General features: G+C 36.8%; 1 protein-coding gene across 1 annotated transcript; it reads right to left on the bottom strand.

Moving 5' to 3' along the window:
* Positions 1–25467: 25467 nt before the first annotated feature.
* On the bottom strand, positions 25468–140959 carry LOC128860820 (putative transcription factor SOX-15). Its single transcript, XM_054098579.1, has 7 exons — positions 140029–140959; positions 94280–95304; positions 91826–91989; positions 49086–49152; positions 48768–48895; positions 45064–45152; positions 25468–26925 (listed from the first exon to the last, which is right to left on the bottom strand). Exons 2-7 carry the CDS (start codon positions 95161–95163, stop codon positions 26272–26274), a joined length of 1986 nt encoding a protein of 661 aa, XP_053954554.1. The 5' UTR covers positions 95164–95304; positions 140029–140959; the 3' UTR covers positions 25468–26271.
* Positions 140960–144179: the final 3220 nt, after the last annotated feature.

The raw sequence follows: 144179 nt of genomic DNA, 5'->3' as shown, positions 1-144179 counted from the left end.
GTCATCCTCTGAGTCGGCTACTAAAACACAGACGACCGCGTAGCCATTATGGGCATGCTTGAGTATAGTATTCGGTAACCTTCTAATTGCTTGAATCATTTATTATCTGGTCCATCACATCGAAAAGGACGGAGCTAAGTGAATTTCCCAGGCGAATTCAACTTACGATTGTTAAATGTCCCTTCCACATTCAGAAGCTGAAACTCTCCATCACCTTATAGGCAAATGATGCCAGGCTAGTCGGTCGAAAGTCTTTCGCAGTGTTGAGGAGCAGCAATTTTTATTTTAAATATAATATAAATTTTCGTTTACCCAATTTACTCTCCGTTGGGCAGATGAAGTGAGCACTCGGTGTTACAAACTGGCGCCAGCAACAGCGAACCGAGCTAGATGGCGCAATGTAAAAGTAAAAAAAAGTAGAAATATCACCAAAAGTTATATATCCGGAAAAATGTTTGCTTTCACATTTTGTAATGTCATATCGCCTTGATTATTTTTATAAGGAGCTCGACTTCTTACTTCAAAAAACGTAAACATTATTTTCATGCTGCTGTACCTCTTGTGAAACAAGAGCTGGGTAATGTCTGATTAAAAGAGCTTCAAGTACTTAATAAACCACTTGAATCAAGTAAAAGAATATATACATTTTTTATACATATTTCAGTAGTCCATTTCACTTAAAAAAAAATTATTTAATTGCCAGTTTTTACATGACACTGCCTATTGCAACAACTGATACCAAATTATTCTTATAAAGCTACGTGTGTATGTGTGTAAGACCTTTTCGGGACTTGCCATTTAAAATTCATACTTTCGTAGAAGAAGGTCATAAATCTACAGAAAACTGAATGGAAAGCACAAATTCCCATTATGAGCCACTGAATACAATAAAATGGTTCTTATCATCTGCGGCGTAAAAGTGCGGTATAGCCACTTCACACCATCCAACCGCCTGCCTATTACAATGACTATGTAAATGGTCCAGCGTTGGAAAGCCATTCCAGCTAATGCGAAAATTTATTGTTTGAAAAACAAGTTAATAATTCATGATTTAGTACCAGCGCAGCAAGCAGAGGCAAGTAAAAGGAACGTTATGGAATTTAACGGTAATTCAGGAAGGACAATGAGAGTGCGGACTGAAATTTTCTCATACAACAGGCTCTTACATACATACGTATTTATGTATGAAGGGATGTGTTTCATTAGGAATGCAGTGTGCAAGGGTGTCCTAAAAACCGTGCTAAAACCACATCTGCATATAGTTCGACGGGCTTTTAAGCTCTACAAACACTACTCTTGAACTCCGAATGTTCAAGTGGATTTCAGTTTTTTTCATAATCAAGTAAGAGCCCCGAAACGAGAATTTTGTATAAAGATCAAACAGCTCAGAATTTCCAGCTCCGGTTGTACGCTAGTTAGCAATCGAACAACCGATATGTGCGGCTTAAGGACTCAGACAGTTCTGCAGCACCTGCACCGGCTAGTCATATATACATACATATGTAAGTATTACTGTTAAAACTTTCAGAACAGAAAACGGAAGCCAAAACTTCAAATCATAACTTCTTCAAATATTGACAGCCTCTGAAAACGAAACAAAACCTACGATTTATGGATATGCACCTGGAATGGATCGGCTTTCCACAAGGAAGATGTTCTCAACTAATAGCTACGTACAGTATGTGATAGCAACAAAAGCTGGCAACAGACAGGGTACAAATTGGTGTGATTCATGGTTATTTTCTCCATGTTCAAATTTACATTCGACAATATCTGCCTGTACAGCCGCCATAACGAAGTAAAATGTTGATGATACCAAACAAAAGCTTTTTTAGTTAAAATCGAACTTTGCGCCTTCAACACGGCCTACATACGAGTATTTGCTCCAGCAGTCGGGAAACTCAGCCTACATGGAATTTTCTCCGATAACTCATAATATCCAAAGAGCTTCATACCAGAATTTATCATTTTCCAATGCAACAGCACCCAAGAAGTTTCTTGGAAGAGGTAATTGGATATTAACACCCTGATATATGCGATAGTGGTAATCGCTAACTAAATAGGCAAATGAGTAGTGAAGTCCTCTTTTCACGAACAAAACTTATATTTGATAAGGCTCTCATCATGGCCGTCCTAACCTATGGCGCAGAAGCTTGACGGTGACAACATTCAATGAGGTGTCCCTTGAAGTATTTGCAACGTCATAGACAAAGCGCAGCGAGTAATGATCTAGCGGCTTCGTTGGCTGGGTCGTCTCGTCCGAATGGATACAAGCGCTCTAGCTTTACGCTTCCAGCTGGTGGTAGCAGAGGAAGAGGAAGGGCTCTAAAAATTCATCCAATTACCTTCTGCTTCCTGATTGGCGCGATGACAGCTTAAGCGATTTTTGCTGAACGCGACTACTTATGGGAACGCAACTGTTTCTGCCAACTACGAGTAAGCCCTTATGTATATTGACGGATATGTTCGGTGGCCCGTAGTGAAATTTTCTAGCTAACTTTTGCGTAGAACATCTTTGTTCTCAAAAGTCTTTTTGGAAATTTCTTAAAAGTAGAGTCAAATTGATCCTCACAACGAGACCCTCATTGATCCGCCAAAACGATTCTCGTGAAATTGAATGCTTTATAGCCAATAATATTTCTATACTAACATATAGAACTTATACTTACATAATACTTATACACATACTTACATAAAATATAATAATTTTTACAATTTATATAGAAAGTTTAGCACTATGGAGGATGATCTGTTACAGATTTTTGATGGAGCGATACTCACCCTCCAAATGTCCGAGGGTATGACTTATACATGAGCAATTCCTTAAGGAACAGCGGGTAATAGGTAGAGGGGTGGTGATCAGCTGAACGACTTCCGTCGGAAAATTTGGTCGGTTAAATACAATTGCGACGGTATGGTTTTCAGCGGACATTTTGTGGTTACAATAAAATAATTTTTGTGGGGAAATCTTTTCGTTTGCTGTATTTGTGACGCTCATCGTTCCAAAAAAGCAACTTATAAATTATTGAAATTTTACGGGTTTTCTTGTGCAAATTAAATAAATATTATAGGGTTGTTCAATAGGTGCGCTTCAACTTTTTTCCGATAGGGAGGGCGAACGACGCAATATTTTTTATTTTTCGCTTGTCATTTGTAAACTTCATTAGTATACATTTCATCATGGAACGCTACACACTTGAGCAACGATTGCAAATCGTGCAAATTTTTTATGAAAATAATCGTTCTGTTGCTGCTACTTTAAGAGCATTACGGCCATTTTACGGTCCATTTAACAAGCCGTCCCGTTTTGGTTATGTGGGTTATGTGAAGTCATTGGTCTACAGTAACAAGCAGGCGACGATTTGTGAGCTCAGAGCCAATATTGAACGCGAAATTGTTGGAATTTCGGCCGATTTATGCAAAAGAGTGGTCGAAAATTGGGTTCAACGATTGGACTTCGTAAAACGTGCACGCGGTGGTCATGCAAAAGAAATCGAATTTCATACTTAAATGTACATGCTCTAACTCGATAATAAAAAAAAAAATTAGTTAAAAAAGTCAAACCGTTTGTGTTTTATTCAAAAAAGTTCAAAAGTTGAAGCGCTCTTACTGAAAAACCCTATATTTGCTTGCTATTTGTTTACTGTTGCTTTTAAACCAACAAGTTGTCATCAACTGATAAGAGTCTTCAACCCACCGGTTGGTTGGTTAAAATGGTAATTCATCCAGAATCCAACTAGCGCTTTCGCACCATTTTGTTGACACATCCTCGTTACCAACTTGTTTAACGATTATTTATAGCGTGATTATGTCCAGTCTGCGCGGTGTAAGACCCTTATTAGGTTGTTGACATATAAGCCAAATAGTTGTTCTAGACTCTCGAACAGCGGTTTGCCCAGGGTTGATATTCTGTTCTTCCACAGGGCAGGGCATTCGCAGAGGAAATGGAATATTGTTTCCTTCTTTTCCGGTTATTTACAACTGTGACAGTAAGTGTTGTGAGGGATGCCCAATTTGCCTGCTTCTCCAACAGATCAAAAGTCAGTTATGACTGCCGTTAGTCTGCAGGCGTCCCGTCGTTTAACGTTTATCAATGTAGACGACTGCTTCAGATTGTAGGTGGGCCATAGCGTTCTGCTAATTTTACATTTCGTCTGGTCTCTCCTTCTACAATCCGCGATTCTGAGGTATTTTAGGGAGATTGTATTCTTGGCTGCACCCAAGGGTGTGAATAACTCGCCGGAGAAAATATAAATAAATCTAATTGTTTAGCCAACGTAATAATAACCGATGGCAAGAAATCCGCCCCCGCCGCAATTCTTGGGAATTTCATGTTATTAAATGTGTTCTAATTTTGTAGCAGGTAGCCGTCAATCCATTACGAGCTGCCCGCTGCCATTCTGTTCAAGGGGTAAGTTATGTTCTTGACTCTCTTCAACCAACCCGAAAAATCTGCAACCATTTCTTCAGCGTGCTCCATCTACAACTTAGACTCTCAGAGCCTTGAGCCAAAGATCTCTTTGATTGCTCTATTCCTTTTGCCTTCTGGCAATGGGTGCCAAAGGCTCTGCACTGTAAAGGTGACGGCACGCTCCACGTTTCGCGATTTCGTTGCCTTCAAAGTATTCGTACTCCATATACGGCCAAAACGGTATTTTATTGTGAGTTTTGAACAGGTTTAGAAGAGATTTTCAGTCGTGCACAATGTCGTTTCATGCGAATCTAAGCCTTTAGCACCTGGCTAATTGATACAATCTGTAATCTGTCCTCATTGGCGTTTCTTTACTTCAATTGTGAAAACTTCTTCCTGTTATATGGTTGGGCAAGTGCTCACTGGTAGCCTTGCCCGGAACCTTTGCTGTCTCTGTCAATAATTATTACCTTGCAAACTTGTAGAACTATAACTTGGGTATCAGGATATCCGAGCATTTGATAACTGGAATATTAAGGAATGGCTTGAGCATCCTCACATTATCAGCAAGGTTGTCGTGATTACAACAACAGCGTGAGTTGAAGAATAAGCATTCCTTTTTTTGATGGCATCCTAAAAAATTCTATGGCTATAATTGGTCAGCCTTAACAAACTTTGGTGAGGGCATTTCAGATTACGATCAAGTGACTCCACTCGGTAGAAAACGCCGCTGAAGTGATTCCAAACCACCTAATTTTATGTAATCTGACGTGGTACTCGATGAAGGTAGCAAGTGGTAAAGCAATGAGGAAAGAGTGTCACATACCCAGAATAAGAGGCACTCAGTTTAAATTCGAATTAAAACAATTTCTTTTAGTAACACAAAATTATGCTACGAATTAAATTTAGAGGAGAATACTTTGTTGGGAGCATAAAGACAAACAGGACACATAGAAAATTTAATAGAATCCATCAGCAAACTGTGGGTTGATGAATTGCTTTTGTGTTGTTGGCTGGGTGCTTGGTTGCTCGGATAAACAATAACAGATGAAAGCATAGAAAAACAAAAAGTCAATTGATACTTGATTAAAACGACAATAGGCAATTGAGGGCAACGCTGCCAGAAAACAATAAACTCAAACAATGAAACCGGATAAACACTACTCTGGCACTCATGGGTATATGTGTGTGCACGTGTTGTTAAATATTAATACATACACATCCTGCAGAGAAAAAATAAAGGAGGAAACGAAATGTATAGTCACACTGGCCGATATTTTAACAAATCCAAACTAGTACGGTGGTGTAAAAAGATAAAACTACTGATTTATTTCAGTGAAGGGATACAAATTCGTAACAAGTCGACTTTCCTACAGCGTGCACACTCATACAAATATTCGAATAATTGAGGAAATGGTTACTTAAATAGTTGACAAAAGTCTCACATATTACTTATAAACGATACATGTATATAACTGCTATTATTCGTATACTTAGTCCTGCCAAAAGTTCAGTCCGTTATAGATTTGAAATTATTATATAATCCTTTTTTTAATGAAGTTAGTTTTATTTAATCATGTAATTATTAAACAAAAATTTTGAATTTTCATTCGAAGTTGTCACCATTTGCCTTTACAGTTAGCTGTTGCAGCACGACCGGTTTCTATGGATATTGTCGTCGCTGCGCTAACCAAATATTGTTTGAGACTCTCCAAATTTCTGTGAGGTCTTCAAAAGGCCATGCTCTCCAATTCTGACCACAAACTGTAGTACAATCGATTAGATTTGGACTTCCAGACGTCCAATCTTCTGCGACTATGAACCCAGGAAAATTGTTCTTTAGCCACTGCTGGATGATTTTTGTCTTATGGGCTGGAGCGTAATCTTTTTCGCAGAAATGAAGAGATGTAACTTTTTTACAAGACACGCCCTCCAAACCATTACTGAGGCTGGATGGTGGCCACGCTGAACATCTGGAACAACATGTTTTGCGTCTTTACGAGTTTAAGCATAGATTTTGTCATATTGCTTATTAAAAACTTGTTCAACTGTGGAAATTTTTTCATCTGTGAAAAGAATATTTTCTGTCGAGTTCAATTTTTTTCATGTGACCAGTTGAGCGACGGAAGGCTTTTATGTGGAGATGATTTCTAATTACTCTTGATCTGGTCGAAGTTTTCATTTCCCTGCTTTCTAAGGGTTTCTGAGTGGTGCACGGGCATCAGCTGTCTGTTAGAGATAACTGACAGTCCAGAGTATTGTTTACAAGCGCGCGGAAGCATTTTGCCGAGAGTAAACGCGAAAAAAGGAGATCAGTAATGGATTTCAAAAGTAATAATGTGATTGCATTATATTTGGCTGGAAAATCACAACCAGAGATTGTTCGTGAGCTCGAGCACCTTAAAGTAAATAAAGTTTTTGTTTATCGCACCATTACTCGTTACAATGATACTGGTAGCATCGCGAAACGTCATGGAGGTGGTCATCAAAAGACTACAACGTCACGAGACATGGTTCAATAAGTGAAGAAGCGAATTGAGCGAAACCCCCGATGCAGTGCCAATTAAATGGCGAAAGAACTGAAAATATCTGACCGTAGCATCCGCCGCATACTGAAAAATTATCTCAAAGTCAAGCCTTACAAGATCCAAAAGGCGCATGATATCACACCCAAGCAGCAACAAGCCAGACTTGAGAGAGTGAAGGAGTTGCTTCGCTTCACCGAAAGCGGTTCCAAGAAATTTTTTCCAATTGAGTGATTCGCTAATTCCCAAAACGATAGAGTTTTTTTGACCGACCGTTCATACGAGAATTTGAGGCATCGTTTGGCCACCAGGAGGCCACACCCGTCTCAGGTAATGGTTTGGGCCGCTATAACCGCAAGTGGGCGCTCTCCACGCGTTTTCTTCGAGCCTGGCGTCAAGGTAAATGCGAAATCGGGAAAGTATTCTGGAGCTTGTTTTGAAGTCGTGGGCAGACAAGAATTTCGGCAGACCATCGACGTTTTAACAAGACTCGGCACCGTCTCACAAAGCTCAAGTGAACCAAGGATGGCTAAAAAAAACGTTCCGAACTTCATAACTCCCACACAATGGTTCTAAAATTTACCAGATGTGATTCCGATGAATTATTCTCTTTGGGCCATTTTGGAGAGCAAGGTTCGAACTAAAAGATTAACCAGTCTCGAGGCGCTGAAAAAAGCCATTGTCCTGCATATCACATTCGGGCAGCTTGCGATTAGCTTCTGGACTTTCTCAATGCCATAGCCAAGGCAAAAAAGGTGGTCATATCGAGCAAAAGTAAATTGATTCTTAATTTTGTATTATTTTCAAATATTTTTTACTTTGAATTGAATAGAATTTTCCCAAACTATATTTATGGCCTTTTTAATTGGTTACACTTCGAGTGCCGGACCCTGTACTATAATATATTTTATTAATTAAATTTTTTATTAATATTAAATGTGTGCCTTACATCCATACATCCTTAGAACACTCGAGTGTAAACTGTCCGAAGTATAATATCACCAAATCGAAATTTACTATCTTCTCCAATTTTGATTATATTAAAGACATTTTATTAGTTAAGAATTCTGAACACTTTCAAATCGGATTAGACTTTGTAAATGCAAACATTTTAAATTATAATATTTAGAAAATATTTACTGCCTATCTTCACCAAGCTATAAAAATTGTGAACTCTGTTTCCTTCAACGTCTTACTTACTGAAGAAAGCTTGTAATGCCCTGTTTATCTGTAAGAGGACATTTACCAAAAATGGGTCCTGAAAACTACTGGGCGTACAATTCTCTCATCAGGCCCATTTGGCCTATCGAGCTTTCGTGTGGTGGGAGGAGGTGTAGACGCAACCTTCCCTATCTGGTGTAGGAATAACAGATGCGCTCCGATCTACGCCTCAGGCGGCGCTGGAAGTGATCCTACATATTCCACCCATTGGTATATGTATATGTGAAAGGGATAGCGGCCAAATCCGCTTCAGCTCTACTCTCTGTGCAACACTTGCAAGACACATCGAAAACAGACTATCTGGTTCCCAAGATAGATCTGAACAGAGACTATAAAACACGAATATTCGACAGGAAGGATTGGCAGGTTAGAGTCATATCAGACGATAGTGGTCACCATATTTATACTGACGGTTAAAAGATGAACAATTGCACTAGAGTCTGGAGTGTACTCAGAACAATTATCCTTAAATTGCTCGGGCTGGTGTAGCCTCTTCCAAGATCTATTTTATAGACGAAGCAGCAAAAACGATAAGACTAATGGACTTGCCTCCAGCAAACCTAACCATTTTTGTTGATAGATGTGTTAAATAATGCAGGAGGTCGCTCTCGCTTTTCCAACAACACAACACCACACTTTGTTGGGTCCCCGGCCTTTCTGGAGTGCAGGGCAATGAAAGATCGGGTTAGTGTACAAGGAAGGGTTCTAAGCTTAACCTTCCGCGAGTGGTAGAGGTTATAAGCATTCTTCTAAACGAATTATACACTGTGATTGACTTGAGGGTAATATCGGAAACCAATGGAAGGAGGTTTGTGACTACAAATTGCAAGGTCTCCAAAGCGCTATGGCCAAAATTGAAACTTAAAAGGACAAAAGGTCTGTTTGGATTCATCAGATCAACTACCAGCGTCCTCACAGGTGCTATAACGGGTCACTGCGCTGTTGACACCCTAGTCATAGAATGGATATACTTCACAATGACTTCTGCAGGAGCTGTGGAGATGAAGAAGAAATTGAGTTGGTACAACACCTCTTTTTGTATTTGTTTGGTGGGCGAGGTAGGGTTCAAAATACCTTCGCACTTACAGCGACCGTCGTCTACTGCGTCGTGTGGTGTGGCCACTAAAACGAACCCTCCTCTCCTTCTGGGGAGACACCTTTCTCGCAACTGCTTCAATTTCGGAAGGGCCCAGAACGGCATCTATAAAGCACCAATTCTATTCACCCTCGTCTGTGCCCACTATATTTGTAGCCAGCTTTCATGCTATAGGCTCGTCTTCTTGAGTCTCTATCGGCTTTGCTTTGTTGCACTGTGTCGCGGTCAATCTTTTTTTTCGTAGTACGTGCTCGATGTATTTCTTGACCGAGTTCCAGCTGTGCTCGCCTACAAGCATTTTTCTGATTATGTTGCTCGGTGTGATGTCGCCAATCTGCTCCCTCAGAGCATTACTCTCCGCGAGCCATCTGTTGCAACTAAAAAACGTATTTTCAGCGTCATCGCTCAGCGCTTCGCAGTATATGCACTTGGAATCGGTTTCGTTACCCATACGGTATAGGTATCTCCGGAAGTATCCGTGGCCAGAGAGGAACTGAGTTAAGAAGTAGTTCACTTCTCCGAAGTTCCTTTGGACCCATTTGTCAATTGATGGAATAAGTTTCGCCGTCCATCTGTCACTCGGTTCAATGTCGCATCGGCTTTGCCACCGCAGTATGGTTTGACATCTCCGTTCTGAGAAGCTAGTGATAACGTGTTTCTTCTTGGAGTCCCACGCATCCATTCATTCCCGGACCATGAGGTCGATGGGTATCTGCCCGCTGATCACGAAAATTGCTGCGCCTGAGACAGTGCGGTGGCTGAGGCACCTCTGAGTGCCGCTGTTCGCTGTGCAGCCTCCAGTGCTTTGCGCTTGCCTTTGCGGTTTAGCACAATTCCCCATACTTCACTGCCGTATAGAAGAATTGAGCTTGTGGCCGCCATATATAGCTTTATTTTTCTCTGTGTTGGCCCACCGATGTTTGCCATTAATCTACTTAGCATACCCGTTACCTTTGCTGCTTTGGTAGCTGCATGCCGTATTTGGGCCAAGAAAGGAAGCCTGCAGTCAAGTTGAATACCTAAGTATTTTACTACTTTTTGAGTCACTAAGGACGTGTCGCCTATTTGCATGCTGACTTTGAGTGGCATGTGACCTCGTGTCATAAAGATCACTTCGGTTTTATGTTTGGCGAGCTCCAGGCCGTGGTCGTCAAGCCATATTTGCGTCCTTATCATGACTTGGTTCAGCTTCCTTCTAGCGTCCTCAGTGTCCCGAGTTGGTATGACCGCCACGTCCGCGTTTCCCATTAAATATGTATCTTCTTGTGTTTCTATGCTCAATATCTCATCGCAGCTCAGATTCCAGAGATAGAGGTCAACAATAGATTCTTGAGCTGCGCCAGACGTTATTGCTTTTGTCTTCTGAACATCTGGTGTATCGTACAGCAGATCACGCTCACTCAGTTAGCTCTGGATAATCCTTGGTAGGTATGTGGGCTGTTAAAGGCGTTGCCAGGACGGTGGTGCGGTTCGGGTAGTGGCTTCTGCGTTGAGCGCTACTTACCACCTCCTCTATTGCACCAAGGGTTGATTTTCAGCGTCGAAAACCGTATTGCTTTGCTGACAATCCTTCTGCACTCTCAACAGACTCTGCAAGCCTGCGCTGTATGAGTTTCTCAAGCAAGCTGTGTGAGTTTGCGCTGGGTCACCCTTACCCTTACTGATCAGCATCAGTTTCTGTATTTTACACAGTTTAGGGAAGATGCTTTGAGCAGTGCATGCATTGTAAACGTCGAGCGTCTCATCTGGTCGGCTTTCAGCCACAAGCTTGAGAACTTCAGCTGGGACGCCATCTGGGCCTTCAGCTTTGTTTCTTTTGAGGTTTCTTGCCGCGGTTTTAAGATCTTCCTCGGTGAAGAGTGGGAGCATCTTGTCACCTTGGGGGTCTCGGTCCCCGCACAGCATAGAGTGCGTGGGGAACAGTCTGTCCACTATTTTGCTGATAGCATCACTGTCTAGATGTACGGCTGTTGAGTTGGCGTTTAGCTTCCCTATTACAATTTTATAGCTCAGACCACAAGGGTTCCAAGTTCCTCCCACTTTGCCTTCTTACTGGTTCTCCGTTTTCTCTGGCTCTGGTGTACCTTCTTTCATTACGGAAGCAGGTTCTTCTGAGCTATGCGATTTGTGACACAGGTCGTCTTCTTGAGCATAACCCCGCGTGGAGCGCCGATGCTTCGCAGCTTCACCACTTATGTACGGCATGGAATTTGCATCAAAGTAAGCTAGAAACACTTCAGTGTTCACTTTGGCTATGTTCCATTTGCGAGTGCCCTTTGCTTTAGGTGTTGGGGTAGGGTCAGTTCCCACACTGATCCAGAATCTGATATACTGATGGTCACTTCCAGTATATTCCTCCAGAACTTCCCACCCGTTTATTGCTCCAGCCACGCTATCGGCATGGTGTGTTCACATCCTGGTCTCCTAAAAATAGTGGCGCTTCCTGTGTTTGCCACTGCAAGCCCCAGTTGAAGTCTTCAGCTGCGATGATGGAGCCACCTATTTCGCGAACCTTGTTCTCAATAAGGTCCAGTTTCATTTTGAACTGTTCAATACTGTCGCTGGGGTAAGATAGCAGCTTATCATTGTGAAGCGTTTATTTTGAACGTATGTGTAGCAACGACCGGCTCCGTGCTGTGTGGCGGCGACTGCGCTACTGCTTGGTAACCAGAGTGTGGCCGTTCCTGTTTCGTCCTCGAACCAGGTTCCCTTGGCAATCCGTCCGTACTGCTCGCTGATGATGATCGCATCCAACTTCCTCTCGATAGCTATTTGTTCGAGCAGAGCGTCTGCTCTGCGACTTATATGCATATTTGCCTGGAGTACTCTCATTACTTCCTCCTCCACCTCAAAGAAGCCGTGCGAAAGACAAGCCAACTGACTAACCTAACCTAACCTAGTAACTAGAAATTAACCCTAATCAAATATTACATAACCTCGATGTAAAAATATTTACGCTCTTGGACTCTATGTAAATGTAGTACGGTATAATTTGAAAATTGTATATGAATTGTATAAATTGTAAATGTTCTAAATGCGCATTTAAGGCTGCACATAAAATTAAAAGAGTATCAAAGGGGCTTTAAATTATTTTTACTGGATGAGTGACACACAGCAAAACTTGCACTCCTCTCAATGCTTATTTAGTGCCAAAAATATTTACTTCATCATCCTTTTCCATTTTTGCAATGAATCAAACCCACGACAGTTTGTTGTGCTCTAGTGGCTCCCAAACTGTATATTATTCGAAAGAGCAAACACCGAGGGCACGCACCAAATGTATTAACAAAGAATGTTAATGTAATCACGGAATGTTAAAACAGAATGTTAATGGAATGAGAAGGCGCAAATTTTACTGTTAAGAATTTTTACTACAATTGAGATTTGAAAGGTTTGTAGCAGCAGAGAATAGTAATGGATCGTTTATTATTTCAAAAATACGAAAATAGTAAAAATTTAATTGGTTTAATGTCGAGGTGAGAAATGTGAGGTGTGTTGAGGTGAAAGATATGTGGTGTTTTTAATTTTTGTGTGGGCAAAACTTAGTGTGGTGTCTATAAAGTCAATGTTCTAAAATCCCTTACTACAAATCTTTCAAATCTCAATTGTTCTAAAAAAAGTTAACAGTAACATTTGCACCTTCTCAATCCATTAACATTCTCTGCTCTGACTACTCTAGTGTCTCAGAAACTGTTTATTATTCGAAAGAAGAAATATCAAAGACACACACCAAAAGTTTATGGCTTCATTATGCCATTTCTGGAGGAAAATTTTTGTTATTTGCACATGGCAGTAAATCGCCACCTTCGGTCAATAAAAGATGATAATATGAATTTGTTTTACAATTTTTATGAAAATGAGAGAATTGTATGAAAATAATTAAAATTCACTATGAAAATGGTGGATCTGATATTTCGATATTAAGCCATTATTCCTTTCTTCCAGTAGTATAGATTGTTTAATCACTTTGTAATAACAAAATATGCTTCTGAGAATTTTCAATTTCATATAGTAGAAATTTTGCATGATTAAAACAGCTACACTGATCGGAGGCGGCGTAAAACTGTAGGTCGCTCCCTTTGTGAAAAAACATCAAGACCCACACCTCAAATTGGAGGAAAAGCTCAGCCAAACCACAAAGATGTAAGCCCCAATTATAAAGTACAGTTTACTCTCTCTCAAGCGGACGCATAAGATACCGAAAATTTGTCCGCTTATGAGAAAAGTGTAGAAAAGTTAATAATATGTTATGGTATGTACTGGAAAGTGATGTCCGTTAGTACAGAGTACACCGTATATCTTGTCTTCCATATGTATAGCCATTCTACCACATGTAACAAAAGACGTGAATAGTTATCGGGAAACCGAACAGTCATGTTAACCATATAGCAAGTTTAAATATGAATTTGGATAAGTTATTCTGACTTTCCCAAGTCTTGAATTAGCATCGAAAATTCTGTAATCAAAATTAAAGCCACCCTCATCAAACTAGTAAACATATTCTAAAATATAGTATGGAAAAATAAACCCAAAAGTAACATTCAAAGCAGTATTTATTGAATTCAGTCTTCTTTACCAGTATTTTATATATTTTTCATTCTACCTTTGATGTCGACAGAAGAAATTGATTACCAATTACAACTGCACTCCTCAATAATGCAATTGCATTTACCCAGCTCTGTTTCTTAGTCCCCAAGCTCCAATAGTTCGTAAAAAAGTTACTAGTTTTTCAAAGTTCAGTTTTTGCGGCAGTTTCGCCAGTATTTCTTTAATTTTTCAATATCTTTAGTAAGAACTTCTTTGTGTCTGTTTCTGAAGTACTCCTTTCCCAAATTTTTATTTCGTCTATTAAGTTTTTTATTGATAACATTTTCGGGGTGGGAAATATGTATGTAGTATCACTTCATCGACATAGCGAGTATCTCAAATACTTCTATTGAATTTTTAGACGCGAGCCATGTTTATGTTGTTGTGACCGCAATGTCTAAAAAACGCGCTCATCTTCATGGAGGAATGATTTAAAGCTGATTGAACTATGTTTCTGAACTCTTTGTTCTTTGGATAAACTTCTGGAGAAGCAATGTTGAGTCTTCTATCAATGCTATAAGTAAATAGCATGAGTTCGTCTATAGCAGAAACCTCAAAAAAGAAAAACATAATAGCCACCGAAACAATAAATTACATATTTTACAAATACACTTGATTGGGTTGGTTGTTTCACATGGTGATCGTACGCGATTGAGAAATCTTATACGGTTGTTTACATCAGCCAGCTCTTCGAGGTTCTCAATAGCGGTTTGCCAAGGGTCACAGAGGAAGTGGAAAATAATTTCGTTTTTCTCCGGTTAATTACAACTCCGCCAGTATGAATTGTAATTGTAATTGTAAAATGGTTATCCAATTTTGGCTGCTTGCTCTCCCATGGACCACAAGCCAGTTTGCTGTGAGTCTGCAGGCATCCCTTCGTTTCATATTTAGCAATGCTGATGTTTGTTTGTGCCATAACGTTCTGCTAAATTTGCATGCCATCTGATCTCTTCATCTATAATCCGTAGATACAATTCGTAGGAATTTTGAGGATATTATATACCGATTCTTTTGGCAGATACTTCTCTTGCCAGTTCATCTGATTTTCCGTTCCCTTCAATGTTCCGATGCAGGCGCGTGCTCGATTGAAAGCTCACGGAAAAATTAGTAGAACAAATTTAAAATTTACATGTACATATTTGGTTTTTGTAATTATATGGTTTGAATGTCAAAATTAACGGTCTGATTGCTGGCGTATGTCAATGTTATTGACATCATCGGCCTTAACAACTGGTAGTTCTGCCTTTTCTAAGTTGGATAAAGAAACAAAGCGAATGGGAACGAGGGCAAAACGAAGAACCTCCTGTCATCAAAGAAATAGTCAACGCGCTCGCGTATCGATACTCCTGTTACTGTTGAAAGTTATGATATTGAAGTTGTAAAGGACTTCGTTTATTTAGAGATCAGCATTACTTGGTGTGCCTGTTGCGCCGGTTAGCACGAGAAAGAAGCGAGGGGCATGGTGAAAAGACTTCAAGGCTCTGAGCGAATTTGACAGAATCAGCTGATGGACTGACCTGATTTGACGTGTGTTTACAAAAATTACAAAAAAACTGAGATTGTGACAGCTATATACGAAAAAAAAAAACAACCAATGACACTTCGTTGCTGTCGGAACAACAACTAATTAGACGTGTGTGTGGATACATGTGAAATGATCATGCAGAATTCAGCTGCCGAATACCCAGGTATAATATTTCTCCGAATATACCATACAAAATATACTTTTCGGAAATTGTGTTTAACCTGCAATACGTTTGCTTCAAAACGTCGGCAACTAATCAAATTGCCTCGATATGAAGAAGCTGCTAAACATTGTTGTTGAGAAGAATACAATAACAAAAGGGGAAAATTCACGCAAACGAACACTATTGACATTATTTAATTAAAACCATGTAACCATGTTAACCCATCACAAGCACCCTGCGAAAGGAGGGTTTGAAATGGGTGTGATATTTGATGGGATTCGACAAGTGCTTTGGCTGGTGTTTGCGCTTAAACACTTAAGTGGCAGAAAACCAAAAGTAAGCTGCGCTGAAATCTTTGTATATGTGGCCTTGGCTAATAAAGCTCTATTAGACTTTGTCTCGTCTAAAAAAAAAAACAGAAAATTCGAAAAACTGTCTTAAGTAAAGAAGTACTAAGAAATTAACCTTGTTAATTTATTGGTTGTGAAAAAAATGATATTATTTTTATGTATAAAATAATTTTTCATTTCACATTGAATGTATTTTTAAGTTTTTTTTTACTTTTTTTGAAAAATGAAAATGCCGCAACTCAGTATTCGGGCTGCCAACCAGAAATTGTTTTAATCCATTCTACTTTAAATAATTATTGCATTCTTCCTTCTTTTTATATGCCCAGATAATAATTATGTGGAATTAATAATTACAATATGTAAGCACTGTGTACATATTACATATGTATGTGTATGTAGGTATACATATATGTTCATGTATTTTGATTAAATAGATTTCTGCATTCCCATCTCAGCAAACCAAGAGGCGTTAACGCTTTCAAGCGACCAATTGCAGCGAAGCGAAGTATGTAAAATGATTAGACTTAATTGCTCATTACTCAGTTTGCAACGAGTTAGTGCATCAGTGGTGGGAGTAGGTCGCTTAGGGTGGCAGTTTTCCGGTAAGAAGCACTCAAAACCAAAGTAGTTGAAGCGCGTTCAAATTGGCGCAAATTGCAATTAGTGCCATTTTCCAATTACTTTTACCTGCTCGATCCGTTGAGTGCTCGCTCCGTTTCGACTGTCGCCCTAAAAGAACGAAATTGCAATTAAATAAAAACAAATATTTTAGCCATTTAAGGGTAGATTTCTCTTACCTCGCCAAACATTTTTCTCACATTTTTCTCACATTTCTGTCACATTGCCAGCAAAGTTGGCGTCTGAAGGGACAAAAAATATGAGCGAATATAGAATAATAAAGGTAAAAAACGCTTTACTTTCGCCCACTTGAGTTGATTTGAGTGTTGTTGGAGTACGATTGCAGCTCTGCGGGTTAATAAGTTTGCTTTGCCTTTGTGGCAATCATTTTACATTGGCTTGATATTAATTTAAGTTAATTACATGCGCTCACATGCACATGCGTACTTACGTATTTACAAATGCAAGCACAACATATCACACCTATTTGGACACTGGGGTTGGCACTGTGGCTATGGCGAGCCTTTAAAAGAGCATCGCTACTTTTCAAAGCCCAAGCCCATAATTTCTTCTTTGAAATATACTGCGTTTGTGTGTTATTTTTTTATTGATAATAATAATTTTAATTACAATGTTCACATCACTTTTTTCAATGTGTGTGTTTAATTTTTCTTTTAATTATGCTATGCATTTCTATTTAATAACATTTACTATTACATATTTTTTATGTATCTTAATAACTCTGCTTTTAAATGCTATTATGCGCTTTTGCTGCTTTTTTCGTTATTTTCTAGTACTTTGTAAACAACTTAGTCCGTATTGATTTCTTATTATTAAAATACACATTAATTTCTAAAAATAGTAATTTAAATGTATTAATAATATTTTCGCCACATTTTACCTCATTACATACATACATACATATTATTACATAGCCAAATACGCCAAAAATCGGCTTTTATAGTCCATACTTATCATGAAAACGCTCGCTTAGAGTATTTCATATTTTTTGTAATATTTTTTTAATGTATTTAAAATCAATCCTCTTTCAGAAATGGACTTCTTTCCATCCTTTGTAGGACAAGACGAACACCACAAATTGGAGAAAAAGCTGCCAAACCTCATCAATTTAAATTCACACATATTATTTGTTTTCTAAAAAGTATTTTTAAAAATTTATTTAAAATTCGCAGGTTGTTTATACCGTTTTTTCAATTTTCTTTGTCCAATTTGAAGGCAAATATATCTCTGCAGTAGAAGCTTTTCTCGTCCCTATTGGTAAAAGGCAGTTGTTCTACGACCAATTTTATCATACGGATCGGTAGTTTGGTGGAAAGGTGTTGGAAGAGATTACAATATCAAACTACTTAGTAAAATTCTAACATCAGCCTGTGGACTTACGGTCGGTGTATCTAGCTCATGCTGGAGGGAAACAACTTTTGGTTACACCAGCCTATTATTGCGACAAACTCAGTTCACCTCGGGGAGGACTGATTACATCATCCCAACGGTGACATTCAATAGGAATTTTGACAGTCCTTTTCCATCTCGGGAGGAATGGAGAAAGGAACATTTACTAAACAACTGCGACACTACAGTTCACACAGATGGTTAAAGAATGGATTGTGCTGTTGGAGCTGGTATATATTCTCATAGCATCAAATAGAAAAAATGCTTACAGTATCTTCCAGGCGGAAGTACTGGCAATAGGGGAAGCTTGTGGGCTACTAATTGCAGACTTCTCTACTAAGTGCTATATCGGTGTTCTTTCGGATAGCCGAGCTGCAATTCAGGAACTGGATTCGGGTGCAACAACCTCTAATTTGGTGGAACAAAGCAGAAATAGCCTTACCACCTTGAGCGTAAACCATAGCCTTAATCAGTGGGTGCAATCAAGAATGTAATTCCCTTAAAATATCTACAAATCGCGGAATGCAGATGGAGAGATCAGACAGCATTCAAAGTTAGCAGAACGTTATAGCCCACCTACTACCACAAACAAACGTCAATACTGATAAATATCAAACGAAGGGATGCCTGCAGACTGCAGACTGCGGGCAGTGATAACTGGCTTGCGGCTTATTTCTAAACGCTTTTCTATTTCCTCTGTAAATGAGAGTTTCGATCAACTGCATAACTTAGCCGTGAACAACCTAATAAGGCTTTTAAACCGCACAAACTGGATATAGTCACGCTATAAATAATCGTTAAATAAGTTGGCGGCCGCCGTAGCCGAATGGGTTGGTGCGTGACTACCATTCGGAGTTCACAGAGAGAACGTCGGTTCGAATCTCGGTGAAACACCATAATTAAGAAAAACATTTTTCTAATAACGGTCGCCGCTCGGCAGGCAATGGCAAACCTCCGAGTGTATTTCTGCCATGAAAAAGTTGCTCATAAAAATATCTGCCGTTCGGAGTTGGCTTGAAACTGTAGGTCCCTCCATTTGTGGAACAACATCAAGACGCACACCACAAATTGGAGGAGGAGCTCGGCCAAACACCCAAAAAGGGTGTACGCGCCAATTATATATATATATATAAGCTGGTAACGAGGATGTGGCAACACAATAGTGCGGAAGCGTTAGTTGGATTCTGGATAAGTCACCACTTTAACCAACCAACCAACCATTGGTAAAAACTTGTCTAGCTCATTTTTAGAAGCGGATTTTAATACCAGTTTTGGAAATGCTTAAAAAGATTATGATCGTGTAATTCTCTATATGTGAACTATGCGATTGAAGCGGCAGACACTACTATTCAAGTAATCTGTGTAGCTGCTGCATCGCTAAATATTTGTGGGGCCTAGCTTTGTCTTGATGGCATCGTCACAACGTTCTTCCCATTCGCCAACTCTGAACGCTTCTGGTCCCTTGCCTGCTTCAGTCTAATCTGGCGTTGAAAGTAGAGATAAGAAGTGTTTGTTCATAGTGGATGATCTGTTTTTAATTTCAACGAACACGCAGCAAAATCGTCGTTTGTTCTGGCTGCATCAGCAGTTACCGTCTAAAATTAACCGATTTAATTATGTGGCTGCCATACATCGTTTTTTTCTTATTTGTTCATACAACGAGATTCCTCTTGAGATCAGACTTTTTGTTCAAAATTTAGTTCCCGGGAAATAGTACTCACAATGCAATAAGAACTCACATGCCGGTTCGATTCCACGATGGACATAGTTTCATTGATATTTTCGACGATTGGTCTACCAGAGCGCGCCCCAACTTCCATGCTCATGTTATTTGATTGGAATTCCAAGGTTTCCAATGGTTTCTGCTGTGTTGTTGCATTCGAGTCTATAAACAACATCATTTTTTATCTGCTCTGACTTTTCGTCTTGGCCGTAGTGCTACTAAAGAAAGTATCGAATTTTCTCTTTTTTACCTCGTCTTTGGAATGAAACTTTTTAGCGGGAAATAGTCAGATCTTATTGTAATATTAGACGACTTGAAAGACTTGCCATTAAAAAAAAAAATAAATTCATTACGATAATCAATAGTGATTAATAAAAAAATGATTTCATACGACAGATTTTACAGTAGACTATTAATAACGCCCGCCGTAGCCGAATGGTTGGGTGGGTGACTACCTCACGAGAGAGCGGTATGCAACAGGAAAATGATAAAACAGGTTTTTTTCAATGGAAAACCTACGAGTGTATTTCTGCCATGGAAAAGCTTCTCTAAAAAGTATCTGTCGTCCGGAGTTGGCTTAAAACTGAAGATCCCTTCATTTGTGGAACAACATCAAAACGGAATTATTAATATTTATTTATTTTAATCATAACAGAAATATTTAGCGTAGTGTATCAATTCAATCAGATATTGAAACGGGGATGTGCAGTTTTCAAATTTTAATTTATTTTTTCAATGATGTATATCTCAAAATTAAGTCGATTTCAACAAAACCTCTGAACTTGCTATTATCGAGACCACTTAAACAAATTTCGTAGCACAGAACGAATGTACGAACTTAAAGCTTTTTAGTTCCATCAAATCTAGAGTTTAATTTTATAAAAAACCGAATATATGTATGTATGTAGAGATGTTTATCATAACTAACTTATTTTAACCATTTTGTAGGTGCTATTTTTATACAAAGGTATCCTTCTAAGCTTTATATGTGGATGCACAATTACATTTTTTCATGCCTTTTCGTGAAATTACTTATATTTGAATATTTGTTCGAGGTGTCAAACCAAAATGGAAAATCTTATCCATTGGCATACATACCAATACTCTTAAATAGAAAAGGAATATCTTCAGAAAATCAAAGATAAGAACGAACTGCGAAGTGAATCAAATGATTTAAAATGAGACTTTGCCTTCCTACTGGAAGAGAAGAATAGTTTTTTTTGTTTTATAATAACTAGAAATTTTTGTTGAATTATTTATGCACATATGCGGGTTGATGTGACTTTGATGAGGGTGAATACAGTTTTTTTGCTTTGCATCGCCCGCCTTATAAGTAGGCATGCGGCAAAACTGATATTGCAACCAATGGCACCTATATATTCCATTATTACTTTTTGCGTTGCTTCATATGAATATTTTGACCAAATTACATACATCTTGGTGTGTTTCTTTCTATGTATAATGTGGAGTATAACATTTGAAACGGAACTTAAAGTTATAAAAGATGTGTTAATGTTTTGATGGTAACAAATATAAGCATCTTGCATTTCTTTTAATTCGATTCATATCCGTTTATTTTTCAAAACAAATACTATACATTTTTATTATTTACAACACTTCAGTTTAAACATTTATTTCATAATATGAGTAGTACTGAGACAAAACACTTGCAACCTATAAATTTGCCAAGTCCGAGTTGTTTTTTTAATATTTTGTGAAAAAACCTACCTATGACCTGAACTCAATTGAATTATCGATTGTAAACTCGAATTTCTCTGTGCCCGTGTGTGTCGTAATAAGATTGAATGAAATGAAATGAAAAAATCTTTCAAAGTTCAAAAAAATGAATGAAACAAGAATAATAGTAAAATATTTTTCAATGAAAGCAAATAAAATCGAAATCTGTATGGAATGCATTAAAACATTTAGTCGCAAGAAAATTTTGCTATTTGATGTCGAGCAAAATATCCTAAAATTCTTTCCACCGTGGGAATTTGATTCTCTATTAGAGCTTCAGATAGTCAATACTCGTTCATTGCTCAAACGGTCAAATATTTGTTCGAAATTTTTTTATTTGTCATCATTTCTTTAGTTTTCCAATGAAGTTAGCACTGTGTATAAGTAATTTGTAAAACCTAAAAGTGCAGACAAAAAAGTCGGAATATTCTAAGGTATTAAAAAACTTGGCTAGTTGATGAAGCTAAAGCTCTCCCCGAGCTGTAACGCTGCCTAATGCTGATGATGATTGAAAAAAATCGCAAGAACTCGTTAGCCATTGTCAGGCTGGTCGAAAATTTGCGCACAAAATCGAGAATTCTAGTCTCTATAGATATAAAAATGTGTAGCTCCATTCAATCGCTCCTTTGACATCATACTGCTTCAATAGGCTCCCTCTCAGTTGATTAATCCTGGATTACTAAACTCTCGTCTAATAGACTACGCACGCATGTAGTTTTGCGAATTTGACACCTGAATTTCCGCAAAACCACCTCACTAAGAGAACTTCCATGAATAGTTAAAATGAAATAATATAATACTTCTCTTAATTTACACTCATTTGTTGGAAATAAAAAAAGAATATATAAAAACATACTTGTTTTTAATTTGTAGTCTGTGAGACGAATGATTAGTGGCAGAGTAACACTGATTTAAGTTTAGTGACCTAGGGTTAAGGCCAAATATTTCCCAATGATTTTTGAGTCAAATTTCTTTCTTTAGTTTTTGCCAATAATTTAATTAAGTGATTGCTAAAACACTCCTCTTCTCACAAAGGCAGTTGCAAATTAAAATTTATTATACCTCGAAAATATTGTGATAAAAAGATGCTTTGTTATAAATTTTATGTGTATGGCCAACATTCTTTACAATTACTTAAAAAATTCGATTTGGAATAAGTCATAAGTCTTAAAGGCTTTTATGCAGAAATCGGGAACTAAACTGTTTTAATCGCACGAATTAAAACACATTTTTTTTATTGCTTCCTATTTTTATAAACTTTTTCTTTCATTCTCTCAGGATGTAGTGGGAAGAGGTGGTAGAATAGTTAATAAATTATATTCATTAGCAGTGAATATTTTCTGCACAGTTCATTGGCATTGAAATTTGTTTCTGGCCTTTCCTCGGAATTCATTGCATATTGTTTTATTATTATTATTTTTTGTCAAAGATTTAATTCCATTTGAACCTCCTCAAAGTAGCCTTCTAGCCATAGCTATTAAAAATATGAAATGTTCCTCATTTTTTTATTATAAACATAACATAAATACCGTCTCAAGAAAATGTGAAAAATCAACGCGACTTTTGAGCCATTTAAAACTAGCAAAAACTAGAGAATGAGAAAAATAACGAAGAACTTTTCTTTCTAGTATAATTATCCTTTTCTTTTTGTACTAGATTATAATTGAATTCTTTGAAATGTAAATATGTATTGTAGATACATCCAGTACACAACATCTCGTTAAATTTATTCCAGTCTTGTCAACAATCAATTGTTATGACGTAGCGAAATTATTGCCAATAATGTTTTGTTAATAGATAGAGAAGTAAAATTGTAGATCGTGGGGCTCTGAACATCTAATCAGGATCAGTCACTCCCATTCAAATGCATTTCAAGAAGGCATCGAGTGTGCAGTCCTGTAAGGCGCGAATAGTCCCAAACAACGGTGGCCCTAGCAATAGCAAAAGAATATTATATAGTATATTCGTTTTGTAAGCAGCACCGATCTAGCCTAATGCATTGAACTTAAATAGATACTTAACAAGTCTAATAACTCTCTATCGGCTAAGCACTTTGCTTCGTCATTACAATACTAATCCAGATAAACTTTTTGCCAAATAAAATGAAAAGAATTTATAAAAGGCTATCCGACATGACGGTAGAGCAATGCGTTAAGAGATTGCAGCTGAAGAAAGGCGTCGTTCGATCGCCCACTGGCAGGACCGGAGGAAAAGAGCACTTAAGGGTAGTTGGACGCATGAATTAATACTCATCCTAACGACGGAACCATGGGTGAACAAACTATCACCCAACTCAATTCCTTTCAGGGCAGGGTGTATTTAGAAAATACCTCCATAGATTTGGCCATGACAATTCACCGAAATGCCGAGTCTGTACGGATGTACGGATGAAGATTTTGATCATATCTTGTTTCAATGCAACGCTATGCTCCCGAAACCTTTAAAATATTAAAAAGAGAAAATATTGTAGATTATACTCTGAAATCAACTGATAACAGGAAGAGAATCTGCGCGCATGTAACACATATTCATTATTATTTAAGACGCGCGGAGTTTCGTAGGCGTCAACAATAGCTACGAGCCTTTGAACTAGCCAGCCTCATGAGATAATACCTTTTCGGCAGTTCCGCGGGGAGAGTGGTACATTGTGGAGGGGTGTTTAATTCACAGGTGTAGCGGTAAGGCTACAAGTTGTGCCTACTGCAATGCCGGTCACGCGCGTCTTCCTAGAAAAACAGATGCATTTCTTGATGCGGTATTATAGCCGGAAAAGTTATTTGCCCATATTTCTTTGAGTCAGAAACGATTTCTGTAGCTTCTTCTAAGATAATATAGTTTAAAAGTTTGATTTAAAAAAAAATCAGGATTGCCAAATTAATGCTAGGAACTTGCAACACGAAAGTAACCAACTTTATTTTATCACTCCCAAAGAAGGAATGAAAAATGTTGGTTGGAGTGCTGACGGGACATTGTCTCACTCCATATCACACAGTTAAAATGGCATTGGTTCAGAACAAGGTGTGTAACTTATGCGAAAAAGAAACGGTCACGTTAAAACACCTTCTCTGCTACTGCTCTGCTCTAAGCAGAAGTCGTTACAACTGCCTGTGATTGGTTTCGTCTCTGAAGGATATTGCTGACAAAAGTTCAAACTGTTCATAAGATCTGGCCAAGATATTTTTCATAAACTATATTTCATATGACGCCAACAACACTGGTAACTTTACGGACATTTGAGGTTTATGTAAGAGCTATGCAGTTCAGCCAGGTATACCTAACATAGGTAGTTTTTTAAAAGAAATCGATCTTAATGCTGTCAAATCCGTAGGCCAAGACTATGATGGTTGTTCTACCATTTGCATTTTTTTGCACTGCGCAAATCATTGAATAAACTTAGTTGTTAATAATATAAGTGTTTTATCGGAAATTAGGAATGCGATATCTACTGTTAAATATTGTATAAACTTTTTCCGTGAACCACCACCCATTTCTGCAATCTGAAGTACTCGCATTTACAAAACAAATTTTGTTGAAATCGTAAAGACGTTGAAAATTTTGGCGGTTGAAGGTAATGTAATGGTTTTAATATCTCAGTCTGAATATTCAGCATTGTTGGAACCAACTGTTAATGCTTTGACGTCGACACTAAATACAAAGCAATGCTCTGAGCACATAAGGAATGTGATTGATATTATTCCGTAAAATACAAGCTCGGTTGATGGCATCGTGAAGGAAATTTTACTTGAAGTTCTGCATCGAACTTGCAGTCGGCAAAATCAGACAGCAAATCCGCACGAGCAAATGAAATCGTCTTTGAAACAATTGATCGATTTGCAGAAGATCCTCGAAGACTGCTGTTTATATACGATTTTTTTTTTATTAACGATTTTTATTCATGTTGCTTAAATAAAACATTATGAAGAATGAAAGACAAAGTTCCGTTTTGAAATTTTGAAAGTTTGAAATTTAGGTAACAAATATTTTTTTATTTTAACACTTCAATCGGTTTATAATAAATTTCACACAATTTCTATTTTTTTGTATTTTTTGAGGTAAGAAGAAAAAAAAAAATGAACCAACTTTGAAGTTCTGACCTCAGATTCTGATTTAGAAACCCTAAATACTTCCGAACTGACTAGCCTGGTCCGCCCGATAAATAATTTTTTTTGGGGCTGTGTTATATGTTTCAATATTTCTAAATAGCCAATCTCAACCCCTCCCCACTTTATTCTCTTCGTATACCCATTACTTTAAATGAGTACTAAAAAAACTGAAATGCATTGTTACGTTAACTAAATGTAAAAAATAAGTGTTTCATCTCATTATAGAATTTAGAGGGCTACATATGTACTCGTACATATGTATGTATATCCCAGAAATATATTTCGTGCTTCAATAAGTATCCACTAGAAATAAAAATGACAATGATTTATTTGAAAATGTATATAATTTGTAAACTTAATTTGGACTGCTAGTCGCAAATGTTTTGTCCGGCACACACTCTGAACGAAATTTGTTTATTTTTACGATTATTTTATACTCTGAAAATTTTTATAAATTTTTTATTATTCGTTTTCTTTAACAGTGCAAGCTATTTTCCATGGTTTTCGTGGACTGAAAGTCCTAGGCTGGATACAAATTTCTTTCGCTGCATTGTTGTAGAATTTACACATCTCTTTCCATAAATTTTTCTATGATTATTGTATGTTTTTATGCTTGTATATCTATATCTATATCTATATCTATATGTATATGTATATTTATGTATGTATGTATGTATCTTTATGTACATCATTCAAGTGAAATATTTCGATTTATTTGCTTGTTTTCGTTAAAAACACCTCACTTTTTGCAAAACTAATTTGTCATGGACAGGTTGAGTTCCTCACTCTCGACGGATGGTGGTCAAAATATGACTGTGAGCGGTCGCCGAAAATCGCCGCCAGCACCAGCAGCACTGGGGCCGCCAGTTGATCCAATGCCACTCAAACCACCATTACTAACGACCCCACCACCCAAGCTAACGGCTCCCCCAACCTGGCCGTATTGTGCGTATTGCGAGTAGTCAAGTTGAGTGTCCGTTGGTGAGTGAAGATGCGGCTTCGAGTCACCTACAACACTCGCCAGTCCGCCACCACCAGCCGCGCTTCCGCCGCTATCCAAATGCGGTGTGTTGTCCCGTTCATCTAGATTGTTGTTCGCTGTTGCATGGTTGTTATTATTAATGTTGCCGTTATTCTGGTGCGAACTGGCTATTCCTAGACCGTTGAGTAAGTGCTGCTGCTGCTGTTGATGCGCCACTGCGGCAGCGGCCGCCGAAGAGCCATGTTGTTGGGCACCGTAGATTTTCGAGATGTCAAAGGCATAGTTGGCAGCGCGATCCTGATACATTTTCGAGTCGAAGTAGGCCTTTGTTAGGACGCTGGGATCCAAGTAGGCGCTATAGGCGGCACTCGCTTGGGCAGCCTTCGATGTCTCATAGAGGGAGCCAGCTGTAGCTGCGGAGCTCAGGTACGAGCTGCGGTCGAGCGCAAACTTCGGTACATCCATCTGTCCGGTCTGTGAAAGGCATAAACAAACAAATTTGAAACTTTAAGTAAATTGATACGATGGTTGTGAGATACAATTTTATTATTCTTTTAAATTGCTATAATGTCAAAGAAAGGTTGAGACTTATACAATTATGTCATGGGGAAACCAAGCCGCGATAACAGTCGATTTAAGTGTGAAACCACCCTCCTTCACCCGCAATTAACCACTGAAGTAATAAAGTAAACAAATTCCAAGCAGGTTATCCACCCTTTTGTACTAGCTCTTTATAGTAAGGATGTATTTTAATGCAGTTGTAATCGTATTTGTTTAAATGTTTGCTTTACAATTTAATTCTATTGATTTTTTTATTTAATTTCACGCTCGTTTTTGTTTTCCTTTCGGTTGATTGTGCTCTGATTCCGCCAATCTCAATTTACGGAACTAAATAAAAGGGGAGGATTCCGGCCGCTCTGTTTCGAAAATCGGTTATACTGCATTTTGTGGTGAATGCAACGGGGTGAATGAAGGCAGAGGGCGTTTAGAATTTTAAATTGCTCTGGGTTATAATTATATTGTTAACACATCTTTATTATTGTGTGTAAATAGATCGTGTAAAACTCTGGTGGATTTATTTATAGATTTGTATGGTGGGAGAAAGGAGATTCTTACAATTCTTTGTTGGCGGATATTTGTATAAATTTCAGTGGTTATTTTTAGTTTTATAATACTAAGCAATGTTTCCTTGTATTTCGATTATATTAATATGCATTCGCTGTTAGATAATTCATGATTTGCCACATCCTGGAAAAGAGTCACTCACTACGCTTAAAAGCAGTTCTGACTGAATTCGATATGTCCGTAAATTTTATATGACTGAGCAAAATGACGTTGGGTAAAAGTTCCAGTTCCTCGAGAATTGAGAATGACCCCCGATAGGTTTTATACGTCAAAAATGTGAAAATTTTGTGCTACAATTCTACGTCACTAGTTATGGTTCTAGGTAACTAGTTCTTAAGTTATGAGCTTCCAAAATCAAACTTTTTTCCGCAATAATCGAAATTTTTACAGCAGGCGCATCTGGGCTTGCGCGTCTTTCATTTCCTTAATTCCCCGAATATTACGAACCCAAACACTAATGCAAGCGCGCAATAATCGAATGGTCTAAATGTTAATTCAAACAAACCCTAGCGCAATTAATATTGATAATGCTAACCCTACTGTTGCGAAAGGTTACTTTGGCAACCCATTTCGCATTTTCTCACCTCTCCGTTTTTCTCATTCGCCAATCAACAGCTGTCAAAGGGAAGCAAGCTTTCTTTTCCGTTCTAGACGTTGACGAAAGCACACGGACGCGCATATAAACAATTGTAAGAAATATATAATATTTTCACATATCAATTGTAAACTTATTGATTGTTTAATGAAGTTTTCAGCCTTTCTAAACAGTAAACAAACGGAGTCGTATTTACTGCATCAGAGCTTGCTAAAAGGAAATTTAGCCGCGTCACACTGCCGTCGTCAACAACTACTATAACTCCCAAGAGTAGCATTGAATCTATTAGCGTGATGTCTTAGGTAAACCAGCCCAACCACCAGATCAGTCCGGATCATCATTATGGGTGTCGGGAACACTGATACAAAACTTCTGTTTTAGAAGTAATAGAAAAATAAAAATTATCTCACCTTGCTTTTATATGGATAATCGTCGGCATATTCTAAGCCTTTCTTTTACTTATAAGATCATCACTAGTGCAGTTAGTTTGCCATATTTGAGATGAGATTTAATGTTCCCCAACATCCTCTGGCGGCCGTCTTAGCCGAATGGGGTGGTGAGTGATTACCATTCGGAGGTGTACAGACTTGAATCAACGGCCACGAAACACCAATTGATAAAAGAAGAATTCTCTAATGGTGGTCGCTCCACGGCCAACAATGTCAAACCTCCGAGTCTATTTCTGCCAGGAAAAAATTATTACCCGGTTTTCCTTGGCTTTTCTGTTTCAAGGGAAGTGTTTTAATATTTTAAACTCCGCTTTATAATTTTTGAAGTTACTTTGTTTAATTAGTTTTAAGTTGCTTTGTGCTATTCGTAGTCTGTAAGATTGTACATTCTTAGGCTTAAAAAGAAATAAATAACTAAACATTTTCATTCATATAAATATTCGCTCTGTTCCCAACATTGTGAAACCACTTCCTTGGTACGACGTCAAAGGAATAGTTAGTTAAATAGATAAATAGTTTCGAAAATTTTAAATATACATAGTATATATGTATGTATATAACTATTGTGTTGTGCGTCTTGATGTTTTCCCATAACGGAATACGTTGTAGCAGCAGATGGTTTTTTGTGAGGAGCTTTTCCAAGTCATTGCTTGCCGAGAGGCGAACGCTATTAAAAAAATCTTTTTTTTTTTCAATTGCTATTTTATGCCTTCTGTTTCATCGCTGTGCACTACTGAATGACAATAACTCACCAACCTATTCGGCTATGGCAGCCGCGTACAATGCAACAAATCATATTACATAAATTTTAGCATTGATTTTAGCTGCCGCCCTACGCTCTTCGCCTGTAATTTATTTCAATCTTCAATAAACAAATGTGTATTCGTTAAAAGTACAAAGGTTCTGTTATTTTTGCACCGCGTATTTATGTTTTCAGCTCTTTCTTTTCATAATTGACTTCAGGTATTAAGCTGACAATAAGAATATGTAATTAAATTTTTTATATTTATTTGTTATGTGAACAACGGAAGTTAGAAGAAGAAAATCCTCAGAATATTTTTTACGCTACCAGTGTACACACATCCATACAAAATATGGACAAGAAAAACGTATGAAAGGCAATTCAATTTCGCATAGATACGAGGCACTACAACTGCAATACAATTCAAGACTGTTGGCCACCGCAAGATTGTCGGCAACTTGTTAAAGCCTTATAATTGCAACCTTCCGCAAATTGGTAGGAGTATATCGTGTATTAATTTCTATATGTTAGGCAGCGTGAGGAAGGTCGTTTCCGTTAATTAACGATTTGAAAAGTTAGCTTCGTAATAAAATGAATTGTTAACCAGATGCAAGTATTTGTCTATAGGTTAGAGTTCCGAAAGAAAAAAAAATCGAACATAATTTCTACTGCGTGATTTAAAGGTTTCATTGTGCTTAAGAAAAAAGGTCTTTGACAGGTTGTAGGAGTTGTTGAGGCCAAACGTGTGCTACAGGTAAAAAAAGAGAAAATTCGGAGCATTATTTATTACTGCTACGGCCGAGATGAGTAGTAAGACTAGGCGGACACTTATTCCATTGCCCAGTAGTTGAAGATAATCCAGGACACTGTTCGGAACCAACTAACTTAACTATAACTATGTTATTTTAATGTTAATTTAATATTGAAATAAAGCGAGAAACGTTTCTATTTCACCAATATAATTGCCTTCTGATTGATTGCATATGGATATGTTCAAAAAAATGTCAACTAGGACCACGAGATTAAAAATTTTCGTTAAACTGTTTTGATCATCAGTAAAAATGTTCACTTAATGAATTTATGAAATCGATTGCATAGCCTAATTTCCTTCAGAAGCATAATGGCCGAAGGAATATTAAAACTCAAAATGATAAAGAAAATAGTCTCCATTCGTTTTTGCGACTAGACAGGCAGTGACAAAAACCTCCGATTGCATTCCTTCTTAAATAGGCTCACTTAAGCTTCTATTTTCTTAAATTAATACCAGTAATTAATACCAGTGAAGAAATTAGTTAATAGATCCAAAATAATAAGAAGGCGATGAATTACCAAGTTTTAAAATTTTTTTATGCATTTCCAAAAAAAAACCTTATAACTAAAAGCTCCAAACTTCGTATAAAGTTCAAAATGGTTTAAAAATTTAAGAATGTTGTTATCAAAATTTTCAACTGTTCAATCAGAAGCTTTAGGAAACTTCAATTTAAGCAAAATAGGGATGCAGTTTTATAGCCCATTAAATTTTAGCACAATAAAGTGTAAGTTGCAAGAGGCTCAAAATTCATGTTGAATTTTGATAATTTTTTTGCATACTAGGTTAGATTATACCGGCTGGCTTAAGCCAGGAAGATACCATTTTGGACCATATCGGTACCAAATTAGAGTCATTTTCAGTTCCAGTTCAGGGAGAGACCCTAGTTCTTCAAAACTGAGAGCATTGGTATGTAGCATAGGTAGCATAGTCTAGTTTTCAAAAGAGCCGGACAGTAGCATAGAAAATGCTCCAGGCTATCTCTTGTGCCCGGTTCATTACATTTCCTACAAGCATCTTTAATAGTTAGATTTAGCTTGTAAGTGCGCGCTGCAACTAGGCAGTGCTCTTTTAGTACACCAACTAGAGCTCTACAGTTCCTTCTGTCGAACAATAATAACTGATTTAGTATACCTACATGCGTCATATGAGTGTTTACACAAGATCCCGACTACTTTGGAGTTGGTTAGACTAACTTAGACTTTTTTTGCCTTTCTTAATACAGTACTATCTCGATAATCCGGACACCCTTAATGTTAGGGGTCGTCCGGATTATGGGGGTGCCCGGATTATAGATGATTTTTGTTTTTCAACTAAACGTTGTTTTTTTGAAATGAACATAACGCAATTCAGATATATGTATGTACATAAATACATAAATAGTTTTATTAAATACAGTACAATCATACTTACATAATAATATGTACATCTGTACATAATCAAACATTTTTTTTATTTAGTATGTACTATTTCATTTCACATTTAGTCGCGAATTTTCTAATGGCATCACGTTTCTTTTTTATGTCAAAAACAGTAGATTTGTTGACACCAAATTCTGTTTCAAACCACCTAAATGATTTTCCTTTATCAAGGAGATCTAAAATTTCAAATTTTTTCTGAAGAGTAAGGGTTTTATGAGCCCCTTTATTAAATTTTCCACTGCTCATAATAATAATGTCCACTCAATTCAGTTTGTCACTAAAGAATAAACACAACGCGTGATTTATGCTGTTGCATTTCGTATACATATATTGTTGTTAAAGTACTGCTATTTTACGAAAAACTCACAAAGCAAACTAAAAATTAAAATACATATGTATGTACATATTGCGAAGCAAATTTGAAAAATGTCCGGATTATAGAGTAAAAAATGTTAAACTGTCCGAATTATGCAGTTGTCCGGATTATAGATGTGACCGGACTACCGCGTGTCCGGATTATCGAGATAGTACTGTATGTCGTCCGCTAGTTTTTTTAGAATTGTGCGTGTGGGTTTAAGTACCTGACTGATTTGATCCCCTGCAAGCCTCGCTCTTCCTTAGCTATTCCATCCACTATCTCTTTTCCTTCTATTCCTTTATGCCCCCGAGCAAAATACACTCAATATTGCATACTAAGTATGTTGAGAATTTTTTTCCAAATAAAACATTTGTTCGGTAGTATTTTATATGGAAAAAAACTCTTAGCACCTAGCGAAAAAAAATTGTCAAAAATCAACACCAAACAAAAACTTGTCAAAACTTGGTAATTTCACGTGGTGCCATAATTTTGATATTTAGTGTACACCTGGTAATTAATTTTTTATTGCCAAATTTGTTTTTCCAACGTTACATTAAATTTAACGCATTAAGGTAAAAGGTAAGCCAAAAAATATTTTATATTTATTCAGTTATTTATATTTTTTAATTTTGTTAAATATTTTATGTATCCCTAAAATAAAATGTCAAATATAATACAAAATTAAAACGTAAAGCAATTTCTTTGGAAACCAAAATTGAAATTTTAGATCGCCTTCGAAATGGATAAGGCTCACCATTTCTTGGCAAAATGTTCGGTTTAAATGAAGCCACAATAAGAACTATAAAAAAAATGAAATTTCAATTAGGCAATCGGTGATTTCTGGAATGAGACTATCTGTTAAGTCTTCAACATAAACTAAAGATGCTACTAAAGAAAAAATGCATTTTGCTTCACTTTCATAACCTTCTGTACATAGAATGATTGTAATATTTACTATATCAAGCATCCCACGCTTTTAACTCTAATTTGAATTATTCTATTTGTATCTTAATTTGTGTTATAATTCTATTCTGAGGTAGTTGACTATGACTGATCGTTCAAGTGCTATTACTTCATTATAGGTCTCTTTGTCATTAAAATTTATTTTATACTTTTTAGTTCGATTGGCAATAAAAGCGTGTTTTTTAGTTTTTTTAAACTATTTTTTATTTATCTTTAATAACTTTGCATGTAAAAACAAACATTGTGATTTAATTAAAGAAAAAAGAATACTTGTTCTTCTTGTTTTTCATTAATTTTAATAGGTTTTAGAGATTAGGAACCAATCGCCTATTTTTGCATACGATCAATCTTTTTTTGAAAACGGTTTTTTCTGTAACCAATCTATAGTATAAAAACATAATCAGGCGTAGTAGTTTATTACTTTATTGATATTAAAATTAAAAAAAAAAAAATAGTATTAATTTCATTGAGAGCTGGCTGTTGAGTTTTGGAAATTGAGTATGAGTAATTGGATTAGCCGTTGGTTATCTATTAATAAATAAATAAATGGTTTCGATGGCCTTGACGAATTCTTGTGTACATATGGCCTCTGTACCAGAAGAATAGCTCAACTTTAGGACCGATTCGACGACAACCACCAATGTAAGCTAACGTACGTAAAATAGGTTAGAAGCTTATCTATTTTAATTAAACATCATATATTTTAATTTAGTTTAGCGTAGTGCCAGTAAGTCATTATCCGGTAAGAACGGGTCTCGCACGGCCTGACGTTCTTTCAGGTCGAATTTGGCAGAATTACATACATATATACCCAATAGGCCGGGTCGATTTGTGGGGAGGCAAAAAAATCGCCCATTGCTCTGTGAAAATCATATTCTAGGGATCAAAATAAGAAACTTTACCGAAGGAACCATACCTCTACCATACCATACCTTTTTAGTTTCTTTTCTCATGTAAAGGCCAAAAATGGTGATATTTTTAAATGATTGTATGGGGCCCCCCCAGGGGAGTTCCAGGGTGTGTGCCACTGGCATGGGTGGGGTTAGTGGGGTCGGTCATACATTTGGACTCGATTGGAGCACTCTAAATGGGTCAAAGTGGGATTTTTCGTTCGACCCAAATTGGGGGACATCAGAATTCGCTTTAGAGGTATGGTTCCTTCGGCAAAGTTTCTTATTTTGATCCCTAGAATACGATTTTCACTGAGCAAAATCGACCCGCCCTAATACCCAACCAAGAGGAAGTTATGCCGTTAATAGTGGAAAATAACATCAGGCAATTGACCACCATGACCACGCTTACAGGACAATATCCTTTTCATGAAATTTTCCATAACCGAATTGGAAAGTGGCTGCCCTATGTCCTCGATAGCCTCACGAATTCCGTCTTTGAGATCTTGAATTGACCCTGGGCTGCTGGCGTAGACCTTCTCTTTCACGTGCCCCAAAGAAAAAGTCACAAGGTGTTAAATCACATTATCTCGGTGGCCAATTGTAATCACCTCTTCGAGAGATAACACGGTCCTGAAACTTTTCCAGTAAAAGACCAATAGTTTCGTTGTTTGTGTGATACGTGGCGCCGTCTTGCTGAAAATAAACGTTGTCCAGATCAATACCATCTAATTCCGGCCATAAAAATCGTTAATCATCTTTCGATAGCCTTTTATATATTTAAATAATATATGTTATTGGAAAACCTTTTATAAATATAATATTTTCCCAAAAAATTGGGCAAAAGAAGTAGTAATGAAATCCATTTTACCTAAGTATTTATAAAGTACAAACAATTCATTTTTATTAAAAAAAATTTAAATTATTGTACAGTGAAAATTCAATGCATGAGTCCAAAACATATAAAAATTGTAATTGAAATTAGGAAAAAAATCTATTTTTCAACTATTTATGGCTACTTGATAACAATCGCGCACGTTTATTACGGACTGTCCCAAAAATGCGATCATTAGTAAATATGTCAGGTACTATGTCAGATACATCCAGCCTATATGTCAGGTTCTATTCAAATTATTAACCGTTTCTGTTGGTTTTTTCTTTGTAAAAAAGTCTGTTATTAGCCATTGGTTTTTGCTTTCTCGAGCTCCGTATACAAGGTGGTGCAAAATTAATCACCCTATCAGGGTGGCATCGCACGTCAGTCATATTTGACACTTGTGAACTATACAGCTGCAGTATACAAACATGCAAGCACTGGAGTAAAGGTTAAGCGGGAACGCCAATGTGTGAGGTAAAAAAATAGTCAATTTTTGGGATTTTTGTTTTGTAAGTAGGAATGATTATTCGAGGACCGGACAGAAGGCAATTTATTACATATGTATTAAACTAATTATGTTGATGGAAATTTTTATTAAAAAATATTGAAAATTGACAAGTTTATGTAAATAAACGTGACGAGTTAAAAAAAAATGACATAATCTGGTGGCAGCGATACACCAATGAATAATCATCTGAAATCAAAAAACCAAAAATTGTATCAATCTACACAATAGTGGCTATCGTTGTACGTAGCGGTTTTTGTTTTGTATGTTTTTGACAAAATGGTGGTGATTTTAATTTTGATGTGTGTTTTTCACCATTTTTTTATTTTCAATAGTTATTTTCAAAATTTTGAAAATCGGCTAAGTACGATAGCCAATGCGATAACAAAAATTTTGAAAAAAAAAAGAAAATTAAAATCGGTTCATTAGTCTTCGAGAAATCGTTGCCACCGTCTCAAAAAACGTCGTTTTGAGAAAAACCATTTAAAGTTTTCATTGGCCGTTGTAACTCACTAGCTGCACTTATTTTATTGGCCGTATAATTTCGTAAATTTTCAAGATTTGAAGTTAATAATTTTTTTACATATTTTTGAATATTTATACTTTCAGAAAATGCAAAACAAAATCGTTTTTTTTGAATTTTCACAGTGGCGTTCGCCCTTAAAATAAAGACTTCCATTACTCAAAATCTCTTTTTTTACTCAGTAAAAAATTATTGAAAAGCAAATTGGATGATTAATTTTGTGCCACCTTGTACAGTACTTGTTATCCAGTTACACGCGGCCTAAAAATTACGATGAAATTTTAATGCATGTCGGACTTGGTTAAATCTAAAGTGTACTTTTTGCTTATACTTATATAATATCTATCACGAAACATTTTTACTTAATAAGGCATTCTTTTAGGAATTATGTTTTGTTTAGAAAAATATATATATTTTTTGAGTTTCGTGTAAAAAAGACCGTGTAAAGAGAGATTTGGGTGTATTTTAATGATCTGTTTTACTGGAAATGATAAAAATAGACCCTTCGATTTCTGGAAGTTTTCGATATCACGGGACTGAAATTAATTGTGGAATTCAGACAGCAGCCTCTAGTCATTACTAGCGGCCACTAATCACTAAAGTTATTGCTGGCTGTTTGAACATTGGTTTAGCTCAAGCAGGTAATATTCGTTCAAAACTATTCTTCCATACAATTTTTGATATATATATATAGATATATATACCTTTTTTTTAATTTTAATAAATGGTAATATAATATATGGTAATCGTTAAAAATGTTAACAAAGCAGTTTAAGCGGTAAATACAATGATATATACTAGCTACAAATAGTAATATACCTAGTGACTTTCGTTTGCAAACCGAAAGAAATCCACAGAAAGTTTAAGTTCCACTGTAACAGGCAAGCTTTCTACTGGTTTGTTAATCACCCGGCGAGTTAAAAATGGCATCAAAATTATCTCACATGGGGTAAAAGGTTAAAATGTCGTTAAATCCGCCAACTTGGAAATTATAAATTTATACATATAAGGTCGTTCAAAAACGACGCTTAATGTCAGTAGTAAATAAGTCGCAGACAATACCATTTTTTATGTCATCTTTGATATAATATTTGTGAAGTACACTGATGTGCCATATTAACGATAGATAATACGTTAAAATTTTTGAAACTTTCTATGAAAGAGGTGGATCTTTAGAAACAACATATCGCAAAATTCGTGATTTTTTGATAGAAATAATCTTCCGAATGAATCGACAATTCAAAAGATGATGGTTTCAAGAAACTGGTTCTGTCGAGGATAGAAAAAGGACGGAGAGACTAAAAACTGGGCATTGGTTCTGTACTGTTGAGAATATTTCTACTGTAGCAAAGTGTTGCTGAACACACTTCAACATCGATATCTCGATGTTCTCAACAATTAGACATTCATCAATCGACTGTTTGGCAGATTTTACCTGTAGCTGTGCTCGTGGTGGGCATTTACTATAAATGATACCATTTTTCACATATAATTGTTAAGAGCAGTATTTTAAATAAAAATAAAGAAACCTGAAAGAATCTAAATGTTTACATGTTTAAAATACAATAACATTTAGGCGCGTCTTTTGAAAGGTTTCTTACCTCTAAAAGTTCATAAGTCCTCTTCTCCGTGATTAAAAATAGCACTACAAGTTGAATTTAAGTGTTCGATCGGGGAAAGTGATAAGTGGGCATCTGAGAGAATTTGGATTTGCTACAGAGTTCCACAGCAATATCAGATAATGTATTATGATACAAGGAACAAACTGGTATAAAATATTTCTAAATTGAATAACCATGATGTTTTTTTCATAGTTCCTTCACAGAGAAAGTGTCACGCCTCGAATTTATGTTATCTTATTGTATTTAGTTATAATCCAATTAGCTTATTGACCATTGTAAATTCAATGGTACGCTTTGTCTGGAATTCCATATTCCTTCTCGCACTCTGCGATGTAATAATAGTCGCATGAATGGGCAAAATATTTACTATTTTGCTGAAGCTGTAAAAGGAAAAGGCAGACGCGTTGAAACTTTTGCAACAAGCACTTGAGCATAGGTTTTTTTTTATTATTTGAGTTTGCGTTATTTATATTGTACCCATTTATTGAAGCTGTTTCCTATGTTTGCTTTGTTAACAACCTATTAAATGCCATGATTTTTCTTCTTATTGTGTTGCATAGTTGAGTTGTTGTAGGTCGAATTGAAAAGTTAGGTGGCGGTGAAGCTATTCGATTGAAGTTTTAACAAATATGCGGGCGTTACGAGCTGGCTACATACCTATGGAAGTCTGTATGTATTTGAATGACGTGAAGCCTGCTATTATAAATTTGGTAATTATAGGGGTGTTGTAATGAAATAAAATTCCTAAAAATGGTAAAGCTGAGGAGAATTTAGAGGTAAATACTTGTGCTAAATAGCACTTTATCGAGAGAATTGCAAAATTATAGCAAAGAACTTACATATAAGCATATACATGTATGTATATAAATTAAACTTTGTAGTTTTGCATTTAAAAACAAAAAGGTTTTAGAGGTTGAGTGTTCGGCCGTGGTCTTCCTCCTATTTGTGGGGTACGTCTTGATGGTGTTCCTCAAATAGAGGGAAGGGCAGGTGGGAGGGACGACAAATTGTTTTTATGTGGAGTTTTTTTCATGGCAGAAATACACTCGGAGGTTTAGCATTGCGTGTCCAGTGGCGACCGCTATTAGAAAAAATGTTTTTATGATTTGGTGTTTCATGCCCGGGGACTCGAATCCGGCCATTACCGAATAGTAGTCACGCACCAACCCATTCGGCTGCGGCGGCCGCCCTTTAGAGACTTACACTTCTTCAAACCATTGGTAACTGATTTTTTTTTATCAAATAATGTGCATTGGCGGCCGCCGTAGCCGAGTGGGTTGGTGCGTCACTACCATTCGGAATTCACAGAGAGAACGTTGGTTCGAATCTCGGTGAAAACACCAAAATTAAGAAAAATATTTTTCTAATAGCGGTCGTCCCTCGGCAGGCAATGGCAAACCTCCGAGTGTATTTCTGCCATGAAAAAGCTCCTCATAAAAATATCTGCCATTCGGAGTCGACTTGAAACTGTAGATCCCTCTATTTGTGGAACAACATCGAGACGCACACGACAAATAGGAGGAGGAACTTGGCCAAACACACAAAAAGGTTGTACGCGCCAATTATACATATATATATATATGTGCAAACAAAAACACAAATCAATAAATTTTCAACAAAATTTCAAATTTTGTAATCAGTTTTATATTTTGTAATCAGTTTTATATTTTGGTATGCAGTTTTATATTCCAATGAATTTTGGTACAATAAAGTGCATAATTATCGACAATATTTTTGTGGCTGGTTTTGTGAATTTTCTGTTTAACTAATCTATGTTTAGTCATAGTATGTAAGAAATTCTATTTCGAATACTGAGATAAGTAAATCAGTATTTCGGCATAAATATACCGATAATTATAGGATATCTCAAAATCCAGACGTGATAGAGCAATTTAAACCCCGGATTCGGATTCTACGCAAAAAATTACTTCGGAAATGACCCTACACTTTTACAGGACAAAACATTGTCAACCTGTGTAATCAATGCTGAAACGAATTTCGGTCTTATTAAAATGTCACAAAAATGCGTTTGGAGTGTACGAGGAGTGGATGATAAGTACGCAGTTAGACTGCGGCTAGACTTATTAAACAAAGAGTACGGCTTTACATTTTATTTCATATTATATCGGGTGTTTTTTAAGAACTAAAATGATAATACAAAAGAAAAATATTGTTGAAATGATGTTTTTGTTTTTACAATAGGTAGATAATTTTATGGCATTTATTTTTTGAATGTGGTGTCCGGCGTATGTCTGCCGCGTGTCACATGCTGCACTCGGCTGTCTAATTTTTTTTCAAAAGATTTCCATGTAATCGCCGTATGGCGTAAATGGTGGCTTGAATATTGGCTTCCAATATTTCAAAGCTACCGGCTTGCCGGCCAATGACTTAATATAGCCCCCATAAAAAGTAGTTCAGAGGCGTTAAATCGCATGAACGAGAGGGCATCGAAGAATACCACTTCAGGGGAAAAAGTTGTCCCCAAATTAATTTTGCAATACATCGATTGTTAAGCGCGCTGTATAGCAGTACTCTATGAACGTCGCGAACAGAGTAAATCCAAAGTAAATTTCCACAATTTGGAAGTGTTGTTCTGGCGTTAAACGATTCACGTTGACTTGCCAAACCTTACTGAATAGAAATGTAAGCACAGTTTGTCGTTCTCAGCTCTCGAATTATAGTTATCGATATCGATATCGATAGATCTCATGCAACTAGAAAAACACCCTATACCATGTATTTTCATGTGACTGAAAATATATTCTTAGATTCGTGTTACCCAACGCGCACAAATTTTTGTTCTTCATTTGCAAATGTTCCCACAAATTCTCTTTATATTTTGTAGTTCTTCTGGCATCTTGCCCCAATTTAACTCTTCGATCGATCACTACTAATTTTGCGACTTTGTGGACATTTTTTCGGTCACTGCCGCTACTGGGCGAAAGTCTCTCTCACTCAAAAATTTGCTTTGGCGCATTACAGAATTGTTTCTTCCAACAAAGAATTTAATCACGGTGCTCTGAATTGCGGGAATTTCCAGTTTCCGTTGCCATGGCGCTGTTCCTTATTTAATGGATAACAGTTAATTAACCACTACTATACCGATTTTTATACTATAGGCCTCTGCTTTTCGCCAAGCGACTGGTATAAATGCGGGAATAAAATTGCCTTAAATCACATGTGTTTGTACGACAGTGAGTTATACCAATGTAATGAGCTTTAGACATACTCGCTGGCGGCGAATCTTGCTCGATAATTTTGTTGTTGTTTTCGCATGCAAATTTTTCGTTAAGTTAATCGAGGCTGGAAATGGCGAGTAGAAGAGGCCTTATGTTAAGTAAGCTAAGGGTTAATATGACTTCCGAAAAATAAATTATCCTGCCGTATTCTGCATAAAATTTTCAGCACATTTTATCCACCAGATGTATCTTGTGATTCCATGTACCGTTGGGGAAACTTTATAAAAGGTAATGACAGATGATATTTCCGTTACTCCTTTAGCGTACTGTGCTTGCGGAACCTTGTTATTTTAGAAGAAGTTGAGTTCATCAGAACAACTTTTTTATTTATTTATGCAGCATAACTGTGCGTACAAGGCAAATCTAATTTTTCAACCACTGAAAAGATAATCCATTCCAAATGTTCCAAACTTAAATTTCATTATTATAAGATACATACTTCGATTCAAAGATATTTAAAAAAACTGAAACATAGTACAAAAACCACAAAAAAACTAAAAATACATACTTCAATGATCTTGAAGGCAAAAGTCTGCTTACAAACCAAGGCAGGCACAAAACTAAGCACTTAGAGCTACAATTAGTAAGACGGTCGATAACCTTTCCTTCAGATAACCTCTAGTAAATGTCTTGGTATATATTCCACTAACTGCAAAGTTTCTTCGGATGTGATTTTGTTCCACTCATCTATCATTATATTCTTGAGCATTTCTTTGGATGTAATGGTATGCTGACAATCCTAAGCTTCAATAAATCTCATATATGCTCTATAGGATTTAAATCAGGTGACTGTGGAGGATTTAGCTATTTAACCAATTAGCTGTGGCGCTCCCATTTAAAAGTGCGCACAGTTTTGTGTCGCTAGAATTGAGCTATGGCGAGTATATTCGTCAATCACAGAGTAAGTTGCGCTGATAAGATATTGGATGAAAAAGATAGTTGGATAGTTGCTAATTTTGGGGACAAATGAACTAAAAATAAAAAATAGTAATTTACAGAACTTCTGGGCAACTTTATAATATTTACGCACTTGAAATTCTTACGTTGCACTGTACTTATTTGATAAGAACCGCCGACACTTGGTAAGATATGCACTGACACACACGAGTTAGCTTTCTATTTTATAAATCCACTTTTTGACTTTTGCCTTTGCCCCTTTTAGGTTAACATCTAAAAAACGTTATCATCGCACATAAATAAATTCATTATGCGAACTGGTGAACTTTTTCAACCAGTGCATACGGGGAAGCATGACATCATCTCAAACTGTTTATATTTTCTATTTGTTTGTTTTATTCCGGCATAGCCTCAAAATATTCTAAACATCTTGAAATTTGAGAATATGTGTTGTTTTTCTCAAAAATTGTAATTTAAATAGCCAATGGTCACTAATTTATACGCATGACGAGTATACTCGTCAATACACAAAATTTTGCAACTTCTCCATGACGAGTATACTCGTCAATCACAGTTAACTGGTTAAGGACGTAGTATAACAACCAAAGCTGCGTAACAAGAGCAGTGTGCTTGGGGTCATTTCTTGTTAAAACAATTAATTGGAGCCCAATAATAATTTATCCATACTTGGCTTTAAATTATCTTTCAAAATGCCCAAATACACTTTGTCCCCGTATAAATTCTAAGTTCCACTCTCCTTTTGCACACATGTAACGGCAAACCATTACCCCGGTTCCACCATATTTCACAGTGGCTTTAAAATTTTGAACATCAAGGGCGGTTCCTGGTGTTCTCCAAACAAGTTAATGCCAAAAATGAAGAACTTTGCTTCTATAAGGAAATTAGTTTGTACGCACAGCTTTGCTGCTGATCGTTTTTACTTATTTGCTATACAAACCTGTGAGCGAAGTTAAACCAACCTTTTGTCATTAAGCCCTGAAGTCTTGGCAGCTCGATTTTTAAATTGCCTCTTAGTAGAGATTAGAAAAAGAAAACACTCGTAGTCAGTTGTATGTTGATTAAAGTCACTTATTGTCAACTTAACGTCAGTGGAATGCGGCATAGATGATCATTTACGTTAGAAATGAATAGATTAGGGCTGTGCGATTAATGGATTACTCAAATGTTGTTTGATCATAGTTCCTGTTTTTTGATTAATCAAAATTTTTATTAATCAAATTAACTCGTTAAGAAAAATTTATTTGAATACTCTATTTTTTGATTAATTTTATCTTAATAGCGGTATTTAATGCATCATACACTCGTATACCAAGCGACCACTGTACCAGAATTGCTTGGAGCGTGACCGGCTTGGAGAGTGTCCGGCTTTGAAACCCCGGGTGTGAAACACCAAATCATAGACAATTTTTTAATAGCGGTCACCTCTCGGCAGGCTATGGCAAATCTCTGCGTGTATTTCATTGTATTAAGAACTGAACATGCCATTCACTTTAGCGGCTCATTCTACATACAAGGACCTAAACATTTCGGAAAACATTATTTAAGTCGCGGTTTTCGAAGCCTCTGTGCATGCCTCCTTTTTTTAAGTAGTGTCCTTTGACTAATTTGATGGTAATGAACATGTCTTCTAATTTCAGAGAACACAAAACTCGTTTCCATAACAAGTCCAGTTTCGACCACGACTGCCTAGAAGTTCGGCAAGCTGCGCTTTGTTCTCTGTCACCATGTCGCCTCCTAAACCATTTCCTAAGTTACACGGGGAATACTAATGCGGGCCTTTTCAGGTTGAGTCTGTTTGGTCGTGCCCTGCCTTGCAAGCTCATTTGGCATACAGTTTCCTTCAAACGACTTTCGGGTGTTTTTTAGCTACATGAGAACTGTCGATGCCGTTAACTAAGGTTTGACAGCTGATAATGAATCACTTAACACCGGAACAATACTTCGAAATGTGGAAATTTATTAAAAAAAAAAAAATAATAAATCTGTTCGCGAAGTTCATAGAACAGTGGGTACATCGTTCCTTATAACTTTTGAAATGTGGAAGGAGCAGTCGTTACTGTGAATGGCGAGCGCTATCGAGCCCTGCTGATGGAGTTTTTATTTCCAACATTGACGACATTTGGTTCCAACAAGACGCGTTTTCTTTCTTTCACTTTCCAAAAATATTTCTGTTTTGCATTACCTTTTTAATTTCCAAGCTCATAAAAATAGAAAAGATCTAAAAAAAACTCCAGGAAAAACATTTGTTTTGCTTAAATTTTTAGTTATAAATGAAAAACGGGAGTTAGTTATATTGGCCGGAAAATGGAGTTAACAGCTTTTATCGCGGCGGTGACGTTATGCTAAATTTGCACGCGTCAAGTTCTCTTAATTATTAAGTGCTTCAAAAATATAAGTTTGTAAATAAGCCAACGGCGTATTCAGGGTAGGGTAGAGGGTTTCTGCAGTGACGTTCTTCCCGGTAAATAAAAATTCCTATTTGTTTGTTTCGCGTTTATGACAGGTGTAATTTTACTCTTCCTCACTCAACTGGCAAACAAGGTCTTGCACAGTGTGTCAAGACCAGAACGCCCACATGTCGCTTTTATTCATTGGATAAGTGTAACGAATTTTATATGTATCATACTTATGTGTGCGCGCGTACAAACAATTAAAAGTACTTGTCACGCCTAAACTACAGTTGTCCTCCCCTAATTCTCAGCATGTTGCCTTGCACGGGACACTTTTATTTATTTACACACTTACTAAATTATATCCTTGTAAAACTGTTTGCTTACCAACTCCTGCAACCTCAAACCAATAATTGAATAATTGCAAGTTGGCTCAGGTCGACTGGCAGCTCACAACACCTCCCTATGCCCACGTTGCTTCATTGCCTCGCCGCTCATCGTCCACTGTCCACCTTGCCTTTTAGCGTGTGCTGTAGCTACATATGTATGTAGGTGTATGTATGCATGTTTTTATGTGAAACTCGTCATTACAAAGCTAACGATGACTTGACATAAATGCTCGTCCGCAGTAAATTGGTGTGAAAAAGTTCAAAGGATTATAAGAATGCTTTGAGTTGCAGCTGAAGAGGCCTAGTTCAAATGGGGCAGCAACGCTGTACATAGTAAAATGATTGACGCCTTCCTTATGATAAGGTTCACATTTGGAATCGTTCCTCGGCTTTGTTTGTATAAATACATAATAGACAACAGTGAAAAGTAGGCGTCAGTTTGTGGAAGTTCAGTAATTATGTGATTAAATTATACAAATACACAAACCGCAGGTGCCTCTTCCACTTGATGCAGCACAAGTGAGATGTGGACGCTGAGTGCTGCATAGAAGCATTGCATTCAATGCCGTTGCCTCAAGTGATGGTTAATGTTGGCCTTAAATGCCATTGAGTTGAATAGTTGGCGCCTTATTCATTAGTTTCCTCTTCCACACGAAATATATTTCTATTTCCACATTTTAAATTATAACGTTTACTTTTGAATGCGTTTTGGCAATTAAGCCTTGTTAGTATTTAAGTATTTGTTTTTGTATACAAGCGTACATATTGACGACAGACAGGTTTTCTTAATTGACTCACCTGTGATGCTGGCGGATTCGTCTGTGTCAGGTGGCTGCCCAAGTGATATGCGGCTGCTGGCCCTGGCGCAAAGTACCCTGGCGTTATACCTGAAATTCGGAGAGTCGCAAAGTGAATGAATAAAGTATGAAATTCTGGTAGCGCTACTGCATTGTCTAAAATAATTGCCATCCTCTTCAAAATACAAAGATAAAAATTGAAATTTTTATTCATTGTTAATTCTTCCCTATCAAAATTATCATGTCAAATGTAAAAGAGTTAAACTGCTGACTTCATGTAATTGTTTTATGATTCAGCTTTTTATAATTTTTTAAGTTAGTGTTATTATTAAAAAAATGGTGGTAAACTTCAAAGAAATAGTTTTCAGAAAAGATAATAGTAAAAAATCGTATATTTTCTTTTTAATTTTTATCTATAATTGCAAGCGCCACATCATTAATTTCTTTGAGTTATCAGGCACTTTTCGATGGAGATAATATAAATACATACATGCAACATTTAATGGGTTGGATTCCCTTTCACAAAAACAATGGCTACGATTGCTACTTTTTAGCTACTGTAGCAAGAATTCATTTTGTATGTCCATGCATTCATTTAAATGTACGAAGGTATGTCAAATATACAACAGGCGACCGCAATGTTAACAGGATGTTCCACAATCAGATTTTTATATAAATATTTTTGACACCTTCTTAAGATCTTGAGCGTAGTACTCAGTTTGCGTTTCACGTGAAATAGCTGTCAAAATCCATACAAATTGCTTTGCTGCGAAATATACGTGAAATTTCGTATGTATCTCACGTCAAAGTAGTACTCGGTGTACGCCGTTAGAACGTGAGAGACTGGCTTCAACCTACACTGGAAGCCTGTCCTCTAACATTATGAAGCCTTACATCCGTCTAAAACTTGGTCACACAATATTCACTCACTCTCAATTCTATTTTCGCAGGAGTTCATTTTGTTGTCCGTTGTGCGGCGGAACAAACACAGTTGACCACTTCTTATCTCTATCTACGAACACAACGGAAATTATGCGAAGATAGCATTAATTTATTCACAATCTTATGCTTCGGGGACGCGCTCATGTCGGGTGACACACGTACTTGCTTCGTGTCACACATACTTGTTGTCGGCTTTTGCATGATGAAAATCAAAAATTTTAGATATTAGTGTCATGCAGCCGACATGCACACATATAAGCTGCTGGACAGCAAATGCATGAGCGTGTCGCGGGCATTAAGCTCGAAGTAGAAGTGTCATCAATTATTGGTAACATAGCCATAAGCAGCTGATATTTACATATATTATCACATTTGTGCAGTTCGAAGTGCAGAAACTAACAACAAGTATACCACAGTTCAACAAATCACAGTGCAACACAACGCAACACTATGCAAGTGGTTATGATTACGGCGAAAACCCAAAATTCATTTGGTCTCTATGGTTATCGTTATGAGGAATTATGGCATGCACCTCTAATCGATTACAGTGTTGCCCATATGTTGGTTCGATCAGCAAATGTATGGCGTTATGGTTATGGCACCTCTACTTTGGCTTTATCCATTCCTAACTATAGCAAAATCAAATTAGTTTATAATTACCGAAAAGACAAGAATATTCTTAATTCAATGTAGAGTACATTAAATACACCCTGTTTTAATAATAACTGGCTACAAAAATAAATAAAAAAACAATTTACAAAATTTATATATCCACTTTTATGAAAGTTACAAATTTAAGATAAGAAGTATTGTATCACAAAGAATACCGAAAGCCCCGTAGCTAGTGCCGCTTTCTTCTTAATTTAAGCTAAGTAATTAATTGCTGCATAATTTGTATAATTTTTTTTCTGACTCAATGACTCGCTGGAGGACTTCCGTCGGTATCTCATGAATAACTTAAATAATGTAAGCCTCCAATGCTTCAATTGAAGCTTGTTTATCCACAAAGCCTTTAGATTTTACATAGCCCCACAAATAAAAGTCCAAAGATGTGATATCACACGATCTTGGTGGGCAATCCACCGGTGCGAGTCCAGAGATAAATTGCTGACCGAAACGACCACACAGTAAATCCATTGTTTCCCGGGGTATGGCTTCTTGGAAACAAATGTTGTGGAGATCATGAGCTTCAATTTTTGGGCGTCAGAAAGTTTTTTATCATGGCGCAATAGAGTTCGCCATTCAATGTTACATTGGCGTCAGCCTCGTCTTTGAAGAAGTATGAGCCGATGATTCCTCCAGCCAATAGGCGCGCAAGGCCGGTTTTTACCAATGGATGTAATGGCTGCTCTTGAATGGCTTCGGGTTGCTCTTCAGCCCAACTACGGCAAATTTGCTTATTGACGTAGCCATTAAGCAAAAAATAGGCCTCATCGCTAAACACCATAAGCTGGCTTGATCGCTCGTTGAACACTTTTCACAGAGCGTCTATTTTTATTATACAAATGTACGATTTTCCATAATAAAATGCCAATGGATACTGAAAAAGTTATGTATTTAGTTTGACAGTAGTCACGGGTGATCTATTAAAATAACCCCATTGGAAAAGTACAACCAATCTGATAACTCTTTATAAATACTCAGGAAACTGGAAACCAAGGATTATACGAGTTTAATTTTTATGCGAGTCTATGCAGATATTTATTGCACGCGAGCATTTAACATTTCAGCATAAAGATGTTATAATATTTATCTAATTTCAGGGAAATCAATTCGTGACATAGCTGGTTTTTCGTTTTTTCGAAATTCATGAATGTTTGTTGTCAACTGATACAAAAAGTTTCCTAAATTGAATTATGCTAATTTAAAACCTCGCACTGCCAACATTGAAAAGTAAGGAAATCTTGTAGTTCCTTAAGCGAGCAGCTTTTATGTTTATGCAGAGGGTGAAGTTATCGTAGTTATATGTTTTTATTGCTGATTCATCAAGGGGGGACTTCATAGTTAAAGTTGATGACTTTACAAGTTTCAGCATATGTCTTTGCAGCAAGTATGTTTTATTACATCACCATATAAATAGTTATGAGGGTTGTTCAAATAATGCGCATACATCTTTCTTTATGTACGTAGGCATGTACACATATTTTTGCCACATTAGCGGGATAGGCGATGCTCGTCATTGTTGTTATTCGTGCGTGCCATTCAGAAATTTGTCTTTTCGCAAATAATGTACTTCCTCCAAACTATTTATCTCTAGGAGGGGTGGGGGGTGTAGATTTGTTTTATGCTATGTGGTATATTTATATACAGGTAATGTATGTATGCACATATGTATGCATAAACAGCCTGTATAATATTATATAATACAGTAGAATGTCTAAATGTAAATTTCATATATGTAAATACGTCTCTATTTGTTTTAAAAGAGATCTGAGTTCCTAGCAGTTTTAGGTATGCATGGCTTGTATGCAGTAGTACTTGCAAACTATGGATGGTCTAATATCTACACATGAACATACATACCACGCATACATAAGTACATGGGTATTTGTGTATTTTATAGTGCTTATAAAATCTCCCTGCATTTTAATTACACATTAAAAATGGTTTTACTATGTTCCACGCCCATACGAATATAAATCTCATGCACTCATTTATGTAGTAGAAACATATGCACGTATGCGTGTTCACATGTACTCACATACATACATATATGGTTATGTAGACATACATATTTTCTACTGTGAAGCAACGCTTACTCACCTGCACGTAACGCCTCCACGGGCACTGATGGGTATGGCATCGGATAGGGATAACCATCACGTCGCAACGCTTTTGGTTTTCTTCTGGGACGATATTTGTAGTCGGGATGTTCTTTCATGTGCATTGCTCTGGAAATAATCAGAGAGAATTTCTTTTCAAAATTATTCTCAAATATGTATGTATGCACATATTATGGAAGTCATTGGAACGTTTTATGCCCATATATTTTCCATTAGCATAATTGCCTTTGCCTAAGCCCGTAAACAAAACGTAATACAAGCAAAGTTTTAGTCAATATCCCTGAAACTGTGCACTTACCGAAGCCGTTTTGCTTCATCGATAAATGGACGTTTTTCTTCTTCGGTTAAAAGTTTCCATTCGGCTCCTGAAACGAAAAATAAACGACCAATGTTTTAGCTAAAAGGCCAAAGTTCGGGTAGCAAGAGAGTTTTTGATATTAAGAGAAGTAAAACAATAATAACAATAATAAGATAATCATACATATCTTGAAGAAGTGGTTACATCATAGTTAATACGCTTGTCGAATTGCTACGCGCATAATAGCCTAAACAGACGGTGACGTTAATCAGGATTAATTACTTAATTCGGAATTATCTCAGGAATTAACTGCAACTAATGCGGATTGACCACTAGAATTAATTCTCTTAATTTAAGCGGATTAGAGGAATTTTCGATGACAAAATGGCCGAAAAACGACACGATTGTGATTTGAAATATATAATATTAACATTCTAACCTTAGTACTGTTTTTGTTTTTTTGTTTTCATTGCGTAATTCAGTACGCTATTTTCATGAAGTTACTTTTTGCATATTGCATTCTTTTGCAAACAACCTTAAAAACAAACACGCGAAATTGGCTATATTTTACATTTACTTAAAGTTTGTGTATTTTGTTTACTTATAGTTTTATATGCGTATCCAGCAGTTTAACGCTTATCTGAAAATTTAAAAGTACTTTACCACACTACTAACACTAGTTTACGAATTTTCACTTTCAAAAATGGTCCTCGACCAAAAAGCGTTTTTTAGACTAATTTGAGGTCGCTGAAACCAAAAATGAATTTTATTTCTTTTCTAAGAACGGTTTCCGAGATATTCCCAAAAAACCTAATATTTTATGGGCAATAGTGCAATTATTACCTGCAATCTCGAAAACAGTGCGCGCTATTTCTTTGAAGTGCATAAATTTCGAAAGGCACACATATAACCTACATGGCAATATATAATTAGTGTTAATGGAAGTCGTAGTTTTCGCAAAACAGCTGTTGAAAGTTAAAAAAAGGCATTTTTGACGTTTTTTACTAAATTATCAAAGTTTATTAACTTTTTTATGGAACAAAAAATTTTTTTATATCGACATAAGATAGGTTTTCTGAAAGGCAATTTTGTCACCTACATTTTAAGTTTAAGTTAGTCTGAATCGACGAAAAATTTTAGAAGTTATAACGTATTATGTAAATGAAGACAATTTCATCGTCTGTCGTATATCCTTTTGATGTATACAAATATTGAGTCACGCAAAATAACTGTTCTTAGGCTCACTATAATTAAAAACAATATTTATTTCATACAAATAAATATATATAATATATAGTATATATATATATATATATATATATGTCGCAGAATAGGCTTATTTACCCATTGTACCAACTCCAGCTAAATAAGAGCTAGGTATGAACATTGTACGTCTGTGTATATCTTCCGGTGGCACCATATTTCTGCAAGAATAAATTTGTGCACGACGACAGAGGGCTAATGAAGAATTTTGTGAAAGCTTTGGCAAAAAAACCGGGAAACACAGCCCTTAAATACTTGAAAACCAAGTTCCCAAGATTGTTAACAGAGAAAATCAAAGCGGGTATATTCGTCGGCCCACAGATAAAGAAATTGTTTACGGACACAGAATTTCAACAATGCCTTGACAGTTCCGAAGCTAAAGCTTTTCAAAAAGTTGTTCATGGATTCTTGGGAAACAACAGGAGCAACAACGACCGTCAATTGATTCATACAATGATGAAATACTTTAAAACTATTGGCTGGTATAGTAAAACGTACATACTCCAAAATATATTTATCATATAAATTTATTGGAAAATTATTGGAAAATTTCCAATTAACTTTGTTTTTGTTAACAGGTGCTCGCATGTCGTTAAAAATGCACCTACTTCACAGTCATTTTGATTTTTTTCCTCCGAATTTGGGGGATGAAAGTGATGAACAAGGCGAACGATTTCATCAAGATTTTGCTACGAAAGAAATGGCGCGCACTGTTTTCGAGATTGCAGGTAATAACTGCACTATTGCCCAAAAAACAGGTTTTTTGGGAATATCTCGGAAACCGTTCTTTGAAAAAAAAAAAAAATTAAATACATTTTTGGTTTCAGCGACCTCAAATTAGTTTAAAAAACGCCGTTTGGTCGAGGACCATTTTTGGTGTAAACTAGTGTAATCAGGACGCAAGTAGTTGTGTTATTATTAGAAATTAATTATGTTATATCAACTTAAGGATATTGTTCTTTTATAAGATGGATACAATAAGAACGTAACTACCGTATAGAAATGTTCCATCTCAAGAAGATTGTTCTACTATCTTAAACAATTTTTCGGTAGCAGTGCAACCTAGTCATAGATGGAGTTATTCGTTTAATAGAAGAGCTGAAGTTTTTCTTTCTGGGTGTGATTAGTTATTCTGATTAGTTAGTCTGCACTTTAATGATAATAAATTTGCCACTTATCTTACTTATCTTATTATATTTTGTGTTTTATTGAAGTACAGTTAGGGACTTAAGTCTACAGCAACATATTTTTTTGTTTCCTAGAAGGACTGTTGATGCAGTTTTTTCGGAATCCATATTTATTCATAAATTTAAAAGAATTTAATTATTTCACTTGCTTTATGTGAAAAAAATTAACAAAAAATCAGTATGATAAAATTCAAAATTTCAAGGGTCGCACTGGCAACTGATACGATTAATTTCGAGTCGAAGCATTTACTTCTACGCTTAGTTCTTCCAATGCCACAACTACTTCAGCAAATTCTGTTTGTTTTCTTCAGTTTTTAAATCGTTTAGGCTCACATATTTTCCTAACCGTCGTGTTCCATAAAACAAATGAATATTTGGCAGACACTGCCTACAATTGGCAGATTTGTTAAAATATTAATTACAGGTATGCCTTTTATTGCTTGAATTGTGTTTCTGATTTCGGCGAGGTTATTCAAGTGGTTGACAACCAAATTAAGCACATGACTGGCGCAATGGAAATTGACTATTTTTGGAAAGGACTTTTTGCAGATTTTCTGCACAGCATACGAGTATATGTATGTACGTACATACATACATACATAGATAAATATTAAAGTGCTCAGAATCATGAGAGGAGTCCATTTGGCCATGCATGTCTGTCTATTATATCGCGATGAAACTTAGTTCAAAGTAATTTGTTATTGAAAATGTGCAAAACTGGCTAATAACCACGAGTGCCACTAGCTATGAGTTGGTTTGATTCAAAAAATTAAAATTCGGCCTGACCTAAATTTCAGGAGTAAGATTAAGTACAAAGTTTTTTACATTAGCAACTATAACTTCTGCGGCCATGAACTGGATGAATTGTTTGCGTACAAGCGTTCAACACTGAAAATATTTTTAAAAGTTCTTCATAGATAATTATTAAAAAAAATGCCAAGGATCGAAAGGAAACTGCCAATTCGGTTTTAGAGACGAACTGGAAAACCGCGAGGCCTTGCTAATATATAAGTTCAGGTTTTAGTTCAGAGTTGCAAGGACGTTCAAAAAGATGTATTTCATGATAAGTTTATAGAATTTCTTCATTCTATGGGAATAGATGAAGAAGAGATCCGTTGCATTAGAAATTTATATTGGCAACAAACTGCTTACGTAAATATCGATGGTGATACTACCGAAGGAATATCCATTTGAAGAGGAATGAGGCAGGGTTGTATACTTTCACCCTGCTAATCAACATATACTCTGATAGAATTTGCCAAGAGCAAAACTGCCGCTGCATGTACTGCAATCAGGCTGAGATGTTCGGGCTTCAGGCTCGACCTCACTTACGGACACTCAAGTATCCTTAGAAACTTAGGGTTCATCTCCTCGACAACGGATCAGTGTGTGGATCGGAGGCGTTCGAGGGTTATTCTGAGAATGACAAAATCTCAGCTTTAAACTTTCGTGGGCGTCCTCAAGAGGGCACTATCCGTGAGGTATACATGCCGTGTGACTTCGAATTATATTACTTCGCGTCCTTTTTGGGTCAGCTGTATGAAGGATGAGGTGGAGTCATCTCAGCACCTTTTCCTTAGCTGCCCCGGTTTCGCGGGACTAAGATTTAAACATCTTGGCTCCCATTTCTTTCTTACGCCTGCTGATATAGCAGACCTTGATATTAAAAGTCTGATGAACTTCATCAGCAGCAGAAAGCGGCTTACACAACCGAAACGCCGTCAATTGAGTTCAGAATTCAAGATCTTTTCTTCGTTTGATTCTTCTACACTTTCCAAGATATTTGTGGTGCAAATATATATAATAGCCAGTGATTCTCTTTGCCTTACAATCCTTTCCTCTTCTTCCAGTCATCGTCGTCTAGATCTTTCTTTTTTTCCGCTAATTTTTTGTCTACACCACCTAAGCATCCCATGCGATCTGTCTCTTTCTATTTCATTAAAAATAATTCATCTTCATCTATTTGCATGCTCTCAAAATCATAAGCATGTGCAATATCAAACAAATTATTAAGATCAAATTTGAGATTGTTTCTCACGGATTTTGAACGTAATCGGAGTTTTCTTACAATTTTTTTGTAACTCTCTCCAACATAATATAAATCTACAAGTTTCTTTACGCATTTAGGAAATGCCGTTGTTGTAATTCTTGCTTTTTCCCAATATATGATGCACTCCCTAATTACAAGATTTGTGCTTTCACTAACAGTCAGTTTAACCCGACGAATATTGTAAAATAGGATTGAGAGAACTTGTCGATTAGATGGTGATTTTGAACCACTTATTTGATAGCTAGGCAATTCGATAAGGAAAATGTTTTGTTCGTCACTTCGTAATTCCACCAACATGTTTACGCACTAAACAATGAAGCACTAATAATCTCCAAAATCACGTATGAAATGACAAATAAAACATGCAGTTGCAAGTCACAGCGCAGCACTTATGCAACTTATATGGGCGAAGGTTATTACAAAACTTTTAAGAAGATATGCGTAAAAAAATATTGAACTTGAAATCTAAGGGACACCCTAACATGTATGATGCTGTTTTCCCCTTCTATTTTTTTCTTGGATTATAAAAAAATCGTATTTGTTTTATTATTAAGAATACCTAATCCTGTCAGCACAAAGTGAATAAAGACGATCAAACCTAGTATACCTATACCAGTTTTAAACAAATGACTAAGGCATAAATTCATTTTTTTACGGATTTTGGAAATCCAAATATGCTAATATGTGAAGGTTGAGGCAGCAGCCGACTGGGTTTACCCCCTGGCTACACCCTTGGTGCGCGTGAACTTGTATGTGTATGTATACATATCCAAGCAGTGAAAAAATGAACAAACTCCCACGCCTAATTAACGAATGAAATAAGAATCAATGGGTAAAAGACAAGGGCAAACGACAGTTGCATCATATCGAAGAAAATGAGTGAATGAACAATACAGAAGGAAGAATAGCAGAAAATGCCGGAGTATATGCTCCGATATAAACAAATAATGGAAATAAAAGCACAAATGAATGAGCGAATGAATAAATGAGTAAATGTATAAATCAGTGGGGTAAAAGCACATAAAAGCCCCCCTGTGCTTCAAAATAAGGACCGATGAGAATCTGACAGATTTACTCACTAACAGTAAACAAAGAAGAAAAGAAAATTAACAATTGAAAATGAGAATGCAAAAAAGAGCGAAGACTAAAGAGAAAAAGAGGCGTAAGGATGTGCCCGTACAAAAGCAATGACATAAATGAAGAGGATATACCAGTGCCGGTACCCATTCCGGTGCCGGCTTTCCTTGTTGTGTTGCAAAATAAGTTTTATGAGCGCATAGGAAATAATTTTCAAAATGGAAACAAACAAACAAATAAGTAACAAACATGTGTACATACATGCATACAAAGTTCAACAGAAACCACACTGTGGAAGGTAAGCAAGGACATGAAAACCTATCCATACGCATATTACAAGAATATTCAACACTTTACAATTTTGTCGAGTAGGCGTTGGATAGCATGCTGTGGCAGGGTCTGTTGAGAAAGGGCTGAGATTTAGCGGTTCGAAATGGTTGTAAGCATCGGTCGACCGCTTGCCTACTTTAGAGTACGGAAATGAATGGCGAAATTTATAAGTAAAAGTATAAACACTTGACAGGATGCGGCATGAACAGCAAGCAGACGTGTGCGATACGTTAAAGCACGTGGATTTGAGTGCACGCATTTGTATCCATAGTATAAGCGTATGTCTATATGTATGCCACTTACAGGTTGAACATCCGACATGTTTGCGCATTACGAGTATTTCGTACGTTTGGGTGACCTAAAAAGTTCGGTAACATATTTGAGTGAAACATTTATTTATGTAGCTTAATGAACCTTATTAAATGAAATATGTATGTAACTATATATTTTTTTATGGAGATGGCAAAAAGCATTGAATGCCGAAAAGCGTGAGACTTGTCTTTCAACTCACCCACTAAGAGCCCAACCCGGCTCCGCTTCCCTCCCACTGCGGACAACCGTTAAGTAATACTTCGAGCGGGGAAGCGGCCTAATGCCTGTTCATGAAGATCTGCGCTGTTGTTCAGCGCGGTGCAGTTCGGTGATTACTATTTTTGACATATTACTGACAGGGAACCAAAGTTCTTCTCAGTCAAGCATTACGCTTCTACTACTATCTACTAACCATTATTGACTTCCCTATCATAATACTCAACTCTTTCCTTTCGAATTCAAAGCGAGGACAGACAAAGAAACCATTATCTGCGTCTTCAACTAAGCTGTCACAAAAAGCGTTGTATGGGCCGTCCTCATGCTTAAGTCTAGGCAAATAATATTTAAAGCAACCATGCCCACTAAGTATTTGGGTCAGTCCATGTTTTCGATCAAACCATTTGGAGATATTCTGAATCAATCGATATGTCCATCGTCCGTTTATAGAGTTCTTCCACTCCTCCTGCCGCGTACGGATGCTTCGTTTCCGTTCAGTCTTTTAATTGGTCAGTTGTGCTGGATCTGCTCGGTGTTTTTTTTTTATCTCAGTGAATTCAAATGCAGTCAGCTTAACTGGTAGAATACACGTGTTGCCTAATACAGGATCTTCCGATACGGTATAGATAAATGATATCACACTGCTAAGTCGCTTCCTAGAAGCCTACTTAGGACCTTTCGTATTTATCATAATCCGGGTTAATGCAGTTACAGACTCCGCTGTTTTACGGCTGGCGTATATTAGGTGTTGCTTAAAGCTCAACCTATGGTCAATCATTAGTTCAAGATATTTGGTATGTATGCATATATGAGCTATTTTAATCGATGATCTTTTGCTACTTTTTAGGTACAGCCCGATGAGATAGGATAGGATAAATGGCTGGTATGGACAATGTACGGAAAGGATATCCACAAGATTCGAGATTTGCGGCTTGGTTAGCCTTAGAAGTTCCCTCGAACGTCGTCGATCTACCCGTGGCCAAAAAGATATCGCGACTTTGCACGTTAGAATAATATAGAACTTTTTCAGGCCTATATTGAATTTAAATTTGTTATATTAAGTTAATTTTACAAAAGTCGAACATAATGAATAATTGTCAGGTGTTCATAATGCACTGTTGCTATCCAATCTCATCAAACACACAGTATTATTTTTCTTGTCATCAATCCCAGATTTGCTATAATTTGAGTTCGCTTGAGAAGTTCGCATCAACCCCGATTTTTGTTTCTTACCTTATAAAAGGTGGTACAAAATTAATCACTCCATCGGACGATTTATAATTTTTTCAAATGGCGTGTACGACAGTGATATTTGACACTTCGATGGTTTTCGAGAAAAGTGCCACCATTCAAAAATACAAAATACTGAGGTGGGTCAGTTTTCCAGATAAAAATATATAAACTCTGTAGTTGATTTTTGCTTTTAACGGCAAAACTCCGAATTCGAGTTAATTTTGAGTTGTGTCGCTTTTCTCGAAAACCATCGACTTGTGAACTATAGTATACGATCGTGGTAAACAAACTGTTGAGTCAAACTAACTATTCGGTTAAAATAAGTCATTTGTTCTCCTACATACATGCATAGAACTTACCGATTTTGTGAAATATGTTTTCATTATAAACACTTTAAAGTTTTTCAACTCTTGTTATTTGTTATAATTTTCTGTGAAAATAAGTAGGCTTTGATTGAAAAAAAATATGTATGTATATATAAAGGGAATATTTTAGAAAATAAAATGAGAGAAAAATTGTAATTTCGAAACTGAAGCAGCAGACTTCATTATTGGATTGGATACAGGACTCTTCCCACAACATTTTTAAGCCCGCAACATTAAGGATACAGGACTCTCCCCGCAACAGATTTGTAGCCACATACAGGATTCTCCCCGCAACATTACAAACAGACGAGCAATGAAGCTCGTAAAGGTCACAATAAAAGTTTCCGTCACTAAAAATCATTTTTGGTTTTTTTATTTAGTAAAGAAAATATTCAAAAACAAAATTGGATGATTAATTTTGCTCCAGATATATGTATATCAACGTTAACCGATTGTCGTATGTTATACATTTTTCATGATCAAAAATCAATGCTTTAAAAATGGCCAATTTCAATATGCAGTAATTCGGTCCCTCACGTTTTTCACGGTTAATTCCTGTCTACACATGGAGCTTACAACAATAATTCTTTAATTTTAATGGAAAAAGCGAAATATTACGAAAATGCTAAACATTTTCACGCGCATTCTTATGTGGAACTTTTCTCTAAGTTTTGAGACTGAAACATTGTTCCGAGGTTAAATCGAGTTCAAATTTAGAGGCACTTTGTTACCGAGCCTTTTGGACTACCCAGTATATGTGAATGTATGTTTGCTTATGCGGGTATAACCTGGTGCCTTCTTGCAAGTATGCACATATATACCTACATACATACATTACCTATACTACGCATGTATATATACACATATTATGTATGTATATGTATATGCGCATGATATTATATTAGAACATAGGTTTTTGAAAGCAGTAGATTGCTGAAGTACTGACTTGTTGTGTCGTCCAATTGAATGACATGAGTTTACATTCATGCATAAGTACAAGCACATTGTCAGTCATGAACAATGAGGACAGATATACTATATGGGTTACATGATATTAACTAAGTATGCACAAACAAGAACAACATTGTACATATACTATTGAGTACCTAGGAATGCACATAAGTACTGTACTTGCTGTATGTTAGAATGTTACAATTTCTAACAGAACAACACATCCTGACGTACAACGACATGTACAAGTATCTACAAAAGCCTCAAGAAGGGAGTTGAAATTGTAGAGGAAGTTCACTTCCCCTCTTTGCTGATGACTTGAGTACTGCATACATCCGTGTTGAGTTTTCGATGTGGTCATCAATTTGGTTCCAGAATGCCAATAGCACATTTAAGTTGACATAATTCAGGAGGAATTGTAGTTGTTTTAAGTACGAATACACGTGTAACATACTTAGTTTTCCTAAGTGGAGAAAAGGAGCCAGTTTTGTACCGGAGAATGTTTAAAATAGCGAAAGGGGCAACTTGTGTACTAAAGCTCACGAAGGCATTTACTATGCTAAAAACTAATTGGTCTTAGTGCGAGTTTAATTAGTTTTCAATATGGTTAATATTTTACGCGTTAGCCCTCGTCCCCTGCGCAGAATGAATTTGTTGGTTGGGTTTTTTTTTTATTTATCCATGTTAGCGATTCATTACAGCTCTAAATAATCAACTTCAGTAAAATAGGTTAATAATTTTGATGGTTCAATACATATAATCAGGCCAAGTGGGAAGAGAAAGGGGGAAAAGATGATTTTTTAAGAGATGCCATATCTATACAAATACTCCTGCCTAAAAAAGTAACAGTTTGCTTAGAGATTGCTAAGGAAGTCAAACTACTTTTTCTACAAGGTGCATGTTGGAGAAAAAAAAAATTGTAGAATCATACATTTATGAACATTTGCAAGATTCTCCATGAAAGTATGGGTACGTTTAACGCCACTGCAACAAAGGTGTAGAAACCCCGCACATCACATCAAAAGCAACTGCACATCGAGTGTTCCCGCGAGTTTCTGAATCTGCATAGCGGAAACAGGGACCGGATTATGAACATGATTGTAACTGGAAACGAAAATTGGGCTAATCACTACGAATCTGAGTCGAAGTAGGAGTCTAGTGACAATCAGAAGGTGCAGGCGCTGGAAAAATTATTAATACAGGTTTTTTTGGATTCAGTTTTGTTGGAATAAACACGAGGTATCGAGCTTTGCTTCTTCTTCACGATAATGCGCTAGTTGAAATTTTTTTTATGTATGTGCATTTCAAAGTAAACAGAACAATAAAAATTACATGAATCCGATACGGTCCTCATTCTCTTTTGGCCAAGAACTGTCTTAGAGCAAAATTCCCTGGTTAATGAAGTTTTATGTTGTTACAGTAACATCGAGGATTAATTTTGCTATGACATGATTTATATCCTACATCGACAGAAGTAATCAGCAATTTGAACGACCAACTCAGTGGATTAATGGGTTACGTCCAAAATGGTGAACGGCAAAAAAAAGGAAATTCGGAATTTTTCCCAGCTGACTAATAAAATAAATCTGAAAAATCTTTTACTCTACGCGTCATAAGCTGTATGAATTATATTTTTCAAAGTAGGGACAGCAGTCTTCGACGAATTCTTTCCTTTGGTCGGAGGGCGCGAGGGAGAAGTAACTGCATCTACGAATTTTAATTTTCAGTGAACGAAAAATTCTTTGTGACTACACTGTGTGACATTTAGCAAAACTCATAGCGATAAACATTTTTTTTGGTGTTCAAATTAAGTTGGCATATTTGTTATTGCGAAAAGCTAGAAATAGAGCATATGAAACAAGTTTTCATAATTCAAAGTTTCGACGCCTTATTGAAAAAGTACCTAAATTGCTCTTTTAAATATGAGCTAGAGTGCCAATAGGATCCACAAATATATATCAAGTTTTTTTTTAAGAACTTGAGAACTTAAAATGTTAATACAAAACAAAAATATTGTTGATATGAATTTTTTTATTAAAATCTGGTGAATAATTTCATGCCATTTTTTTTTTAATTTGATATCCGCTGCAGCTACGAGTTACAAGGTCCAATTTATGACTACTTTTTCTAATAAATCTGACCGTATGGTGGCTTGAATATTCCAATAAATCGATTGTTAAGCGCGCTGTGTGGCAAGTTGCGCTATCTTGTTGAAACCAAATGTCGTCGATGTTCACCTGTTCAATTTTTGGAAAAACATTTCAGTCAGCCTCGCTCGATAGCGCTCGCCATTCACCGTAACGGCAGCTTCTTCCTCATTTCGAAAGAAATAAGGACCGTTGATGTCGCCAGTGCTCTATCAACTTCGTGAACAGATTTATTTTTGTCAAAGTACAATAAATTTCCACAATTTGGAAAGGTTGCTGGCATTAAGCGATTAACGACCTCACTAAACAGAAATGCCAACACAGTTTGTCATTCGCAGCTGTCAAACTATAGTTATTGATATTGATATTTCCCAGCTAACGAAACACCCAATATATTCAAATTTAACAATAGGTCCTATGTCGCAAAAACTTAATAAAAGTCCCGAAAATTTTAAGACTTAATGCCTATGCTTGTAATATTTTTTTTTTTTCGATTTCGGAATAAGTCGTTGACGTATTTGAAATCCATAAAATTAAAAATTAAGTAACTAATATTTGGTATTGGTGTCTAGTCTCAAAAGATTGATGCTAACCCTCGATTATACCCATACACACGAACTGGTAAATATTACGTACCATTTACCTACATGCTTCATTGCACTGCAGGCACCAGTTATGGAAGTTCTACCGTTCAGCTTATCCACACAAAAGTGTTCACAAATCTAACAAAAGATGGAGTCATAAAATTGAGTAAAGAAAAAATAAGTAGCCATTTGTGCTGTGCTAACCACAGCTAGTCATTCAAACACTCGCTCAGACTGAAACAAATTGTCCAGCTCTATTGACAAGATTTATAAGTAGTACGAAAAGTTGATGTGTGGCTCTAAATGCTCCAGTCGCTTTGACGGTATTGACATTGTGGTTAGAGCAAATGCCTCTGTGAAAATATGTACATATGTACGTAGGCCACTTGGCTGGAGAAAACTTTCATACAGTTCAATATAAGATTGTGCATTCATATACACATACAGATGTAACGGATGCTTCATGTGCACTTATATATTACTTGTAGCTTATCCGTTTAGGCGTTGCAGTTGGTTGCTCCACTTCTCGCATTCGTATTGTTTGATTTATAGGCTATGTTTAACTAACAATTTTTTATTTGTACGTGCGGTTGCAATTTGTAGATACGAACCAACTGTGTTTGAGTTTTGAGTTTTCTTAGATTGCAATAGTTGTCAAATACTCGGGCGGGTAGTGCACTGGATTAATGTCAGATGGATTGACTATGACTGAGTGTAGAACTGGCATTTGTTTAGACATTACTTGAAGCTTCTGTATTGACAGAAAAGCACACACTGGCTTGCGACTACTCTTGGACGTAGTTTCTTTGCTCTTCATATGAATTATAAGGCTAGTTACGTGTTTGGTTGTCGGTCAAAAACTCAATTACTTTAACTCCCCTCCAACTATCCGCAATGTACAAGCTTTTGGGTGGCTTGCTTTTGGCAGTGTCATTAACTGCTTGTTGTGTTGACAGGTCTTCATACACGGATTATTATTATTGTTGTTTCATTGTTAGTTGCCATTGTTAAATACGAACGAATGTGTGTATGAATGTGTATTTGTATACAATACCCATTTACACGTGAAAACATACGATTCAAATATTTATATGTGTAGGTGTGTATACTTCCTCAGAATATGAAGGTGTCAAAACAGGAATTGCGCATTTTGTGAATTCGTCCTGCCTCCGCTTTGTCTGCTTCGCCTTAAAGGGTCATCATATTTCTCAGTGAAGTTTACTAAGTTGTATTCAGTTATTGGAATAGGACCTAACAATATGAGTCGCTTCTAAATGAAGGAAATTGTATTTGTCTTTTGTTGTTCCTTTTTAGTCGCATTGTGTACTTCTAAGTTTCATACCCACACTCGCACACTTCTATGGACGCTTGTGACTGTTTTCTTTGCCAAAGTGGATTCGTGTGGTAACGCTGGTTAGTTCAGTAATTCTGGCATAGCTTTTATTGTTCGTGACAGCTATAGAATTGTCATTCGTCACAAGTTACATATTTTTATAGTCGTACACTTCTTATTATTGTAAATATAATCGAGAATTAAGTGTATTTGCACGTAAGTCTCTCGCAGTATCTTGGCACTGATCAGCTAATTGAATGCTTATGATTGCATTTGGTTGCAAATACTTCATAACTATGCTTTGGCAACCATATCTATGTACATATATCCGAGTTTCTCTTGTGCTTCGTAGTTACGGCAGCTTCTCCTACAACAAGTCTAGAAGAAGTTCGACAGCTTCTTTGTGCCATTGCGATCCCTTTTTTCTGTTATATGAATGCATAATTAATAACATTTTATTAGAATTATGTTTCAAAACCTTTTTTCTCTGTTGGCGTCCACTTAATTTAATTTTTACTTTGGCGTTTTCCCTTACATTCCTAATAATAATTATCGGTAACATAGAAAACACAGGGTTGTATGGAAAAAGTATCGCATAATCTAAGAATATTTATAATTTCGGATTTCGGGCGTGAAATTTTCTATGGGTGGTCTCGTAGGTGGTCATTAGGGCGGGTCGACTTAAAAATCGCTCATTGCTCTGTGAAAATCGTATTCTAGGGATCAAAATAAGAAACTTTGCCGAAGGAACCATACCTCTAAAACGAATTCTGATGTCCCCCAATTTGTGTCGAACGAAAAATCCGACTTTTACCCATTTAGAGTGCTCCAATCGAGTCCAAATGTATGACCGACCCCCACTAACTTTGGACGGCCGATCCACCCATGCTGGTGGCACACCCCCTGGAACTCCCCTGGGGGTTCCCCATACAATCATTTCAAAATATCACCATTTTTGGCCTTTACATGGGAAAAGAAACTAAAAAGTTCGACCCAAATTGGGGGACATCAGAATTCGTTTTAGAGGTATGGTTCCTTCGGCAAAGTTTCTTATTTTGATCCCTATAATATGATTTTCACAGAGCAAAGGGCGATTTTTTTGCCTCCCCCGATATCGGTCATGTAGTTATAAATATGTGAACGGCGGAACGATTCCGACGACCGAATGCTAGTATTGAATGGAACCGCGGCATTATGACATGGTTATGGTATGATATGATTTATGCACCTTACTTTACGAAATCTGCTAAACTGTAAGCAATTTTCAATTACGTTTAATTAAATTTTTTTCAAGGAAACTTTAACTTTCACATTTACTTTTTGCAGTTTTGTGGTAATATTTTCCTATATACACACAAACATAATTACTAAATATCAACGAAATTACACAAAAAATGGAGATGTGCGTTATGAGTTGTCGTTTCGAAAGCTGTATAAATTTGTAATTTATGTCTATGTGAATGTTTTACAACACTTTCTTTGTGAGGTGCGGTTGCTGCAGACATAAATTAGCTGACAATCGTTGTCTCCAATGTTCTCCGATGTTGTGGCGTAAGCATATTTGCATGTGTCCCGCAGTTATGTGCATACGAGACAATGCTGTCAACGTGAATTGCCACATTGTCTGTCTGGCAGCCAGTTTCCTATCCATTTTAGGCATTGTCAGCCCGTCCCCCTGATTGACACGATCAGTTTTTGTGAAATCTATGGGCTTTCATACAATGAAAACCGCCTTGAATGGCGGCTTATTAAATGCAACAACAGTAACAAAAATGAAACAAAATAACAAACCACTCGCATATTATGTGATAACAAAAACCCAATCGCAAAAGCCAACAAATAGCAACACTAGCAACGCGAAATAAATGTGGAAGTGGTGGCTCGCAAATGGCATTCAAAAGAGACATTTTTCAAAACCAAAGTACCGAAACAATCGAAGGCTGCCACATTTTATAATAAAACTCAAAGAGAAATAAAATACAAAAGTTAAATGTCAAACTTTTGCACTTGAAAAGTTTGTGAACAGCTTTTTTGGTGTTGTTTTTTGTAGCAGTTGCTATGTTTGTGATTTGCTTTTTGTTGATTGTGTTTTGTTTTTTTTTTGCTTACTTTTTGTTCTTGTTTGTTTTCATTAGTGGGAATGTAGCAGTGGCAGCCGTCAGCTCATTATTAATTTTAAAAAGGCAACTACAAAGGTTGATACAATAACAACAATTACGAAAACGAAAAACGAAGAGCGACTGACAAAGGACGACGCATACTCGACAAAAAATGGCGGCGCGAAGTTCCCTTTTTGTTCCGAAAACCACGCGCTCGCCCCCAGAGACGGATACCAAGTGCAGAGAAAAAACACTCTCATTCTCTACCGTCCGTCCACCGAAGCCGTGCAGCATTTTGCTCATTTATTGTAATTGCAATGGCAACTGTCATTAATTACTGTCTGGAAATTTTCATTTTTTATTTTATTCTATAGAAATTGAAACAAAAGTGCAGTGAAGTGGGACTTTTTTGTTTGAAAGTAAATGAGCAGAGTATGCGGTTTTTCAATTATGCAACTTTGCTGCATTGTTTGCTTTTTTATTTATTTGTTTACGATTGGCAATGCTTTTGTCGGGACAGTTTATAAAATGTATGAAGAATAAATAAATATATTAATTTTAATAGAAATCGCGGGAATATGTTTTGAAAAGCAAAAAATGTGTATGTATTTAAATATATGTAAAAAAATATATATAATAAAAAGTATATATAATTAGCAGCTACGCAAGCACTCATGCTACACATGAAAGAAAATTTCAAATTGGGCAACCTCACCGATCACCTAATTATCGTAAAAAAAATCAAAAACACCATAAGCATGGCTCAAGTTTCAGACCACATTAACCCAACCAGTTACCTTTCCTGAGAGGATCGAGTGGAAAACAAACCCGAAATGGATGAATGATGATTCACAAAAATGGTACACTGATGGGTCAAAAACACCTTATGGTGTAGGAGCAGGAGTAGTGGGGCCCAGAATCCACAAATCATACACTCTCACCAGGGACACCACTATCTACCAAGCGGAACTATACGCAACAAGGGAAGCAGTAAACATCATGCAACGCAGAAACCACAAGAAAGTAAAGATTAAAATACTCTCGTACAGCCAATCAGTTCTAAAAGCTTTAGATAGCTATACATACAACTCAAAAACCCTCTTAGAATGCCACAAGGCACTCAATAACCTGGCATCCAAAAACAATGTTTCATTAATTTGGGTACCGTGACATGAGGGATATGACGGCAACGAAAAGGCAGACTTTCAAGCCAAAAAAGGGGCAGATGAAAACTTCATCGGACCTAGTCCTATGTTCGGATTCAACAAAAACAACCTGAAACAAAAAGTAAAATACTGGGCCAAAGCTCTATTAAATCAGCATTGGAACAACGTAGAGGGTTTTAGACACTCCAAAAAGTTCCTAAGTTTCAACGCTAAAAGAGCTAACATGGCCCTCACGTTAAACAAAAAGAGCATTCGCACTCTCTCACACTTACAGAAATTAGGCATAACTAACGCCAGCACCTGCAGATTCTGCTGCGAAGATGAGGAGTCTATAGAACATCTCATTATCGAATGTCCGGGGTTGACGCATAGAAGGAAAAGGTTTTTAAACAAGTTCATGCTTACAGATGAAGACCTTCAATCACTCCCTCAGAAGGAGCTGGTACAATTCATAAGTAAGTAACAGTCAATAGACAGCATAGGGTGCACAATAGATCAATATGGTCGCAGTGCAAAAGGGCCATACCTTAACCCTTCACAACCATTAATCATTAACCATATATAATTAGCATAATTTTTAATTCAAAACGGATTTTTAGGGAAATTATTAAGACACACATCGCAAATAAGAGGAAGAGTCGACCAAAAATCCATTTAAGGGTGTAGGCGCTAATTATACATATAGGAATTATCCTGACAAACAAATTATTCATCTAAGAACTTAAAATGTATGTTTTTACTTATGTGCTAAACATTTTAATTATGTATGTAAATGCGCTTGCGTTTTTAAAACTTTAGTACGTTACTAGCAATAAAAAAGGGATGAAAAGGAGATATTCTAATTTCAGTTTTAGCCACTGCATGTTTTAAAAATATACACAAATTAGTGTTTTTCTACATTACCTCTACGCTATGTGAAGTGGCTTATGAAAAAAAGATTGTTTGAAGTAAATATTCTGCATATTTTAGTAAGGTATACTTATTTTCACACATTCAGAGCAAACTTAATGATTTAACCTTCCAAGCCAAAATTATAGGAATGCATACCAATGTCCGGAAATTAAGTCCATGGAATGCAACATTTGCTCCAAAACAGGATCACAAGACCCATTGAAAGCGGCCGTCGTAGCCGAATTGGTTGGTGCATGACTACCATTCGAAATTCAGAGAGAGCGTAGGCTCGAGTCTCGGTGAAAGACCAAAATGAAGAAAACGACTTTTCTAATACGGTCGCATCTCGGCAGGTAATGGCAAACCTCCAAGTGTATTTCTGCCATGAAAAAGCTCCTCATAAAAAATATCTGTCGTTCCGTGCTTAGGATGTCAAATCACATTGGATGGTGAAGGAAAAGACGATATTGATGCCAGAACCAAAAATGCCAAGGCAGCCTTTGCAAGCCTCAAAAATATCGGATTTTCCAAACCGCTGACAATGCGCACGAAGCTAGGAATTTTTATTTCGAATGTTCAATCCGTTCTTCTGTATGGATGTGAAACGCGGTTGGCGTCTGTATCTGCGACACGAAAGTTCCAAACATTTGTGAACCGATATTTTAGAACCATCCTCCGTATCTGGTTGCCCGATAACTGGATTTCAAACGAACAACTTCTTGACTCTTTGAAGCAGATAAAAACTTAATATCAGGTCAGTCCATAAGTTCGTGCGTTTTTAAAGGTTGTTTTAAAATTAATAAAAAAGATGTTTAAAGTATTTATTAATCAATAATATATTTTCCTTCATTATTTACTATGTCTTCCCAACGTTTAGGCAAATTCTTAATTCCCTGCTCAAACAATTTTTTGCCCTTGGAGCCAAAATACGCTTCGATATCCCTTTTTACATCTTTTGAGGAGTAGTTCCTGTTACTCATATGGAAAAGGTGATAATCACAAGATGCAATATCCGGAGAGTATAGTGGATGCGGTAATAGCTCTCATCCGAGTTCGTTCAGCTTGCCTAATGTTTGCCTTGCGGTATGAGTTCTTGCGTTGTCGTGGTGAAACAAAACTTTGCGTCTATTCACTAAAGACGGCCGATTTTTTTTAAGTGCCTCATTCAGGTTTGATAGCTGATGGGAATAATAATGAGCAGTTATCGTCTGGTTTGGTTCCAGAAGTTCATAATAAACAATACCGGCCATATCCCACCAAGTAGACAGGAGAATCTCCTTGGGGTCAAGGTCATCTCTAGGGGTCGGTTCTGGTGTTTCATCCTTATCTAACCATTGGCGTTTGCTAACAGGATTATTGTAAATGACCCAAAAATCGTACAAAAGTGAAATTATATGTAAAATACGCACGAACTTATGGATTGACCTGATAATAAACAGTAAAAACGACAGGGAAAATGGATATTGATTGGCCACACACTGCGCAACCCAGCGACCTACCTAAGTAGAATGGCGCTGGACTAGAATCCACATGAATCGCGTCGCAGGGGACGCCTTTAAGGATTTCGGCGATGTAGCTTTAATGCGGGTTTTTTTAGAAATTGACGAGTCTTTATTAAAGTTTCAAACTAAGACGAACATTAGGAAACATTTGTTTCAGCACTACGCGCTCAAAGCCGGCGCGATAGCAACTAATAATAATAATAATACCTATTTTGCGATCCTAGTGGATCAGTTTTGTTACTTGAAAAAGTGTTTCTGGGTTGTTCTAGCCAAAATTATATCAGATTATAAATTAGTTGTAATAAATGTGTACTTTCAAAAAGTTATATTGAGTCTGCTCCATCAGTTGCTGATAATTGACATTTCAAGAACAGTCTACATGTAAAGCAACGTGAGGCACCTATCTCGATTTATCTCTGTGGAATTTAATGTCTTATCTATTAGGATCAGATTCTCAATATCGTAATCGGCAAACCACCCGAAGAATTTCCGCCTACCATCCTAGTTAATGGACGTGGAACACATTCGTCGCTATGTCGTTTATCAGTAATTTTCCTTACCTACAACATGCCGTCGGAACCAGACAGTTAAATTGGAACTCATCTGAGAAAATCCCATTTTTTTAAACAAAAACAAACTGATGTTAGTTCTGTTTAGTCCAATAGAGGTGCTTTTAGCATATTTTAATGGGTGTATAAACCCCTCATGGGTTTAATAACAATAACAAAAGGTGTTTCCATGAACTCCTCCTTTATTGGTGGCGTGCGTCTTGATGTTGTTCTAGAAACGACGAAAGGACGTACAGTTTTAAGCCCACTCCGAATGGTAATGATTTTTATGAGGAGCTTTTTCATGGCAGAAATGCCCTTCGGAGGTTTGTCATTGTCCGTCCTTGTCTTTAAAACAACGGCGTAAATTTAATTTTCAATTTAACGATTCAGTTTGATTTTATTCCCTGACTTCTGGTCTTCGAAATGTGTGGATTTGTGAACTAAAAGAATTGTATATTAAATTAAAAAAAAATATTTTACATTTAAATTTCCCTTTCAAAACTATTTGTCGTTGTATAACTTGAACTAAACTCAGTGGCAACCGCTTACTTGTAATTTTACTATTTTTTAATTGCGTCATAAATATTTACACAACATTATAAGTAAGTCCATATATGTATTTATTTAGTCTAACACAATAATCACTGATATACAGGTAGATACTCATTACAATATGGCATATATGAATACTAAAATACATAAAATTAGAGCTAATAGCTTTAATGTATTAAATTATTTGAAGAGGGAAAGTCTGAAGAGAAAAGAGAAATTAAAGAATTTAGCGAGGTAAAGTTTCAGAACTGACGCGTGTGAAGCAGTTACAAATTTTCTTCCACTCAGCATAGTAATGCTATTTTGAAGTGCAGTGCGACCTTAGTAGCCCTGAAATTAAAACATAGATTTCTTTAGACAGACGATATATAAAAGACTGGCGGTCCGTTATTACCGAGTTACAAGTGCAAAAGTTGTTGTTATCGTGACGATTGATATAGGATAGATTTCGCTATTAGCAGTGAGTGAGTATTCGTGCTAGGTGTTGTGTTGGTCATAGAGATCTCAACATCTGCATATTTTGTGAATTATAATATAAACATGATTATATCATTAAGGTTATGTTGAAAAGTACGCTCAGGTTCTTAGCTACATACATCCACGTATAGTTCAACTTATGTCGATGGTTTTCGAGAAAAGCGACTCAAAATTCGGAGTTTTGCCGTTAAAAGCAAAAATCAACTACAGAGTTTATATATTTTTATCTGGAAAAGCGTCATAAGCGAATCTTGAAGCAATTCTGGGAGATGGCGAGTGTCGTTTTGTCAGGTGATCGAATTGGTGCGTCACTTATCTAGAAAACTGACCCAACTCAAAAAGTCCGGCTTTAAAGTCCTTAAAAACTTAGATGGAGAACTTGTAAAAATAAATGATATAAGTATCTTCAGAGTGGAAAAGAGTCCCCTTTTACAGTGTTTTGTAAAACATCATTTTCCGAGACTGATTTTATGAAATTTGTTGTAAATAAAGCCCGAACATCGTCTACCCGTAGTAGTACTAGCAGTAATAGCGAATTAATAACTCTACCTGCGCTCAATCGCGCCTACAAGGCTAAACAGAAAGTTAAGGATAAAAAAAGGAAGGTTTATTAAAACTGATGGAGAAGAATATCATTCCAAAGTATTACTCTCAGTTCTACAATAACATCTAGGATGTTTCTTACCATTATGCCTTAAAAAAAGTATTTTTATGTTCTACCGTTCTTTTACCAAAGGATTTAATTGTTTTTGTTTTTGTTTCACTAGTTTATTCAGAGGAAGTTTGTAAATGTTGTGTTACAATTTCTATTTTGTAATAAAAAATAATCAAAAATAAATTGCTTTTTTGCTTTTGACCCTACTACTCTTCGAAATATATTGTATATAATATTTGTATTGAAATCTTTTCAGGAAAAATGACACATTTGCGAAAAACTTACAATATTTCTTTTTAAAATAAGCTAAGAAAGTAAAATATGCTATTTCCACAAAGCACTGTTGTATTATGATTGAACAAAACCAGTAAAATTGGAAAATATGCATAATTGTAATCAAAAACTTAAATTATCTATTTGCGAAATTTAAAATTGATTTTCTACAAAACTTGTATTTTTGAATTATGTCACTTTTCTCGAAAACCATCGATGTGTTCAATAAAACTTTATGAACATTTTTTTTATAAATTGCAATAAATTGGAATTTAATATACATTATGATAAGCAGTGGGCAAGTTCTTTAAGTTCTATGACTGAAGTGATTGAAACTAAGGAGCTTAATATTGAAACACGTACGGTGCGGATACAGTCTAGTTTTTGAATTCCTAGTGAAAACACAGAAGGCAGTGCACGAATTTTCAACCAAATTTTCTTTTTGTTATTCCAAAAATAATTAGAAATTAATTTTTTAACTGCGTGTTTTACATATTTAAAAGTGATTACTAACCAAAATATCTGCACTTGTTTGTAAAGTTGTTCACATGGCTCCTGGGACCCCAAATTTCGGGGATAATTGAGCAAATCTATTATCCTCACCCACTCGTTTTAAACGTATAAAAACTATGAACATTAGTGAAGAGTAACCGGAGCTCCCAGTGACAAAAAATGACGAAACCCAAATTCGTTATAATAAAACCAAAAGAATCAAATAAATCATTCGCTGATTGTTAATTTTTTGATCTATGTACATAAATCGCTTCTTTCCATATGTAAGCAAATTAATTCGATTTCACAACAATCCGACGGCATCTTAGTAGTCCTGGTGAAAGCTCGTTTACTTCCTGGTCTGTGTTCAATCACTGCTAACTATCATGATAACCTCAACTGCGTTAAGGGCACTGTATACGCCCCTTTCCTCAACAAGGCCCTGGAAAATGAAATCATTGATGGCTTAAAAGAATATGGCATAATAAATGTTTATAAATTTCAACGCTTTATCAAACGAGTCTCTAAACCCATAGGAGCTATTTTAGGGTTGGGTACAATATGATTTTGGTTCAAAATTCTGTATTTAAAATTCTGTATTCAATATTCTGTATTCAAAAATCTGTAATGCAAAATTCTGTAATGTTAAAATTCTGTATTGCGGAACACTGTAATTTAAAATTTTGTAAATCAAAATTATGTATTGTCAAAATTCTGCATTGCAAAATTCTGTATTGAAAAATCGGAAGAGCATATGGATAAATAAAAAAAGTGCGCACTTTCTTTATTTTTCCATATGCTCTTCCGATTTTTCAATATAGAATTTTGCAATGCAGAATTTTGACAATACAGGACTTGTCTTGACCCATATGGTTTCCTATATTATCAAAACAGATTTACATAAAGCAAATGCACATATGTTTGTATGTATTTATAGCTTCAGAAACAATGTGAATGAAATTCGAGCAACCGTGCTAAAAAATATTGTAGAATAATTGCAATACTTTCTGTATACTTCGTTCAAATACCTAACTGTTTTAATCAATTCCCACTCTTTCATTGTACGTTTGTTTTTTGTGAAATTTATAGAAACACAATACGACAACGACAGAACCAAACCCAGCGGTCTTTTGTTTTTGCTTCTCGTTTACAGCAGGTCAAATAAGTTTACAAAGAGAGTTTCGATTAGTTCTATTGATAGTGGCTGTCCAACGTGTATAAATCAAGTTTGGGGAAATTACAAATTTAAAGAAAGCACAACTAGCTAAAATTCAAAATGGTCACAAAATTAGTCAAACGAAGAAGGCTGTAAAAGCAAACAACAGAATTAAAAGAATAACAAAAAAAAGGCTTATATAAGGACATGTTTCTTTTCTAAAGCGAGTTGCTATAAATTTAATAATATAATAATTGTTTCGCCATTAACTTTTGTTTTGCATGAATTTTTGAATTTATCTTCAATTGACGTATGTATACATACATACCATTGTTTCTATAAAATCAGAATTCCATTATTCATAAAATAAATGTGCTATTCAGGTAAGCGTGCTTATCAGGTTATCTGCTTATTTGGTTATATTTTTACAGCATTTTGATCGAAAATAATTTTGATTCCAGAATTTTAATATACAGAATTTCAGTTCTCCATCATTTTGATCATACAGAATTTTAAATACAGAATATTGAACCAAAAGAATTTAGGCTGGACAGAATTTTTGTTTTTATTTTTACAGAATTTTCATCCAAAAGAATTTTGAAAAGCAGAATTTAGTACCTCTCCCGCTATTTTAATATCCTTCTACAACTACAACTCCAACTACTTTCTCCCGGACAAGATTGAAATCGCTTGAATCCCCACCAAAGTACGTCCCTTCTATCCGAATCCTATGAGATGCAAAAATTGTCAATAATTGGGGCACACGATTAAGTTTTGCAAAAATATGTCATCTTGCGAAAAATTTAATCTCCCCCTCACACACCCGCTACATGCATCTGCACCTACTGTGCAAATTGTGCAGACGATCATGCTGCTTCTTACAACTTGTGCCAGAAATATCAGCAAGCAAAAGAGATCATTAAAATAAAAATGAAAGAAAAATGCAATTTACGTGAAGCCAACAAATTATACAAAACCTGGAACCCTCTCTCCCTAACTCCAAACACATTTGCCAACATCACGAAAGCAAATAGTTCAATCGACAAAAGCATAAACCAATATCAAAAGTAACGCAAAATAGTAGCACTAACCACAGCTCAATCACTAAAGAAAACTCATCAATAACAAATTTATCTACAACAACATCGCCAATCGCCAAATCAGCAGTCACAAAAACGAGTTTTTCATTCATTCACCTACTACAATCAACCATAACCAACTGACACAGTAGAACCAACAACGTCAACAACACCTGATGACCTCTCTCATATTGAAGCACTTCCTTCGCTCCACTTTGTAAATGATTCAGCCGCTTTTAGTATAGCAAATCTCCCACCTTCTGAACACTCAAATGAGATGGGTCTGGAAGCTGCACAACAATCAACTCAAAATTTTCATTCGACAAACAATATACATCTTACCAAAAATTTAAATGATTTTACAAACTCGTCTACATCAGCAGCATTAAAAGATTACATTAGATCCAATGTTGTGCTAAACAACTAGTGACTACTAATCACATAGAAATATATTAATTTAGCCAAGACAAATATTTTACACATATCAACAACATACATACATATATGAACATACATTTATCATATACTTATCTGTTAATATAATATTAATATTTATTATTTAATATAATGCTTAAGGGGGTAGTATGGTATTTTTTTTTTTTTCATTTTTTTTTTTTTTTTTTTTAAATTATTCTATAACATCTTAAGATTATTGTGTGCAAGTTTGATGTGCATTAGAGTAAAATTGACAAAGACACAAAGGATTAAGTATCTACCTCTCCAACCGGATTTCACGCTGCCGAAAATCTTTAAACGCGTTTTTCTCACACTTTTTTTTATGAAAAATCGGTGTTTTGACTTCAAAGCGCTTTAAAAAATTAAAAAAAAAAAAAAAAAAAAAAATCGACGTTGTTACCTGCGAAACTTTATTAGCTGATGAAATCAATTTGGTTTTTTGATTTTAGTTGATCCAGTAATGAGTTCTGAGGGACACCGCAATAAAACTTTTTTATGAGACGTCCGCGAAGATTCGCTGCCACCAACTCATTTCTTCATAAAAATCAATGAAAATTTCACACAATATTCTTTAAATATGACTTTATAATGAAGTAATTTTAAAATTTTGAATAAATCAACTGTGTCGACAAAAAAATTTCGAAAAATATGCTTGTTTTACACCGAATTAACCATACTACCCCCTTAAAATAGTTCAGTGGAATATTAGAGCATATATAAATAATTATAATGATATAGACTTAATTATCCGCGACATTCATCCCGATATAATATGTCTGCAAGAAACTAAGATTTCTATAAATTTAAAAAACCATATAGTTCCTAAGTCTTTTATCGGTTACTCTACTAACTCTCCACATAACAATAGTTTCAAAAAAGGGACAGCCATTCTTTTTAAACGTAATATTCCTCACAAGTTTATAACACAATCTGGCACAATCCTATCAATTGCAATTCAAATTAACATACCATAGGCGATGTTACACTCATCAGCGCCTACATTCCGCCAATACAAAACTTTATTGAAGCTGATATTTTTTCCTTACTCTCTCGTTCACATGAACCCTCGATACTTCTGGGGGACTTTAATGCTTGGATCTCATTGTGGGGATCTAATAAATCTAACGCTCGTGGTACAATAATTGAAAACATTATCATGTTCAAAAACTTAACCGTTCAATGACGGCTCCCCTACCCATTTCTCCACCATAATTCGTTTACCCATATTGACCTAACTCTAGTTTCTTCCTCCCAACTAACTCCCAAATGTAATTGGAAAAGGATTGATAACTTCTATGGTAGTGATCACTTACCGTTACTTACTGAAGTTCGTTCAAACCTACTTCCTACCAACTTAATAAAATCTCCAAAATTCAATACTGATGCCGCTAATTGGAATCTCTATCAATCTTTATGCGAGGAAAATTTCAAGTGGTGGAGCACTATTAATATTTATAAACTTACAGATAATATTACCAAAGTCATCAGTTCAGCTGCAAATATTGCTATTCCTCATAGTAACACTAATGCCAAAAGCCCCAGAACTTATTAATAGTTATAGACTGATATCCCTCCTTTCATGTTTTAGGAAAATACTTGAAAAAATGCTAAAGGAACGTCTAATGTTGTTTATCTCTAAAGATACCCTTGTTGGCCTTAACCAAGCAGCCATAAAAGAAAACATGGTGTTCTTGACTGTCTACATATGTAGGTACTTCTTCTTCAACATTTTATCACTGATGCACTTACAAGCAAGAACCACGTTACTATTTCATCCACCGATTTTGAAAAGGCTTTCGACCAAATCGAAGCTCATGTCGTGTTAGAGCAATTATCCACCTCGTGTATAGGACCAAAGGTATATAATCTTATAAAATCCTTTGTAACTGGACATAAATTTCAAGTCAAAGTTAATAGCGAATTGTCTTACCCCTTTTCCCTTGAAAATGGAATTCCACAAGGCTCACCACTATCGGTTGTACTCTTCTCAATAGCCTTTGAACAGCTAAAGAAAATAGCAAGCAAATTCCAATCAAATAACTTCCGTATGTATACTGATGATGCTATTTTTTTATACTAAGTCTATAGATCCTTCAACAGTCGAAAGAGACTTGCTAAATGATGTTAATGCTTAGGGGCAATACTCAGGGATAACACTGGCCTATAGCAAATGCAAGGTAATACATATATGCCGAAAACCTAATTGTTAGCGAATAAACCTTAGCGTAAACAATTCGCCAATAGAGAACGTGGCTAATCTTAAAATACTTGGTGTAATTTTTGATGATAAGTACACTTTTAAACCCCACTGTTCAACACTAAGAGCTAACCTTTTCACCAGGCTGAACATTATTAAATATTTGGCATCAAAGCACCTTCGTATACATCAAAACACACTTATCCCCATTACTCGATCCCTCGTATTATCTAAAATCGATGTCTGTCTACCCATTTACGGCTGGTGTGCCGCCAAACAGCATCTAAACTTTCTCAATGCCCCTTATCATTCAGCGGTCAGGCGTAGCTTTAACGCCTTCCCAACGTCTCCTATCAAGTGTGTTTTCGCTGAAGCTGGTCTTCCATTTATTACTGAAATATGTCAAATAAACACTCTCAAACTTCAAATAAACTTATTTTGGGCACATTTAAAACCGCTTCTCCGTATAATCGGTCTTTCAAAATTTGGTCGGTCATCCGTTGTTGCATCTACAACTGCAACAAACTCAGTATTTCTTTACCGGCATCTTGCTCGAAAATTAGTAGTCAGTGCCCCTGGAAACTCCTTCCTGCATTAATAAATGTCGACGTTCATGCTCTCCGTAAACTCAACACAATTGCGGTAATTTTTATACAACGTTTTATGGAAATAATTCATTCGCAGTCATTAAATAGGTTGGGTAACGATTTTCACCGATGGCTGACGTACTGACTATAGTAAAATTTTTTCTGTCGAGGAGAATGACGGAAGCCTAATATCCAATAGTTGGATGTCTCTGAATAGCTCCATTTTTTCTGCCGAGGCATTGACTATTCTTCAAGGGTCAGAGTATGCAACAAATAACAAGGGCAAACTCTTAAAATGTACAGACAGCTTGTCAGTCTGTCTAGCGCTAAAAAATATCTTTAATGGTAATCAGATCGCTTGTCGAATCAGGGATAAACTAATAAAATATCCTAACAAAATAAAGCTTCTATGGATACCTAGCCACATAGGCATTCTTGGAAATATAAAAGTTGATGCAGCAGCCAAAAATACATATTCCAACCCCTCCCTCACTTTTGATACATTCTCCTCGAATGATATCCTTAAAACTATCAACATCCATTCTTCCCACTTGAAAAAGGTTGAATAGTCTCAATTTAATCATCTATACACCCTTATAAACTCTGATTGTAAAAATCCCTATTCCCAACTTCCCTTTCCAAACACCAGATCACAAGTTTCATACGCCTGAGACTCGGTCCTACTAAACTAATCTCCTCGGCTCTCCTTCCCGAACTTGTCAATTTTGTGGAGGGCACCTCTCAATCCAACACATCTTAGACCTCTGTCCAACTTTAACCACCAAACGGAACTATGGTACCATCCATACTATTAAATAATGTTACCTTTGACAATGAGATTAAAGTATACAATTATATGAAATGTATTAATATATCAGGTCATATTTAAATTGTTCAGTTAGAAATAAGTCATTTTGTAATCGTCATTAAGCACTGAACGCCCTAGTAGTCAGTGTGCTAATTAAGTTAGGGTTATATTGTATATATCCCCTATAAATAATAATAATAATAATGTACGGAATTAATAAATTTGTGTAAATATTTTTTATGACCACAAGTTTCATTAACTTTTCCCTTGACATACATATTTACAAAACTGAAATGAAAATAGCAACATATCTGACAAAAAATTCTTAACAACGACAAACCATGACATTTTAAGAAAAGCTGAGAAAATTTTAGCTTTGTGTTAGCAATTTTGGAGCATAGGGCCAGAGAGAGAGTGTGTATGGAAGCTTATTATTCAGATCCAACTCGTGATGCAAGTTCAGTAAATTGCTCATCCTCTGATATCCCTCGTTGGGGGGAGAAGCGCGGAACCAAGGCAGCTTAATCGGTATCTGCAAAATGATGTGTATAGATACTGAAGGTGCCTTCATTAGAAGCTAGGCATTGCTCATTCTCCACAAGTCCTATATTTGACCCGTAAATTGTTACAAAAAGTGGCGTACATACGTACTCCAACCACTTGTCTAGAAACTAACGTTCGGAGTGGCTTTCCTGTTATATGTGGCGAAGCATAATTTTGTTCATTCCACGAGGTATTTGCTTTTGACATCACTATCATGTCTAGCTCGTTTTTCTTGGATAGCTAAGAAAGGAACGGCCGCAGTAGCAGAACGTGCGTGAGTAGCACAGGTTCTATATCCCGGGAAGGGAACTTCAACTGATAGATGCATATTTTTGAGTAAAGGCCGCTCCACGGTTGGCTAGATATGCCATGAAAGGGCTAATCATAAAAACCCACCTGCGATTCGGAGGCGGGGTGAAATTGTAGATCCCTCCGTTTGGAACAACATCGAGACGTACACCACAAATACAAGGAGTAATTTCGCCAAACACCCAAAAAGGGTGTAAGCGCCAATTATAACAGGCGATTATCTTTCTAAGCGGTTGGTTTAAATAGCTGACGCACGTTTCGTCTTTCAGTTTGGTCTTTAATTTAACCATGAATCGTTTTACAAACGAACAACGCTTGCAAATCATTGAATTTTATTATACAAATGCGTGTTCTGTTAAGAAAGTTTATCGCGCGCTTCCTCCATTTTATGGTCAGTTTAATCAACCCACTGAAGCGGCTATTCGAGCTAATGTAACTAAATTTAGAAACAAATTTACATTTTTGGACATCAAACCACCAACACGCTTACTCAACAACGTGGAAAATTTTGCGAAAGGATTTACGTGTGAGACCTTTCAAAATACAGCTGGTGCAAGAATTGAAGCGGAACGACCTACCGCACCGCAGAATTATTGGTGAATGGGCTCATGGAAAGCTGGCCGAAGATCCACTTTTTTATCGAAAAATTGTGTTCAGGGACAAAGTTCATTTTTGGATCAATGGGTACGTAAATAAGCAGAATTGTCGATTTTTGGGTGAAGGTCAGCCAGAAGAATTGCAAGAGCTACCAATGTATCCAGAAAAAGTCACAGTTTGGTGCGGTGTCTGCGCTGGAGGTATCATTGGACCGTATTTCTTCAAAGATGCTGCGAATCCTAACGTAACTGTGAGTGGTGAGCGCTACCGTGAAATGATATCCAACGTTTTTTGCCCAAAATGCAAGAGCTTGACTTGCACGACATGTGGTTTCAGCAAGACGGTGCCACGTGCCACACAGCATGCGTAACAATAGACTTTTTGAGAAGCGAGTTCGATGAACATTTTATTTCACTTTCGGGACCTGTCAATTGGCCACCCAGATCGTGCGATATAACGCCTTCAGATTATTTTTTGTGGGGCTATATTAAAGCTCATGTCTATTCAGACAAGCCTGCTTCAATTAACGCATTGGAAGACAATATTATATGTGAGATACCAGCCGAAACATTGGAAAGAGTATGCCAAAATTGGACTAAGCGGATGGACCATTTGAAGCGCAGTCGCGGTCAACATTTGCATGAAATAATCTTCAAACATTAAATTATATGGACTGTACTATCGATTTGAATAAAAATTTCATGAATTTTTCTGAATTTTACGTGTGTTTTTTTTTTTGAAAAACTTCCCTATAACTCTTAAAAAATCACCCTTTATATAGTGTGTGCCAATTATATATATAGTGTGACATGTTGATCTATAAAACCCATGCACTGGTTGCCAATACAGATATTTACGTTAGAGTTGACAGTGCAAGTCGACAGTCAGCACAGCCGTTTAGTAGCGGCGCAACTCTTGACTTGGAAAATATTGCAAACTATGGAGGATCAAGTTTAAATAAATAGCGACTCCCACCCACTCAGTCATTTTACATCCATCCGCGAAAATCTGTAACTGAAGTATTTTCCTCCGCCCGTCTTGCTCTCTCATTAAGTGTGATCCCTTCTTGAAATTGAACCGAGGAACAAAGTTGTTTTAACTGCTGTTCAATTCTCTTATGGTAATTTGATGAAATTGCCGTTGTGTTAATTGTCTTGCTACCCCTAATTTGGGCACCGATTTCTTCGAAATTAACACCGTTTCACTGTCGTCTTTAGTGCGGCTGAGAGAGTAGTTTAAAGTAGTTTAGTTATACGTACACCTACAGGTCCCTAGAGCTTTTTTTCTACTGCCTTCCTTCATATTAAGATCCAAGTAGATCCAATGTGGAGGGAGTGTGGAAAAGCTCAATATCTTATTGAGCGCTTTTCTCTACATTTTATCTCCATATTCGCTTAATATCCAGAATGACACCCAGGTATTTCCTGACTGATTCAGCGAAATAGTCTTTCCTCTTTGGGTTAGATCAAGTCAGATCCTTTTCCTTCGAAGTGAAGAGTATTAAGTAGGTCTTGTTTAGATCATATCCAGTCCCACCTGTTTTTCTTTGAAGCACTCCACCATGAAGAGCAGCCCCTGTCGCTGTCAGAAAGTCCTACTGAAAAGCGGCCCAATATAAGTTGGTTTTAACATTTTTGTTAGTCATCAACTGCTCATCACTCTTTTCACATCATTCTATATTACACGAACTATAAGTGAAAAATAGGACCCACTCTAGAGTAAGTAAGGTTGTTTATAAGTTCAGCCTACCAACAAATCTAAACCTGCTTGGGGTGCACTCATAATTGTACATTTTCACTTGAATTGAAGAAAAAAGCTGTTGTGTACTCGTACTCCTTGATGTGTTCTCCAGATCGAGCGACCCATGAAATGTAGCGTGTGTTTTAAAATAAATTACAAAAAACTTGTGTTACTGTTGTTTTGCAGTTTCGGACTAACATCTGTATACTCGAAGTTTAGATTTAAATGCCTCGCAAATATACTCGTATCGATCTGTAATATTTTTCCGATATACATCGAATTAGTCATGACTGAATTTGATAGCTAAATACAATACTGTAATTAGCGTTATACTTGTATGTTGATATTTCAATTCAATAAAGATATATGCGACTACATAAAAGACGAATACATACATATATTCGACATATATATCGTATCTACTGATACAATACAATTAAACGATTTCCGGTAGAAGGGACTTTGGGTTTAATACAAAGGGATCGACTTAATCAATGGGATGCAGAACCGCAAATGAGCTTCAACTCATCATCGATATTTCCTTATTACAGAATTGCTTACATACATATGTACATATGGTTGTACAATAAAATGCTCAAAACAATTCGAGAGCTTAGCTCATTATTTCTAACTTAGTCCCATTCAACCCACTAGAGACTTCTGACGCAGAGTACGGATAACCCATGGAACAATTAATAAGTTTGCAATTGGAATTGCATTTTCATTGAATTCCTATTGAAGCTGTTGTTTCCACCTTTATCGATGTTTCTCTGTATTCCTCCCCCACATGCAGGCTTGTTATACATTTTTAAGCGACAATTGTTCCTTTCTCAGAAGGAGTTCGGGTGCGCACACAAAGGTGTTTTAGGGGTTAGAATGGGCGGACGTGCATATTTCGCCTCGTCTCGCCTGTCAGACTCATGCTGTGCAATTGACAGGTGTTTTTTCCTTTTTCTTGCCCTGGTTTTATTCACTTCAAATTCTTTCCATTTACGTCAGTTCATGTTACCTTGTTTTTTTTGACGGGTGAATGGGTCGTTAGCCATTGTTCTATCTTCTGATCGCTTTTTATTCGTAGATAAATTTTTGCGCGTTGTTACGCCTTTTGCGCTTTAAGTGATTATTCAACTCATGCACACATACATACATGCGTATGCATACCATATCCAATGAACATACAGACTAATACTCGTAGATGCATTGAAGTTTCCTTGTATATTTGTGTTTATTAAAAATGCCTGGGCTTTTGGCACTATCCAATAATTTTTGAAGTGAAATATTATGGGTTCTCTTTAACAACAATTTTATTGAAAAGTTATGGAAATCTAACTATGAAACTTTCTGGGATTACAGAGCACAGACAAAGCTATTAAAGAACAAAATCAAAGGCAAAACCATTGTTTTTCTAAAGACTGTGTAACAAAAAAACTTTAAATTAAAAAAAAACTATGAAAATTTTAAAGAGAAACAGTTTTTCACTTCAAACATTTTTTAGACATTTTTTTTAGCAAAATAAGTAAAAATTAAAAAAAAAAATATGAAAATCTTGAAAAGAATTGAAAGTATTTCACTTGAAAAACTCTATACCAAACTCTATACCATTTTCAACATTCAATAAATCTCAAAATTAAAATTTTTTGAGATTCCCTCTTATCATACTCGAGTCTCCAAATAAATTAATTGTCCGATAAATCGACTTCAATATCGAAAATACTGGGATCGCTTGACATTGAATGGTGGTTCTTTAACTGAACTTTCATAGTAATAAAAATATCTAATAAAGATTTTGAAAGTAATCATAAAAATGTTGAACGAGTTTTTTCTGAATGCGATCGCCTTTCAACAGAACAAGCACAAATCTTCGGGTCCTTATCTGCTATGGCAGCCATCTCATAAAACCCATCTGCCATCCGAGCCTGTCGAAATCGAAATTTTTTTTCTTCACTCATCTTATAGTAAATCATTTCAAGAATGTTGTGTCAAAATTTTAAGTGGATCGGAGCAGAATTCTCAAAGTTATAGCCTTTGTAGGCACTCTACCTCAAATGCGGATCGATAATCGATAATTTTTCAGAGTCATTTTTTCAAACGCGTTTTTCCCGAAACGACTTCTTAAAAGTCGGTGCCAATCACAACTCCGAAACTATTCAACCGATTCTTTTCAAATTTGGCACACGTTTTCTAAATCAAAAATACCTCCCCCCCCCCACTGTATTTTTATATTTTTTTTTTGTTTAAGGTTGTTTTTTACTTACAAATATGGCGAAATTTTTCGCCAAAAATGCTCGTTTTACGTTTTTTTGCCACCAAAACTACAAAAATGAAAAAAAAAAAAAATTGATTAATGGGGGGGGGGGGGGGGGGGGGGGGCATTACGTCATACTTTAACTGAAAAATTCGACTTTTTTAGTTTCAGATGATTCTACGACGAATGCCGATTGGCACCGCAGAGCACCTCTCGAAAAACATATCTCCAAAAAAACTCTGTCATGGGCTTATTTGTCAATATTTTATTATTAATATTTTTTAAAAACTTATTGAAAAGATGTACAATAACATGCAACTGACTTTATTAAAGTATCTTAAGCCATATTTCTGTAAAAAATTAAAAAAAAAGTGTTTTTTTTAGCGCTAAACCCTACCACCCCCTTAATGAAAGAGATAGAAATGCAATACTAGGCTTGTGTCTGCCTGCTGCGAGATGTGCGCTATTAAAAAAAGTTCTTGTGACATTTTTTTTCATATTATTTGGATAATTATTGCCTGCGACGCGATTCGACTACTTTTGGATATTTGCATAGGTTTAGTTTCAATATTTCAATATTTAATATTGAAAGTTTTAATTTTTACTGCTACTACTGCTAACCCTTGACCTCTGTAACTATCAATTCGTTAAGGACACACTGACAGCTTTGAAATTTCCATTGCTTCTCTTGCATTTAATCTGGCAGCACCAGTTGCAGTCAACCTCAACTATCTACCATTTTTTATGTGTGCGTTATTCACTTCATTTTCAATCCACTAAAACTTTTCGACTTTTACTCTATTGTTGTACAATATATACATACCTATATATGTACATGGTCATATGTATGCAGAAGTGTATATGTAAGTAGAATAAAAAAAGTCCCAAACTAAAAAGTAAATACGGCGATTTCCAATATCCTTCAACCGAACAAAAACATTTTCTCACACAGCTACACACCCATTACCGTTATTTGTATATCTGTCTCCTACTTGTGCCCATTATAATGTATGTATGCGCTTCATTCCATTTCCTTGTTACGCGCGCACACCAGCCGTCGTAGCTTACAGAGCTTATTTTCATTTTTAACAATAGCCTACAACAACAAATGCAAACAACGAATATACACAATGACTGCAACTGACAGCAAATATTATGCCACTGTCAATTGACATAATGGTTTTGCTTTAAATTACCAAAAAAATAAATGAAAATGTGTGTATGTAGGTGTGTAAAAATATACAAAAACTAATAAAATGTAAAAAATAGCCTAAAAAATGTACTACTACTGATAGATATTACAAGCCGATAACAGCATTTTGACACTAAATTATATATGATACATACATGGGTATATCCTTTGTACATATGTATGTATAATTAAGGCACTTGAAACAGGCGGCATGTGCGCCTGAAAGTATGCTACCGCAACTTTATCAAGTAAATATTTAGTGGAGTGAAAATATTTTCGTCAATACACCTTCATACAGACATGTTCGTTTTTCACTCTTTTGTTGTAATTTTACAAAAATCCATTCTCTCACCTACCTTTCTCACTTACCCAACACTCTTACTAAATATGTGCATATGGATGTATGTATATAGGTATGTTTGCATGAGTGTTATACACCCGCTTCTAAAGGCAGCCTCTCACGTGTTCTAGTTGTCTCTTTCTATTGTCAGCAGCTGGCAAACGGTGCCAACATAATGGAACAGCGACTGTTTCGAATGCGTCGTCTAACAATGGGCGCGATTCCCATTCTCTCGTTGTCCTTTGTCGTTGTTTGTTGTATGTCATTTGTCGTTTGTCCTTTCCCTGTTTTCACTTCACGGAAATGAAATAACGAACTCGAAATTGAATTGTGTGATAGGAGTGTAGTGAAGAGAGGGATTTGAAAAGCATACAAATAGTACTCGAAAGATTTTTATATTTTAAATTGGAGTTGTTACTTTTCGAGAGGAAGTTTGCTAGGCATTTTTGGGAAATCAGGTTCGTCTGTACGTCAATTCTTTTAAAATATTATAATTGAAAAGTTTCTCTATGAAGCACTGATTAGGAAATTGAATATTGCGGCTGGGTTGGTGTGAAATTAATATCCGGACATATGAATTTGTGAAAAACTTATTCATACATACATTCAGCTATTGATATCTGTTTGTAAACATAAAAATATTTACAACAATTTGCAGAAAGGTAAATATAGAAACTCAAATGTGTGTATACACATTTCTTCTGCTTTTGCGTTATTATTCTTTAGGGCATTGTTCTAGCCTTGTTATGCCCCATGCGCACTTCTACAACTTCAATGAGTTAATGAGTGTTCCTCAAATCCAACTGAAAACTCGCAAACTCGTTTGTTTTTGCTTAAGTGCATAACAATTCATTCATAATTAATCTGTATTGTATTTACTGTTCTTGGGCTTTTAGAGCATATTAAAATAAGCCTTCTGCAGAGGCATGCACACTTTCATCCACTAAAGAGAGCAACTTTTTCTGGTTATTCAGTGCTAAAATGAGCGGAAGACACTTAGGGATAAAACAAAAGCCCCATGATTTCAAGCGAATTATTGAAAAAATATTAATTGAAATGTGTCTATAAGGTTAAGGATTTACTGCTGATAAATCCGTTATATTCAATTTAGGGTAATTATAACCAAGCTAACTGCGACAGCAGAAAAAATATTGGGTGAATACCAAGGTGGCTTTCGCCCAGTCTATCAACAACAGATCAATTCTTTATACTAAAGCAAAATCTTGAAAAAAAATGCTATGAATGCAACTTAGGCGTGTACATCCTGTTCGTCGATTTCAAGCAAGCTTTTGACAGTGTTCTCCGAGACCAAATAGCAGAAGCGCTTGCCGACTTGGGTGTCAGCGGAAAACTCATTCAGTTGGTAATGACAACTCAGATGAACATTACAGAAAAAGTAGTTGTACAACAAACAGTGTCAAAGCTATTTGAAATTTCCCGTGACGTGAAACAAGGCGACTTGCTTTCTACATTTGTCTTTAGTCTCTTTCTTTACTATGTGATAAGAAATGTAGTCAAGTTCGGAAACCTTCTTAGTCGCTGCGGACGATATCGCAATAGCGGCAAGGAAGAAAAGGTATATCCTTGAAACCTTTTGCAATTGAAAGTCGTGCAAAAACAGTACGCTTTAGAATAAATAAATCCATTACTAAATATCTGAAGATTTCGCGCAGCGAAGAGAGACGAAGTCCTCAAAACATCGAAATCGGGACATTTACTTTTGAGGGAGTTGAACACTTAAAATATTTGGGAGTGTTAATAAAAATGGCAACGGTAGTTGCTGTAGTCTAAGCTGCTAACACCTGCATGTAAACTCCGCCTCTCCCAATCAATGATATTGCCGGTGCTGTCGTACGGCTGCGAGTGCTGGTCAATGACAAGCAAAGGCGAAAGAAGCTTAAGAGTGTTCGAGCGAAAAGTGCTCCGAAGGGTATTTGGTCTCATACGCTGCAACGATGGAACGTACCGAATACACTACAATGATGAGTTGCTGAACTTATGGCGGAGAGAAGACGTCGAAAACACATTAAATCCCAAAGCTTCGATGGTTAGGAAACACTGTGTGCTTGGAAGACAGCTGCCCAAAGTCTCTAACGAGCCAATCCCGAGGACGTCCAAGGTTAACCTGACCTGACCAAGTCATGGCCATGGTTAAAAAGCTACGAGTTAGGTGCTGCAAGTCTATTGATGTGAACCGTGCAGATTGGAAGAGGATTGTGGACAAAGCTAAAGCTCACCCTGAGATGTAATTGCTACTTGGTGATGATAGTTATAATAATTACAGTATTTTAAGATAGGTGGGCACACTGCATTATAAATTTACTGCATTACAAATAGCAGTAATCAGTAAAATTTTACTGATAATGAAGTTTAATTTGCATTACCAGTAAACTTTTACTGATTACTGAAAAAAGTTTGCAGTACAAATATTTTTTTACTGATTACTGAAAAAAATTTGCAGTAAAAATATTTTTTTTACTGATATCTGGAAAAAATTGCAGTACAAATATTTTTTACTGATTAATGAAAAAAATGCAGTAAAATTACTGATAATATAATTTGATTTGCTATTTGCATTTTTACTGTTACCGCAAAGTGCCCACGTATGGGTGGAACCAAGTTGGTGTTATTTATTATGAACTGTTAAATCCAAGCGAAACCATCACTGGGAATCGGTATCGATTTCATTTGATGCGATTGAGTCTAGCACTGTACGAGAAGCGGCCGCAATACGCGGAGAGGCATGAAAAAGTGATTCTATAGCATGACAACGCTCGGCCTCACGTTGCCAAGCCCGTTAAAACCTACCTGAAAACACTGAAATGGGAAATCCTACCCCACCCGGTATATTCTCTAGATATTGCGCCGTCCGATTACCACTTGTTTCGATCGATGGCGCATGGTCTAGCTGACCAGCAGTTCCATTCATATGAATACATCAAAAAATGGCTTGATCCGTGGATAGCCTCAAAAGTTGAACAGTTTTACCGCGACGGTATACGAGATCTACCAGAAAGATGGGAAAAAGTAGTAGCCAGCGATGAGCAATGTTTTCAATGATTCACTTGTAACCATTTTTTTTCAGAATAAAGTTGTATTTTCATCAAAAAAAGCGAAAACTCAGTTGCGCAGCTAATGCAATATAATTTTTAGGGAAATAATAATATAACATAGAAAGTGTATATATGTATGCATGTATTAAATTAATTTATTGTGATTGGGAGAAATAAGGAAATTTGCGTTACTATGAATCTTCTTTCTATTTCGCATACCTTCTGATTTGCAAACAGCTTCCGCGTCGCTGACCTGAACTTGGAGAAATCCCGAATTCAAATCCACTTATTTAAGGGGGGAGCCTGCATAAATTGCATAAATGTCTTCCCAAACTATCCAAGAATGTGTCTTCAAAATTTGAGAAGCAAATGCAAAATATTTTCGCAGTTACAGAAGAAATTGTGAGCAAGCGTCGAGCAGGTAACGAGCGGATTTTTTATATATTGTACAAAAACTTAGACGCGCGATTTCTCGGTTTTTTATTTTAATAATATTTCCTAATTGGCGGGAAAGATAGGGAAAAAGTTAAACGACCTATCGAAACGAGATAACATTGATTGTATTCGGAACTAAATTCTCTTCTGGTTGAACCTAAAAAACCTTAAGAAAGTTATGATTAACCCACTTTTTAAACAATCTAAAGTGAATTTGTTTCTCCAAAAAAATGAATTTTTTTTTTAATTGTTGAATTTCTCACTTTTTGTTTAATTTTCTTAGTTTAATAGCTTCTAGCTACTATACTAAAATAAAAAATTGTTTGGGTTTTTGGTTTCAGATGAAAATTGCGACTTGCATCTTTCTCGCCGCACGACACATGCACACTCGAGGCGCCTCGGCATAATGCTTGTACCAGGCATAATATGACATATATTTTAATGAAAAAATTTGGCGAAAATAAATAAAAAATTGGCATTGAATCGAGACATGCAACGATCTTATTGAGCGAATTTTAGTAGTTTTGGCACCGTACGATTTAAAATTGAGCAAGTTCACATATGAGGCAAAAAAAAAAAAAAAATGGGTAAGATGTCGTAGTTGATATAGAAAGGGCCCTTGGATGACTTCGGCCGACATGAAGAGCAGCGTTGACTAAATGGTAGCTTAGGTTAAACTGAAGTGAACTGAACTGAATTTCACATTATTATTGGTACATGGTAAAGTAGGTGGCACGCAGGCAAAGTTAAATTATGAAAGTATACAGTTCTGATATAAAAATTATGAATTTTGTTTAGAAAGCAAATTTCAAATTGTGCTGAAGAATTTCTACCCACAAAGTTGTATATGTTACAAAAGGTTATATTTATGTAATTTTCATTATTCGCCAAATCAATTACGCTACGTTATTACGTTTACGTAACGTTTCTTTACCCTTTTGTAAAATCACCTCTCCTCATCCTCGTACTGTTTTTAATAAGCGTTTCCCACTATGTCCACGCCCTAAAACTAATCCAGGGACAAACGTAATCAACTTAAATATCTACCGAAATATCACCCTGCTTTACCAAGCCACGCACTTACAAATCCAACAATTACCTAAGCCACCAGAGACGAGTGTCATCACGACCACACCATCACCACCACATCAACTGCCGCCGACGAGATGTCAAAACTGACATTAACGCGCTGTCAAACAATGACACAACGAATAAACTATTTTAAATCATCTCAACTGTCTGGCTGGCGAGCGGATGGTGGTTTGTTTATCAAAAAGGGGTGGTTACACTAGTCAATGATGTGGCGCTATCCAAATCTGCCAACTCATGACACACACTCCCTCATCCACTTAACTAGTTGCATAGTTAAATGATTACGTAAAGCTAATCTCCTTCATCGAGAATGAAATTGGGCTCAAGTTGCAGGACTTTGAGAAAATCGAAAATAAACGGCGCGTGTCAACGCCATCCAATACAAAATTTCGCACAACTTCCATACAATCGCCAATCTACTTCACTTGCTTGGCAAAATAATTCAATTTCAATCACACACATCAACGAAATTGTGTAAATGGCACGTGTCCTCCGCCTTCCTATTCTGTGCCATGGACCGAAGGGCTTCGGGTGTGTCTGCTGCAAATCACTGTCTAAACTTCACCAGTAACAATCTGCTACTTCTTAGCATAACAATAGGCGCAAATCCTTAAGCAGCTCAATGTTTAGCTTTCGCTCACTGTCTTTGCAGCGACTCATCGTTTATTAAATATGCGAGCGTGTATGGGCTTATATATTCTCCTTGGCATATAGAGTATATTGTCTGCTTTTAGGCTGTTGCCAAAAGAAAGCGCGTTGTCATAATACAGATATAATAAGTTTGTGTATTTTGACAATGGCACTTGAGCTTAATTTAAATATGTTTTTGTGGTAATAAGTGAATGAAATCTCACAGGTGTAGAAGAATATTGAATAAAGTTTGCTTCACGAAAAAGACGTCAAGTAGTCTCTGCATAGATTTTGGCGGCTTGCCAGAGTTTGTCATAGCAGAGATAAGATAAAAGTGCTGGAATAGTATTTTTAATTTTAATTAGTACGGGAGAAGCAAAGCAAGTAAGCCTTTCCTAGCAATTCGGAAGAGTTTTCCCCCTTTTATATATTTACATACACACATACATACATACAAACATAAATAAATATACCTAACGCGTATATTCCGGTTACTCTGGAATTAGTGTACCATTCTCAGCTTCAGGTCCGAATTTTGAAGTTAACATTTTTGGTTATTGTATTGTATTTGTGTACTCTCCGTGCATGAAACACCAGAACAAGTTTTTTCTTATAGCGCTCGCCAGCCCTCCGCAGACAATGGCACACCTTCGAGTACATTTGTGCAATGAATAATTTCCTCATAAAAAAAATATCTGCCGTTCTGAATCGGCAATACAACATCATTATGGGGACGCCATAAATAGAGGATAGCCGCCTTGCTATCCAGAAAGACAGCGAGGGCATATTCCTTCTGGTGAAGTGATTTCTCAATTGTGTTGACTAGTGACAGGAGCGTTTTCTCCACTGCTCTAACGGTTTGAACAGAATGGCCTTTTCGTATGTGTGGTTTTCCCACCTTTGTGAACGAAGACCACTTTTAGTTCAGCCCATTTCTTTGGGATATATTTAAGTTGTATACCACCAACTCTCTAGGGCAAATTTTATGTTATCCTCCGCTATAAAGTTTATTGGGGGATTTCCGTTGTGAACTATAGGATAAGTACCTACTACTGTATTCATTGCAGAGAGAATCTGGAAAGTGTGTCTGCATTAGTAATTCTAGTGTTGCTTCACTGTTAGTTGTTCAATTTCCACCCTCTTTCATTAGACAGAGAAATTTTTTAAGCAAAACACAGGCTGCTTATACCGAAAATATTACTCCCTAAGGTCGAAATATTTATTCAAATACATTTATCGATTAGGTGGTGCTCAAAAATAAAAAAAAGTATAAGCACTTTTATGGACACCAAACACAAGTTGTAAATGTGAAATAAGAAAAAATGCGAAAGTTACTGTTGAGTAATTTTTTGAGTTTCTTTTGGAGATAGTAATTTCATCTTGGATTTGACTTTAACTTCTGAAAATTCCGCTCATACCTACTTGTATATATATTAAATCAAATCTATTCTTCAATGTCTACGGTTAATATTCCTTGCCCTCAAAGTTACATCTATTATCATTTTTACAATCACTACATCTCTTTATGTATTGTACCTATAGCAACCGCGTTTATCGTTCTGAAACACCACCTCACCTACCCCTATATAGCCGACTTAGCTTTTGTAATAACCTCATAACATAAAAAATTCAATTTTCTCACACCGACGCACCCCACCTCTTGAGGTCAAAAATCAACAATATAATACAAATTAAAAACGAGAATAACAATAAGTTGGAGTACTGATCCAAAAAAACGCGCAGAGGTTTTCCCCTTTTGCTCGTTACGTTTATATGTTACATACATACAACTCCACACAAGAGTCTTCTGAAATGTTCGATTCACACATTAATACAATGACTCTGAATGCACACATTGTCGGTGCAACATGTTCGTAATCACGGAAATCCATAGTCCGTCTAAGTTGAGTGTGCAAACAAAGGTCAACAACAATTCTGCGCGGTGGTACGCGGTCAATATTCGAATTGGAGGAGGATTTCTGAGCTGTAATTTTTTCACCATACCATCATGCCAACGATGGTATGGAATTAATATTCATAACCCCTCTTATGACAAACACTTTTCCATGAGCATACGCATATGTACGTATATACATATTTCGGCATTGTACTATATATGGGTGAGAGAGTGAGTTTATTTGTATGTGTACAATGCCAGATTCATTGTTATCCTGCTTTCTAAGTGCACTGTGCCAGTGTACGTTTTTGCGCCTTCACAATTGTTTTTAAACGCAATTGGGCTTGTGCTGCTTACCCGTACCACGTGCTACGATTCTGCTTAGCCATAGAAAAATCCCATTCACCGCTCAGTCAGCAGCACTGTGCAATTTTGTAACTTCAATTTCGTGATATTTCAATGGAGAGATGAAATAAATCCTAAGTACTTTTGTTTATAAGGCGTTCATATTTATTATTCATTCCATTGAAAAAGTTGTGGTGTGTGAGACTCCATACTCCTTACATTGGCATACATACTTATGCATATACATGGGTGTATCAATTTTTCCATTATCAATACTTGAAATGATTGTTTGCTTATTTTATCTACGTATTGTTCATTAATTATCGTACTCACCTAAACGTTTAGATATTTCGGAATTATGCATTTTTGGATTATCCTGTGCTATTTTTCGTCGTTGCAGTCGAGACCAAACCATGAAGGCGTTCATAGGTCTTTTGATGTGCTCTTCGTTTTGACGTTTCGTTGTATTTTGTATCATTAGACTAAAGAAGACATCACTATAAGGACAAGAGAAAAAGCCTCTAGAAAAAGCATGTACTGTTAGGAATTTAAATAACCAATTTAAAAAAATATATATTTCTTTATTATATTTAAAATAGTTGATAAGTTACAGAGTCCTGTACTTCATGCTTTCGCCCTTAATTTCTGTATAATATTAGTTTTGGGAAGAAGAAAGTCATTATTTTCCCGGTTGATGGCTGTATTGATCGAGTAAAGCAACGATCAAACAATTTAAGTGTATGCTCGTTGTCAAGGTGACATTTCACACTAAAATTATGTGTTTTTTTCATTCAGTTGTGAGTTACAGGGTATTTGCAATGGATGTCAACAAAGAAAAAAATTGGTACATTTTACAGTTTTTCTTGGATAAGGCGAAAATGCAAGCCAATCCGCTAAATTGTGAACGTTTTGGATTCGTCGATTCCATTTAGGCATTTTTGATGTTAAAGGAAATGTTGATAATGTCGATAAAATCACAGAAATAATCACAGTTGACCGGCATGTTAGTAGTCGTAGCATCGCTCAGAAGCAAAAGATCGGACATAAAACAGTTTTAAACCATTTGCGCAAAAATAATGAATTCCTCTAAAATACACTGTATTAAGAAATTCTGATTTTTTTCGCGCACCAGATGCTACTATCAAATTACGATGTAAAATGGCTTACTGATGCCGGAAAGTTAGTTAATTTTTTTATATTTGCAATGTATCGTTATTCAGTCAAATAAAGTGGCTCTAATTATTCACATATGTATGTATTTCTTTCGAACCAACAAGACAATATTAATAATTTAGAAACTGAAAGATAATGAAATCCTCTTAAGCACTGCATGCAGCACTATTTGATATCATAAAAAATAGCTTGTTTTTCAGAATCAGGGAGAGATCCTACATAAGGATTTTAAAGTGGCATTCCGTCGTATTTTTTAAAACTTTCTGAAATTGAACAGAAGTTAGATTTTCCCAAATCAAAATGTTTACGAAACTTATGATGTACATCAAGTACATATATATGTACCTACAGAGCGATAAGCTGATGAAAGTTAGAATCAGAATCGATAAAGACTGAAGGAAATATTCCAACAGATGTTCAAAATGGAGATCAAATAATGAAAAGAGTCCAAGTGTTATACAAAAGCCACAGTGGGGAAAATACAGAAGGTGGCGAGATCCACAAACCGCTATCCTGCTCTGAATGTATTTGACAGAATCAGCTGATTTGATGAGTGTGAATACATGTGAAATGAGCGGGCAAAATTGTGCTGCCGAGTACACGGTGACACTGCAGCCGAAGTTACTCGTTCAATTTCGTTTTATACCATAGCTGAAAGCCAAACCTGGAACACAATGGGTGTAGCGCAACATGTGCACGACAAAGGTAGATCTGTCAACACCGCTCTTCACGAAATGGTGAGTACTATGTATTGAAAAATGTGTAGAATTTAAGGAACTCCCTAGCTTTTTAGACTTTGAAAGCACTTTCAAAAATATCAGGGCGGAAGCAATTGGTGGCGCTGTAATGGAACACGGTATCTAGCAGTGGATAGGGACATAGATTGACTTTAAGATCTATGCCAAAGAGTAGAATTAAGAATACTCAGCGTTCGTGAGTAGATCAACTAATCAGTGGTGCCCTGCAGGAAAGTCTACCTACTGCAGCATAAAACCAACGCAATTAATTTTTGGAAAATCCTGCTGACAGTACAGATTGTGCAAATATAAAACTTGTGTCCTCCCAGTAATGTAAACCAGGAAAGTCAACAATTAGTGGGTTGATGGAAGCGGCCCTGACTGAAATTTTGAAATGAACAAGAATATGTTAACCTTTTTAAAACGGAGCTGGACTTTTCTCTCCTTCTCTTTTCACCAAAATTGATCGTGACAGTTCTGAATATCTTGTGCGATGCGAAATACTTAGGTGCGACTTTTGACTTTAATTTAAATTAAAAATTGCAAGGAGTTGGAAGAGAAAAATGCCAATATTTTCAACATTGCAAATATAACTCAGTAGAGAAAAAAGTATGTATATTGGTAGCGACACTATTTAGAATTGGTGGTTTGATTATGAACCACAAAAATTTACATAATTCACCTCAAGTGAACCTCATAGTACTTTTCTTCAGAAGACAATGGACGTATGTTTTTGGGTGGTGTCAAAAACACTCATTGCTGAGTGGAGAAAATTTCAATTAAATTCCTCGTCAAATGTCAATAGCCATCGAGAGTTTGGACGAATGGACAGGCAGGTGGGCGTTTTCGGTTTAACTTATGTGGATAGCGTAATTACCTGGCGCTGCTGCCGCTATTCATCAGTCCACCCATGTTTTGGTGCAGATTTGTCATTGGCGACGGAGCCTGTGAATTGTGGTGCAGATGTGCTGCGGCGGCGGCGGCCATCACGGATGCGGTACTTGCTGAATTCGTTGCGTTAACAGGTGAAGAGGCGGCAACGCCGTGAGCGTTTATGTGCCCGTGCGTGTGATGATGTGTGGTGTGGTGGAGCGAATGCTGATGTTGCCCGTGCAAGGCTGAAGAGTTGTGGTGTTGTAGCTGATGCGCCGATGAACTTGAAACACCGACTCCACCACCTGATGCAATGGAGCTGCCTGATCCGGCTGAACCTGCCGACGACGAAGTTGAGGCTGACTGATGCAACGACAACGAAGTGGAGGATGACGCCGACTGGTTGTTGTTGCCGCTATGTGAATGATGCGACAGCGTTGTTGACGATGGGTGAATGCCTGAATGTGATACCGGATGCGAGGCGGCTGCCAATAGCGAAGTGTGATGATGGTGAAGCGAGGCAGATGCCGAGCTGCTAGATGTGGGCGAGAGACTAGCCGAGGAGGCTGAGTTCAATGACAGCTGATGATGGCTTAGATGATGGTTGCTATGGTGTGCTTGCAAATGGGTCTGCTGGTGATGATGTTGTTGTTGTTGTTGTTGCTGTTGCAATTGCTGTTGTTGTTGTTGATGAACAACTGCGGCTAATTGACCCAAATGGTGATGATGATGATGATGCTGATGGTGGTGTCCACCTGTACCAGTTGACGATGTGACCGCCGATGCGGAATTAAGATGATTTTGAAGTTGCTGTCCGGTTGTGGATAACGAGAGTGGATGCGCGAGCGATATGCCTGATAGCGATAATGATGGGATACGATCCATCATTTTGTGAAGAATCGTAGAAAATATTTGTTGTTTGGCGTGGTGGTGGCTGTAGGAGTGGTAATGTGATTAGATTCGGGGCCTGATTGGAGCGACGGATTGGTGGTGCTGAGGTTGATGGCAAGAGCTGTTGGAAAGGTGAGGCTGTAATGACACAAATAATACAAGAAATGCAATGAGTTCATCTTAGATAAAAGATTTCATTTTCATAATTTTTCTATGTATGCATTAAATAATTATAGGTACATAAAGGTTCTACAATCTACTTAATATTAAGAAAAATAATAATAATAATTAATTATAATAATAATAATTAAGCTCGTGCAGAATAAACCTTCATCGCCAAAGGAGACGCACCGTACTTAATTTTTTCACCTGCCGAAGAGTTTTCGAAGAATTCTGCGTCTGTGGATCTCAACATTTCATTAAATATCACATAGGCTGAAAAGACCTGGGACTAACACATAGATGGCAGGAGTTTTATTGCATTTACCTCTTTTTCAGTTAGTAGTAACCTTAAATAGATATAGAATAGAATAAATAAAATTTTATAATACTCTATTCGTACTGAGTTATTGTGCTAAGTAGTACTTTTGTTATTTTCAAAACAATGGATCAAAAAGAATTTCGTGGTTTAATTTTACACTGCTTCTTGATGGGCACAAATAGCTTTCAACCGAAGCAATGGCTTGTTTAGGGACTCCGCTCTATCAGAAACAACAATAAAACGATGGTTTACTGACTTGGAACGTAGTAGTAGAGACCCCGATGATGCACAACGCAGTGGACGTCCAAATGAGGACACCAGAAAACATAAAAAAATTCACAAAATCGTTTTGATCGAAGTGGTATTGCAATGTTAGTGCGGCGGTGGAATGATGGTGTTGATGAATACAGCTAATTTTGAAAAAAAAGAAACTCTAGGTCCTAAGGAATTTTTAAAATTTCCACGCGAGCACGATTTCTTGTAAGTGAGTTAAAAGAGGACCTACTAATGTTCATGAACTGCCCTTTATATAAGTAACTCAATACAGAAACAATAATGATGGACTCTTGTGTGAACACTGCTCGGAATTACTAATTTGATTTTGAACCACAAAAATTATTACAGAGTGTCAAAAGAATTCAGTGATGAATGGACAAAATTGCAGTTTAATGTCTTGTCAATCAATATCAATAGACTTGGGGCTCCATCTCGACAACTGCGCACCGAATATTGTTCTTCAAAGCTGGAATCTCATCTTGCCCAAATTAGTTCAGAATAACTTTAAATTTTTCCGATGATTCCGATTACCTACTTCTGAACACCTACAAATGAAATATATCACAACCAATTTTTTTTTTTTGCATTAAATCTATGAAAACGTCTTCTCCATGTTTTTAAATTTTTGGGGGAGCTTTAGAAACTTTTTTTTAAGTATTCTTAGGTGAAGAAGAAATATAGCAACGGAATTTTCTATTTAGTGACAGGGACGAACAAGCACTCTAAATTAGAATACTCTTTATCATCACTACGGCGGCCGCCGTTGCCGAATGGGTTGGTGCCATTCTGAATTTACATAGAGAACGTAGTGTATTTCTGCCATGAAAAAGCTCCTCATAAAAAATATCTGCCGTTTGGAGTCGGCTTGAAACTGTAGGTCCCTCCATTTTGTGGAACAACATCAAGATGCACACCACAAACAGGAGGAAGAGCTCGGGCAAACACCCAGATTATATATATATACATATATATAAGTACCGTTTTTAGTTCCTTTGCAGCTTTGTTCCGGTTCTTTTTGTCTTCTGGTGATCGCGTCTATTGCCATCTTCTTTTCAGAGATGCCTTTGTCATTAGTAATCTTTTTATTTTTGGGCAGCCTTCAGGGTATGATGGTCTTGACACGGTTGGCGGAGTAGATTTTATGGCTGCTGCGTGTATGGCATCATTGAGGTATGTTATAGAGCTTTCAATGCTTTCAGCGCCTTTTAATGGTACATATAAATTGAGGTTTTTTTCAATATAATTTCTATAAGAATTCCAGTCATTTTTACTGTTATATGTAAAGGGTGATTTTTTAAGAGCTATAGGAAAGTTTTTCAAAATAACACACGTAAAATTCAGAAAAATGCATGAAATTTTTATTTAAATCGATAGTACAGTCCATATAATTTAATGTTTGAAGATTATTTCATGCAAATGTTGACCGCGACTGCGCTTCAAATGGTCCATCCGCTTAGTCCAATTTTGGCAAAAAATAATCTAAAGGCGTTATATCGGACGATCTGGGTGGCCCGAACGGGAAATAAATAGTTAATCGAACAAGCCCCTCAACAACTCCATTGTTACCCACGCTGTGTGGCATGTGGAACCGTCTTGCTGAAACCACATGTCATGCAAGTCATGCTCTTGCATTTTGGGAAAGTTGGATATCATTTGACGGTAGCGCTTACCATTCACAGTTACGTTACGATTCGCAACATCTTTGAAGAAGTACGGTTCAATGATACCTCCAGCGCATAAACCGCACCAAACTGTGACCTTTTCTGGGTACATTAGTAGCTCTTGCAATTCTTCTGGCTGATCTGCACTCCAAAATCGACAATTCTGCTTATTTATGTACCCATTGATCAAAAAATGAGCTTCGTCGCTGAACACAATTTTTCGACTATAAAACTTTCTTAACAGAACACGCATTTTTATAATAAAATTCAATGATTTGCAAGCGTTGTTCGTTTGTAAGCGGATTCATGGTTAAATTATAGACCAAACTGAAGATGTTTGAGATTGAAACAAAACACGAAACGTGCGTCAGCTGTTTAAACTGTTTAAAAAGATAATAGCTAAAAAGGCACCCGTTATATTGCGCACCGTGGCAGATGGCTAGTCGATTTGTGTTAGGTACGTAAGCAATAATGGAGAATGGTCAGATGATAGCTCAAAAATACTTTTAATTGTCAGTAAATTATTATTATTATTTTTGGCGGTGCAGAAGTCAAAGCAGTCAGGAGTTTTATTTTTGTCAGTAGGCTAATACGTCGTATGGAGGCTAACTGTGGATCTCTCTGCACGAGGTAACCCACTTTCGGGAATCCTCCCGTCGAGCAATCGACGGCTCGGGCATCGGATGTGCAGGCCCGAACCCCACACCCCCCTATGACCGGAACTGACACCCAGGGCTCCGGAGGAAGCGCACTACTACTGGTGAAACATGGCACATTGGCTATGCCAATGGAGAGCCGTGTGAGTGTGAGCGATACACCGTCATCGAAACGATCTGAAGCAACTGAGCAAGTTGTGGAGGATGTGGAGATGGCGGACAATCTCTCAGTAGACTCAGATGGATCTCCGGTACCGAGTAAGTCTTTGACAACGGTTAAACCTAGTGCGAATCCGGTAAGTACCGGTGAAAAGACTGAAGTTATTGGAGAGTTGAACGCAGGAGTTGGTCTATCCGCAAGGCAGATCAAACGAAGAAAACAGAAGGCGAAGCAAGCCGAGCAGAGGATTGCTCTGTAGCGTTGCACTCTTCCGGAAATGAAACGGGGTCTGTACCAACGACCGGGAAGAGGAGAAAGGCAAAGAAGAGGAAAGTCGAGGGACGGAATTCGGAAATGACTGCATCCTCGACCCAATCTAAGGCAGACAAACCTTTGCCTGACAAGGCTAAGGCTAAGGGACCTCAAATGTCGAATGACACTCTTCCGTCAACGTCTGGCGAATCATTCGCGAGAATGGCAGCAAAGGCAATGACGGTGGAGATACATACCGACAAACAAGACGGTCTACTCTCCAAAGGGCAACAAGACTATTTTGACAGCTATCTTTGGCGGACAGACGCGGCGACTTTCGAGGGGAAAAGCATTGTAGACGGCATCGTAAAGGTGCACTGTTCCTGAGATAGCAAAAATTCCAGCCTGCGAAAACAGCAAGTTCATTCTTGTTGAGAGTAGCAAAGAAAGGCTGGTACGAGCGAGTGTAGTTCAGCAGAACTCCTCACACGCATCCGTGTTCAGAACAAAGATCTTGACAAGACTCTCTGGAGAGTATACTCGCGCACCAGGCAGAAATCCGCTACCACTTCGGAGGCGGGTTCCCACCTGGTACTGGGTATCGATCTTGGGTCCCTCAAGGTTCTTAAGTCGAAGTACGGGTGCCGTCCCCACCTACATCTGGGGCGGATCCAGTTCCGCGTCCAGGATAAGGTGGAGGACAAAGCGTAAATATACTCAGTCTCATGACTGAAGTAATATTTACACAGATAAATCTGCAGCATAGCAAAGCGTCTACGGCTCTCTTGTGCCGTAGGCATGCAAAACTGCAAACAAACCCACACATAATACTTATACAAGAACCATGGGTATGTCACAAGCGTATCTGTGGTCTAAGTGCTATGTCGTGGGGACAAATACTTCATTGTGAAGGGAATGTGAGACCGCGAGCATGTATTATCATGCCGAGGTTGATCGAACACACGATGTTAAAAGAGCTATGCTCCGGAGATATCGTTGCTGCAAAAATAAAGTACTTGAAAAGTGGGAACAGTGTCAAAGCTATCATAGTTTCGGCCTTCCTACCCTACGACTCTTTACAGCCACCTCCTTCGAGGGAGCTAAGAGAAGTGGTCAAGTATGTAGAATCCAATAATCTGAGGATAATAGTGGGTTGTGATGCAAATTCACAGAGCATTGTGTGGGGAAGCAGCAAATGCAACCCCAGAGGTCTCAAGTTACTGGATTTTATCCTGACATCCGATTTGGTTATTCAAAACACTGGTAACAAAGCAACTTTTGTGACCAGAAGGAGACAAGAGGTGATTGATTTAGTACTTACCAATAGGCCAGTTGGAAACCAAATCAACCGATGGAGAGTTTTGGAAGAGAACTCTCTTTCTGATCATCGTCTTATCGAATTTCCGATACAATAGCAATACCTTCCGGTAGGAATCCTCGAAATGTGGAGTGGGACAGGTATAGTGAGCTTGTAACAGAGCGATTACCAAACCTGAAAAAACTCAAATCAGCAGAAATGATTGAAGATGCTACTAAGAAATTAGAATTGCTTTGAGGAACTATGCCCACTCAGGCAAAGCAGACAGGGGAAAGCGGTTCCTTGGTGGAGCCCTGAACTGTCGAAGCTTCGTGTACGGTCCAGAAAACTTCTTAATAAGGCCTTAAAGACCCAAACAGAAGAGGACTGGGCTAATCATCGACTTACACAGAGAGAATATAAGAAAAACATACGGAAAGCCAAACTTGAATCCTATAGAAATTTCTGCAGTAACGTCGAAGAAATGAGAGAAACAGCGAGACTTTGTAAGGTCCTTCATTTAGACCGCTCAGAAAGCCTGGATTCCATTCGAAAACCTGATGGTTCATACACCATTTCCAAATCGGAAATGTTCCACTCGAAACCCATTTTCCGGGTAGTAGAACTCTCTCTGAAGTAGAGAGTGGCATGAACAACAACGGTAGCAACGGTGGAACCTCTAGGTACAGCTGGTATATTGCTAGTCGGATAGTGACAAAGGAATCGATAAGGTTTTCCTTGTCTTCCATTGAGAGTCCCCTGGACCTGATGGAATATATCCAGCAATACTTAAAAAAGGAGGAGAGAGGCTGATTGAGGCCCTGAAAAGGATCTTCACAGTCTGTTTTGCATTTGGTTATATACCAGGAAAAGATGACTATTCCCTACCAAAAAGTTTTAGACCAATCAGTTTGACATCGTTCATGTTGAAAAGTCTGGAACGAGTGGTGGAGAAACATATTTGAGTGGGGGTATTGCCGAGAAGTCCACTTAGTAGAAATCAACACGCTTACCAGAGTGGAAAATCATGTGAATCAGTCTTACACGATCTTGTTAGCAAGATTAAAGCCGGGCTGGAAGCTGCCGAATACACAATGGGCGTGTTCGTGGACATTGAGGGGGCTTTTGATAATGCCACTTTCGGTTCGATATGTTCTTCTGCCGAACGACTTGGAGTTAATCAAACCATTGTAAAATGGATATATTCCATGCTCTATGAGAGGATGTTAACCGATGGTGAGAGCAGTGACGAACAAATCACAGTCAGGGCCAAGCAAGGATGTCCCCAAGGGGGTGTTCTCTCTCTGCTGTTGTGGGGCTTCGTCGTAGACTCTCTATTAGTGGAGATGCAGGAACTCGGTTTTCACGTCCAAGCATATGCGGACGATGTTTGTACGCTAACATCGGATAAATCCTTAAGGAGTCTGCACGAAAGTGCAGAGCATTCTTGACAAAATCGATGACTGGTGCATGAAAAAAGGTCTTTCCGTTAATCCGAACAAAACAACCATAGTCTTGTTTACGAGAAAACTGAAATTGGATGGACTCAGTCTTCCAACACTGAAAGGTGTGACACTTGGTCTTTCCGACGAAGTTAAATATCTGGGAGTAATCTCGTGCGAATAGCACGGATAAGAAGCTGACTTGGTAGCCACACGTTTCACTGAAGGTGATTTTTGATTGAAGATTTTTCAGCAATTCTACGGCATTTGGTAAAACCTGGCGTCTGAAACCTGCTGTGGTCCTGTGGATATACACAGCACTTATCAGACCAATCATCACTTACGCTTCTGTGGTCTGGTGGCGACGGAGCATGGTTAAGTCCACAATCCGGGAACTATGCAGGCTGCAAAGAAGTGTATGTTTATGCATAACGGGGGCCATGAGTACAACCTCTGGTGATGCCCTAAATGCTATCCTCGATCTTAAGATACAACAGGAAGCAATAAAATCAATGTGTAGACTCCATAAATATGGTTTCTGGCACGAAGATGGAACTTCGGGACACAGAGAAATCTTTAAGTTGCTATCGGAGCAGTATCCACTGTTTTTGGCACCTAAAGATTACCTGATACCCACAGTTTCATTTGGAAGGAAATTTTATGTCAGATTGCTCACGCAATGGAGCAATCCAGAATACATGCAGGGAGGTTTGACAGATATTTTCTTTACCGATAGGTCCAAGAATGAAGTAGGGTCTGGAGCCGGATGGTATTGTACTTAAACGATAGTAATAAGTATCACCATGCTATGGGGGAAATGACAACTGTTTTCCAAACAGAAGTTTTTGCCATCCTGAAAGTAGCCGAATGGATAATCGAGAGGAGATTGAGCGGGAAACAGATTGGAGTCTTCAGTGACAGCCAGGTTGCACTGAAGGCCCTGGAGAGCGCGAAGCAAAATCAAAGATTGTTCAAGAACGTAAGAAGAAGCTTAATTCTGTCGCAAGACAAAATAGGATTTTACTTTCTACTAAAACTTAGAAGGAAAGACATTCGGTTGAGGGTCGGCATCATTAGAGGACACAACCCATGGGGTCAGCATATGACCACCATTGGAATCATCGAGGATCCGATATGCATGTCATGCTTGGAGGAGGCGAATATCACTGAACACTTTCTCTGTGAGTGTCCTGCCTTTGCTAGAGCACGGCTACGAGTATTGGGTTCCGATGTCATGAGAATGAATAATATTCGTTCTCTAAAACTGGAGGATATTTACAGATTTGCCAAAGAATCTAGAAAATTCTCACAGGACTAACTATCTCCATCTCTGTCTCTACTCTTTCCTATCTCCTTCTCTGATACTTTTCTCCTTCCCTCCTTGACTATCTACCCCCTTTCCAGAGCTTTAAATACAATGGGCTTTTAAGCCTGAGTGTTTTGGGAGCCACCAAATCTCCTGGTGCTCCTTGGCTCGACCTTTTCAAATTTCAGGCCAATACGTCGGTTCACCTGTGCTTATATGTCTAGCTTTAGTAGTCTCGATTGTGTTCAAGAGATTTTTGCCTTTGGCATTGGTTGTTTTTGGCGTTAAAATCTCAGTAATTGCTATTTTCGTCGATTGTATGTGGCTTGTTTGAAATGGTTCCAATACTTTATAGCTTATACTCCTTCTTATAATAATTGCTGATCCTCCGTGTTCAGTCCTATCAAGATGATTTGTATTTAAAAGTGCGTATCCTGGAATAGTCATATTATGCTTAGCGGCAAAGTGTGTTTCAGATATGAGGGCTATATCTATGGTATTATCTTCTAAAAATTGTTTTAGCTCCAGAGAGTGGTTGTACAACTCATTGGCAATCCAAACCAGAGTATTGAGTTTTTTGTCCATAATTACTGTTTAGTATTGTGATTAATGCATTGATGACGTTCATCATATTTTTCATTTGTTGGAAAAGTAGTTTCATCATGTCCTTTAGTTCAGCTAGTTCCCCGGGATTACAGTTAGAATCTTTTTTATAGTCAGTGTATGTGCTTTGAACTACTGTGTTTTTAGCTTTTTATTTGAATTGTTTTGTGTTACTCCATTTGCATAACTCAATCCAGGCTGCACTTCACTTACAGGAGTGTTGGAACTTTGCAATTGGCGGTATGATTGCCTGAACATAGTTCGTTGTTTACCGGCATGTCACAGCCAATCCTTTTGTGATTTCCTGCGCACTTAACGCAAATAGGGTCAGGAGTGCAGAAAATTCGGTGTGTTCATATTTCTGGCAGAGAATTGATAACATCTTGTATTAACTTAAAACGAAATCGGCCAATCATATAGAAATATGTACTTCTGAACCACCGCCTCCAGTCACCGTTGCTCCAGTATCCGAAATACAAATCGAAATCATTCAAGGTATCTCTTGCGCTTCTTGGTTATTAACTAATTTGGCAATGTACATATGTACCTACATAATGCACAATACATACATACATGCATAGACGGAAGCAAGGGAAATATTTGTAAGAATTCTAAATAATTACCTAGAATATTTTGTTAATTTAGTTTCCTAAGCTTCATTTCTGTTAATTACTTCTATATAAATACTCTTAGTTCTATGTAGTCTGTAAGAATCTTTGTATTTCTTGACTTACTAAAATGAATAAGTTATAAGAAATTTTATCTTTTTCTTTTACTCATTACAATTGAAGCTAGGTAGGTAAGGTAGGTAAGATGGCAAGAGTACCCCAGGTACGCTACAAGTAGCACTTACGTGCCGTTTTGATACCATAAAGTGGACCACTACCTGTGAAAGGATTAAGGGAGGAGATAAGACCGTCTACAGCCATCCAGTGCTGTTGATGTAGCGGAGGAGAGAAAAGGGATCTAGGCTGGAGAATTTCATCAAGTCATCCCCAAAGGGGACGCTGAGGAATCTCAAGCGCCTAGCCGCCAAAGCCGAACATCTGCAGAGAAAATGTTCCACAGTCTCTTTCTCTGTAGGATAGGGGGTTGTACGGAATTCCAAGCATCTCCGCGTGAGTGCCGATCGCCCAGTGGCCAGTGATCACCGCAATGAGTTTGGAAATTGAATGGCGGGGGGTTCCCATCACCTTAAGCGTTCTGTTTATATCGTATTGAGGCCATAGTGTTTTTGAAATGGCACACGATGAGACCGACGTCCATCTGTCTTGCGCTTTTCTTAGAAAGAAGTTGTGTAGTTTCCCTTTAACGACGGCCAAGGGGATACCGATGTCTGAGAAGAGGGCAGCTGGATTCGGTTTTGTCGCCCCCTGGCAAGCTCATCGGGAATTTCATTTTCCTCTATATTCCTGTGCCCAGGAACCCAGATGAGGGAGATGTTTCCTGCACGTTCGAGGCGTTTAAGTTCCTCCTTACAGGAGTTCACGAGAAGAGAGCTGCAATACGGCGACGACAGTGCCTTGATTTCAGCTTGGCTATCGGAAAAAATATTTATGTCTCCCTTCCAACAGCGATCCCGAAGCATTTTGCATGCCTGCAGGATCGCGAAGACCTCTGCTTGAAAGACGCTGCTTGTCTCCGGCAGTTTATAGGAGACCGAAATGTTGGCTGATTTGGAGTAGACCCCCGCTCCCACTCCAGACTCGATTTTGGATCCACAATTGAAGCTAGTTAATTATAAATTTAATTTAACTTTGATTAATTAATTTAGCATTAATCTGTTTTCATAGTCTGTAAGAAATACTGTATTTTTTAGACTATTAATTGAATTAAATAAATATGAAGAGGGCTGTGACTGCCAAACCAATACAATTGCTAATGGAACGTTCTTCGTTTGACAGCGATGATGAAATGGAACAAATTATTGTGGACAAAATAAAATCATGTGATGCTAGCTCGTTATTTTGCACTTTGTTTAGTTTATTTTTTTTTTAATTTAATACGAGGTAGTTCAAATGAAAAAGTATTTAATTTGTACATGTACGTTTTTTGATATGTTTCTCTTCGAGAGCGAATACTCGAAAATTAAGTTATTGTATAATTTTTATATGAAAATACCTATAAACTCACTCAAACTTCGATGAAATATTTATTTGAGAACATTTTTTACTGCATCGTTTAACGAATTGAATGAGATGTGTGCACATTGACCTAACACCTACATACATACATGCCTACATATGTACATATGAATATATATCAGGATTTGACGATGGATTTGCATTGATGACCCATTACTATTTTGCACCCCAAATAAATAGAAATCAATTTAAATACAAAGGAAATTATGTAAACTCGTATATATAAATATATACCTACATATGTATGATACTTATGTGTTTAACACGTCGTTTGGGCCATAACAACAATAAAATAACAAGCAAAGGGCGAAGAGAATGTACAACAAACAAGTAAATATGTCTAATGCAAAATGCAAACAAATCACAGCCGTATAAAATAAGAAAATACACAGTGCGAATGAATTGACGAAAGTGTAGTCTGTCTAAGAGTAGCAGCATGTAAGTTCATACTTATGTATGTGTGTAAGTGCACAGTCATCCCAGAGAGGGGGCAGTACTTGTCTCCATTTAATAATCCCAGAAGCAAATGCGAGTGCCAAGAACAGTTTTAACCCAAATTTTGTATGGCATACGTCGGAGCCATATGTCCGGCATCCGTAGATATTCAACATTCATAAGCACAGATGTACATACATACATACAATGTATATCGTACATGTGAATAAAAAGTAAAATTTGTTTGGGGTCTTAGTTGTAAAGGGATGTTTTGACCAGCCACGAAGTGAAAATGGGAACAAAGTTATAAGAGGAAAAAAAAATAATAATGGAAGGGACAATATGAAAGAAATAATGGATAGGGTTATGGATTTCAACTGGTTAGCTTAGCTTTGTGGTCTCGCCGGGCTTGGTGTTTCAAGTGCCTTTACGCCTAATGAATTTTCCTTTATGCCAAGAAATGCTGCACTTCAAAACCGCCAACGTGGCCATCGAATGCTATTTGAGGTGTGGTGGAGGTGATTACCGTACAGTGTTCAAAGATGGGTGCATATTTGAAAATAAAATCTACCCTTCAATAGTATTTGAAAATATGTGCGGCAAAAGGGTAACATTTTTCGTCTGTATTTTAGAATTTTTAAGAAAAATCATTAAGGGTGCGTTCGCTAAACATACATATACAGTCTGTCTAATAGAAGCATAACAGCCATAACTTAGAAACTATTTGACCAATTCGATTCTAACAAGCTTCTTTGTATGGGCTTATAATTATAATATAGTACATACGCAATATATTCAGTAAAATGTACAGTCACTACCATATAATGGCTTCACACCTCCGAGTCATTCTTTGTCTCAAGGATGATAGACAAAATAAACAAATCGCTGTCGGGGTCATAACGTCTTGGCCACACCTTCTGAATTCTTTTCACCATGCTTTGTTTTCTGCGTAAGTGGTGGAGGTAATTGGCTCCAAATCAGCCAAATTTGCCTTTGTAATTGTATGACCGTTCACATTTGCTTTCCTTTAAGTTTCCGCTTAACTACCAAACATTTTAAATATGGTTGGGATCAGGCGACTGTGAAAGCCAATCTAACATTTCAATCCCATTTTGCTGTTTCCACTCTATACAACATCGTCTTCGCTGCTTGTGATCGTTGTCTTCTTGTAAAATACAAGGTTAGCTAGTTCGTTATTCTAGCCATCTTCGCAGCTTACGGTAACAATCTTTTCGGAGAGCCAGTCCCAAGCACGAACTTTAACTGGATGCTTAACAGTCCGTTGAGTTGTCCATAATCAGCAATACACCGCAAAGCAAATTAAATCGTTTCACTATAAACATTTATCTAAATTCGAGCGATGCAGTATATTCAAGAATTAATTTTAATTTTATAAAAGTAAGAAAAAAAAAAACCATTAGCTTAAAAATTGCTTAGTTTTGAAGTTTTAAAAATTGATTAGCATTTTCAATATGAAATTTCTTTACTTTCAGTAAAAAACTGCGAACGATATTGGCCTTTTTGTAAACGAGAGTAAAATCAAATATCTGTTGAAATCGAGGTGGATTACCCAGGTACAAAATCTTCAGGTGGGAGGCAATACTTTTGAAGGAGGACAACATTTTAAATATCTGGGAGTTATGTTCACATATAGCGGTGATTCAGCTCATGCAATCAGGGATCGCATCAACAGCGCCCAACTTAGTTAGTGTGAAGAGTGGGCTCTTAAATTTGCTGGCTGCGCACAGATTGCTAATATGGAGAGAAAAATGTTTAGTCCAATGAATGACGGGACCTATAGCATCAGGTATAACTTGGAACTAAACAATCTTACTCAGAACGAGACAGCTGTGCAATTGGTGAGGCACTGCTGACAAATTCATGTTACACGTATGCCTGCGGACTGTACCGTGAAGAAAGCTAACGGGTGATTTTTTAGCGAATATCTTTTTAAACAGTTGGTTTAAACAGCCGACGCACGTTTCGTGTTTTGTTTCACCGTCAAACATCTTCAGTTTAGTCTTTAATTTAACCATGAATCGTCTTACAAACGAACAACGCTTGCAAATCATTGAATTTTATTATAAAAATGCGTGTTCTGTTAAGAAAGCTTATCGCGCGCTTCTTCCATTTTGTGGTCAGTTTAATCAACCCACTGAAGCGGCTATTCGAGCTATTGTGACTAAATTTAGAAACAAATTTACATTATTGGGCTTCAAACCACCAACACGCTTACGCAAAGTGCGAACTGAAGAATATATCGCAGCTGTATCGGCCAGTGTTTATGATGACCATCCATTATCGATTCGTCGCCGTTCGCAGCAATTGGGCCTCTGTTACTCAACAACGCGGAAAATTTTGCGAAAGGATTTACGTGTGAGACCTTTCAAAATACAGCTGGTGCAAGAATTGAAGCGGAACGACCTACCGCAACGCATAATTTTTGGTGAATAGGCTCTTGGAAAGTTGGCCGAATATCCACTTTTTTATCGAAAAACTGTGTTCAGCGACGAAGTTCATTTTTGGATCAATTGGTACGTAAATAAGCAGAATTGTCGATTTTTGAGTGAAGATCAGCCAGAAGAATTGCAAGAGCTACCAATGTATCCAGAAAAGGTCACAGTTTGGTGCGGTTTATGGGCTGTACTTCTTCAAAGATCTTGCGAATCATAACGTAACTGTGAATGGTGAGCGCTACCGCCAAATGATATCCAACTTTTTTTTGCCCAAAATGCAAGAGCTTGACTTGCATGACATATGGACTCAGCAAGACGGTGCCACAAGCCACACAGCACGCGTAACAATGGACTTGTTGAGAGGCGAGTTCGGTGAACATTTTATTTCATGTTCGGGACCTGCCAATTGGCCACCCAGATCGTGCGATATAGCACCTTTAGATTATTTTTTGTGGGGCTATGTTAAAGCTCATGTCTATTCAGACAAGCCTGCTTCAATTAACGCATTGGAAGACAACATTAAAGCATTTATATGTAACATACCGGCCGAAACATTCGAAAGAGTATGCCAAAATTGGACCAAGCGGATGGACCATTTGAAGCGCAGTCGCGGTCAACATTTGCATGAAATAATCTTTCATTAAACTATATGGACTGTACTATCGGTTTAAATAAAAATTTCAGGCATTTTTCTGAATTTTACGTGTGTTTTTTTTTTTAATTTCCTATAGCTCTTTAAAAATCACCCTTTATAACAGGGAAGCTAATGGGCGCGATAGATACACGCAGCAGAAAACGATGTTAAAGACTTGGGAACTCGTACCATTCTATCATTTAAGAAACTTCCGAGGAATCCAATTTTATCCTGTAAATAAAATTCTATTTTGAATTATAGTAGTAACTGTAATTCTACTAACATGAATCGGAGCACGACCTGTCGAAAATCCTTATGTACTAGAATTGTAAAGGAAGCTTTTACGCACTCTATGTTGTGACGCTATGAATAATGATGATAGAAAAATTTCAGTTTATTCTGTAACGTTGTGAAGTACCCCCTAGTACGAAACCAAAGTCGAGCGAACGTGTTGGATTTTCTTGTAATAAATGTAGTATCTACATGTCATATTTTAGCCAGAATCGTTTATTTGATTACCAAGGTGTGTAGTGGCGCTTCGGTTGACTTGAAAATGGGCGTTACGTACGTATGCCAGGGATTCGCTACACAGAATTTTCACTTTTTCACTGTACTTACATATATTGTATATTTGAATATAACTCGAAAAGTTATGGGAATTCCATTTAAAACGTGCAAGGATTACAGAGCATTAATTGATTAAGCTATTAATAAAAAAAAGAAATTATCGTTCAAAAATTTATTTTTTTTTCTAACAAATTTTTATTAAAAAGCACAAAAAATGCAAGAAATTTGCTTGATTTTTTTTTTTAATTTACTTCTTATTATATTTGATCCCAATCATCCCAATTGAACAATCAAACTTTCAGAAGAATTGACGACAAAGTCCAAAATACTTGGATCATTTGTCATGGAAATATGTTTGATAAACATTTTTCTACATCAATCGTGAGTCATAAGCAAAATGCATGAAAACATCAAAATGCTAAACTAAAAAAAATTAATAATTTAATTTGCCAATGACCACAGTACTCATTTATTGCGAGATAGGGTTGAAATTTGGGCAGCAAAGCTACTCGTAAAAATAAAATTCTAAAGACGTCCATACTCGCTGTTGCCTGTTAGTGAGTGTGGGCTGTCGAGTGTATGCCTTTGAATTGAGTTTTGTACCGTTGACGGTTAAGCGGAAGCGGAAGTGCGTTTGCCAGCAAGTCAAAGTGTTGGCCACAGGCAAACGACAGCTTCGCACAAAGAACTTATTTTATTTAAATATTCAACAATAGCGTAAAATAAAGCAAGCTTTATAAAACTCAAAAGAAACAATACGTCTATGTATATAACTTAGCTTATTCACGCTATTAGCTTGCGCATCATTGTATCCCCATGGGGATGGGCTGTCAAGAGAATTAATGGCTTAAATCAATTACTTAATTGATAATCAACGAAGAATAATTGGAGAGGTATGGCTTGTGAGAACTTCGAGTGCTAAAGCCGCTGAACAAGCAGAGGTCAGTAACTTCTTTACTTTAACATTTCGTAAAATGGGTTATTCATCAGTTATATAGAAGATACGCAAATATTTTAATAGATGTGTGCCGTTGAGTGGCCCAAAGTGTCGCCCTGTAAGCTAAAGTGGAATAATAACGTTCCATTCTTTCACTTTGCACTTAGCTTTGGCAGAGCAGAAACGTTTTTCCACCCTCATATAATTTGTTACTCCTCTCTTACCCTATCTTCGTACCAACTTGTTGGGGATTTTGGAAAATCTCCTTTTGTCTTCCTGTTATGAGTAGTATTGTTTTTAAAACGGTTCGGAGTGGAAAACATCAAAATACAATAATAAACTGGCTATTTATTTAATTTTCATGGGGCTTAACTTAAACGCTTTATGACCAGCTTAAGTATCGGTTTATGATGCCGACAGTTGTTCGTCAACTTTTTCGCTGCCTACGTAGTGAATTTAGTGGCTTTCTCTTTTAATTGCTGTCTATATGATATGATAATGAAGCGGCAGGCTTAGGACATTAAAAGTTTTTCTTTTCATAATACGCTGGTAATGTTTGAATATATTACACCGCGCGACAAAATCAATTTTTTGTTAACCAGAAAAATTTTCTTACGGACGTAAAATAATAGATTTTATTTAATAAGGGACATACTCAGTTTTTCATTTTAAATACTAATACTTCGTCTATGACAATAATTTGGATATCAAACGAAAGTTCGAAAAAGGGCATATCCAGCTTTTAGAATAAAAATTTTCTTTACTTTTTGCAGGGATGAATATGGATTTTTAACAGTACACTTAGTATGTTCAATACATAGGAAGAAAGTTCAACTCATTTTTTACGTTTTTCAGCAAGAAGAACAAAGTTGAAAAGGAAAAACAAAAAACAAAATTAAGGTGATATTTTTTTCAAATTTCTGTAAAATCCAGAGGGAAATGAGGTAGGCTGACCAGTTAGCTGCCTGTTAGAATATATACGAATATACGAGTATGTTCATATATATATATATATATATATATATATATATTTCCTTTAACTCCTATTGTAGCACAGGGCGTCAAACACGCCTCTTCGTCTTTTGAACTATATATCCCAGTTCTTTCAACGTAACATCAAGAGAGTTAATTCCAGCTACTGTTGAGCGTCTGTAGGTGCCACGTGACCTACCCTCTCCTCGACCAGCTTATTGGAAGGGGTTCCTACGAATTTAGGTCGCCATGTCAAGCTGATTAGCTTTATTTAGCAGATTCGAGCTGGATAGCTGTGTCAAGAAATTCGCAAAATGCGGCGCAGGCAGCGGTTGTGAAACATTTGCGTCTCGTGATTGCCACAGTTACTTTGTGTTAAATATGCGCAATTCCGTATGAAGGCTGATGTTGTTATTTTGCCACAAAGACGTGGGGATGCCAAATGATGAAATAGCTTTGCTATCCTACAGTCACCATCTACCTCAGAGCCGCCTTCGGAGGTGACCATGCAGCCAAGGTAGCAAATTTTATCTACACTCTCATACCGTTGTGCGCGCACTGCAATCGGCTCTGATTGATTGAGAAATTGGTTGTTTATCTGCCACAGAATGCCTTTATACTGATTTTCATTACTGAAAGCAGCGCACATGACGTCCTCGAGAACAAGAAGAAACATCATTGGGGACAATTTGCATTCTTGTCGTACACCACACAGGACCTGGAAAGGCTCAGCAAGCAGTTAGAAAATATACTCTTTATTCATTAACGAATTCAGTGAAAAAGAAATTATTAAATATGCACCTGCCCGAAAGGTCAGCTAAAGACTATTATTTAGCGTGAAATAATTTTATTTATGTAAACGCATTCTTTCTTGCCTGTTTGGCCATTTGTGGTGTGCGGCGTGTTGATGTTTTTCCGCAAGTTGAGGGATCTGCAGTTTACGCCGTCTCTGAATGACAGATAGGTTTTTATGAGGCGCATTTTCATGGTAGAAATACTCTTGAAGTTTGACATTGTTTGTCGAGTTGCGACTGCTTTATTGGAAAAAGTATTTCCCACCAAATTGGGTTCATGCCCACAGCGGGATTTGAACCCGTGAATTACCAAATGGTAGGCACGCACAAGTCCACTCGACTACGGTGGCTATCTATGACTCGATTAGTCGGCATTATTACTACCTTTGTACTTTTGCTGCGCTTCGTGAATAAATAAGGAAATGATATTTGAGTCCGTTAAAATTGTGAAAAAGAAAATGTCGCGAAAATGCTCAACATCGTGCGCAAAAAAATTTGTAAAAATCAATGGGATTTTTGAGTGACTTTAGACTTACATTTTGTTATACTAAAACCACTGAGTGGACTGTTTTTATCAAGTTTTCTAAAAATTCGAATTAAAAGTTAACAATTTTGATGATCATTTTTTTAAATTTGTTAAATGCTTGTAAATTTTATACCTAGTTCGGTGATTTGATTTACAATGATTGATTGATTTTATTTATGGTGATTTGATATACAATGAACCGTATTTTTATGAAAAATTTACGAAAAAGATTTAACTTTAAAAATACTGCACATATTATTAAAGGATTAAGTGACTTAATTATGTGACCAGAACCGTAGCTTATTTTCCAAATAATATTCTTTATTTACCGTAGAACCATTTGGAATGAATTCCGAGTGCACAACACCATGATAATCAAAGAAAACGAGTAGCATAACTTTTACTTTCGACCGACTTTGAAGTGTTTTTTTGGGTTTCGGCTCATGTGGATAGCGCCATTCAGCCGCCTGTTGACTGGCTTGCATTTCAAACTCCTATACCCACGTCTCATCACCTGTTATGATGTCAATCATGACTTCAGCCACCTTCTTCCGATGAATTTTTTGAAAGAAATTCAACTCTCTTTGAACGAGCCGAACAGCCAAGCGTCTTATGCCCAATTGATGGTCTCAAATGTTGCGAATTGAATCGTGAGACACGCTAAGGTCACGAGCTACCTCTCTCAAACTTAAAGGATGGTTTTCCAGCACCATTTCTTTGACTTTGTCGATGTTTTCAGGGGTTTCAGGGGTAAATCTTCCACGACTTCTCGGCCCTCTTCAAAAGTCTCAAAAGCACTCATAGACCCGTGTTTTTGACAAAGCACACTCGCCATAGGCTTTCTGCAACAAATTTCAATGATTCGGCACACGAAATCCCGTTCAAAACACCAAATTTAAGACAAATTCTTTCTTCGATATTTTTATTCATAGTGAAAATCGCAGAGCACAACATTCGGTTGACTGATATAATTAAATATCAAAAACAAACTACAGTGAAATTCCTTATAACCGGACACTCACCGTCGCAGTGTTTTTGTCCGGCTATGGGAGATGTCCGCTTATAAGGGATGAAGTCACAAAATATATACCACACATATAAATTGTATTGTACATAGTTTATTTAAGAAATTTTTGGAAGTAAAGAATATTTGCATACTTTAGTATTACATATAAATACATATATGTACATATAGCGATTAAGTACATTGTACAAGTCTTTACATTTCAATACTAGTTTGATTGAAAAAATTAGGTAATGCTTGATTGCTTTAATTTAAAATGTTCATTTTCAAAGTGACTCTCGATATTTTTAATGTGCTGAAAAGCTACATAGTAATTTTTTGCATATTGTTTCAAGCCCGCAACAAGTTTTAAAGCCTCATCCTATGATTTTATAGGCTCACTTATTTCTTCTGAAAATTCATCTTCTGAATCACTTATGTCCATAGTATCATCTTGTTGGTCAAATTGAACTTCTATATTGTTGTCCTCAGTGAAAACATTTTGATCCATTTGGAGAAAACCTTTGAACGCAACCATTCGCATGCAACTGACTTAACAAACTGAATGGAAAACTACTCTTAATTTAAAACACAGGACTTGAATGAGTGTATACATGTTAAAAGGGGAATCACCTGTTTCATTTTTATAATGAACAACAAAGCTTGCTTGTGATATTTTTGAATTTTGTCCGTTTATGAGAAATTTTTTTATGAAAATGGTTTGAAATACCTTGTCCGCGTCCGGTTATAAGAGTGTCCGTTTATTAGGATGATATTTGTATGAAAAAATGAATGAAAAACCTGTGTGCCCAAAATTTGTCCGGTTATTGGAGCTGTCCGGTTATAAGGACTGTCCGTAATGGGGAATTTCACTGTAATTGACAGATCACGCTCAAACTCTGCGACGCTATAGAGAACAGCTGTTCCAACATTCCAGCAAAAAAAAAGAGCGTGTGGCGTAGTTCAAATAACAGAAGTGAAACACTTTCAAGACAGACAAAGAAAGAGGGAGAGACCCGAGAGAGAGAGAGAAAGAATATATATCTAAATAAATTCACAACATTTGCAGAGAATATAAATAGACAAAATTTACAGAAAACGGAGTAGCCCTTCTTCTCCTGTGGCAAACCGTGGTAACAACTACACTACTCCGAGCGTTTATCACCCGCACAAACGCAGCGACTCCAGGACCGCAGCAATGGCACAAATTACCGCAAGGCAATACCAATAAAGCCGACGCACTTTATAGTACCCACAAGCACTAGCCAGGAAACGGAAATAACCGCCAAAAAGTAGGCACCAAAAAAAACCCCCAAAAAATTGGGACCAAAAAACGCCACAATATTGGTGCCTACTGTTAAATACTGGAAATATAACGCCAAAAAGTAGGCACCAAAAATATATTTCCTACAAGTTTGCACCTACAAACAAGCGCCAAAAAGTAGGCAGTATTATTTCTCACTAGGAATTAGCAACCACTAGGAAAAACTCAGGAAAAATAGCACAAAGTGTATCTAAGATATACCTTCTGCTCAAATATGAACGAGACGTTATCAATAAAACGGTCCGCGGATGGCATATGGCAAAAATAATTTTTTTGTTTTTTGGTAGGACTGTTATAAGCTTACATGGCAAATTTCAGATTGATATGTCACATAGTTTGTTTTCTGTGCTACAGTAAACAAGTCAAGCTCGAGTGTGTTCTTCGAATTTAACGATGGAAATTCAAGTTGAATAAAGAATTTGTTTGAAATTTTGTTATCCAACAAAATTTAGGCTTCAGACGCATTAAAAATGTTGCAGACAACCTATGGGGACTCTGCTCTATCGCGTGCAAGTGTTTTCCAGTGGTACAAATCGTTCAAAGAGGGCCGTACATCGGTTGAAAACTTGCCTCATGAACGTCGTCCAGCAACATCAGTAAACGACGAAAACATCGGAAGAGTAAAGGAAATTGGGATTGAAAATCGCACAATACGCAAAATCGATTAACGCCGAATATTATTTAGAAGTTTTAAAGCGTTTGCGCGAGAACATTCGTCTTAAAAGGAAGGAATTGTAGGACAACAAGTCATGGTTCTTGCATCACGATTATGCACCAGCTCACACATCACAAATAATAATGTTAATATCGTTCCGCAAGCACCGTATTCGCCTGATATGGCTCCATGTGACTTTTTCCTGTTTCCCAAGCTCAAGTTGCCGCTCCGTGGAAAACATTTTCAGACAATTGAAGTCATAAAAGAGAGTTCGAAGAACACACTCGAGCTTGACTTGTTTACAGTAGCACAGAAAACAAACTATGTGACATATCAATCTGAAATTTGCCATGTAAGCTTATAACAGTCCTACCAAAAAACAAAAAATTTATTTTTGCCATATGTCATCCGCGGACCGTTTTATTGATAACGTCTCGTTCATATTTGACCAGAAGGTATATAAGGTATACCTCTCTCTCTGCTTTTCCTCTACGTTATATATTTTTTCTCCCTCGCTGAAAGAAAATGCCCAAAACGTTGCATGGCCTTGAAATTTTACTCTCCATTCTCGCTCGTCCATCGACGCCTAAGAAGTTTCACTTAAAAAAAAATGTACACATACATACGTGTAACGCGCGCTTTTAAAATGAACAATTCCCGGCATTTTTTTCATAGAATGTATATCAGAACGTAAAATAAGTTGTAGTTGTATTTGTAATTACATTATGTGGAACAACATAACAAAAGAAGGCAACGTGAAAAGCAAGATGGCTTGCAGGCTCAACAATCACTTCAAACACAATTCTTCAAACACAAAAAACTTCTTAAAACACATTATTTTTCGTAGTATTATTTACTCATCATCATCATAGCAATTACAGCTCGGGGTGAGCCGGTGCGTGCTTCTCCTAGTATTTATAGGGCGTAAATCTGCATCAACCTCATCTGCTCCTGCTCTTGGCGGTCTTTCACGTTTTTTACTGCCCATAATAAGAGAGTTCAAGGTATTTAACGTAATTCCGATGTCGTCCATCCTGAGTAGGTGTTCAAACCATCTCAGCCGGTGAGCTTTAGCGGAACGCACAATGTTTTGACCTGATGTCAGCTGTTCATCAGCATCTTGTCATTGTATCTGATTCGTAAGATACATCAGTTTCCCTTACTGGTCCCAATATCCTTCCTAGGATTTTATGCTCACAACCGATGTATGCCATATGTTGTAAATGGTCTTATTAACCTCCTGTAGATTTGTAGCTTACCCGACCTCGATAGTAATTTATTTTTGAGCCGACCCCCATGTTGCCATAGCGTGTGGCTCTTAAAGACCTAACGAGGTATTTTGTCTTATCTTATTTGTCATTAACTTCAAGGCCGACTAGCTTTGCTTTAGCTTTCAGCTCCAGCGAACAGTCGCAAGTGCTCTTGATTTCTGGCAACGATCGGAAGGTCGTCAGCATAGCCGCAGATCTGGACTTTTTCGTGCAAATGGCAACTCCAGGGTCGAAATCGCCGATTACAAAATTGAGTATTTATTACGCAATTGAAAAGTTTGTTTAGAATTTTTATTTCCTAATTAGCTGATTTTCTTAAACAGCATTGCCGCTTTTGTCAAACCCTCTTTTTTGTTTTATAATTTTTATTTTAGTCCTTTCTTTCAATTAAAATAAATTAATTTCTTTTAGTATTCATACCGTGAGACTTTTTCGTTTTCAATTCAACTAGATGAAATTTGCCGACGGTGTCATTATTCCAGAACGACTTCATTAGCTTTTAAAATATGTTCACAAATCGCGAATACTGCAGCAGCCGCCAACTAAGAGAGTCAAAGCATTTTGTTTTTCTACTTTGTCAACAATAACAATATTACTTGTACAGGGAACAGCAAACAACACAACAATTACACACTATAAGGTACATAATTGCTTTAACAGCAGGTTGCTACGAAATTTATGGCGTGCAACGGACGCTGCGTTAACACTTGCTGCCGCAGTCGGCTGTTCATTGTCATTAGTTCGCTTGTAACATATGTAGGTATCTATGGACTGCCATGAATGTATGTATGCTTGTATATGTATTCAAGTTGACATGTGCAGAAGCTCTCCTGCAAAAATCGGGGCAGCCCCACACAAGTACTAGTTATGATTGCATCTAACATTTGGAGGCTAAGGGACTAGGACTAGTTTCAAGGTGGCTTAAAATCGTTGCAAAACGAATTAATTGGCACTGCGAATGACATCGCCACATACGAGTAAAAGAAGGCAGCTCAGTTTGTTGGAGATTAAGCGCTTTTTAGTTTCGCCCTTGAGGCACTCCGATTTAATGCTGGGCATGTGCGTCGCTGGAAATGCGCTTTCGACTGACTTCCTTTCTTGCACCGTCTGCAACAGTTGGAGTTGCACTTTTGCACCACTTGTGTGACATTGTTCTTGCATTTTACATTTGCAACAATTATTGCAGCAGCGGAAATATTCGTGCAAAATAAAAGTATTCTGGTAATAATGATCGTTGCCACAAATGTTCGCGTGTTAATCTGCGATTTTTTGAAATTCGCCAATGCTAGCAACAAAATCAAGCTGGCTGGCGAAATTGTTGGACGGATTAAGCTGTAAATTTATGGTAACAGCTGGAGATCGACAATACAGAGGTCCGAGTTTATTTCGTTTGCTGCTTCGCTCTGCGTCTCGCCGACACATTTGCAGGGAGCCGTTAAAGCTGTGAATAATAAAATAAGAGTAGGCAAGTGTCCTTTTCGTCTCGGTCTAATCCCCAATGAATGCAAACAAAATTGTTGTCCGTGGCTTAACAGTATCGTTGATATTGGTGTTGTTGTTTTTTTGTTGTTGTCAATGGCATTTTGTTTCATGGCACAGAAGTGTCAAACAGCTTGTTGGAGAAAACTGACATGCCGGACCACATTCGCGTAGCACGACACTGCCCATCAGCAGTCGCTTCCCCACCGTGAGATTTCAAAACGTGTACCCTACACTTACGTAATAGTATGTGTGTATTTACATGCATTTATTTGTGTGTGCTTTTCAGCTTCTGCACGTTTTTGTCTCTAACAAATCTCTTCACCTTTACTACCGATCTACATTAGTTACTGGAAGTTGTTCCTGCTGTGTTGACGCGGAGAATTATTTTATACCTTTCCTTGGGCAGATATGATCTATGTTTATTATACTACTTATACATTGATATGCCTTTTCCGACAAATTATTGTGTTCCTGAACACTCGCATGATGCAACGGCTTCAATTCAACGACTGGTAGGCGTTACGCTACATTTTACTGATATCAATAAGTTACGGCGGTGGCTGTAAGACATTTGTGTGTGTCCCTCGGTTGGTTTCGGGCTTGGTGCCCGATGTGGACATTAAAATTTTCATGTTCAAAAGATAGAAAAAGTCTTTCATAATGACACACGTCCTTCGGAAGGCAATGGCTAACGTCCGAAGTTATTTCTGTCCTGAAAAAGCTCCCAACAAAAACCATTTGCCGATTGGAGGAGATATACAACTCTTTGCTACCTTTTACTTTTTTGAGTACAAATCTAAAAAATGAAAATCTAAATGAATCAAATAATCTTTAGATGTGTAACTACTCTACTGTGTTAAGTTAATAAAATTCTAAATTGTAAAAAAAATTACTGAAAGCGATAATAACGATAGTTTTTTATACTACGGTCAGCAGCAGAGTTTGGTTTATTAGAACTGCAATAACTAAATTTTTAAATGAAAAATGTATCCACTAAAAACCACATTGGTTCGAGAAAGTATTCGATAGAATTGGTACACATATGGTCCTCAAAAAACTACATGAGTTAAAAGTCGGGCCTAAAGTATTTAATTACATAAAATCGTTTTTATCATATCGCAAAATATGCTGCAGAGTAAACAATGTTTACTCCGCAACATATCCACTTTACAACGGAATACCACAAGGTTCCCCATTGTCAGTATTTTTTATTTTTACTAGCTTTCGATGATTTAAGAAGATGAATTAGAAGATGACTACTAAAGCAGAATAATATTCAGCATTGTCTTTTTGCAGACGATCTATACCTCCTTTGCAATAAAAAGAACCCCAACGGCATTCTAACCTGGTTTGATTATGCACCAGCATCAATTAATAGCTGGTGCCAAAACTGGTGTGAAAATATCTATACGTGTAAGCACTTACATGTATGTCTAAAACAAAATTATAATCCAATTAGTATTCAATATGATATTCACTCAATATCAAATATGAGAAGTATCAAAATTTTAGGATTAGTACTCGACTGTAAAAATAACTCGACTGTAAAAATAACTTTAGAGAACACGGTAATAGTTCCAGAAACAGTCTAGTTGTCAGATTAAATATAATTAAATATCTTTTATCGGATAAGAGTCAAGTTCACACTAATACCCTCCTCAATATAACCAGACTAACAATTGTATAAAAAATCGACTATGGTCTGCTCATTTATGGGAAGTGTGCCAAAAACTCTTTATTGCTTACCATGCCGCCGTTTGACGAAGCCTGTGTACGTTTAGAACAACTCGTACGACAAACCTACTAGCTGAGGGCGGATTCACCTCTATTGAAGATCGAATACTTTTCACTCGATGTCGTCGTATACCAAAACTATGCTGAAAAACTAACTCAGCCCTTTCCAAAAAGATTCTACAGCTGAAATCCAGAAAATGACCATTGAAACACAAGTCTGGTATTAGCACAATACTAGAGCTAATCCACAAAATACAACTGGATTACTCCATTGCCGGCTTCAGCTATAAAATAGGCAAGTTGGTTGCTTAACACTAAATCATTTATTACGGTTATTACAAGGCACGCCAAACATGATACAAGGGATTTGGAGTACAGTTGTTTCTGGAAGCAAATCAGCTTTCCTTGGAAAGACATTGGGAGTTTCTGTTTACAGATGGCTCAAAATTCAGTGCCGGTGCAGCCTTCGCTGCTGTGGATTCAAACGATACCATTCGAAGATACGGCCTACTTCCACCTGTGGCAAGCGCATTTGACAGGGAAGTGCCAGCGATTTTAGCAGCCCTTCTTTTTGCCAAATCTATCATTATATGCACTGATAGCCTTTCTGTATTTGAAGGCGTCAGAAACCTTACCAACACCAGTAAACCCATAGTGGGTTGCCATACAGTAAATGCTAGTCGAGCTAGGCAAGAACGTGAAACAAATGTGGTTACCAGGGCACGTTGGCATAACTGTTAACGAACGTGCAAATGCAGACGAAAAATCTTCTTTTCACACCTTTAGCCTTTCTCCAGTAGAAAAGTATCAAGCAGGAGGCGACTGCTTCGCTACCAATAGCGTGTCACATTGGCTCAACTACACTCATGCGTATAAAAATATCAACCCTAAGTGCTTGGCCGTAAAAATTTACTCCTTCGAGCTCTGCTGTAATTAACAAATGCTTCGTTAGACTCCGTTTAGGACACTCTATCATCACACATGCACATCTGCTAAGCAATGAGCCATAACCATCATGTCGATTTTGCTGTACACCCGCACTTACGATCCCTCATTATAAGCTTTTTGAAAGAACCAGCAACAGATAACATAAAAATAATATACAATTTTCTAAAATATAACTATACACAATTTAATCCTTAACCTTAAGTTATTTTGTAACAAAACCGATAGCCCTGGCAGCTAGTGCTTTTATTATTTATAATTTTTAAATTGTAATTATAATTTTTAAATTGTTAAGTAGCTTAATCATAATCAGTTCTGCTATTTCGATTATTTATTTATTTTTTCACAATAATTTTGGTTATATGGTTATTATCAGGTGTTTTTTAGCTGCCTAAGACCTATCAATATTGATAACCTTTGTTTGGTAGTCAATTATGCATTTTTATTCAGTTTTATTAAAAAATAACTATTTTAAAAATATATAGGCTGTCGTTTTTACAGCGAACGTTAAATGATAATAATATATATTGTTGGAATAGTTCTTTTTAATGATATGATATGATAACTAGCATATGTCGTCGCGGTCTCGAGCTTCCCTGTTCATCCAAGCAGTTAAATTTTTGACTACATTTCACAATAAATCTGAATAATAAATCTAAATGAGCCCAATCAGTAAAAATGCGACACAAATGATATGATTGGTTTCAGTTCTTGCACGAGCTGTGTCTTATAGGCACGTAAGCCAAGGCCCTTTTCAACGTAGTCAAAGGTCACAAAAGTTGAGAGCGACGATGCATTGACATTTCAGGCATCTTCTTCGACACTTCGCTCTATGAACTTCGCCTAAAACATTTATTCATTTTTTTTTTGCAAAGAAAATTTCCACAGCTTGGAAGCGTTGTTCTGTAGTTACACCATTCATGAGGACTTGCCATACCTTATATATATACATATAATTGACGCTTACACCCTTTTTGGGTGTTTGGCCGAGCTCCTACTCCTTTGTGGCGTGCGTCTTGATGTTGTTACACAAATGGAGGGACCTACAGTTTCAAGCTGACTGCAAACGGTAAATGGTTTTTTTATGAGGAACTTTTTCATAGTAGAAATACACTCGTGGATTTGCCATTGCCTGCCGAGGAGCAACCGCTTTAGAAAAATCTTTTTCTGTGTTTCACGGAGATTCGAACCTCCGTTCTTTTCAAATTCCGAATGGTAGTCACACACCAACCTATTCCGAAATGTCAACACAGTTTGCCATCCTCAGCTGTTAATATTCTTAGCCGATACTTACATACTTAAGTGGACTTATAATAGGAATACAATTTATAGCAATATGTTAGACAGTTATAGGTAGAGCTATTTTTCAATTAAATCTTAATTAAGAATTGAAAATATGTGCAATAATTAATTACAGAAGAGGTTTTTAAAAGTAATATTTTGTACCTCTCTTCGTTGACTGACATTGTCAACACTTCAGAATGAAGCCATTAGCAACGGCTGCAACGGACATCCAGAGTCTCTAAGCAACCTTCCTCTAAAGTATTTGGCAGTGCATTCATTTAGCATATGGGACTTTAACACGTTCACGCCGGCGCGTACCACCGGTGGCCCGCACAAGTCTGCTTCATGGGGCGGCGCGTACCACCGGTGGCCCGCACAAGATTGCTTCATGGGGCGGTGTGTACCACCGGTGGCCCGCACAAGATTGCGTCATCTGGCAGCGCGTACCACCAATGGTACTTTATTAGACGGTACCTATGAGATGAGATGCCATAAACGACAACCCTCACGAAAAAATTTCGTTTTATGACCAGCAATCGCTCCCGATAGAGCGAAAAGATGTAAACATTGCCGTCTGTGGGCGAAGACCATGAATAACAGCGCCGGCGTGAACGTGTTAATATGCAGCTTTCCCCGTACTTAGACAGCACAAAATGATTACATATTTTTGGAGAAGTATTAAAGTTATTTATAAATGTTAAAATTTCTTTAGACAGATTATTGTTTTCATGCTTACTTTTCTCAATGGTGGCACAACCAGTTGTCATACCATTTGTCTCACTGTACCGCATTTTATCGATTAATGCTAACAGAAACGCTTTTTCTCGACCAATCGAGCAATTTGGATCAATTCGATGTAGGAGAGTCGTTTGAAAAGTCTGTGTAAAAATAAAAACTTAATTGTTTGAAGCAAACCTTTTTTATTTTTCTCTTAAAGTCATTATAAAGCGACTCTATGTTAGTTGCTTTAAACACAGGCCACTGTCTCATAGGTCGACATGCTCAAAGATTGATCGTACTATTGCCGAAGCTGCAAGAATGAGGAGGACGAAGAGTCTGTCAGACATCTTCTCTGTCACTGTACCGCATGGCATGCCACTACCTTTAGATACTTTGGCTCATCGTTCTTAAATGATAATCAGCATCTTATGGATATATGTAAATGTCAGCCAGATCAATGGGTTTGCACTTAAAACAAAATGGTTTAACGAGGAGTAGCATATAAAATTTCACTGTGGTGTCCAAATGGATTAGCAACAGTATAGGGGAATTCGTTTAGAGACCGACAGCCACTTCAACCTAAAATTAATATCGGCAATTTTGTGCGAGTCGTAAGGCCAGGCAGCTAGTACTCTATTTTTGTATCTAATGAATATTATATTAATTACTTTTGTATGTTACTTTAATTTAATATAAACAAAACCCAAATATAAAATCATAACAGATAAATGAAACATTGGCCATTGTACCTAGGGTCACAGCATAATTCATGTATTTATTTATTTCAAAGAAAATGTATGCGATTTTTATTTAAGTTATCCCCTATATCCCGAAGACCCATTTTTTCAGCGCTTTCTAATAAATTATTTTTAAGTGAAGTTAAATAAGTAGTTGTATGATCGTTTCCTATATGAAAGCTAAATTTTCGACCGCTGCTGATGTCATACAACCCCGAACCATACTGTGGGTTTCTAAACACGGTGGGGTTTCATAGTATTTCGCAGGTTCTTCGGTTGCAGCTCTGAATTAGGTTGGCGCCAGATAAATGTCCTTTCATCGAAACCAAAAAGGTAAAATGCTTTCATCTGCAAAAATGTTGATCTGAAAGGCTTTATCCTTATTAGCATGATTTTTAACTAACTACATGAAATCTGAAGTTTATATTTCGCGCACTACCAAATGATCTATTTTGAGCAATCCCAAAAACGTATATATCAAAAATTGAAATTTGTCCGGTGAATATTCTAGGTTTGTCCATGAAAAAAATGAGTTATTAAGTTTTTAGGTATTTAGGGGATGATTTCACTTTTTAAGAGGGGTTGGAAATATGCGTACTGCTCTCATGTATAGCAATAAAAATATTTCAAACGTAATATTATATAAGTTTTTTGTTTTTCAGGTTTTTCTGAATTTTGATAAAAATATCCAAATTCAGGACTACGTTCTGAAATAATAAAAAAATTTTAATTAACACAATCTCTTCCAAAATCATATACGAGCATTAAAAACCCTATTAAAATCGGTCTAAATTTGGACCCTGTATCTATTTTTAAACAAACTTGGTCGAAAAATAACCACCGTGCGCTGGCGCATTTATGGTAAGGTCTTTTTTAATTTTCCTCAGTGTTGATCTTTCGTTAGCCTCTGTAAAAATTTAATTTGGGGGTCAACTATATTTTCAAGGGCGAAGCGTTGCATTATGTACTGAGCTGTGTAGGTATTTACATTTAAATTCTCAACTATCTTTTTTGCGTCGCAATATTGGCGTTAATAACGGTAAAAGTTCGCACACCAAACAAGCTGTGAAATCGGCTTACCCTGTATTTTGTTTTTGTTGTAAATATCCCTCTTAAATTAAAGTTAGTTTGAATTTATTTGTTGGTGTTCGTAACTCAGTATCCTTGAATTAAAATTTGAGTTTTTTAAAAATGTAACCTAAACAAAAATAACGTACATTGCATTTTGAATAATTCATCAAACCAAATAAGCTGCGAGCCGTTGTAATTCGAAATTTCGTGTTCCTAGTTTTAGGCGTCGATTTCACGCTGCAAACTCGAATTTTAGCTAAACAAAATCTTAACTAAGAGCAAGGCAAGAGTCCACCCACATTTGTCTTTCAGAATGCGTACTTAGGTATGCAAAATGCTATGTTAGTTGAAAATACGTTAATACCGCTACAAAATACCTGCATGTGTTTATTACAATAAGCTATGGATGAAATATATGTCTTTGACTCACAGTTAAGAGAATCTATTAAAACAGGTGCGAGGGTACTGAATTCAATAACAAAAACATTTTAGAGCTTTAATAGATTATTTTGCACATATGTTGGTATGTATGTGCCATCTAAAAGCCACTAATTTTTAGTTTCCATTATTTTATACGTCTATCAAAAATTCGATATATAAAAGTCCGATTTATTTTGAACAGCGCGTCACATGATATATAGGGTTTCTCAGTAAGAGCGCTTCAACTTTTGAACTTTTTTGAATAAAACACAAACGGTTTGACTTTTTTAACTAATTTTTTTTTTATTATCGGGTTTGAACATATACATTTAAGTATGAAATTCGATTTCTTTTGCATGACCACCGCGTGCACGTTTTACGAAGTCCAAGCGTTGAACCCAATTTTCGACCACTTTTTTGCATAAATCGGCCGAAATTCCAGCAATTTCGCGTTCAATATTGGCTCTGAGCTCACAAATCGTCGCCGGCTTGTTACTGTAGACCAATGACTTCACATAACCCACATAACCAAAACGGGACGGCTTGTTAAATGGACCGTAAAATGGCCGTAATGCTCTTAAAGTAGCAGCAACAGAACGATTATTTTCATAAAAATTTTCCACGATTTGCGTAGCGTTCCATGATGAAATGTATACTAATGAAGTTTACAAATGACAAGCGAAAAATAAAAAATATTGCGTCGTTCGCCTTCCCTATCGGAAAAAAGTTGAAGCGCACCTATTGAATAACTCTATATAAGTAATATGTATAAATAATATTCATGTGTATGCATGTTTGTGTGTAGAAGATATGCCAGTGTGACAACACAATTGTACTAAATATTTTTTAATTACTCAAAAAGTATGTTCGAACAAAATATTTACATGCGGAGCGCAAATATCTTTCCACATTCCCATATGCATACACGTACACACATAAGTATGGGTATAAGTATGTACATTCATATATACATAATTACTTTACAGTTCTACGTCAAAGTTTGAAATTGACAATTCATATGCAGTTTGCTAAATTCTTGCTTTTTTTCTACCCAGACTTGACTTAATTTCATTATTTGCGCGAGTATTGGCCGAACTAACACAGTTGTATCAATAATTAAATAGGTTTTGTCTGGCAGTGAGTTTGTTAAAAAGAAACTAAGTACATAATTAAAGCCGTAAAGCATTGCAGTTGTTTATGCATTCGTATTCACGGAGCGAGACCTCAATAATCGTAAATGAAAATAGATTCAAAGGGTTTGTAATACAGTAAAGACTAATAAATATAATAAAATAGATATAATATAGTCGATTTTTCAGATAAAATACAATTAATCTTAAATACTATTTTAACTTTATCAGCTTGCCCGCCAGCTGCCAATGTTGTGCTTTTAGGAAAGTTGTTTTGAGCATTTAGTGGACAATTTATTAATTATCAATTTATTTGTTATTTTTTTACCTCTGTAAAACTTAAAAAAAAAATTGGATTTTTAGTGATCCACCTTGACCTTCATTTATCGTCGGTTTGCTCAAGATATGTTAACTTGTTGGCATCAAAGAACGTATCAAAGCGTAAGAAGCTGCAGACAATGTACAGAAAATGTCCACTTATGAAAACTAATTTGTTGTAGGTCAATTCTAACTGATGATAATTAGTTTTTGTGCGTTGAAATTTCCTACACGAGTTTTAATATAGGAAGTGACACGGACTGTGGCTTCTTGTTTTACACTTTCTTGCTTGTATTCAAATGGCATGTTCGTGGGCACCCTAGGAAATTTTTGGAATAAAAGCATCATTCGATTTACCGTGACTTAACTACACACGTTACTGACCTCCGAGATGCAATCCATCCTGGTTTATCAGCATAGATCATGGATTTGACCCACCTCCCTTAAACAAATAATTCAAAGGAGTCAAATCACATTCAATTAACATGTCTAGTCTAGTCTGCATAGCATTTTAAATTTTTTTATTTGGTATTGGTATTGTAATTGGTGTTGGTATTGCGAATCATACGCATTTTGACCAAGATCAGACTGTTAACCGGTTCTCAACGAATTTGAAAGGATCAGATGATGAGCTCACGTAACCGGGGCCATGAAAACGGTTTGTTTATGAAAAAGCTGAGATTGTGTTGGTTATATACGAATGTGTGAATACATATGAAATGAGCAGGCGAAATTCTACTGCCCCGGTCCCGGGTGATGTGTCAACCGAAGTTACCCGTTCAATTTTATTATTCTCCATAACTGATGGCCAAACCCGGTAATCTATCATACTTGAAACTATGCTTTAAGTTTATTAATAATTAATCAATTAAACTATGTTTTAGTAAATTAAGTAAAAAATTCTGTTGAGGTAAAATTTTTTGTGATATGAATTTCATGAAAAAATAGTATGCACTTTTATTTTATTGCACTTCAAAAAGGACAGGATATATTTTATTCCTTTCGGCTGCCGCGGCCTTAACTAAAAAAATTTGATATTTTTGGCACTTTTGTAGTCCTTTCTTTTTAATAAAAAGGAAATAAAGATTTTAACCAACCTTTGTCTCTTAGAACCAGAAGGCGACTGCAGGTATGGAACTATTTTATATTTTTATAAAAAATTATTAAAACTAAAAAGTATATAAGTAAGTAAATAGTCAAAACTTATTAATTTGTCGTGCCTTTATAATAATAACTTTCGTTTATTCGCTGAGAACGGAAATGCGCTGTCCCTTTGTAGCCTAGTGATGTACTAAAAACGTTATACAATAAATATAAATCGTTGTAAAATGCTAATTAGGAGTTCTTTTTTATAGAATAATAATGTTCGTCGAATGGATAGGATGTACACATATAGGGGATTGAGAACGATAGCCGTCTAGGGTTAGATGCATATTATTGTCCGCTCTCATAAAATCTAATTGTTCTGATTCATCTTTTGGCGTTTGTGCCAACGCATATCCCCAACGAATATCGCTCACGTAATATCCTTAAATTTGGAATTAATTTTTAAATGAAACAATTAATTTAATGTAATGCTTTAATTGGATTTTCAACGTAGAATCTCTCTTGCCAACAAGTGCTACTTTGGACTAAGTAGGCAACTGAGCAGTAAAGTCCTCTCTCGACGAACAAAACTAACACTCTACAAGACTCTCATCATGCCCGTCCTAACGTATGGCGCAGAAGCTAGGACGATGACAACATCCGATGAAGCGACGCTTGGAGTGTTCGAGAGAAAGATTCTGCGTAAGATTTTTGGACCTTTGCACGTTGGCAACGGCGAATATCGCAGACGATGGAACGATGAGCTGTATGAGCTTTACGACGACATAGATATTGCGCAGCGAATAAAGATCCAGCGGCTACGTTGGCTGGGTCATGTCGTCCGAATGGATACAAACGCTTCGGCTTTGAAAGTATTCGATGCGGTACCAGCTGGTGGTAGCAGAGAAAGAGGGCGGCCTCCTCTGCGTTGGAAAGATCAGGTGGAGAAGGACTTGGCTTCACTTGGTGTGTCCAACTGGCGCCGGTTAGCACGAGAAAGAAACGACTGGCGCGCTTTGTTAAACTAGGCCAAAATCGCGTAAGCGGTTATAGCGCCAATTAAGAAGAAGAGAATGCTTTAATTATTATCGAAAGCCCAACTGTGAAGTCGGCAAAATTGGCAAAGAATGTAAATACTCAAATCAAATAGCATATAACCGTAAGTTGTATAAATTGCAGTATATCATTTTTTTGGTTATTTGGTTTTGGGTTTCAAATAGGTTGCACTATAGTCCCCAACATAGTCAATAATGCTAGGAAGACAGCTGAAATTAAAAAAAAAACAGCCTTACGAATTTAGAAACACTAAGTGTTGAAGCACACTATCGTATATTATTGTATATACCTTCCTTAGATTCATTTATTCGCAATCTAAAAGATAAATTTTCAAAAGGTTCCTCCTTGGCTTTCAAGCACTTTTCCGCGATAACGACTTTTGACTATAATACTTTACTAATTTAAAAAAAATGTCATGCTCAGTTTCGGCAGTAATTCTAAATATAGAGGTGCATTTAAGAAATAAAAATTCAAAAAAGAATTTGAATGAGGAGCACATCTTTATATTTTCAGAGATTCAAATTCCCATGGTGGGGAAAAAGCCAAGTGGCGAGTCGAAATCAAATTATAGGTTTCTTTTTGTATTTTCATGCAACCAAATGCCTTTATTTGTTCCTTTGTAATTTAGGCTTAATTTGTTTTTATTAAAAAAGTTCTTTTTTATTATATCTAAGTACATACTTATGTATATTATATTCCTTAAAAAGAATTAAATTACCTAAACGTGCTTGTGGGAAGTTACTTAGCATTTTCACGTCATTTAACACGATTTAGTAGTCGTAACTAGAACAGTTACGTAGTTAACTCCTTGTATATACGCAACTAGGCCTGCTATTGTACATACATATACTCGAATATATTATATAAGTTTAAACCCATTAGTAACACGGTTCGTCCCAAGACTCATACCAAACTAACTCAATTCTAGGCCTTAACGCCTTAACCAATTCCATCAACCTTGAGAACTAATGAACTACAATATAGCTGAGCATTAATAAATTTAAATATTAATTAAAGCATTAAAATATTAAAGTTCCGACAATAAAATCTGGTAGAGCGACAAAGAAAAATGTATGTGTATCGGCGATTTAAATGCTTACCTCAGAATTTTATTTTAGCGCGGTGAAATTTTTCACACTTTTGCTTATTCTTATGATAAATCGGCGTAGGAAACTACATGCTCATATATTTTAGATATATGATGTGATTAGCAGATCTCTAAGGGAAACAAAAGGGAAACTTTTTTTAGGATCATTTTAACTCTACATATGTATATATCTTCCACATATAGGTTTTTTTGTCCATTTTTGCGGCGAAAGTATTAATTTCGTTCCCCTTTTCAAGTTAATAGTCACCTTAAATATAGAGCTGTTAAAATTTCATGAGCTTCTATTCATTAGTTCGGGAGTTATTGTGCTAAGAGTGACGCTACTTTTGGCATTTTCAAATCAATGGATCAAAACAAATTTCATGTTTTGAATTTCTTGATGGGGAATAATACTTTTGAAAGTATTATGGGGACTCCGCTCCATCAGAAACAACAATAAAACGATGGTTTGCTGACTTCTTGATCGTAGAGACACTGATGATGCACAACGCAGTGGACGTCCAAATGATGCAGTAACACCAGAAAACATCAAAAAATCCATAAAATCGTTTTGAATGATTGAAAAGTAAAGTTGTGTTAGTCAGCTGACATCGTAAAGATATCAAAAGAACGTCTTGGTTTTATATTGCATGAGCATTTGACTATGAAAAAGCTCTGTTCAAAGTAACTGCCGCGTTTGCTCACTGTTTTGTCAATGCACAGACAATGCACCGGGTCACAAGTCATTCAAAAAATGGCAAAACTTCGAATTGTTCCCACATCCACCGTATTCGCCAGATTTGGTTCCTGGCTGTTCGCAAACCTAAAATGCTCGATGGTAAGAAAGTTCACTCGAATGAAAAAGTTATCGCTGATACTGAGGCCTATTTTGAAGCGAAAAATGAATCGTCCTACAGAAGTGGTATTGAAATGAAAGAGCGGCGCTGGAATGATGGCGTTGCTATTGATGGAACTTACTTTAATGAATAAAGCTAATTTTTAACAACAAAACAACGTGTTTTCTTTGTTAGGTCCGTGACTTTTCAGGTGTTATGTAAGGTACAGTACACACTTTTCGTCCTTTTTACCAGAATCCATTGCCGAACCTTGTTATTTGAACTAGGTATTATTTGAAGAATGGTAACACTTAGCTGTCATCTGATTTGACAGAAAATTAGTTTTATTCTTCCGCTGAACGAAAATGGTTATGTATACGCTCAAAGAACGCTGGGAAATATTGCGACATTACTTTCAAAATCATGGTAATGTTGCAGAATGTGTACGAAAATTACGTACGGCAATGGGAAGAAGAAATTCACCGAATGAAGCGTATGTGCGTTACTTTGCGAAAAAAGTAAGAGAGAGAGAGTTACCGGGCCATGTTGAACGAATTTTTGTTCCGAGAAATTGAAGAGGAGGATATTGGTGGCATTTGGTCCCAACAAGATGGCGCTACTTGCCACACAGCGAATGCTACTATCAATCTTCGAAGATCGCATTATCAGCCGAAATTTTGATATCGTTTGGCCGCCTCGGAGCTGCGATTTGACGCCGTTGGATTATTATCTTTGGGGTGCCGTCAAAGACCAGTGTTTTGCCAACAAACCAGCGACAATTGATGCCCTGAAGACCAACATACGCGATGTCATAGCTGAAATACAACCAGCTTACAATCGAAAATGTGTTGAAAAATTGGACCGATCGTATGAGATGGTGCATGGCTAGCCGAGGCAGCCATATGAATGAAGTTGTGTTCCATCATTAACTGGAAGGATTGTACATCAAAATAAAAAAAAACAGTTTGGAAAAATATTGAGTAGTTTCTTTTTTATAGCATTTTTAATTCCGTAAAGTTATATGGCGGATCCTATGCTAAGAGAGCGTTTAGAATAGCATACACCAGCACTCGTACGCCTCCACTCACGGTTTACAGACCAATGAACAGGAAATTTATGTGTGGTTAAGTAGGCAATGTGACACATGTAGGTGGGAAAGAAACACCCCACAAGCAAAACTAAATACAAATACAAGGGGATTGCGTAGGTAACTTGTGAAAACAACAGCACTCAAGTAACAACCCCTAAAGAAAGTAGTGATATTTGAAGATAACGCTAAAATAAGAAACTCAATTCAAATGCAATGTGGCTCGAGAGAGAAAGTGAGAGAGTTCTGTTCCAAACGAAACATCGCTGAACTAACAGAAACGACAAAATGCTTTTAACCCTCCTCGTTAACCAGTTTCGAAAATCTTACACATTACCTGTTAAGATCGTAAAATTACCAAACATATATTTCAGTTCAAAGATTATAAAATATGATTTAAAAAATAAAAAAAAACATGATTTTTAAGTTATACGAATTAAACATGGCCACAATTTTTGGCAATACGAGGCTGATACCGAAACCGTAGTTCGATGCTGAGGGCACATCGCGCTTTTGTATACCACACAGTGCTTGAAAGTTTTTTCGACGATTTCCATTTGAACGAACGGGGAGGTTCAGATGTGGTGGTGTTGAGTTACTTGGATTCGGTCCTTTGGAACTATATTTGCTGATAATTTCGACCTTGGACGTGGATAGAGAACGTGCACTACGTCGCATATGCTGTAGCCCTAGAGCTAATCCAAGATCTGTTAAGTAAAGTTTTCGCTTTTATGCTTTAGATTAATTTCATTCAGTATTTACTTTAGTCCACAAAATAAAGCGGTTAAGAGGATATATCAATAAAATTGCTAAAAAGAGCCACTCTCGCTTTGCTTGCCTTTTACAAGAGTAAGTTTCTACCAATTGATCAATTAAATTTTTTTACACTGCGTTATTTATTTACTTATTTACATTAAATATTATATAATTATGTTACACAATTATGGGGGTTAGCAACAGAGGATATCGCCCTGTGTTATAGATCGTTGAGATGTATTACAAAATCTGAGATCAGTTAATGAAACTTATATAGACCTTCTTGAATTGTAATGACTCCGTATTGTAATTGTGACTCCGTATGGGAATGTGTAGAGTCATAAGTCCAAGGGGTGTTTTAAGCTGTTTGCAATGGTATATCAACCACTCCTGCACAAAATAAGACGAATGTTTTGGGTAAATATCTTGTTGAAATTGCCGAGTTGTCCCAATAAGGCAAAGTTTTTCGACACTTGGACTTAAATTTTCTTTAAGAAAGTCGCGATACACATGCTTATCCATTGTCTCATCTATGAACACGAGCTTTCCGACACCAGATGCCGCGAAATACTCCCAAACCATTACATTTCCCCCACCTTGTTTAACTGTTTTGAGCAGGTTGTTCGATTGAAGCTCTTTATTTGGCTTTCGCCAAATCTTTTGTGCTTCATCCGACCCAAATAAATTGAATTTTGATTCATCACTAAATATGGTGGTGTTCCAAAAAGCGTCGGGCTTATTTAAATGCAGTTTAGCAAATTCTAGCCTACTTTTCTTATTTACCTTCGAAATGAAGGGTTTGCGTCGAGGAACCCGGCCATGATACCCAGTTTTTGGATTTTGTGCCACCGTGGACACCACAATTCGCTAATGTCGTTCGGTTAATTTTTTTGGGCGGCCAGATCTGCTCTTCGGAGCTATTTTGCCAGTATTGCAATAATGAATAACGATGTTTCGAACGCTGGACCATAATTTATCGACAAGTTTGCCAATTTCGCGATAGGATCTAAATATAGTTTTAACATTAATTGACGTAGTTCTAGGGAAACTTCAGCACCACGGCCCATTTTGGTCTATGTCCGTTGCAATTGCGATCAAAAGTGATTGCGACCATATGCAATTTCTAAAACGTACGAATAAGTAAAAGGCAAGAGTGAAAGTAACGGGAGTTTACCGTTACGACGCCAAAAGCATAAGCTAACATAAAAAATTTGCCAATACTTTTTTGATATGAGTTTGTGCCTTATTTTACCTTTCAAGGTTGAGCTTGTAAACCTAAGTGGATATTAATTTTTTTGTTCAGATACGTAATAAATAAATATATTTAGAAAAAACCATTTTCTATTTTTCTAATACTTTCATTAGAAGAGATTGAGAGTTGCCAGCTTGTTGAATGCAAAAAGAAAAAAGAAAAACACATGAGCTGTTCTACTGACACTACTTTTTATAGATTCGCCTTGATTGGCATCTGTGAGGCATTGGGTCTCGGCTCTTATATAATATTTATCTCAAACATACATACATTTGTACACATAAAGTATGAATAAGTAGATCTCATTAGCTTATTAACTTTTCGTTAATTTTATTGGATTGCATGAAAGTTTTGAAGGAAATAATCCAAAAACTATATTGAATACAATAAATGCAGCGATGCATTCTAAAGCACAAAACACGGCAAATAAATACATATTTCTTCGCATTTCTACACCAACTACCGAACGATCACGCATATTTGTTCAGTTCAATCGGAATTTTAATTAAAACAATAAACACATGCCAAACTACATAAATAAAAAACAAAACAGGCAACAAAGGTTATGCCTGAGGATCAGTCCGTAACATCCACCTACAGCCAACGCCAGAAGGTTTCACCGCCATAATTTGCAGCGGCATGAAACATGCCGTGAACATCAGAGGCACGGAGCTGGGCGGTCAGTGCAGAGCGCATGCACGATTGTATTCAAGTGTGAAAGTAGTTAATTATAAACATTAGGGGGTTGCCAGAGAACAAAACCAGTCTAAAAAGGCCCGTAGACGGAATGGAACGCATTTACCTACTTGCAAGAGATTTGGCGCTTTTGAGTAACGAAGGCGAAACCGAAACGACATTTGGGGTACTACTGTATTGTCGTATAAGAAACCCAAAACAACAACAAAGGGAACAGCTGGCAGCCGTAGTTGAAAAGCACAGTAGAAGTAATAAAAGTAACAACAATAACTGCAAGAAACGAGTGTGTTGTTTTTGTTTTGTAAAGCAGTTGCAACTAAGCACTCTGAAGTGTCAAGAATCGCATCGAACGTCGCGCCACGCAACTCGCGCTTCACGTGAGTCGGCGGTGACGCGGAAGCCAAGACGGCTGCGCTAGTAAGGTGGTTGGATGCGTACCTTAAGCAGCGACTCAGCATGTGGCTAAGCCGATCATAATTCTTGTTTGCCAGACAGACAGACAGACAGACAAGCGCGCTACTCGCAGTCCCATAGGCACATCCGAAGCCACACATTTTTTCTTTTGTCTGACGCACTTTTGTTGAACTTCATTGTTCTGTCCTCTTTTTTTAAGTTTCATTCTTTATCGCCCATTTTTCTGCCCACCTCTACTGCCCTTTCCTTTATTATCCATGGCGTGGACTTTCTTATTGTTATTGTTGCTTTTGTTTTGTAGAAAATATTTGCTCATGTGTCAAGTGGCTGCAGGCAATTTGCTCCCACTGCGTCCCAATCACTTTTTAGTCGCTTGCCGTGGTGGTGTGATAGAACCCGGCGGCCAAAACCTGCTGACTGTTAGGTGCCTATCTGTCTCTTCACCCTTTGAGGCTGCTGCTGCTGCACTTGCGCGTCATATTTACATGTTAATGTAATTTAGCCGTGGGTTATAAATTTCCAGCGCTGATATCTATTACTGTTCAACTGGTGTTAGTGGATTAATAAACCCATAGCCGTTTAGGCAAGTTTGTAGATGCACCACAGTGCGCATGCGTGTGGAAACCTGCCAGGTCGTATTTAAATACAGGTTACACCTAGCCTAGCAGCCGCAGACGTTTTGGAACCAAAGTAAATATATGCGCTGCTGTGTTACATATTTTTGTATATATCTTTTCCGATTAGTCGAGTCGATTTTTCTTGCCTTTTGATTTTCTTATTATGAATGAGACTATGAATGAGTTTGAGAGTATTTTGTGGGGCTTCATTGTTTGCATAAGTGGCCTGTATTTTACATTTGTTAAGCAATTTGTTAATAAAGTAACTTTTTGGTTTACAATGTCGGATTTGGAAATTTAGCCCGTTAGTTTGTCTTTCATATTCCACATGTACAAATTAATTGCATATATTATATACATACATCCATACGTATATATAAGTAGGGTCTGCATTTGTAGGTTGAATAAGAGAAGCTAAAACGGAAGTGGTTATTGTAGGCAATTGACTATCCATTGTTGGTATTAATCATGTTTTTGTAATGCATTTATGCCATTATTAAAAATAGTTAATCTTAACGGATTGACCAGCAGTTAATATAAATAATATTTCTCTAAAAAAGCATGGGATATGATATGAAAGGAGTTCAGAATAATGTTAATATAAATGAGTAGTAGTCAAGAGTTCGGCATTTTTTCCCGTTGTTACAAAGATATTTCGATTGTTTTTTCCTGTGTTGTTCAACTAAACAAATGCAATCATATTTCATCTAAATTGCGTTCAGAAACCAAATGCCTCTATTTGCTAAATGGTTTATGAATATTTTTACATTTGTGGGTAAAGTAGTAGCAGTAGTGCGTGGTAGTAGCGCAACAGAAGTGAGAGTAGGACAGCTAGCTGGAGTATAAATTAATAATTTCGCAAGTAGCACTCCGGCCGGTGCCAAGTTTTCTGCTACTACTCCAACTACAGAGAGAGGAAAAGCTTTTTTACTATTAGTCTGAGCTACTAGCAGTAACGAAACGTAAGTTGCTGCGGAGTAAAACAATTGAATGCGCGTTTTGCGCTACCTGCTCCACTACTCATCTGTTCAAGTTCAGAGTAGTAGCGGGAGCAAAAATGAAAACTGGGAAGTAGCGAAGCAATTTCAATCCTTGCAATAATAGAAAACAGTTTTTCTAAAACCGGTCATATAAGAGTAATACAAGAAGTATGCAGCACTTCCACAAATTGACACTGTCTGGCATAAAATACTCCGATGGAAACTTGAAAATCTAGGCCTACACTCGGTTTTCCTTTTATGGCTGAAATCGTACCTGCCAAAGAAAACCTTATTTGTTGAAATTTGGAATACTATACATTTGTGCCAAATTCTGGAGTACCTCAAGGTAGCTTTCTTCATCATATTTGGTTTATACTTTTCATTAATGACGTTGGCCGTTGTTTCAGCCATTCTAAATATTTACTCCATGCCGACGATTTGAAACCTTTTCGCAGAATCTCATGTCCATTCGAAACATTGATATTTAATGCTCTGAATGATTGGGCTCTGCAAAACAAACTATGCCTGAATCCTTAATTTATTACATTTAAATGTACCATTTGCCTCAGTCAGGGAAATTCGTGTTATTTTTGACTCGTTTTTTGCGCTCGTTGTCCATATTAGCTCTATTATTCCGAAGGCATATGCCAACTTAGTGATTTTAAGGACCAATACACTAGAAAAATCTTTTATAGTGCTTTAGTCTATTCGAAGTTGGAGTATGCCGCCGTCATTTGGAATCCGATGGATTCTTCACTTTCTCTTAGAATTGAAAAAGTATAACCCAAATTCGTATGTTTTGCTCTTCAACTTCTCCACTTTGATAGTCCCTTATCACCCTACAGTGCTAAGTGCATGCTTCTCAATATTTTATCCCTTGAGATCAGGCGACGCAATCAAAGCGTAATGTTGATTTACGACATAATATCCGGAACCATTGACTGTTCAAATCTACGCGACCAATTAAGTTAAAATTTTCCTAAATAGTCCGCTCTTATAATCCATTTTATATTGAAGTTCTCAAATCTAACTACCACAATTTCGCCATTCTTAAAAGAGAACTTGAAGAGTTTAACCGGCTTTCTAGAACTCTTATTCTTGATTTTCCGATGCCAAGGCCTCTGTTCAAGTCACTCAGTGAGCCTTACGATTTATAGAATAAACTGCACTGCACATGGCAGTATATAACTGTAGCGCAGAAACTTATTGAAAAGTTGTCACCACTTATTTGCTTTTCATTTAATTTAGTAATTTTTCTATGAAAACGAAGTTCATTCCAAATGGAAAGCTTTATTTCCATTTTTTTGCAACAGTTACAGTTTCCGCGCAAATATTTGGGGGAACTCGTGCATGCATGTTAACAAAAATCAGCAAGGCTCACAGACAGGGTCACGCACATTTGTCTGGTCAGAGGATAATCAGGGCTGGGCATAGTGAACTAAATAATTAATGCAATTAGCGGATAGTTAAAACACTGAAAAATTGAAGATTTAGTGACATTGAAACCATATTTTAACTACCACTAAGCAATTAATAGTATTGCGATAAAAGAGGGCATCATTAATTAATTGTGAAAATATTTTGTGGGAAATTGCCATAGTATCGGGCTTGATTCAATAATAAAAGGTTTGCTCAGTAAGCAGCTTTCTCATACCCTCTTGACAAAGCGGCTCCCTTAGCAAGACACTGGGTTGCTAGCTCTAGAAACTTTGACTAAAAGTGGAGGAAAAGTAAAATTTGTAGAAAAAACATTTCATTTTCAAAATGGACTGCTTACGAGCAACAACTCGCTCAAGAGTTTTCATCGGTATGTTCAGGACTATGGTAGTATGACATGGAATACATACCGCTTAAGTCAGGACATGATAGAGTATTTGACGCAATCCGAGATCAAGATGGAGAATTTACAAAGCCTTATTTCTTATGATGTGGTGATTTAAACGGAACTCATGTTTTGCAAAGAGCTAGTGTTTACTAAAGAGTTGCTGCAGGGAGAATTATTGAATAGTCCCGACGCAATCGATTACATGCAGACCTCATTATAAAAAAGTTGGCAGAACTTGTTTCCAATGAGCCCACCTTCCTATGGATGGATGAAGTGTCCAGAGGAGGCTTAGAAAAGCACAGTGCCAGTATGAAAGAGCTTCTCATAAAAAAACCATCTACCGGAATCGGCTGAAAACTGTAGGGCCTTCCAATTGTGGAACGCGCTCTACAAATAGGAGGAGGATCTCGGCGAAACACCTAACAGAATTGTACGTGCCAATTATTTATTTATTTTTAACAAAATAGTTTCATATTGGCGAAACTTCGCGATTGGTCTTAAATTTAAAAATTAATTCACAAAATAAAATCTTGGATTATGTGAAATAATTTCTTGTTTTAATATTGCACTTGGCAATTTCCGCTAATCACTTCTATCTAAACCATTATTGACATTCAAATATTAATTAAAATTTATTTTTTAAGCCGTTCGCAGTTTGTTTCCATTTAAGTAACAAAATACTACAATATTTTGCTACCATTTTTACGAAAAAGGATTTAGTTTTTTCTTTTTTATGCACCTTCTTAAATACAACCTTTTGTAAGGGAGTGTCAAAATTCGAATGTCACTAGTGATCAAACCTTTAATAATTGAATCACGAGTATCGGGTATGGTAACTATGGTTTGACAGCTGAGAATGGCAAGTTGTGTTGACATTTCTGTTCAATAAGGTTTGGTAAGTCATCATGAATCGTTTAACGCCAGAATAACGATTCCGAATTGTGGAAATTTGCTTTCAAAAAAATAAATATGTTCGCGAAGTTCCTATTGCACTTCGTCCATTTTACGGTCAACACAATCGACCAAGTGAGCAATTTTCCTCTGCCTCTGGATTAATTTTTATGAGGCTAATGTAATTAATTAATTGGCTTATGCCGGCAAACCAGCAACACGCGAAGCATTGGAAGCCAATACTCAAGCCACCACTGATGCTATACTGACAGATTTATTGGAAAGCTTTTGGGAAAAAATTGGACTGATAGAATGGGCCATGTAACTCGTAGTCACGGCGGACATGTGACGGATATCATATTAAAAAATAAATACAACAAAATTACTACCAGGTTATAATAAAAAATGCATTCCAACAATTTTGCTGTTCTGTATTATCATTTTAAATTGCCAAGCTCTTAAAAAAACACCCTTTATAAATATTTATATCTGCTTATACAAATATATATTGTATTATATACTATATATGTATAACTACAATTTCAAATACTTAATTCTTTCAAATATTTAACAATTGAAGACTTACCTCAATATTTTAGTCATTTCCATTTAATATTTGATATTTCCGTTATAAAATTCAAATTTAATTTCGTTGTATCCAAACTCTGTTTTCAAATTCAATCAATGTTTATTACCACTTTTTTGTTGATGGGGCTCTACATCAGTTTAAGAATCCGAATGCTCTTTGGGCGTATCGAAATCGAACAATCACAAAATGTTTTTATAATCGCAATATCTGTCACTCTGGACCCACATTGGTCGTTTTGCCTTGTACATAAATGTATGAATGTATGTACTATATCTGATTTTTTATACTTTATTTGAACACTATGCGACTCAAGAGTAATAAACTTGTTGAGTATTTTTATGTGCATTCAAATCGGGTTTGACTCAAATTATATGCCGGGAATTTTATGATTCCAACGGCAACTTTTCAACTGTTGCTTACCCAAACAGTGGCTTTGTTATTATTGTGCACTTGATGGGCCAATTTGACACACCGACCCTATTCGAGCTATGATGCGGCTATTTTGACTTCCAAAGTTTTGGCTTTTGCATTTGTGTTTTTTTACTAAAAGTATGTAATTACGAAGACAATACTGCAAGCAAGAAATTAAAAATCTTTACAATCCAACAAAAGATTTTCAAGCGAGGTTATTACCGCATTTAATTTTGACTTTCTCAATGAATCTTATATATTTAGGTTTTTATTGTTATGACCGCGCGTTCACGATTTATTTTTGCTGTGGTTTTCAAAGTTTCCTATGGAATCACTTTTTTATGGGTATTTTTTACTTATTTATGATTTTTTTTATCTTCACAAATTGTAACATATGCACACAGGTATGTATTTAAAAACTCATTTATTTCCATCCTTTTATTTTATCACTTTAATTTTTATGTTTAAATGTTCTTGTGTGTTCTCCTAATTGTCTCTATGGTTTCTGAATTTAATATATTCATATTATAATTGATTATTTCAGCTCTGCTTTCCAATACCACCTATTGTTTGTATTTTCTTTAGGGTTTTGCTTAATTTATTACAAAATTTTGTTACCCCATAATCTGCATTTTATGGTGAAACTAAGCAAATACTAATTTAAATTTTTCCCATAAAAACCTCCTTAGCCATCTTAAAAGACACGTAAGAGCCTATTTATCTATGAAATTCTAGCCAAGTGTATCTACTTGAACTATCTCTACTTTCGGTACCAGGCAACATCTAACATCAGCAGCATCGTAAAACATGTTTCGCTTGCAGTCTTATAGTTCAGCAGCAAAAGAAGCCAATTGGCATAAACTACGACATTACTACGATTCTTACAATGTACCTAAAATTTTAAAAGAGAAAGTTCCGTCACCAAATTTTTTATTTGACTGCCTACCACACGCTTCCTTACATCTACTTGTTTAAAGCAAACAATTTCATTCTTTTGGTCAACCGATAGCCTTGGTATATAATTAGTTATAATTAAAATTGTAATTTTTTAATTTCTTGTTATAATAATTGGCGCGTACACTCTTAGGAGTTTGGCTGAAATCCTCTTCCTATTTGTGGTGTGCGCCTTGATGTTGTTCCACAAATGGTGGGACGTACAGTTTTAAGCCGACTCCGAACGGCAAATGATTTTTTATGAGGAGCTGTTTTGTAGCAGAAATACACTCGGAGGTTTGCAATCTCTTGTCTTTTTCTTCATTTTGGTATTTCATGCATGGAGATTCGACCCTAGTTACTCTGAATGAAAGTCACGCATCAGCCCATCCGGCTTCGGCGGCCGCCGCATTTATAATATTTTTCAAAATCTGCTACATAAAAAATAAGTCTTCCGATCGGTTGTGTGATGTCCTAGGTTGGGCAATACTTATCTACGATATTGGAATCATCATATTCAATCTCAACAATACAATCTATGCAATCGCCAGTTTATCATTCCTGAAGCAGTGATGTTCACCGTCGTACAGTTGAATATTTAAAAGGTAGACCTGTATGTGCATACTGGGTTATTTAGTACTTAACACTGCTCAACAATTTCATTAATTACATAAATGTAGCTGATTCTTATAAACGTTGCAATGGTAAAGCGAAAATCGCTTTTTGTTTTTAATTTTTATTATTTTATAGAACTAAAATGGTAAAGGAACGCAAATACTACTCCAAGCTATTTGAACTACTCCACCACTGCATTAGTACTATTAGATTATAAGTTACTTCTGAGTATCAACATATCCCAAAGGGCTACTTCTCATAATGACAAGCTTTTAATCACAGCTCCGGTTGAAAATTCAAAAAAAAAATACAAAGAATCTGGCGATACAACTATACTATTTGGTCTAGAGAACGACGTTAAGAACCCAGATTTTTCCAGGCCATTCATAAAGACTCATAGATTTCAGACCTTAAGTATCTAGTTCAATTTCTAAACTTGTCCAAGTATTGGGCCGTCGACACGATTAAAAACCTTCAAACAGCCTCCTCCATTTTTTATCATTATCGAAGGCGAAAGCATCAGTGGCATCTGGAGCCGTTTTAAATTAAATAATCAACTAGGAAGTGGCACTAGGCACCATTTCATTCGCTCTCCTAAGTCAACAATCCTCTTCATGCTTATGTAACTAGTGATTCACATGACATTTGCTTTCAAACCCATCCAGGTAATGAAATTAAACTAATGAACACTTCCTTGTTAGCATCACTCAACACTCAATGAATAATTACCATCTAATTCAGACGAAAGTTGACGTCGAACTATAAAGTTGGGTCAAAGTATTTTGAAAATGGTGGTTCATGAAGTTCCTGTATGTATAGAAAAGCTGGAAATTATACTCTCAAGCTGGTGCCTATGGACAGTGAAGTAAAGTAAGTGATAGGGAAGGAAAAACGGGCACGGTTATAATATATTCGCACACTGACCGTTATTCATTGTGGGAAGGATACCTTTGAGGGCTAATAAGTGAACACTTCAGGCTAATATCCAAGCATGGACGCTTCTTAGATGCGTGGAAAAAATAGGATCCTAGATGTCTGAATCTAAGCCATGCGAAGGAGGATTCCCAAAAAGGACAACGCACGGTTGAGAGAAATGCTGATCGATTTTGATTTCATATTACAAACTCCTTTCACGTTATTTCACCTACTATGCATATTAGAGAAAAGTATGTGCATATATAGATTAGGGAAAACTTGTCTTTAAAAAACAGGAATTGTAAATAAACAAGGCTATCAGCAAATTTAGCTATTTTTGTTGATATTCATAACAAAGGAAAATCGTAGATGGTTTCTAACGTTTTCATAATTGGCATTCAAGTCCTTGGGTTTTTGGTCGAATTTTTCGAACGGCAGATGGTTTTTATATAAAGTCACAGTACAAATACACTGGGGCATTTGCTTTATCTACCGTGGGGCGACCGATATTGGAAGCACCTTTTTTAGCCATTTAATGTTGCGTTCTCATAATGGCATCGAACGTTGGATCAATCAAATCGTAGTCACTTTGATACCTTTACTTTGAATATTTCACATTAAAAACTAATTTATGCATTGCCCATTCAATAATGTTTGCCATTCTTAGCTATACATATCGATAGTTCTCATGCAGCTAGACAAATACTTGACACGTTGCCTTCCAAATACCTATACCTGATACCAACTTTGTGAGGGAATATGCAAAGATTAATTGTAGAATTCTTTCTGGAAGCTTAGCTTGCGCAATTGCCGTGCTATTCTCAACTGCAGCAAAAACTTTCAGCTGTTGTGTGGACTGTTTTTCCACCGATGGAAGTTTTATGCCCCCTTCGAACTGTAGATGGTTTTTTTAGGAAGAGCTATTTCGTGGCAGAAATAAACTCAGAGGCTTGTCATTATCTGTTCAGGGACGAGTGCTACTAGAAACAACCTTTTCTATCTTTTGGAGTTTCATGCACGGAGTTTTGAACCTGTCCATTTCCGAATTATAGTTACGCACCAACCCATTCGGCTACGGCGGCTGCCGCAAAAAGTCAAAGTTTTTCATTCCACAAGTAGTATAGAGAGACTTATATTTTATATCAAAAATTTCAAAGGATCAAAATAAGCAAAAGCGGATATAAGTCCTGCCGTGAGCACTGATGAGAGCACAAGAGGAGGACTCTGCTCACGCAGTGTTTTTATATTCAACAAACGACAGTTATCAGATAAAA

This window comes from Anastrepha ludens, chromosome 4 (assembly GCF_028408465.1).
Source record: "Anastrepha ludens isolate Willacy chromosome 4, idAnaLude1.1, whole genome shotgun sequence".
NCBI classification, from domain to species: Eukaryota; Metazoa; Arthropoda; class Insecta; order Diptera; family Tephritidae; genus Anastrepha; species Anastrepha ludens.
The sequence above is the reverse complement of the archived record's forward strand: the minus strand, read 5'-3'. Positions and strand labels throughout refer to the sequence as shown.

Bases quoted from the DNA above. Each gene is read 5' to 3' on its own strand.
- LOC128860820 (XM_054098579.1), bottom strand. From the start codon at position 95,163: ATGATGGATCGTATCCCATCATTATCGCTATCAGGCATATCGCTCGCG. The intron at 48,896-49,085 runs GTAAGTGCACAG...GATTATTTCCAG, and splicing joins GATGAAGCAAAACGGCTTCG to AGCAATGCACATGAAAGAAC. The intron at 26,926-45,063 runs GTGAGTCAATTA...TGCCTTTCACAG, and splicing joins CGAATCCGCCAGCATCACAG to ACCGGACAGATGGATGTACC.